This window comes from Lynx rufus, unplaced genomic scaffold, assembly GCF_022079265.1.
Source record: "Lynx rufus isolate CCGP_SWC_20201006 ecotype Redwood Valley unplaced genomic scaffold, mLynRuf1.p SCAF_3, whole genome shotgun sequence".
Classification (NCBI taxonomy): Eukaryota; Metazoa; Chordata; class Mammalia; order Carnivora; family Felidae; genus Lynx; species Lynx rufus.
Genome location: NW_025814845.1, coordinates 114,850,236 through 114,994,414, shown reverse-complemented (window position 1 = coordinate 114,994,414; position 144,179 = coordinate 114,850,236). Strand labels below are relative to the sequence as shown.

General features: G+C 36.9%; 1 protein-coding gene across 1 annotated transcript; it reads left to right on the top strand.

Annotated features, from left to right (window-relative positions):
* Positions 1-24,985: 24,985 nt before the first annotated feature.
* Positions 24,986-99,920, top strand: SLC7A11 (solute carrier family 7 member 11). The gene is made up of 12 exons (XM_047091400.1): positions 24,986-25,743; positions 29,508-29,634; positions 34,412-34,527; positions 42,687-42,812; positions 46,314-46,413; positions 53,973-54,017; positions 81,107-81,230; positions 83,130-83,233; positions 84,125-84,221; positions 85,730-85,879; positions 87,137-87,314; positions 99,501-99,920. Exons 1-12 carry the CDS (start codon positions 25,467-25,469, stop codon positions 99,566-99,568), a joined length of 1,512 nt encoding a protein of 503 aa, XP_046947356.1. The 5' UTR covers positions 24,986-25,466; the 3' UTR covers positions 99,569-99,920.
* Positions 99,921-144,179: the final 44,259 nt, after the last annotated feature.

Sequence of the window (144,179 nt, the reverse complement as noted above, 5' to 3'; positions counted from 1 at the left end):
GTGGACAAGAACATGGATTCTGGAAGCTTTATAACCTTAGGGGTTCTCTCTAACTTTAAAATGTGAATAATAATTCCGCTTACCAAATAGCACTTTTTGAAATCTTATTATGAGCCAAGATCTAAACACTTTACATATATCAACTCAATAGCCCTCAAGATAACCCCTCGAGATAAGTTCTAATGCTCTTGTTAGGAGGATTAAGTAGACAATTAAATGCCAAGCACTTAAGTGAAGGTAGCAAAATTGCCAAAAAATTAGCAATTAGGATCATCTTAGTGAGACGGTCCTCAAAATAAAATGAACATATGTTTAATCCAAATCTAGTAAGTCATTGTGGGTGGTGATATCACCAATGTCAAAAGAGTAAATTAACAGTTACAGCTGGAATTGTTTGTGAATTTAAGCCTCATTATAGTGTCTGAAGGTTAAAGTAAATCACCTATCCATGTTGTGATGCTTCACATTTGTAGGTCAACTATTTTTACTTGTTCTTTGTGTTTCAGGAGGTACCTATTTTCACTGCACACAGATATGCCTCGAAAATGGTTTTCTAATGAGTACATTTTTGGTTTTGACTAGTTGGTTCTGTTCAAAATAAATGTAACTTATAATAAAACCTTAACATTCTGGTGGAATTTACTTGATCCCTTAAGTATTTCCACCTCTTGGGGGTGCCTGGGTGGCTCAGTTGGTTGAGCGTCTCACTCTTGATTTTGGGTCAGGTCATGATCCCAGGGTAGTGAGATCAAGCCCTGAGTCAGGCTCTGCATTGGCAGTGGAGCCAGCTTAAGATATTCTCTCTCTCTCTCTCTCTCTCTCTCTCTCTCTGCCCCTCTCCTCTGTTCACGTGCCCTCCCTCTCTCTCAAAAAAAATTTCCACCCCTTGTCCACAGTAGTTTTGAATGTCTTTTCTCACTGTGTCAAGGCCAATCAGAAAATCTCAATCTTCATAACAGAACTCTGCAGAAATAGTTTGGGCCAACATTCTCCAACATTTGGAACAGGTGCTGATTCTAAGAGACTGGAAGTTAATGACTTCAATTGAAGGTACGACTTGCTTCCACATCTCCCTGGTCTGTAACACAGAGGAATTAGGGTTAAATAAGACTGGTATACTGATTCTACTATAACGTACATGAACTGGTTTCTGTATCAATTGCAAATGAAGAAAAGGGCAATTCCTCCTGAATAGTCACTCTGGATAAGAAATAAATTAGTCTTTCATATTAGATTTTGTGGTTTTTGATTGAGGTATAATTGTTACCTTGAAGTCTTTAGTTTTTCTAGTTTTCACTTATTTGTATATTATAATATAGTCAACTAAACAGTTATTAATCAACAAGTACAGTATGAAGAACATGATAAAGTGATTTGCCAGTTAGGCACATGATTACTATCCTCAGTAAAACTATAATCGGGCAAATATTAGGGTTATATTTTAGATTTTTTTAAATAGGGGAATGATATGAATCCCAAGCTACAAAAATCCTTGGAGATTGTTGGAAGTGATTTATGCAATATAGTCAAATCAACATGATGGTCTCTTTCTGTTATGATTAGGTTGCAACTTTTTAAGAGAGAACTATTAAAGATAATATTCTAAGCTGAAGAGCATATTATAAAAGTGGAGAAGTTGAGCTTTGATACTTTTCAGAAAGCCAAGAAAGGAAGAAGTTGGAATAAATTTTAGAAAATGTTTGTGAGGCCAAAATAATGATGTCAATAAAAATGCAGGAATAGAATATAGGCTGTGCTCTTATAAACTAGTAACCTTCTTGGCTGGGCTTCAAGTAATGCTGTTTCTGATTGAGCATTTTTTTCTTTAACATCATACAATATGCACATTGATTTGTCAAAATAATGAACCCCTCCAAAATCCACTGATGGCAATTCAACTCTAACTCTGAGAGCACTATATGAGACCTGGTATTCATCCTGATGAGTTTTTTCCCCCTCACACAGGATGTTTTTTCCATTTTTATTTTAATTTCTTTTTTAGTACAGAGAATCAATGTTGACTCAAATGGGCTTTTTTCCTATCCTTCTTTTGTTTTCACTCTTGTCTAGATTCTTTTGAGACTGGCTTTCTGCCAGTTGTTGACTCAATAACTTAGTCAATTTCATAAATCAGTTTCTACCTGGATCCAACTTAAATTTTAAGTGGATATACTGATGATTCTTATGCTATCCCTTTAACACAGAAGTGATGACTGCCTTCTACAGTGATAAAGAGAATGTTTTGCTGCAAAGCTATATTTGGAGTTTGCACATATTATAAAAACATAAAAACAAGACATTCGTCTTTATGGGAAATTGTGCAGAATAGAAATACTTTCACACATATTTCAAATACTAATCTGTCTCTGAGGATTTAAGAAAATAATGCTGTTTCAAACTTCAAGACTCTTTGAAATAATGCCCAGTCTTCTGTTGAAGAGGCCATATAGCAGAGTTCCAGGGACATAGACTTTGGAGTGAAACATCTCTAAGTTCAGACCACTCCTCATGGGACTTTCTAACCACCTGTCAGGTTCCTTTAGTCTCTACTCCCTCATTGGTAAAATAGAGATTATAGTATATCCCCTGTAAAGTCATTGTGAGCATCAAAGGGGATATACGTGATTAAACAGAGTAGGACATTAACAGCTAGGAGACGACAGTTCTGAGGGAGAAGAAAAATTTATCAAATTACAATGAGCAGTTTGCAGCTCTTTTAATTAGAGAAGATATTCCAGTCATGTTTGGTCTTGCTTTGTGATAATTGAGAAGTAAAGTATATAATCTAAGTACATATAAAAATTTTTGGAAGCCCACAAACTACCTGCTTCTGCCAAGGAGGATACCAGAGGGGGGCATACTATTCATATGATGGTAGAAGTTTGCAGTGAATGACTGGGCTCTGGTCTGCTGTCAATAGAACAAAAATGAAAACATCAATTTAAACAGGGCACCTGAATATCTTGTATCTCTGTGACATTGTTCTAGGCAAAGGGATGGAGCAATGAATAGATAAAACTTCCTGATTTCTTAGAGTTTATATATGGGTGAAAAGGACAGACAATAGATAAGATAAATAGGTAATTTATAACATATAATAGAAATGGAATAAGCACTTTGGAGAAAAACCAAGCAGAAAGTGAAAATGTTCATTGGGTAAAGAGGGAAAGCCTCTTGCTTAAGACTTGAAAGAGGGAAGAAGCCATTAAATTCCTGGGGCTAAGTGTTCCAGACAGGGAAGAGCTAAGGTAACCGTCCTGAGGCAGGAGGGAAGTGGCATCCCCAGCATCAGCAGAAAAGGCAACATGGGAAAGGACTGAGGAGGAGGAGGAGTAATTGCCCCCAGAGAGCTGCAGAAACTTCTAGGCCATTGTAAGAATCTCTGCTTTCCCTTAGTGTGAGATGGAAACCAGAGGACAGATCTGATAGGACCTAATATTTTAACTTAACCACAATCACTCTGGCTTCTGGGTTTCAAGTGCTCAGTGATCTGTGAAGGTTATTGGTGGGGGTGGGGGGGATGATTTATTTAAAATATTCAAATGTGAAACTGAAGATTAAATGATAAGAGTAGTTGCTTATATTTGTTAACTTTCCCTTCTGGCTAAATCTTGCATAGATTTCACATTACATCATCTCATTTAATCCTTACTAATGTAAGAGCAGTACATCTGTTATCCTCATTTTACAGACCTGAAAATGAGTTTATAGTGTAAGCAACTAAGATTACAGGGCTAATGAGTCACATTGAGTGACTAGAGCAAATCATATGAGAATTACTTAAATTAACATATGAATGCTCAGCAGTGGGAAGATATTTCAAACCGATTCATAAATATATGTTTTTTATGTCTTGACAGTCTTTAGCAAGTACAGGTGAAACAGACATACTGGTTTTTGATGTACAGTGTTTCTTTTTTTCATTTTGACACAAAATTCGGTATACTAATTAAGTCTTGCCAGGAAAAGAGCAGATTTTGAAATGGATTGAAACAAATGGATTGAATCGCTTTTAATCTAAATTTCTTCTCTTTCACATGTCTTCTGTTCAGGTTCCAGTGACAGTGAAAACCCAAAGTGCACTGATTGTTTTCAAAACATTAAACATTTTTTGAGAGCCCTGAGGAACTAATTTAATTTAAATCCTAGTGGAAACATGAACATAAGGACTCTCTTGCTTTAAGAGAGTAGAAGGCACCTTTTACTTTGCTTTTCATACAGAAAGGTTAGTCTTCTTATGCGCCATGTGGTAGACTGAAAAATATGCCCCAAAGATGTCTATATCCTAGCCTGAAACTTGTAAAAATGTTATCTTCCATTGCAAAAAAGAACTTTGAAGATGTGGTTTGGGATTTTTAAGATGGAAAGATGATCTGGGAATATGTGGGTGGGCCCAATGCAATCACAAGTGTTCTTACAGCAAGGAGGCAGGCGATCAGAGAGGAGTGTAGATGTGATGACCAAAGCAATAGTTGGAGTGAGACAGAAATAGCCATGAGGCAAGGGAAGCAGGTGGCCTCCAGAAGCTGAACAAGGCAAAGGAAATGGCTTGTCCCCTTGGAGCCTGCAGAAAGAACCAGCCCTGCTGACAACTTGAGTTTAGCCCAGTAAAGCTGTTGAACTCACTTCTGACCTCCAGCAATGAGAGGTAATAAATTTGTGTTGCTTTAGCCAGTAGGTCTGTAGTAACTTGCTACAGCAGTCATAGGAAACTAACACACTCCCTTATTTCCCTCCGGTTTTTGTTTCAGTGTCTTCTTATAGGTGAGATTTTCCCTGAACTCCCTATGTAGAAGAGCTACACTCTTCCTACGCACCTGCCAACTCTATGGCACCTTTCCTCTTCATTTTACACTCTGTTGTTGAGTCTCTCCTTAGTACAGGGTTTCATCTTGGAAGGTAGCTTCATTTGGTTAGTTTCAGGAGTCCACAGGGTCTGGATAACTCAGCACAGTCACACGTTACTATGGCCCCTTTGTTCTCATCCATAGATCGGAAGCTGAAGAGCTCCCTTGAAGTTTTGGTGGCTGCTTACAGCTGGCCCTACTAAGCTTTTCCATGAATACCTCTTGGCAATATTTGGTTTCTCCAGTTCTCAGGGCCCTCAGAACCTCCTGTGCCTTACCTCTATTTTCTGCTTAATAGCTTCTGATGTTATGTGATTCTTTCCACTTTGGGTGGCTTGTGGCCAATGACTCATAGTTTGAGATTTATAAGGATATTCTGTCACTTAATATTGTTGTAGATATTGTCTGTGGGCTTTGAGTCTTTGCTTGTTGTTTATGGGGGATTTAGGGAGATCCCGAAACTATGCCACCACTGCTATCTCTTCCCAGAATCTTCTAATATCATTTAAAATATTTGAAAATCTTGGAATGGAGTGTTTTTTTCTTTTTCTTTTTTTAAAACAGGTTTTGGATAAATACAGGAAAAACAAATATACATTACTTACGGATTTTGAAACTAGAATTGTTAATGAACACTTAATAAACTACTGTCCCAGTACAAACTTATACTTAACATTTTCTTAAGACAGACCTCTCTTATTTTGAAGGGAAGTCAAAGCTATTTCATTTACTGTATATCAGGCACTGTGCTGAGTAATTTGTGTCCATTTGGTCAAGTATTCTAAATAGCCTTATGAGGATATGTTAGCCACATGTGACAAATAAAGAGCATGGGGCTGAGTATATTCGATTTGCTCAAGGTAGTAGGTGAGATGCTTACAGAACCCTGGCTTCTGAGTGTGATGCAAAGACAAGGGCTCACAAGAGAGACACAGTCATTGCCGGGCTCTAATTATAGCAGAAGAGAAGATGTGGAGGAACAGATAGAAAATTACTCATATGGACTGGGCTAGCATGTTATGGAGTTGGAACTTCAGTAACAGGATGGACCTGTGGATGAACAGGATCTACTCATACTGGCCTGTGGGGGAAATGGGACAAGACTTTCTCATCCTAACTCCTTAGTAAGTGGGGCTGAAAATTCACTACCTGTCCTGAGTAGCACCTGGGTTGATTAAGAGAGGGAGGAATACTGTGGAGACAAGACAAGGCCAGTATGGGACAAACAGAATGATATGTTGTTGGTTTCTAGCAAGTTTAACAACGTATTAGAAAATCTATTGAGGGGCGCTTGAGTGGCTCAGCCGGTTAAGCGGCTGGCTCTTTATCTCTTCATCTCAGCTTAAGTCTTGATCTCAGGGTTGCGAGTTCAAGCCCTATGTTGGGCTCTGCACTAGGCATGAAGTCTACTTAAAAAAATCTGTTGAATTGTTGTGTAATTACTCTTAAAATACATGGAATAAAACTATCAGAGTAAGCGAGGGGTGCTTTGGAAGTTTCCATGCCAAACAAAAGAGCAAAAACAAACAACAAACAAAACAAAACGAAAACCCCCAAACCAACCAGACAAATAGATAAAAAGACCTTCCTACACATACCATACTATCAGTTGATTTTAGTTAGAAAATATGCCTTTGATGTTTGGGCTTGTATCAGCCCGGTCCATACTTAGTATGAGTGCCTCCAATACGATTGCTTTTTTTGTTATATCATACTTAAAAGAATGGCCATTTTCATTGAAGAAAGGGTTATTTTGTGTTTTGGGACACTTTAGTGAAAAGTGGATTTAGTTGGGGGATTTCAATAGACCAAAAACAAAAACGTTTGAGCTAAAAGGAAGGCAAAGGATGACTAAAGGATGCCAGCAATAATTTTTTCCCAATTTATCATTTTCCTAAGTGTGCCACTGGAGCTGTTCTCTCGGGAAGGCTCTGTATGCCACAGATTGCCTGTCCTTCATCTTTGAAACCAGCAAAAATATTTTGATACTGCCAAAATAATAAAAATGGTTGATTACAATTTCTTTCCCTCTTATACTTAAAATGTGTCAGAGGAAAATGAGTTCTTGTAATTGGACACTTTCCTCGTGTGGCATTCTCAGTTCAAATGACCACAAAACACGCAGTCATGTGTATATTTTTAAAAGGATGAGTTTCTTCTGTCTTTCTTCCCTCCCTTCTTCCTCCTCTTCCTTTCTTTTCCTTCCTTGCTTCCTTTCCTTCCCTTTCTTCCTTTCTGCTTTCCTAAAATGCAAACTAGTGTTGACTCAGTTTATTCGAAAATGATATTTGACACCAACAGGAACAGCTTGAACCCCTATTTCTTTGGCATGTTGAATACCAAAACTTCGAAGCTATAATTGCTCAAATTTTCTACCATTCTTATCAAGAAATCTAAATGACCAAGATATGGTCAAATAATTAGTTATGACAAATGCACTGAATGTTGCAGACATTCACTAAAATGGCTTCACTAAAATGGCTACATTTTGACTTGACGTTCGTGGAACGAAACGGTCTCTTTGCCAAATTAAAAACTTGCTTCCAATTTAGAGCTTTGCAAATTTAAGTTATTGTCAATCAGGCTGCATTTGAGTGTGTAATCCTAAGCATAGCGTAGCTACCTGCATTATTTCAAAATTTCAAACATGCTCTGAGTCAGCTTTACTCTCTCATCTTCCCTTCCTTTTCAGCCTTCTCATGAACACCTGTAGAGTCTTGATACTTTTTCCTGTAATTTTTTTTTTTTTTCAAAAAGTGTTGGTTCTGGATTCATTGACACTTTCTTAGGACAGGATATATGCTTTTGGTTAGCTCTAGCCTGGCTTTCTTTCTTGGTTCTTCCACAAGACATTATGCATTTGATCATTGTAGGGTTGGATGGGACAGACTGCTAGGTTGCAGTTTGCTCATTAACTTGGCCAATTAATCAGTCAAATTTCTCTTAGACTTTCCATGAAGGCAAAACGAGTGCACCACATTGATATGTTTTGCATGATTGTTGCTCGAGTGGCTACTTCAGCAGTTCTCATGTTTACTATCCTTGCCTTTTCAACCAAAATTTCCCTACCCCTCCACACATAGACTTACACAATATATTTAACTCTCAGGGGTCATATCTATGCCTGTATTCCTGAGGTTTCTGCTTATGTGTGCCTGTTAGCCAAAGACTTACCATTCTTTTGTCTTTGTCCTCACATTGTGTTCTGCCATATATTAGACTTTTATTACTATTTTAGAAACTGATTCGTACACACACATATATACTGTTATCTATAAATTTGTGTTGGAGAGAATTCCATTATAATTATTTTAATAAAGCACTGTTACTATAAGGTACTAGTCAGAACTTTTAAGCATATTTATGACAGCACCTTTCACCTTTCAACATTACTCCTTTAAAATTGATTTGTTCTGTTTGTTTTTGCTTTATTTTTATTTACAATAATGCTTTCCAAATTATAGTTAGGAGGAAAAAATAAACTGTTAGCTTAAGAATTCCTCTTCAGGGAAACAAATGAATTTCTTAAGTGTTGTGAGGAGACATTTGGTTTGTGGAATGATGTCTCTTGGTGTAAGAGTAGGCTGGGCTAGGAGTAAGGCAAAAGCAAACTAGTTGCTCTGAATGGCAAATTAAGAAGTTTGAATTTCTCCAGGCAGCCTGACAATGAGAGAGAAGATGAAACGAAGTGAGGGGAGACAAGACAGTTAGCAACTTCCTACACAGAAGGAAGGTAGCCAGGCAAATTCTCCAGTGTCAAGAATGGCTAAGAGATTTTAAAAACAGGTATATCTAATGTTTAATTTCAAGTTGTTTTCTATGTTGCCCTGATAGGTAACCCCCACCTCCAAGTCTGATTGCACCAAAATTTCACTCTGGTCTGCTAGACACATGTAAAATATACAAGTTTGAGAGGTTGCCATTTGGGTGTGTGTGAAAGGGTTAGGGCAGAGCCCAAATGGGATGAGGTGAAGAGGGGAGGAGAATCAAAATAAAATAATAAGCAAAAGAAGGACAGTAATATAAAATTCAGAAGAATAAACAGTGCTGATGACAGTTGGCAGAAACATAAACGCTTCCTTCGTCTCATTCCAAATCTGTAACATACAGGAAATGAGAGGTTTGGTCGGTTTTACTTAAGGGACCAGATGACCTCAATACCATGAAGCACTTACTACATCTGGGGGCTGACTATTGCATTGCTGTGCAATCTATGGAGGAAGGATCTCTGATTATATTAATACCATGATATAAGTTTTAAATTTTTCATGTATGTTTACTGAAAGCCACAGGAGATAAAGACGAACATGGGGAAAAGGTGAAAGGAAGAAGGGAAAGAACAATGAGAGCGAGGAAAGGGATGTCAAAGTTCTCCTATGCTTTTAAAATTGATCATGAGCTTCCTGGTGATGTTCTTCTCCTTTTCTTTCTTTTTTTCTTTCTCTTCTTTCATTCCCTCTTCCTCTGTGCCCTTCTGCTCTCATTTTCTTCTTTGAAATCAAAGAACACATTGACAGGTCAGAGTTACATGTAAGAATGTGGGGGAAAAGGTAGCTTGCCATTGGCAATTACTGCATTGTCTTTGGTTTTACTTATATGACAGAAAAGAACAGCACGAGTGCCCATTATGAGTCTTTGTATATTAAGTGGATGAAGTATATTTGCCAAAATTTGGAGCTGGAGGCCAAGTATGGGCTCACCTGTAGAACAGATTAGGATGTGGGAAAGAAAGGGGTAAGAGGGAAGAAAGGGCTGAGTAAAGTCTATAGGGGAACAGCATTGGCTTCCAGAGACAAGAAGTATTACACAACTGGAACAAGATAAGGTGATTAGTGGAAACTAGGAGTGTTCCTGTGCCTTCTCAGGGACATCATCCCTGAATCTCAGATCATCTCCCTGTCATTTTGACTCTAATGGGATTCCTTTTTAGTATTTATTATCATTATAATCAATTTATTAGTTGTTTCTCCCCTACTAGTTTGTAAACTTCATGAAGGTAGGGATTGTAAAGTGCTTATACAGTGCCTGGCACATAACACATCATCATCACCATCACCATCATCATCATCATCATCATCATCATCATCCACTAAATATTCTCACCTAATATAATGTGCAGCACATGGTAAATATTTACCAAATATTTGCTGAAGGAAGAAATGAATGGACAGAGGCATGGGAGAAAAGCATAGACTGAAGAGGTCAGTGAGTTGTATTGGGTCTTCCAAAGTGGCTGTATACAGTCAGGACATGACTTTGTATTTCATTTATATGCCTCCAAATGATGTTCAAGTGGAAAAAGTACTTGTTTTGCAAAATTAATTAAAAATTTACTAACAGAAACAGATTTGAAAAGTAATTCAATTTTAGCAAAAGAATTTCATGTTTTTTTGATTTGACAATTTATTTATTGTTGTGACACCTGCTATAGTGAGTCAGCCATTTTATTGAACTTGTTTTGGTAACTTCTGGCCCTGAATCTTACATTGAGATTTTCATACAACTCATAACTGAATGAACTAGGTTTGAATTCAGTTTGTTAGTTGTTTTGTTTAATAGGTAAAGTATGTGAATTTATTTATGTTAGAGACAGGATTCCACCCTTTCCTCCTTTCAGGAAAGCTTTTATTTTATTTGCAACTATTCTCTGGCAAATTCCTTTAATAAGCCTTTTTTTTCACCCCAGTAAAAAGTATGAGATACGGGGCCTCTAACAAGTTATTCTCATGAATGTTGACATAAGTCATATTACAGAGATGCTGTCAGTAGTAATGAAGGGTGTATCCTTTTCAGAGATTATAAGATTTCCTGCTTCTTAAAAGGACAAGGAGTGGAAATCCAAGTTGAGACTTGCCTGTAGCTATGTTGTGATGACTCATTATCATGATGGAAATCAAGGCACATGATTTTTTTTTTTATAGTGTCAATTCTTGAAATGGAAATACCATAAGAATCATGGTGGTTCAGTTGTACATCTGACCCATATTTAAATGTATACGTTATATTTATAATTTTCCTTCATTGCTTCTGAAATTTTCTCTGGAGCTCAAACATTCTCAAAAAAATTGCAGTACAAAAATCTGAAGATTTTAAGTACCCTGGGTGTTTTGGAATTGCTCATATATGAATGAATTTTGTTTGTCAACCGTCTGTTACAAAAGAGTACTCTCTGGAATTCCCTGATGATTGATAAGAATTTATATTATAGAACACTAAGTACTCTTCCCCAAATCTCTTTCATGTCACAATTTAGGCTTAGTTGAGTAAAAGAGTTACAGGCAAGACTGGACACATCGTATTATTCCAAAGATTCCAGTGGTTCCCTTATGTGTGTGCTATGAATTCTTATTGGAGTTGATGGTGCTCACTGGGACTTTAGGTAGAGTCTGAGGTATGAAATTATTTTGTTATATAATTCAATTAAATTTTATTGTTGAAATAATTCAAACCTACAGAGAAAGTTAGAAAATATATAATAAATATGGGATGGGATGTATGATTTAGATTTAACAGATATTATTTTGCCATGTTTCCTTAAGTTCATACCTTATTTTTATTTGAAAGAGATGAAACATTAAAGATCCCCACAAAACCTCATCCTTGCAACCCTTTTTTCTTTTGCCTCCTCAAAGGTAACCACTCTTCTAGAGTTAGTTATATCCCCACGTGTGTTTTCATTTTTTTACTATGCATGGAATAGATTCATAAACAGTATGCAAAATTGTATTGTGTACTTTTAAACTTTACATAAATGGTATCATACTTTGTGTATCTTACTGCAACTGCCTTTTTCTCATGTGAGCTTGTGTTTTTGAGATATTAATGCATGCAACTTTAGTTCATACTCTTTCCAGTTGTATTACGTTTTATAGGAATAAACTACAATTTATCCATTTCCTTATGATGAATGCAGGAGGCATTTCCACATTTTTGCAGTTGTAAACAGTACTGCAGGGAAAGATCCTTGTACTTGCTTCCTTTGAGCAGTTGCATGGGAATTTCTTTAAGACAGATTTCTGGAAATAAAATTCATAACTCATAGGGCAAGTGCAACTTTAACTTTTCTAGATATTTCTACATAGTTCTCTGAAGTTGTTGTATAAATTTACACTCTCAGATCAACATGAAGGTTTATTTTCTCTCATATCCTCACCAACATGTGGGTGTTATCCATCTTAAATATTTGCCAGCCTGGGAGGGGTGAAACATGAACCCCTCTTTCTCTCATTTCCCTGCATAAAATAGCTGGTTAAGATTTGTTACTATGACACCAGAAGGTACAGTTACGTTCTCTTATTTCCTTGAGGATCTCAAGCAGAAGGAATTACATTTATCATGTTCCTAGGTTCATGATACAAAATCATTAATAGTCCATGCATGATCAGATTTTTATTTGCCTGTTTATTTATAAATAATGCCATGGACACCCTTGAACTTTTAAACCTCTCTCTCTTTGCATCATATAATCCTGAATTTTATTTTTATTTAAAAATATTTTTTTAATGTTTGTTTATTTTTGAGACACACACACACACACACACACACACACACACACACACACACAGAGTGTGTGAGCGGGGGAGGGGCAGAGGGAGAGGGAGACACAGAATCTGAAATAGGCTCCAGGCTCCTAGCTGTCAACACAGAGCTCCACTTGGGGCTCGAACCCACAAACCACGAGATCATGACCTGAGCTGAAGTCGAACTCTTAACCAACTAAGCCACCAAAGCGCCCCGTATAACCCTGAATTTAAAAGTGTTTATCATTTCCTTGCTTTTTTAGGAATTGTGTATTTGTGTGTGTGTGTGTGTGTGTGTGTGCATGTGTGTGTTGTGTGTTTGCTTTTTGAACTTCACGAAGACAGTATCAGATTGAGTGATTGTGGAGACTTTATTTTACTTAACATTATGTAAGCTTCATCCATGTTGTTGCAAGCAGTTTATAGTCTCATCATAATCACATCCCATTGTGTGAAGAAAACATAGTTTTTAAAATATTCTCCAGCGAAAGGAATTTGAATCGTTTGTGATGTTTTGCTTTCTGATTGTTCTTGTGGACATCTCATGGTGCACGTCTGTAAGCCTTTCTCTTAGCTAAATTGCTATGAGTCGAATTGGTGGGTTGTAAGGTGTGCAAATTGGCAGCTGTACTAATCTTTGAAAGCTTTTGTAAGACTCACCTGGAAAACCATGTTGATCTGTGTTACTTTGTTATGCTTTTGCAGCTCTCCAATTTCTTTAGCAGTTACAGTGCCATTCAGACATTTTTGTCTTCACAGGTGAGTTTTGTTAAGGTGACTTTCTCGAAAAACTTGTCGCCTAGGTTTTCATTAAGTTTGAATAAAGTTGTTGATAATAGTCACTTATTGTAAAATTTCAATTGCATTGTTAGTATTCTGTCTTCTTTATCGTCCATATTATTTACGTATTCCCTGTCTGTTTTTATGCCTCAGTATTCCTGGAAGTTCGCTTTTATTTTGTCACCCTTCAAAGATCTGACTTTGGGTTTATGGAAGTTCACAATTACATGGTCCTATTCGATTTCATTATTTTAATGATCTTCTTTACTTTCTTTGAGCTTGTTGTTTGTTTCTAATTCTTTATATTAGACACTTTTTAATTTTGTAGTCTTCTTTTCCAACATGAGCTGTTAAGGCCATACATTCTCTTCAGTGAGGCCTTAACCCCTGTGTCTAAATTTAAATACAGCATTTTGATTTTTATTAATCTCTACAAAGTTTAAAATTTCATACCATGCATTTTGTGACCACTGAGTTCTTAATGGGGATTTTATTTTTTCCTGCTTTCAGCTTCTAACTTAATTTTGTTGTGGGCAGAGAACATGACCTGTATGATGCCTTTCATCTGAAAAGTTGTGGGGTTTGTTTTATGGCCTAGTGTGTGGTCAACTGTGGTAACCCTTTCACATGTATTCAAGAATAATGTGTTTTTCTTCTGACTCTATTTTGAATGAGACTATGTTAGCCTAGGGTGGGTGAGGAAGTTGGGTGAAGTTTCTTCATGTCTAGGCATAATGTAGGTAAATTGCAATCAAATTGTAGATTGTATACTTCTGAGATTGATGAGATAAACCTGGCCCAGATGTGGTGGTTTTGGCACTTACCCAGATTAGTTTACATGTAGAATTACTCAGGATTATTTAGGTCAGGTGAGGTCTGGAGAGTAGATGTCATGCTAACAGAAAGTCAGGGGGACCTCACTCATTTATATGTTATGTTCTGCAACCGGGCAACTAGAACCTCCATTGGTGCTGGAGAATATAGCTGAGATCTCTAAGGAATGTCTTGAGTATACTTGCTTCCTCCTCTATGCTTCAGGTAGGTAAACCTCATTTGATTCTTCCAAATGGTGCTGGAAGTGGCAAATTTCTTATTGCCATTTGTCAGTAAAGTAGTCGTGTACCTAAGGTGGTACACATTTTCATGTTTCTTGCCAGTTAGATTTTCTTTTCCATGTATAGTTTGATTAAATCATACCTTTGTTTTCCTTTTCTTATAGATTTGCACATATCTTTATATATTCTGAACTTGAAGTCTTTCTCTGATGGGGAATAGAAAAGATCTTTCAGATATGGCCTATTTCTACATTTGTGAAGACTTTTACAGAAAAATTTCAACTCACTGTGGTAAATTTAGAAATCTTTTTCTTAATTTTTAAATAATTTTTGTAATTCTACAAATGTTATTGAGAGAATACTATGTGCTAGGTACCTGATCTTGGGTAGAGACGAGTGAACACAATAAAGTCCCTACTCACATTTGAGCAGTGGTATAATTTCTATGATGACAAATAAAGCAGGGTAATAATATAGAGAATATCAAGCATCAAGTATGAGGACTAGTACTCTCTATCTGGTGGACAAAGATGGCCTTAACGATAAGGTGACATTAGAGCAGAGAACTTATTAGGTGAGAAAACAAGTCATGTAGATATCTGTATTGTGTAAGAAATCTGTCACTAACTGGTGATACAAAATTTACTTCTATATATTCTTATAAAAAAGATATATTTTAAATTTGCTTTTCATTATTTAGGGATATATCTGTCTAAAGTGTGTGTGTTTGTGTTTGTGTGTGTGTGTGTGTGTGTGTGTGTGTGTGTGTGTGTGGTGTGAGGTAGGGGTATCATTTAAACTTTTTCTGCATGGACATCTTTTCCTACACTGTGCCTTAAATAGGCCACTCTGTCTCCGCTCTTCTGTAATGCTGGCTGCCATATGCCAGTAGCTCCATATATAATTAAGTCTTTTTTATAAACTCTTTGTTCTCTTCCATTGGTCTACTTATTATTATTTTTTTTTTGGAACTAACATCACATGAATCGAATTACCTTGTTATTATAATAAGTCATGATTTCCAGTTGGTTGAATCCTCTTCTTACTAACACTTTTGTTGATTGTTCACTAGATGGAAACAATATATTTTTCCATGTATTAGCTTATTTAGTTCTCTGCCACAGAGCCATCATTTAGCAAGTTTCAATTAATGATACTATTTAAAAGAGTATATTTTATAATTCTTTATGATTAGAAATGTAAACTTTTTATATAATGATTTCCTATACAGCAACCTTACTAAAACATTCGTATTACTTTTAATATATTTATTGGTAGGTTCTCTTGGGCTTTCTATTTACATAATAATGTCATCTGTGAATAACAAAGATTTTTTAAAAAAAATAATTCTTAAACTTTTAATTTCTTTTTCTGTCCTTTTCTGGTTGGTTAGGAATTCCAATAAAACACTGAATAGAATATGTATGTGTTTATTTTACTATATATGCATATGTAAAAATAACATATATAAAGGAAATTTATAATTTTTAGCATCCACTAATTACATAATTTAATAATTGCACTGATTTTTCATTGTTAAACTAACTTTATATTACTGAGATAGCATGGCTTGATTATTATGAATTATTAAATACATTGTTGACTATAGTTTAATAATATTTTTATGATTAATGTGAATACTTTAGCATGCACTTACCTGTTTCAAGTAAAACTGGACTCTCACGTTCTTTATTTTCACTGTCTATTTTTTGATATCAAGACTACACTAACTTATAAGAAGAGTTGAGATTTTTTTTCTCTTTTGCTACTTTGGGTAACAGTTTGCTTAAGACAGGAAATGTGTTCTTTGAATGTAGATTTTCCTACAAAATTACCTTTATGTTTTCTATTCATTTCTCATATATGAGTTTTTAAGCTGTTAATTAGATTCTAACTCTTAAAGAGGTCAAAATTTCTATTCCTGAGTCATTTTGGTAATATTATAAATAATATTTGGAAACATAATTCAAGATCATGTGAATATTCTCTTTTTCAACACGGTTTCACCCAGTGGTGATCTTTATCTGAATCAATTATTGCATTGAATTGCAAAATAATTGATTTTCTAATTCTTCACTCTTTTTACATATTTTAGCTGTGAGTTATTAAAGAAAAACTTTCCTTTTTTTCTCCTCCCTCTTCTCTCTTTCTCTCCTAGGAAAGCTATACCGTCATTTTTTTTTAATGATTTAAAAATTATTTAAAAATTTATTTTTCCTTGCCATCATTATATTTCCTGATGCTCAAATCATTCCAAGTTTGGCAAATAAGAGCTGCTTCAAGAAAGCTTCTCTTTTTGATCAGCTCTACTTATCAATGAATACATCCTTGATTTATGGAACTGCATTTCTCTCAATATGAGTAAGCCTGAGCATCTTTTCATATGTATGGAGGCATTTGTATTTCCTTTTCTGTGAGTAATTTATTAATAGCCTTTGCTAATTTTCTGTTGCATTGGATATCTTATTTTCCTATTGATTTGTATAAAATTATTAAGTTTAAAGAGATTAGATCTTTAGCTGTAATATTAAATATATCATCCCCATTTTAGTTTTTGACTTTTTGATTTTTTTGTGACATGGATTTTAAAATTTGTATCTTCTTAATATCATCATTTTATGGCTTCTGAATTCTGTGTCAGTTGGATAAACTTTCTGCACTCTTAGATTCTATAGAAATTATACTATGTTTTGTTACAAGACTTCTGTGATTTCATTTTTACATTCACATACACCCTGGGACTATTAGGATTTTATTTCTGTTTATGGCGTGTAGAACTGATTCAACTTTATGTTTTTCTAAATAGATATCTAGCTTTCTTTGCATCATTATTGAATTGTTCATATTTTCCTCTCTGGTTCGAGATGACGTTTTTATCATGTGATAAAGCTCTGAATGTATTTAGGACAATTTCTGTGTTTTATATTCTGTTCTATCACTGTATTTTTAAAGTACTGATGCCTCAATTTTTTAAATTTATTTATTTATTTTGAGAGGGATAGAGAGGGAGAGAAAATCTCAATATCTTTTTATTTGATCAAGCTGATTTTTTTAAATATAGGTTTTACCAATTTCTTGTTAATTTCATTATTTGGTTTTAAACTCGTTATTATAAATGACATAAGTACTTTGGTTATTTTATAAAATTGTTTACATATATACATATATATGAAATCTGCTTTTCTATGGATTTATTTTTGTTCATTACCTTACATGTACTTTGATTATAGTACGGATTTTTCATTGTTGTTGTTAAACATTTTGTTTTTTCCAGTAATTATAAAATAGTGAGCAATTTTCCTTTTGATTTTTCGTGTTTTTAATGTATAAGTTCTTTTTTCTTATCTAATTGCAGTGGCTAGTACCAAACAGATAATGTTAAATGATAACAGTGACAGTGAATTTCTTTGTTTTATTCCTGACATTAAGGGGAATGCTTCTAGTGTTCTCAAATACCAAAGAGTTTGTGCAAGGCAGTGCATCCCTTTCCAACTGGTTTTATCCCAGTTCATCTCAAATGAAAGTCTTAGTAATTGCAATACAGCAGCCTGATAGGGGCTATTAGGACTCTACTTGCTACTAGTCTTGGGGTCCTTACTGCCATTTGACAGGTGAGTGAGTAAACTACAAATCTCTTTCTTAGAGTTTGCATTATAGACTACTTTCAATACCCACCATCTTAGGTCAGATTCTCCATAAAAATACTGTAAGATAAAGAATCATATGCAAGTGATCTACTAAAGAATGTTTTAATGACTACTTGTAAGGGAATACAGAAAGCAGGTCAGAGAGAGAAAAGAAAACAAAGATACAATTTCATGTAAAGTTCCAGCCTGATCCTACAGGAAGAACTCTTAAGACTCTTAAATAACTTCTCTAAGAAAGGATTACTTATTTTTTGAAATTTTGGTAGGTTTTACATGTAAAACAAAGGCCTAGTTTTTTCATTTTTGTTTGTTTGTTTTTTGTTTTTTTCTTTTTTTTTTTTGAGTCAAGTATATCCTTGAGTACCACTTTTAATTGTTATTCATTTTTTCAATTTTTTTATTTACTCAATTTTTATATTTTTTCTAGTGCCATTTCAGAGTCCAATATTTGTTTTCCAGAAATATGTCCATTTATACTAGGTTTTCATATTATTTGGCACATAGTAATTATATCTCTTTATTATATAAAAACTCTCTAGCTCTCTAAGATAGTTTCTCTTTTTCATTATAGATTTAATTAATTCCCTAACTCTTCCTTGCTCACTTTTGTTAGACTTTTATCTGTATTAGTCTTTACAAATCATTAAAATTTGCTGGTGGAAATGTTTCCTATTGCCTTTTTATTCTTACCTCCCTGCCTCCTAGAATTATCATTTTTCTTCTTTGAATATAGTCTTTTTCTTTCAAATTTTGTGTTGGATAATTGGCTTATTTGCCTAAATCTTTCTTTTTAATTTTTAAAATTTTATTTTTTATTAAAAATTTTTTCCTGTTTATTTACCGACTTCAGCCAAGTCACGATCTCGCGGTCCGGGAGTTCGAGCCCCGCATCAGGCTCTGGGTGATGGCTCAGAGCCTGGAGCCTGTTTCCGATTCTGTGTCTCCCTCTCTCTCTGCCCCTCCCCCGTTCATGCTCTGTCTCTCTCTGTCCCAAAAATAAATAAACGTTGAAAAAAAAATTAAAAAAAAATTTTTTTTTGTTTATTTATTTTTAAGAAAGAGAGACAGAGTGTGAGCAGGGGAGGGGCAGAGAGAGAGGGAGACAAAGAATCCAAAGCAGGCTCCAGGCTCTGAGCTATCAGCATACAGCCTGACATAGGGCTTGAACCCATGAACCGAGAGATCATAACCTGAGCTGAAGTCAGATGCTTAACTGACTGAGCCTCCCAGGCACCCTTAATTTTTAAAAATTTTTAAACATTTTAATTCCAGTATAGTTAACATACAGTATTGTATTACTTGTAGGTATACAATATAGTGATCCAATAATTCCATACATTACTCAGTGCTCATCCTGGTAAATGTAATCCCTTTCACCTATTTCACCCATCCCCCCTTCTACCTCCCCTATGGTAATAAGTTTGGTCTGTATAGTTAGGAGTCTGGTTTTTGGCCTGTCTCTTTTTTCTTTCTTCCATTGTTTTGTTTCTTAAATTCTGCATATGAGTGAAATCATCTGGTATTTGTTATTCTCTTATTTCACATAGCATAATACTCTCCAGATCCATCCCATGGTGTTGCAAATGGCCCAATTTCATTCTTTTTTATGGCTGAATAATATTCCATTGTGTGTACATATTATCTCTTCTTTATCCATCTGCTGATGGGCACTTGGGTTGCTTCCATAATTTGGTTAATGTAAATAATGCTGCAATAAACATAGAGATCCATATATCTTTTTTGGATTAGTGTTTTCATATTCTTTTTCAAAATTTTTAAAAAATATTTATTTATTTTTGAGAGAGAGAGACAGACACAGTATGAGTAGGGGAGGTGCAGAGAGAGAAGGAGACACAGAATCCAAAGCAGGCTCCAGGCCCTGAGCTGTGGAGCACTGAGCCCAACATGGGGCTCGAACTCATGGACCATGAGATCATGACCTGAACTGAAGTCGGATGCTCAACCGACTGAGCCACCCAGGCGCCCCTAGTGTATTCATATTCTTTGAGTTAATACCCAGTAGTAGAATTACTGGATCATATGGTAATTCTATTTTTAATTTTTTAAGGAACCTCCATACTGTTTTCCACAGTGGCTGTACAAATTTGCATTCCCACTAACAGTGCATGATGGTTTCTTAATATTTTGATTAATGCAACTTACAGCTTTAAATTTTCTTCTTATAATTTTTTACTGAGTCTCACAAATTTGAACATATATCTATTATTTAATTTTAAGTATTTTGTGATTTTTTCTTATGTTTCTTCTTTAATGTAATGATAAATTGATAATATATATACACACACACACATATAGTGTAAAGGTAAATTGATAATATATGTATACACACACACATATAATACACACACATATATGTGTGTGTGTATATATATTTTTTTAATTTCCAGACATACAAGATGTATTTTTTTTAGTTTTACAATTGTTATTTTTAATTTTGTTGCATTATGGCAAGGGTGTATAGTATGCATGTTAATTCTTTGGAACTTATTAGGATTTCCCATGTATCTTAGACATGTTTTTTTTTTTTTTTATGAAAGCTTTATATATACTTCAAAATGGTCTGTATTTTCTATTTGGTGGACAGGAAGTTCTCTATAGAGCTACTGTCCTAAGGTTGTTAATCATAATCTTCATATTTCCTGTAGTTTTGCTTATTTGTCTGCTTGGTCTGCTTTTGACAGGATATCATAAAATTTCAACTAAAATGTTTGTTTTAATAAATTGAATTTTTATATAAAGTAAAGTACAAAAATATATGTGTATAGTCCAGTGAATTATCTCAAAGTTAAAAAATGAATGTAATCACTCCACAGGTTGTTAAGTAGCACATTACCAGGACCCTAGAACTGCTTTTGTGCCCTCTCTCAATCACTAGAATCCACTTATCTCCAAAGCAAATCATAAGAGTTCTTACCCATAGAGTCATTTGCTTGTTTTTAAATATGTAAATTAAATCATATAGTATGTATCTTATTTTGCATGTCTCCTAACATTATATGAGAGTTATCTATATTGTTGTACACAGCCATTGTTCCTCTTTTATTGTTGTCTTGTATTTTGCTGAATAAGGGATACATCTATCCATTCTACCCTTTATGGACATTGGTGTTATTTTTATTATTGGCTATTATAAATAAAGCTACTATGAATATTTTCATCTATGTCTTTTTGCACATGGATATCCTGAATTTGGGAAATGGAATTTATTGGTCAAAGAATACGTGTATGTTTAACTTTAGTAGATTATACTAAACGATTTTGCATAATGAATGCAACAGTTTGTACTCCCACCAGCAGAGTATTGCACCACACTCTTAACACTCTGGCTGTTGTCACTCTTTCTTATGTGAGCCACTATGATGATAGGAATTAATATCACATTGTGATTTTAGTTTTAATCCCCCTAATGAGTAGTATGGTTTTGCAGTTTTTTTAAAAATACATTGACCATTTTATCAACTGTCTGTTCATATTTCTTGCCCATTTTCTATTGGGTTGTCTGTCTTTTCCCTATCAATTTGTAGGAATTTATTATTTATTCTGAACATGAGATCTTTGCCAGTTGCAAATACTTTCTCTTATTTTGTGGTTTGCTTTTGTAATCATTTAATCATGTCTTTTGATGAGCTGAATTCTTAATTTTACTATATTTAAATATATCTTTCTTTTATGATTAGTACTTTGTATGTTCCTTTTAAGAAATCCCTGCTTACACCCGTTGAAGAATATGTTTTATATTTTCTTTTAGATCAGCAGTGTCTATTAGAACCATAATGTGAGCAAGAAATTTATACCACATATATATTTTTAAGTAGCCACATTAAAAAATAGAATGAAACAGGTGAAATTAATATGAATAATACAACTATTAAGGAGATTATTTTGTTCTTTTTTTTAAAACAAGAGTTCAAATTCTAGTGGATATTTTACACTTACAGCACATCCCAGTTGGACTAGCCACATTTCCGATGCTGATAACCACATGTGTCTAATGACTATCATATATTATATACCAACCCAGTTTAGAAGCTTTAATGATATGCCATTTACATTTAGCTACACCATTCCTGTTGCTGAGTGTGTGTGTGTGTGTGTGTGTGTGTGTGTGTGTGTGTGTGATGAAGTAGCTTATCTAACAAGGAAACTATGTAGCTTATAGAATTGAAGGAAGATCTTCAGGATCTAGAGCCAATCTGGGTCCCTTAGGAACTATACCTGGCCTTGATGATGCTGGGATTTTGTAAGAGTCTCTTATCTCTGCATATTCTCTTTTATGTCATGAGGATTTACTAAACATGGCAGGACACATGGCCACCAGTTGTTCTGGGTCACATCTTTACAACTTCCAATAGTTGAGAAAAGATAAATCTAATTTTGTTTAATAATATCCTGGCTCAGGTCACATTCCTAAACCCTCCAGCCAGGAAGGATATTTTTTTAACTTTTTTTTTTTAACGTTTATTTATTATTGAGTCACAGAAAGAGAGAGAGACAGAGCATGAGCATGGGAGGGGCACAAAGAGGAGGAGGCACAGAATCTGAAGTAGGCTCCAGGTTCTGAGCTGTCAGCACAGAGCCCAATGTGGGGCTCAAACTCACACACCACGAGATCATGACCTAAGCCAAAGTCGGACGTTTAAGTGACTGAGCCACCCAGGCGCCCCTAGGATTATTTTTGGCCAAGTCATTACGTGTCCATATTTATAATCATGAAACAAATTATTACCAGAAAAGGGAAGCGACCACAGTATATCACATCTGCTTCTTATATAAGATAATTTAGAGATCTGGGGTTATCCATTGTATACAAAAAGCACTAAATAAATATTTGTAAATAGGGATAACCTGGGATAACCTCCTGATTTGACAGGAATGCTTAAAATAAGGACTGAAGCAGGTGGAAGAATATAAATGCATTTGCTTGGAATTCGTTTTTATGACACACACATATTTGAAGACTATAAATTTTTAGTTTATAAGTTTGGGAGAGTTGATTATAAGGGTTTGTTAATGTTGAAGATAACTTAAAATTTACTGTGTAACCTGAATTTTCTGCAAATTTGTGGGTGGCTGGATGAGGTATGCTCATGTCTGCAGCTTTGCAGAATTTTTGAATATGACTTTCTTACATGACAGTAATAATCCTTTTGGCCATTAGTCTGACTTCAAGTTTTCTCTGTACATATGTTTAAAATACTGAAAAGGAGGAGAATGTTATTTAATATCGAAAAAAAACATTTTTTTCTTCTTTTAGAATTTGTCTAACTTCCTGTCTCAGTGGGATCTTAGTCTCAGCTTATTAATTCAGTCATTTAGCACAAAATTTAAAATTGAAGTGTGGTTTGGTGTGAGGTACAGATAAAAAGTTATACCCTGGGATTTCCAGTGTTCTACTTTTAAGTCCTATTTCTTCAGCACTAATCTATTCTCCTTTTGGGGAAACAAAAAGCCTCTCCGTTCACTTGTGTGAGGGGAAAAAAGGTAGGGAGGAGGAGGAGGAGGAGGAAGAGGAGGAGGAGGAGGAGGAAGAGGAGGAGGAGGAGGAGAATTTTCCTTTAGCTGTCTCTTTTAGGGATATCAATAAGGTTAAATGAGGGAAACTACCCATTTTTACTTTATGAAAGGCATAACGACAGGGAACAACTATTTGGGCTGTATAAAAACCCTGACTTGGGATACCTAGAGCAAATTATATAGGAATTAGGTGGAAAATATGAAAAGGAAATGATACGGCTGCATGTATTTGGATGACAGAGCGCGGACATGGTATAATTTTCTCAGGTGCCAAAGTAACAGAAAATGGTTCTGACCTTCTTTCTCCACGCTGCTTTCCTAGTGGCTATTTCTTTCTTGCATCCTCTGGACCTCCCACCCACCTCATCCCCCACCTCTTGCACACAAGTTTTTTTGTTTGTTATTCTTGTTCAGACATTTCGAAGTGTATTTAATGGTGTTTGTAAACGTAGCTTCAGGATAATGATAAGGTCAAATTGTTCCCACTGCATCTAAAACCACCTACAACCACAGCCCAAAGTGACATCTAGAATGAAATCTGGCCATTTGCAACAGTATGGACAGAGCTGGAGGGTATTATGCTAAGCAAATTAAGTCGTTCAGAGAAAGACAGATACCACACGATTTCACTCATATGTGGAATTTGAGAAACTTGACGGATGATCATAGGGGAAGGTAGAATTCCTTTTCTGTTGGTATTTGTTTTAGGGACACTAGATTCAGAAAATTAGTAGGGTTTTAAAGTGTTTTGCCTTTCTTACCATTTTAAGTAAACATTTTAATCTTAGCTTATATTTCCAATTCATTTTAAATTTATAATCATGATATAACAATACTTCATACATGTTAGAAAAAAAATCATACCTAATAGCATCACCTTCCCAAACTATTATTCTATGTATTCCTTTTTAAGTTTTTGCTATATGCATAGTTTTATGTCCTTGTAACTACTGCTTAATTTTAAAATTACTTTTTTTTTTGGTAATTCAATGAAACAACATGCAAATGAAGAATATGTATCTTTTACTTTAGGACAACACCTAGAGCTGATGAGAATCAGAAAATAGCTGTTTTCTGGAGTCACTGCGATTTTTAAATTTGTCACACTCAGGTAGTGACTTTAAATACAAGTTTACTACTGGTAGCAAGAAATAATTTTTCTCTTTTAATGTTGAGTAAGTCTCACAGTGGTACGTCTGACAGCAACCATACAGAATCAGTCTCGCTTGACTGTATTGTTCAGAAACCCAAAGTAAAAAAAAAAAATAAATAAGCAGAAAACATGAAATCTCAAAATGTTTTGTTATAAAGAATGCAGCTTTGGGTTACGCTCTATTATCAAAACAGCTGTGCGTGACATGTCTTTATACGTAAGTTAAAAAAGAAACTCCTCGCAAAGCAGTGATCATTTCCTGTTTCATTTTTCATTTTCTTTTCGCGCGAAGAGTCCCTCATTCTTCGCTTTTGTCCCTCACTAGGAGTTGCTTTAAATCTCTGGGAAGGTCTGTTCCGAATTTACTCCTCCTGGATTGGTTAAGATCCCTTTTAAGTGTGTGCTTTGTTCTCTGAAAAGCTGAGGTCAGTTGAGCAACATGCTGTTAATGTTTGGGGGAAAAAAAAAAGAGCTGAGTAATGCTGGAGCCTTCTCATGTGGCTGATGCAAACCTGGAGAATTTGCATCATCATTAAGCTGGAATAAGTTGGTGTGACAGGCAGGAGCTTAAATACCAGCCCATGAGGAAGCTGAGCTGGTCTGTAATGATAGGGCGGCAGCAGCAGCCGCAGCCGCAGAGGTAGAGTCGGAGGTGGTGGAGGAGCGAGAGCACCATGAACACACAGGTGTTTCTGAGCAGTAATCAGAGAGCTGGGAAGGAGAAAAAGGCACCTTTGAGTTTTTACCTGTGAACACAATAGCCCTGAGAGAGACAATCTGAAAGCAAAGAGGAAGAGATTTGGTCAGTCACACCAAGAGAGACCAAAGTGGAAAGTTTTGGGTTTTGTTCTTGTTTTTGTTTGGTTTTGTTTGGTTTTGTTGTTGCTTTTTTTTTTCCTGTGTTTCCTTTTTCCCCGCGTGTCACTACAATGGTCAGAAAGCCTGTTGTGTCCACCATCTCCAGTGGAGGTTACCTGCAGGGGAATGTTAATGGGAAGCTGCCTTCTTTGGGTGGCAAGGAGCCACCTGGGCAGGAGAAAGTGGTGCTGAAGAAGAAAATCACTTTGCTGAGGGGCATCTCCATCATCATTGGCACGATCATTGGAGCAGGAATCTTCATCTCTCCTAAGGGCGTGCTCCAGAACACGGGCAGCGTGGGCATGTCTCTGATTATCTGGACAGTCTGTGGGGTCCTGTCTCTGTTTGGTGAGTGCAGCTTCTTCTCTGGGGGGTATGTCTGTGGAGCCGGGCAGTTTGCTCTCTGGGAAAGCAAAGAGTACTTTTTAAGGAGTGAATGAATGGCAAAGGCTACACCAGAGGCTCTGATTCTTGTTGAAGTATGCGAACTACCCAAACACAGCGTCCACTGTTGGCAGGATCCTGCATTCCACCGACTTGCTTCCACAGCCCCTACTCTCTTCCCCTGACTCCGGCAGACTCTTTTCTGACTTTTCCCTGTGGCCATGAGAGCAAAGGCTCACTTTGATGACCCGGGAAAATAGATGCGAGCTTTCTGTACCGGGCAGTTGTTCTCAGTGACTTGTGTTTGAGGGATCTTGGCAGCTGGCCCGCCGAATGAAACACCTGTGAAGTGAAACCCGGCATGGCCTATTTAGACACAGAGCTTAGTATTCAGCAGAAGTTTGACAGTGTTTTTATTGGCAAAATAAACCGCGGGTGGGGGGGGGCAGTCTTCTTCTTTTTAATTTTTTAACTTGGCGTGCTTGTCCATTGCTGCTATTATTTCAAAAGTCCTTGCCGTGGAAATACGTGTGGTGGCACATAACTCAATTCCTGTGATAAGTGGGAATATTGCAAGGGTCTGAGCGCATTTCAAAGTTTTTCAATCTCTCGTCTCTCCCTGTCACCCCTAAATGTTTGCAACATGAATAGTAAAACCGGAACTGGGTGCTAGTTTGCTGTGCTTGCCCAGATCTACTTTCTTCATTTATAGTTCAGTGGGTCTTCGCGGATGTAGATAACGTGCCCCCTGTTCACTGAGTTAACCTGCACAGAACTAGCAGTAGAAGGATGACTATTAATTTTGCTTCAAGTTCTAGATCTCTTTTGTTGATTTGATATTGCCAGCAAAGAGGTAATAGATACCTTTCACGGGGTGCGCAAGTTACTAGAAAGCTACCTGAGTTCCTTACAAAGGTGACAAAAGCTGGTGAGTGGTCAAAAAAATTAAATTTTATCTACACTATGGGGGAAAATGTCCAAGATGTATCTGCTCTTTCGTGGCAACCAGTATATTTTAATTCCAAAAGGCCCTGCTCTTTAAAGGTACTAACAGAAAGCTTTGTCCTAACTCTAGGACTAAGTACTAACTCTTGGTCCTACATGTACCAATCCATTCATTCTTAAGGCCTTGTGGTGTTTTAGTGCATTGGTTTGGGTATTCATCTAGAGAAGTCAGATTTCCATCAGGAAGAAGTAAAATTCATTAAAACAACGCTGTGGTATAGAAAGATGTGTAGAAGAATTATTTTAGGTTTTTAAAAAGAGTTGGTGGTATTCTGTATGGTTCTGGCATGTACATTTATAGACAAAGAGAAACCTATTCATTGCTCTTCTTAACTGACTTTGTGCACCCTCAGTCTTTACTCTTCTACAAGTACTTGTAAATTGAGAATAAATCAATGTCTGATAGGAAAAACCATAACCAATTTCCTGGGCTTTTCATACTTCTATACATGCAGCTCCCACTATGTGATTCGATTTTTATACATAAGAAAAGGTTATTCACATATAGTAAAATGAATTGCTGTGAGGATTGAACTAGTTAAAATGCTATTCCACTAGGAAAATATGGTTCTGCGTAAGTATATCAACTCAAGCAGAAGCTCAGGAAAAAAAAAAAAAATGTTAAAAGGACTAGCTCAGGTTACATTTGAGTTGATATTCTTTGATTACTAATCCCAGGGAGCATGCCCCTGTATTAATCTTCTTATCTGTATTTACATTTTATTTGTCACTTAAGTTCCTAGGAGCTTTTTGACAGGAGTGCCTTCCTAACAGGAAGCAAAGCAAAATGTAAGGAAAACAAATACTTTCTCTTAGAACTCTAGAACTCGGGGACTACGAGTAAAGAATCTGTATATTTGGTTTACAATTTTTTTAAAGCCGGGGTCAATACATGGATTTTTACATCTTGTTTTGAACTTTTTTCATCTGGGTAAAATGGTTATGGAGCTTGAGACTTTTAAATGAAAATCTCATTCCTCCCGAACTCAATTTAAACCTAGGGCAACCATCCTGGAGTTTCAGCAAAGCAGACACAGGTCTAGGTATTGATTGTCTGGCAATAAATTCTGAGGTACTTAAGACTTTCCAATAACATTTTATATGGGAAGCTCTTTTATACAGGCTACCAACATGGCGACTGGTTTCCAACAGAGTGAATTGCAACCAGTTACAATTAGTTACAAATAGGCAAACTATATTAGTGGTCCTTAAATATTAATCTGCAGACTAGGTGTTTTAAAATCATCTGTATAGGGGTGCCTGGGTGGCTCATTTGGTTAAGCATCTGACTCTTGACTTCAGCTCAGGTCATGATCTCACGGTTCATGAGTTCAAGCCCAGCATGGGAGTCTCCTTGGGATTCTGTCTCTCTCTCTGTTTCTCCCCTGCTTTCTCTCTCTCTCTCTCTCTCTCTCTCAAAATAAATAAAAAACTTAAAAAAATAATAAAATCATCTATACAAAATTTAAAATAATAGACTTGTTTGGCTCTCTCTGTTGGAGAGTTTGGACTGACTTGGTAGTGAACAAATTGTAGGGTATGGCCTTAGATTCTGTTTTCGTGTGTATGCTTTTGTGTGTGTGGAAATTTACTTTCAGGTGATTCTGATACAGAGCTAGGTTTGGGAATAGGATCAACGGTACTAAGATATAACTGAATATCCAAATTTTATACATGTTGACAGTTCTGCATGAAGCTTTACTATAATAATTTCCCACACTTCTAGTCTCTCAAGTAGTTCAAGCAAGAATTTGTGTTACATTTGAGTACTTTGCAGAATGAATAGAATTTTTCACATAGTACCAAGATGTATTTTTCATTTTCTTGGTAGTTAATTGCTCAAATTAATAGGCATATTTCATGAGGTATTCTCAGTGTATCAGGCCCAGTACTGTCCTTGGAGCCCAATATCACATTTATAAACACAACTCCCTTATGAGGTAAGAATTGAGATCTCATTTTATAGATAAAGAAACTTACATTTGGGGAAGTTACATAACTTGCTTAGGCCCATGTGGATTGCATTGCTAAATGTTAAGATGGCTAAATGTTTATAATTAATTTTACCTAATATACATAAGTTATAGCATCTCTTTTTAAACAGTATGTTCTTTTAACTACTCAGAAGTGTACTCTTCAAAAAATATCCAAGAAAATCTTTTCTAGAAATAGAATATTGGAGTCAAAATTCATTTTCTTGACAAACCATATCCTACAAATTAAATGAAGTCTTGCAAGGCCAAGAGTCTATACTTTTCTGAAGCACAAATAAATTTTGTTAATTTTGATGTGCAACAGAAATACTATTTATTAAAAGGATTCTTAATATAATAAGGTCAATTTGGGATAATTCCTTGTCTTGGTGTGTAGTTCCTTTAAAAATAGGTTGGTATTATTGGCATCTATCTTCTCTTTTTCTCAGGTTTGAGATTCATAATTCTTAATAATATGATATTATTTTAGAAGTTTGTCTTTACCATTTCAAATAAAATTACATTGTTTGAACAGGATGAACTAGATCTCAACCATGCGGAAGTTAGAAAAGGAATTTGATGGCTCCTAACAATCAGATGACTGTTACTTCTCTTGAAATAAACACCTCACTCAGACCAAAGGATGTAGTAACATGTTACCTAAACATAAATATTGTTGCATCAACTCTACCTTCGGATGACTAATTAATATTTTAATTTTGTACCTTTTTTATTATGAATACTTCACAGGAGCCTTGTCCTATGCTGAATTGGGAACAAGTATAAAGAAATCTGGTGGTCATTATACATACATTCTGGAAGTCTTTGGCCCATTACCAGCTTTCGTACGAGTCTGGGTGGAACTGCTCATAATACGGTGAGAGCATAGATAAGAAAACAGTTAAGGAAAAATAAATCCATTCATTACACCCTTCTTTAAATCATCTTGATTGTTTTTAACTGATTAGAAATATGTGTGTCATGTGACTATGTTGTAAACATGTCTATTTCAGGATGTGAAATCTATGATAAGATACCTCTCTCAATGTTTTGAATGCAGTTTTCTCACTGGCAATAGTTCTCCGTTCCTGCCAAACTTTTAAAGTGTCTGATTTTCTTTAATATTCAATTATCTTCTGACATTTCTAGAAAGTATGTTGACTCGAAAGGATATGAAGCATCAAAATCCACCTTGATAAATCATGCGTTTTGACTGGCCAGACAAAATTAAATATTATGCTAGTAGGTGGAGTTTTTCTTCTTGTAGATTCCATTGTCTTTTAACTTTCCTCAATTGTCGTGACTAGGAAACTTCTGTGCCTAACAACTTAAGTGTGTCACTGAGTTTTATACTTTGCACACAAAAATGACTTGACATGAATGACTCATTTCCTCTTGTTAAGCAAATCAGCGAACTATAGTTGCCAAAAAAAAAAAAGTTTTATTGCTGTAAAAAATTGTCTTCGTTTAAAATCCAAACAAATATTGCTAAGTCACTCTGAATAGCAAATTTCCTTTCACATTGTGGGAAACCTGTGATGTCATGTGTACAGTTTAGAGTAACACGCTTCCTTAAGGTAACTGCTACCATAAGATGTGACTTACACATCCTGATTGTAGAGCTTAACGGTAATAACTGGAGAAACTTGTTCTTACTGTAAACTTATCAGACATACACAGCTGAGAGCGCCAGTGAGCTTTTATCCTAATATTTGGGGCATAAGTGGCAAATGCAGAGCTAATAAATATCGATTTAACACTAGCCATGATTTTTATAGTCATAGGCATTTCTTTTTTAACAAAGAGCTTAGATTGGTATTTACTTGTCTGTTAAGTCTGTTCTCATTTTAGACAATTCTGCATTATTTAAAACCTGTTATAACGAAAATAATGTTAAAGAAGTATTTTGTTCCTTTTCTAAAGTCTGGGATTTGCTTAGGATGTACCTTCTGCTCTTTTTTGATTTATCTGAATATTACTCTTCAAAGGTTAACCTAAATCTTACCTCTTCCACAGTTAATTTCCTGGTTACCCTAGTTTCTATTTCTTTTCTCTCTTAATTCTTCTGAAAAAAATTCAGTCTCCCATTTTTATTTGGCATTCAACATATCCTGTGTTCTTACTTAATATGTCAGGTGTCTTTTTTTTTTAATTTTTTTTAACGTTTATTCATTTTTGAGACAGAGAGAGACAGAGCATGAACGGGGGAGGGTCAGAGAGAGAGGGAGACACAGAATCTGAAACAGGCTCCCGGCTTTGAGCAGTCAGCACAGAGCCCGACGCGGGGCTCGAACTCACAGAACGCGAGATCGTGACCTGAGTGGAAGTCGGACGCTTAACCGACTGAGCCACCCAGGCACCCCAATATGTCAGGTGTCTATGTTCTATTTACCCATTAGAACTACAGGCATTTTAAGTGCATAAGACCAAGGCTCACACTTTTGAAACCATTATACTTCTTAATCAGTGTCCTGAGCATTACAGACAGTAAATTCTTTTTGAACAACAATATTAAATTCTTTTTGAATAATTTAATTCTTTTTGACTGAAAGTTTAAGGTTACAATATTTTGGATTTGACATTCTCAGCATTCAAATGAAGACACTTGGGGCACCTGGGTGGCTCAGTCGGTTGAGCATCTGACTTCAGCTCAGGTCATGATCTCACAGTTCACGAGTTCCAGCACTTTGTTGGGCTCTCTACTCTCAGCGAGGAGCCCACTTCCGATCTTCTGTCTCCCTCTCTCTACCCCCTCCCTTGCTCTCTCTCTCTCTCAAAAATAAATAAGCATTAAGTGAGGACACTACTTATTCAGGGTGCTGGGCTGTTAGGATGGTGGGCTTTGGAGCCTGATATAGCTGCATCTGAATCCCTCTTCAGCTAGGTATATGTGGCATGGCTTTAGCTAATTACTGGGCATTGTGATGAATGTGATCATTGTGTTCACAATAGCACAGATACAGTGTTCATTCACTTATTTATTCATTCCTTAAACAGCTACTGAATGGTGAATGGTAAGTTAAAGAGACTGTAAGTGGAATGACCCACAATTCTTGCTCCCGGGTAGCTCATAATCAAATGTTATTTACATTGCAAGACAGCTGCTTCATGGGGTGTGTGTGTATGTGTGTGTATGTACTGACAGAGGAAATTATCCAGATATACTCTAGAAGCTTTTTTTAAAGGGTTCATATATTCCTTTGTAATAAGAGACTCCCATTGCCTGGTTGGTCTTCTAAATAAACAGAGTAATGAATGACTTGTGGAGTGACAAGATACCTAGGTACTTTAATATTTCTCATCTGCTCATAACACCCAGGATGCCTAAATACTTAAAATTTTGCTTGAGGGTAAGTCACTCTTGTCAGAAATAATCTGTAGAACACAGATTTCAAGAAAATAAATTTCATATATCAGTACATAGCAGGGTCATTAGATGATTGAATTCACACATTAACCATATATTCAATGTTTATTTGGTTTCTACTTATGATAGATACTATACTAAACACTGGCAAATAATAGTGACTAAGATGGACCCAGTCTTGAACTCATGATCCTCAGTGTCATGCTAGGGAAAGAGTTATCAATCAAATCACATAGTGAAGATAAAGTTGCTACCGTGATCAGCACTATGAAAGGGAAGCCATTGGCCTTCGTAAGGGAGTATACTCAGAAACCTCTCACCCAACCGGAAGGGTAAAGGAATTTCCCTCGGCCAAGAAAGACTGAACAAAGGTATAGGGTATAAAACACTACCAATGAGTTGTAGGGGCTCCCGGTAAAGGGTGTTCAGCTCCTTCCAGTGAGAAGAAGCAAACTAAGAGGAAGGGAACACTTAGACTAGATGGAGCCTTCACGGAAGGATTTTGCATATTCTGAGCATGTTTTGAAAGCACTAAATGAGGTGATCAGATTTTAATTTATACATCAAAAATTTACAAATGATGAAGAACAGGAAAAACAGTCTGTTGGGGTAAGGGAGAAGAGGGGGTCCTTGGGAAAAGAAGAAAATGAAAAAAAAAAAGTATGGTGCTATTGAGTACAAGCAGGCCAAGTTTGGAATGTAGTTGTGGTTGGTTTTCTGACAATCTAGAGTGTTGGGCAACTATGAGAAGAGAAGCTGAAAGAGAAGAATGGCATGAGAAACTAGATAATTTCATGAACTTGCCTGTGTATTTTAAGAATATATATTCATACATACATTTATTTATTTATTTATTTATTTATTTATTTATTTATTTTCAACGTTTATTTATTTTTGGGACAGAGAGAGACAGAGCATGAATGGGGGAGGGGCAGAGAGAGAGGGAGACACAGAATCGGAAACAGGCTCCAGGCTCTGAGCCATCAGCCCAGAGCCTGATGCGGGGCTCGAACTCAGGGACCGCGAGATCGTGACCTGGCTGAAGTCAGACGCTTAACCGACTGCGCCACCCAGGCGCCCCTCATACATACATGTATTTAAAGGCACATGTAATTTTCTCATAGAAATATTTGAAGAATTAAAATAGAATGGTTTCTTACCTATTTACTATAAACCTGCACTTATTTCATTTTCTCATTCATGTTTTCTCAGTTGTATAAAATTACAAGAGCATTTTTACTTTTTGACTTTTACTTTGCATCTAAATATTTCTAAGAAATTAAGAATAATCACTTGCCTCTTCACATTTTTGTCTGTACTAGAAAAATAAGAACATAATGTTAAGGACATAAGCATGTATTTTCAATGAATACTTATTAATACTAATTTTTAAATCTGAATTTTGGGGGCCCCTGGGTGGCTCAGTCAGCTAAGCATCCGACTTTGGCTCCAGTCATGATCTTATGGTTTGTGAGTTCGAGCTCCGCATTGGGCTCTGTGCTGACAACTCAGAGCCTGGAGCCTGCTTCTGATTCTGTGTCTCCTCCTCTCTCTGCCCCTCCCCTGCTCATGCTCTGTCTCTGTCTGTCTCTCAATAATAAATAAACATTACATTTTTTTTTAAATCTGAGTTTTGTATTCATTTTCTTGACTGGGCTCCAACTCATTAGATCTACACCCTTAACCCATTCATGCTGTGGCTGGAGTTTAGTTGTTGACTTATTTATTTTTTTTAATGTTTATTTTTGAGAGAGAGAGAGACAGAGCACGAGTAGGGAAGGGCAGAGAGAAAGGGAGACACAGAATCCAAAGCAGGCTCCAGGCTCTGAGCTGTCGGCACCGAGCCCAATGTGGGGTTCGAACCCACGAACTGTGAGATCATGACCTGAGCCAAAGTTAGACGCTCAACTGACTGAGTCACCCAGGCACCCCTAGTTGTTGACTTATTAAGAATACTGCTTCTTGTATAGCCCAGTTCTGCCAGGGATCTCAAATAATAAACTAAATTTTTAAGGAAAAAAAAGTCAAATATAGGAGAGCAGGGGCAAAAATGATAGCACCCAGTCTTGCTTCCATGAATATGTGAAGTGTAAGCTAGCCACCAAAGTTATAGGCAATATTTCATTTGGACTATCTGTGACAACCTAATCAAATGTGGAGTTTGGAAAACTATAGGCTTTCCTATTTAACATGTTCTATATGTTGAATAACATTACCTCAAGGTAGAAAAAGTTTAGCAAAGATGCTATTTATTTTTTCCTTTGTTAACCTGAATATTCTTTTCCAGCCCTGCAGCCACTGCTGTGATTTCTCTGGCATTTGGACGCTACATTCTGGAACCATTTTTTATTCAGTGTGAAATTCCTGAACTTGCGATCAAGCTCATTACAGCCGTGGGCATAAGTGAGTATCATAGGTCTAAATATGAAAAAGAAAAAAAAAAGAGCAAAAGTGATTGATAACAAAGCTTCTTTAGACATATATGATGGGAATGCTTTCCACATCATGCTCTTTTCCCTTCAGTTCCTTGCCAAATTTATGTTGGAAAATAAAGAAAAGATTAAGGATTTGGAGTGATCCCTGGTATTACATTACATGTCAGTTTTGCATTGGGTCAATAGATATGATGGCCAATCTTCTGATATAGGCAAACAAAAACCACCTTATTAGTAAAATAACAGTTCTCGTGGAGTACATGAGAAGAGAATTTTACAGATGAAAACCCAATTATTTCATGGGTTTTTGAATTAGAATTTTATCCTTTCTCACTGATAACATGTTACGTGATAACTCATTGTCACGGAGTGCTGTTCATGTGTAGGGTGTGTGCATTGTGTTGATATATTTTATACTGTTAGCAAACTGTCACGCTCAGTGTTACGGTTTTAGCTGCCCGTTGATGGTCACGATCAAAAGTCTTCTTTTTCATATTCGCTTACTAGTAGCACTTCTCAAATTGGATCTCCAAGTTAGAAATTTGTTCACGTTTATCACCGTGCCCAAATTCTGGATAGTTTTTAAAAGAAATGGAAAAGGGGAACATGTACAACATTACCTAAGCAATATGAAGCCAAACCTTCGAATAGTATGGGAAACAATAATACTTCCAGATGATAATTGACTCAGTTTGAAGAATCAACGTGATCATGTTTGATTAAGTTTGAACTATTTGGAAATAGCAAGCAATGCAGGAATAACTAATTGCATACTTATGAAGAATTTTCAGTTAGGCGTGTCTAAGGTGTTTCAGTACAACGATGAAGAGAATGATGTACAGTGAGTGGTTCGTTTGCAGGAATTACACGTAAAAATATCTCTAGTGTAGATACATGTATTTTTGAACTTAGGTTCATCCCGGATTTCCTACTTTATCCACCAAACATGTACCCATTCTTCTTCTGTGAAATCTCTGAAGAAAGACAAAGAAAAATACTCAAAGTACATATATCTGAGTTTGGGAGAGGTAATGGCAAACTGAACTCATCATGCCCTTCATGCACACTGTAGTTGTGAGACTCAGGGACAAATCATTTAGCCTTTCACATCTCAGTATTCTTACCTGCAGATCCTGTGGAGTCTCAGAGAGTGTTTTGTGAGGATTGAATGATATTCACTGAGACAATGTATGTGTAGTGTTTAGGTCATGCCCGTAATTTATTCAGAACAATTACAAATGGTAGCTATTTATACTCTTGTGGGAAAACATCATTGGAATTTCCATGAGACTGGGGGCCCTTTTACTGCCATATTTCCAGCCCTTCTCATGGCTCCTAGTATGGCGTTTGTGTTCAATAAATATTTGTTGCCTGATTTTTATGCGGAGAGATCTACGAAATTTTTCTCTAGCAGAAAAGTCTACTCGTTAAACCTGGAGGATTACACGTCTTCAGTTTTCTCACGCAGCAGGACAATGGTGGGAAATGAAATACAGTTTGCTCAATGTGATATTCAGAACTAATACCATGAGCTTTTGTGGGATGAACTATCTTAGCATAGTAGTTACAGCTTAGGCTTTGAAGGCAAACAACCTGGAGTTGAAACTTAGTGTCACAATTTCTTAGTTGTGTGATTTGGAGCTAAATATTAAACCTTCTTAAGCATTACTTTTATTTATTAGTAAGATACCTGTGAAAAGATAATCTGTCTTGGATGGCTGCGGAGAGGTGAAATTACGTCAGGTTTTTAAGGCCTTTAGCAAAGTGCCTTGCCCATAGAAAGTACTTAATATATCTGGTGTCCCACTGAAGGATTGGACTAATAGCCATTATTGTAACCATTATATTCTTGTCCCTCAAATAACTGAGGCAGAATCATACCATGATTATTATATTTGAAAAGAAGACAGAGGTCATCTCTTTGAGAGATTTGTAAATTTACAATAAAAGTTTTAAAAGGTATCTCTTGTGTGGGCATACGTATTTCTCAACTTAAATAAAGGTTATAATTAGCACGGGTTCAGTAGATTTTATGTAAACATAAATCTATAAATATTACCTGCTTTGGACTTGAAATGAGATAGATAACAGCAATATATTACTATGTTGGTAAGTCTAGATGACTCTTTTTCCTTATCCCAATGCTATTACACTTTTTTGGAGGGAAAATCTGTATTTTGGAGGAGGAAATGGACACTGTACAGACCAAAATTTTGTCACTATTATAGGGAAGGATAACTACGTGTGTTCCAGTTTACCAAACTCCAGTAGTAGAGATTGGTGGTAAAATAGCTCACAAAGCCTGTGTTAATCTTGGATGAACCTAGACATTTTCTTCCATTTTTGCCATTGTTTATAACATTAGCTTAAAAGTTTTGATGTTCCATTTGCAACCTTGAGACTGTGAGGAATTGGGTTCCTATAATTTGGAGATTTCACTGAAAGAGAAAACAAGGTATTGTTATGACTCAGTGGTAGGTAATGTAAATCAGTGGTCTGTCTGGGACCCTGAAACTAACTTTAAGAAGAATTTAGCTTTAATGGGGCAACCAACCAGGGGTGGAGATGGAGACAGAGAAGGAGAAATGTACCGGGGGGGCAAATCTTTCACATTCCAAGTTGTTACATGTGAGTATGTGCTAAGGGTAGAAGGTTGGTGAGATGTAGAAAATAGAGTTTAACTGCATGAATTGCTTCCGTGTATTCTTTAGGGAAGGAAAGAGTTTGTGATCATTTGAAATGGCTAGTTCAAGTGTAGAAAAGAGAGGAAACCTGAAAGATCTTGCTACAATCAAGTCACAGAAAGAAAGATTTCAAGTTTTGTGAAATGTTGACCAAGCATTTGAGAAGGGACGCTGGGGTAGGAGTGGGCAGTTACTGAATGCTAATCGATCTGCCCTTTGTTTAAAGTACTGGGCTTCCTTGCTGTCAAATTAATAAAAATGAAAAGGTTTTGCTTATCCCAAATCCTCTCCATTCGAGTAAACATGTCAGGCACAGGGAAGTCGAGCTGGGAAATCTTAGGCATTTGCATGAGGTGCTCTCTGCTAGCCCAGTGTGGACATTACTCCCTTCTGTGCGACACCATCAAGTTTCACTGTCCTTGTGGCTTTGGTAAAAATTGAAGGATGTTCAATACTTAAAATGATATCCAGTCTTTTGTTCTGGTCTCCTGAAACTATTCCCTATGTAGGTATACAATTCAATGGCAGAATATTATGGTAAAAATACTTTCTTTAAAATATGAAATCTAGTGCCAGATCCATTCCTAACAATCTTCAATCCCAAGCTCCTTCCTGGCTTAGTGTGTATAGGTGAGTAAAGAGCCCCACCCTGCTTCTCATACCTTGCGGGAATAATTAGAGGAAGGAAGAAAATAACACCGTGAGTGCATTATAAGAACAAATTAGCCACTTCCATTACTATATGACTGTACTTTCTTTTCCCAAACTGTTTTCCTGCCATCACTGAATTGCATGAAAGAAAATCCAGGGCCAGTTCTGAGCTAGCATTTCAAATATAGCTTGTGGAGTGGTTTTGCTTAAATATTCTGAAGACTGGCTATGCCTACACCTTTTTTCACCATAGCTAAATTGCCAAGACAATGAGTTCTTAGGTAGGTATACATGGTATTGAAATATATAAGGACTGCAAAACAATAACCATATCCTTCTGGAGGATGACAAACAAAATGTGGGAAATTGCTGCCAAGGTAAACATGAACCTTAACAGCGAGAGGCAGAGCCACTAGGAGTTTGAAAGGACTAGGTATATTAGTGAGATCATGTCTTTTGAGCTGTTCCTGCATTATCACCTGTGAGCTAGGGGTAAAAGTGTGGACTCTGAGGTCAGTTTACCTAGGCTCCAATCCTATCTTCACACTTACCTGTGTGAACATGAGCGAGTTAAATGCTATCTCAAGTTTCAGCTGCCCATCTGAAAAATTATGCCAGCAATGACGGTGACCACATCATAGAGAGATAAGGATTAAATAACATTATCCACGTAAAGTCTTTGTACATTATCTGCCATATAGTAATAGTTTACAATTATTTCATGCTTGCATTTTTATTCCAGGCATTGAGATCCTAGATCTCTCTGGTTTTTAAAGATGTTTATAGCTAGAGGGGCTTATCCTCTCTGAAATTAGTACGTTCAGGCAATGAATGCTAACAAAGAGAGTGGTAACTCAGGCAGATGTTATGAAAACCAGTGGACTGATCGACTTTAACTCACCGTGCAGCATCCCTATATTTTATCGATTTAGCATGAAACAGTCAGAAGCCAGAAGCCAGAGAGAACCTGAACCTGAGAGAAAACCCAGTATACCCAGCTGCAGTAATCTCACTCTGCAAATCCAAAGATAGACTTGAATAGAGAAGTGCAGACAGAAAACCTTGTCAGTCCTTAAATCCCAGTGTAAGTCCTTTGCGTTCCCCTAAACATCTTCTTCAGATACAGCTCCCTTCTAAAACATGTATTTCTTATCTCCAGGGCCGGTTGGTTGGTGGGTCGGTCAGTTGGTCAGTCGGTCTGTCTGTCTGTCTACCTATCTATCTATATTTCATTCTTGCATTTCAGTTCTTAGCAGACTGCACTGTAAGTAAGTAAATAAAAATTATATATCACGGTATTTTCATTTGGGCAAGAGAAAAAGCCAAAGTTGATATAAATATTTTCTAATTGTGAAATTTACAATTATTATTCAAATGAAGTAAAGCTAAGTAGGACCACAGAACTTACTCAAATTTCTTTTATTACAATGTGGGTAGATAGTCTGTATAAAAACAAAGAAGATATGATGTGTTTCAGAAACACAGAAAGCTCTTGCATTTAGTGAATCCCAAATCCCCTTTTCAATATTGTTGGATAAGCAACATATGTAGACTTAAATTTCTGTGTAAAGACACATGATGAAGCAGCATTTCTAGTCACTTGAGGACCTTCACAGTGCCTCTGTACTTGCTGCCTTGTTACTTGTTAAGCCTTATCCTTCAGGGTCATAAAGGTACATCTCAGCTGGAATTTGGTGTACCAAATAATGAGTGCAATGTCTGCATGTTCAGATAATGTGAAGTTTTGAGAAACCTTTGAGAGAAATCAGTTTTAACCAGAATTTTTTCTTCAGCTGCCTGAGAGGAAAGCAAGGTGAGATTATCAATTCATAAGATTGCTTTGATTTTTCTAAGAACACTTTGCAAAGTATAAAAGAAAACCCCAAATGCTCACTTTTTTTCTCTTTCAATAGACATTAAGACTTACACTCTTTATGAAAGTAACAAATCCTCTTTCCTCTTCTCAGATAGAGGTTCCCAAAATAAGAATGCCTCTTTCTCTCTTCCCCCTCCCTCTCTTTTCTTTCCCTCTCTCCCTCTCTCCTTTCTCCCATCCACCTTTATTTTCTCCTTCCTCCCTCCTTCCCTCCCTCCCTCTTCCCTTGTCTTGTCTTGCCTTCCCTTGCCTTCCCTTGCCTTCCCTTGCCTTCCCTTCCCTTGCCTTCCCTTGCCTTCCCTTGCCTTCCCTTCCCTTGCCTTCCCTTGCCTTCCCTTGCCTTCCCTTGCCTTCCCTTGCCTTCCCTTGCCTTCCCTTGCCTTCCCTTGCCTTCCCTTGCCTTCCCTTGCCTTCCCTTGCCTTCCCTTGCCTTCCCTTGCCTTCCCTTCCCTTCCCTTGCCTTCCCTTCCCTTGCCTTCCCTTCCCTTGCCTTGCCTTGCCTTGCCTTGCCTTGCCTTCCCTTCCCTTCCCTTCCCTTCCCTTCCCTTCCCTTCCCTTCCCTTCCCTTCCCTTCCCTTCCCTTCCCTTCCCCTCTTTCTCTTTCTCTTTCCTTTGTACTTTTTTTTCCCTATATACAACTCTTTTCTATTGTGGAGTACTTTCAGAAATAGTGTTTCAGGTTTTAGGAGCTCTATTTAAAAGAAAGCAGTGCTCTTTTGTTGGTGGTAGGAACATAAGTCCAGTTTTTTTTTAGGTCAGTGTTGTCCCTTTAACTAAATAATGCTCTTCATATGATGACTCATTTATCACAGTCATTTGTATAGAAAAAAAGAAAGGGATAAGTGGATGATGAAATGGGGAACAGAGCTGCATTAAATTATTTCCAACATATAAGTGCTTTATGTTGGAGAAAGAAAAATAATTTTATTTTTTTATCCTTCCTCTGACAAAGTAATGCACTCTGCCATTAACAATGGACCTGCTTTTCTTCATGTTTTTAGCTTCAAACATAGGTAAAATATTTCCCTTAGCCTCGCATGGATCCTATATGGGGTTCCAGCCTTCCTGATCATTCTTATCATTACTCCTTTGAGACATTTCTTCATTAGTAGTCTCCTGTTTAACTTTGTGTGGGATCTCCTGATCCCTTATTTTCCCATCTTTGAGATTTTTCAAAAATGAAAATTGCTTTATTGATTTTCACTTTAAAAAGCTGCAGGTCCATTATAAAAATTATTAAATGTAGAAAAAGAAATACAAATTGAAAATTACTGGCTATTCCATCATCTATAAATACCTTCTGTTAATGTTTTGGTAAACACTGTTTCAGATCCCCCCCCCCTTTATATCTCTCTGCCTTTGTGTCTCCATTCATCCATCCATCCATCCATCCATCCATCCATCCATCCTTCTCTCTGTAACTTGCTGTATTGGTCAGAAATATATCATGAATATCCTTTCGTGCAATACATATTTAACTGCATCATGATTTTAAATGGTTACATAACAAATCATTAAAAAAAGTGTACTTTAGTCTTCCTTTAGGGGTCTAGGTTATTTTTAAATTTTTGCCATTACTGTATATGTTGTATGTCGATAACATTTCACTGATTCTAAAATTCTGAAATGAGCTAGTGATTATATGAAGCAGTGGAAACTATGGAGATATCCGATTACTGTAGAATATGAATACTTCCTATTGCAACTTGAATTATAAAAATCCTGTGTTTTGTTTTATCCCCTGAGAAGTATATTCATACATTTGTGTTATTTGCTTAGGAGGGATACACCTTTTTAAAAATAAAGCTTAAAGATAATAACTGCAAATATCAGGTATGAAACAGCTTTGGAGGGGTGGTAAACACTGAATATTAACTATCAGAAAGAGCATAAAGTTGAATTCCATGGTCTAGAAGAACCTCTAGAAGTTACTCCAGCAGAGGATAGGAGGCAGAGTCAGAGTATCGTCATTCATTTCATGCATTCTTGCCTGAAGGTAGTTTTTTTTTCTTTTTTCTTTTTTAACTAAGGATCCAACTCAATCATTTATTCAGTAAAACTGTGTTGATTATCTTTCCGGGTCAAGTATAGAGTTGAACACAAGCAATACAGAGATCAAATATACTTGTTCTAGTCTCCAGATTCTCATGGTCTACCACATGGGAAAAGTGGATAGTTGAGTGCTACTCAGGAAACTAGACAGCATCAGTAAGAAAGGGAAATTCTGCTGGCTTCACACCCAAGGTGTGTCCTAGACTGGGAACTCTTTTGGACTCATTAACTTACAACTTTTTTTTCCAAGTCCCCAAACACATTTTGGAAGCCTATATTTTTAAGGAAGGTTGAAAGTCAGTCGTTCATGTGCTGATTGGAAACTGGAGAGGAAAACCAAAGAGTGCTAGATAGGGCTAGTTTTGAGAGTGAAGAATAGAGTTGTAGCCAACTTCTTGACATCTCACCCCTTCTTGAGTGGGTCCATACTGGCAGGTGCATATGGGTAACATCATCACAGAAGGAAATAGTTGTCTGACCTACCAAGCTAGAAAGTCATATTCAGCAATTTGATTGAATATTGTGATGACTTCAGGGTTTTGTTAGAAGATACTTTTATCTGATTTTTAGGAAACTATAATATATGCCCAATCTTATTGACATATACAAAAAATGAGATAAATTTTTACTGTCCATTGGTTTTATTCGAGCATCTCAAACTTCAATGTGCATAAAAACCACCTAGAGATCTTGTTGAAAGGTATCTATTAGGTCAGGGGCAGTGCCCGAGATTTCACATTTCCAAAATGCCTCTAGGTAATGCCAACTTTGCTGATTAATGGATGGCACTTTGAATAGCGAGGTCTTCATGTCTTCATGCCAATGAGAATTCACCTTTTGTAACTTTCATTTATTTGTTTGCAGCTGTAGTGATGGTCCTAAACAGCATGAGTGTCAGCTGGAGTGCCCGGATCCAGATTTTCCTAACCTTTTGCAAGCTCACAGCAATTCTGATAATTATAGTCCCTGGAGTTATGCAGCTAATTAAAGGTATGGACTGGAAAGTAAATGCTTTTTAAAATACGTATCTGCTTTTGATCTCTTCTAGCCCTAACTTTTGCTTGTACTAGCAGAATCCCTTAATTAGTCTCTGCTTGTGGAACTTAGACTCTATACTGTCATCTAATTGATTTGAAAGACGGTTGCGTTGGGGTGTGTTGGTATTTACAGCTGAATGGCAACAAGAAGATTAAGACTGGGCCAAGCAACAAAATAAGGCATTAATGAATTCTCTCCATCTATAAACTCTTTGGAGTGAAACTCAAAGTGGAAAAAAAATTGCAATTAGTTTTAACTACAGATACCTATATCCTCTTAGTTTTACTTTAAAATAGTTCAATGATAGTAATAAAGACTAGAGAAGAAAGGATATCTGGAAAATGATGAAAGATGACCAATAATTCTCTTACTCTATGGCTATTACTGCTTTTATCTTGAGAATAGAGTCTTGACAGAAAGGGAGTCAGATATGGGACTAGCATTCCTAAAAACCAAATATTATCTGACAAAAAAAGTTGTAAAACTTAATTTTTATTGTTACATTAACAATAATTAGGAGCTGCTAATTGTCCATTTATGAATAGAAGATCTTGGAACTGTCCTGGCTCAATGTTTGCATCAAATCCATCAACTTCAGCCAACTCAGAGGAGATACGATAAAGATTTTAATGCCATGGCTTACACTAAAGAAAGAGAAGACATGAGCTCGCTCTTCCAATTCACATTGGTCCCCATAGAGCTAGCCTCCTCATTTTATCTGATCAATTAGAAATGCAGAGAAAATAATCTGTTTTATTGCTGCTTTCTTTTTCTGGGCTAACTTGTTAGTCTTCTGTAAGGGGTTTCTTCCATTTGTGGAAAGTGCAGAGACTCTGAGTTGTTGACCCTACTTTAGTTCTAGTTTAGGTTCCAAAAGATGATGTACTATCCTTTAAAACTAAGATCTTTTTTTTCTTTTTGGTGTAATATAAGACTATAGTCATTTTTTTTCCACCTATTGATATATGTATGAAGTGAGGTTTTCCAAAGGTTATTTTATTGCAAATTCCTTAAGAGCAGAGATCAGAGTGTATTTTTTGGATCGTTTTTGACACTTGAAATAGTATGATCTTTTAATTAATACGTATGCTATCAGTGCTTAATGTGAACAGGCTTCCTCTTCTAGTTCACCTAGTAGAGAAATACCATAAGAATATTACTACATTTAAAGTAAATTTTAATATTTTGGAGATCATTTTTAGCAGGTGTATTTACTCTATTACTACAAAATGTTGATTTTCTTTCTAACTTAATCACATATTTTTCAGATTAATTTGAAACTCCAGGAAGAGAAAAGCTTTATCGATACAGATTATGCACTTATTTCCACTCTAATAAGATCTTGAAAATATTTGTGTGGTCTATATTTATTTATGAGGATTTGGTAAACTTTCCTTTGAATATTATGATTTTCATATTCCTGAGACCTCTCTTATGCAGCCAGAATATTCCTGAAGTTTAGAAAAGCCTGTCTTTTGTAATATTTTAAAAATGACATTTTTTAGGATTTATGCTTTAGGACCTGGTCTTTAACAAAGTTTAGTTTCTTTTCTTGATTATTCAGTACTGTACTCTTAGAATATTATCTCTTTTGGCCAAAGAGACAATAGGTCATGATAAAAGAATATTCAATAGATATTTTTATCTGAGCCCCAGTATTTGTATTTCCCTTCTATGAGGCATTTCTAAATTCACTGTGTCATTTTTTTTTTAAATGAACTATATTTTGGAACTGGACACTTTGAGGGAAAAATTATTTAGCACACAATTCAACTTTCTCCATTTTTAGTCTCAAAACTCATACTTATTATATTAATATATATTGTTGTCTGGGCAACCGAGGTAAGAATTGAGATTTGAGTGAAGAGAGGGTCGTAATCACATACATCATCCAACTTCCATCCTCCTTTTATTTACTTAAGTGAAGACCAATTTTGAAACAAAGTCACATTTCCCCTTTGGGTGATCTCATTTGCTATTTTCTTTGGGAAAGAGACTTTTTTTGTATTTAACTTTGAATATTGGCTGAATAAATCTGAATTTTGGTAGGGTTTTTCTTGGTAGTTATCCAAAGATACACATGAAAAAGGCCCAGTATCATTCATGAAGTAGGGAAAAATGTTAAGAATTAAAGCATTCAGTCCACATGTTGATGCATGATTTGTTAAAATCTATCCATTTTAAAATTTAGTATAATTCCTTTTCAGTGTTTGTAAAAGGAAACTACGTAATTCTCTAAGACGTAGTATTAGTGGATTTTCTCCATAAAGGCCAGACAGTAAATATTTTCAACTTTACATGCTATACAGTCTGTGTCACGACTACCCAATTCTGTTGTTGCAGGGTGAAATCAGCCATAGACTGGTAATATCAATCCTAATACACAAACAAGTAGGCCTAGCTGTGCTCCAATAAAATTTTATTTAACACGGAAGCTTTGAAAGGCCAGATTGGGCCCACAGGGTTTACCAACAATGGTGGATGCCTAATAGATTACAGGTTGAAAACAGAAAGAAGAAAGAAAGTTAAATGATATGAGAAGGTGGTTCTTGGGTTTTGTTGCTACCTCCTCATTGAGAGTAGACCTGTCGATATTTCTTTCCAAGTATAGAAGACAGAGCAGTCTGCCAGCAAGATGAGACACTTTGGCATGAACATTATTTTGAGTTAAGAACAATCCAAACCCAGTAGATTCAGGAAACACTCTTTACCCCATCCCCCTCAGCTACCTGCTTATACCAGGAAGAGAGCTATTAACAGAGATTCTTTTTTACTTAAGAGACTCATGTGCATAACAGGGCAACTTGTGTTTTCCAAACATCTCCTTTTACCTTCCTGCAAATGTCTTTCCCCCCTTTGTATCCTCAGAATGCTACCCCTCTTCTTAGCTCATTTAAGTGTCATATTGTCTCACTGTCTTTGGAATCTCCATGTCTGTGGAGGTTCCCCATACGTACGTTTACTAAATTTGATTTTCTCCTGTTAATCTGCCTCATGTCATTTTAAGTGTTAGTCCAGCTAGAAGGATATGGAAGGGTAGAGGAAATTCTAGCTTCCCAACACAAGCTTTACATTATCTTCATTTAAAAGAATTCTACTATACTCCTATGAACTATAGCTTACAGAGAATTCTTTAGTCTTCTTTCATGCTCAAACTCTAAAAGAGCAGAGGCACACTCAAACAAGGAAATGGTTTTTAAATGCTATTTTCCTCTTTGCTATAATTTTATTAGAAAAGAAATGTGAAGTAGTTAGTGTTAGTGGTGATCCATATACTTTTTGGGCCTCCTTCTCTAGAATGGATAAAGTATTAATAGATAAATCTGGCAATGAGCAGGGAGTGAGAAATCTGGACCTGGAACAGCATAGTTCATCCCCAACCCTCCCATTTCCTTCCCCATGTTTATGGCTTATTCTTTGAAAAGTCCTAAAATCTTTCTATTCTCATTGCAGGGCAAACACAACACTTTCAAGATGCCTTTTCAGGAAGAGATGCAAGTATCATGGGGTTGCCACTGGCTTTTTATTATGGGATGTATGCATACGCTGGCTGGTAAGTTGACATCTCTAGATCTGGTGGTTTGTATGGTTCATTGATTCCTTCAAGTAGTTTGGCTAAGTGCCAAGCAAGGTGCTAGACAGTGTGAATAACCACAATCCAGCACAACCTACTTTTTCTTAAAGTGAGAAAGATGGTGTGGCTTCCTCCACCAGGGCAATTACCGTGCATATGACAACGAAAACATAACTGAGTTTTTCAGTCAAGGTGACTATTAGATTTAGCCTGGTGTTGTAAAAAAACAAACAAATGTGGGCCTTAATGTTACTGAAAGATCTATCACAGCCATTAAGTCAGGAAACAAATGGGTGAGCCCTGGTGCATGTTGCCAAGACCAACTACTCCATCCTGGTGACTCCTGAGGGGGCTGGACAAATTGAAAGTACACCTTCTGTGCTGAGCTTGCCAACACTGTTGCCGAACAAACTTGGATAAACGTGTCACAAGAGAAGCCAAATGCAATGAGGGTTTGGAAAAGAGGAAGAGAGAAATTTGTTTTGGGTGCTGGCAGTGGGGGGAGGTGACAAGCTCAAGTGTTAACAATCCACCTCTCCACCGGTAAGAAGGACACCTAGAATTTTATAGGGAGAGGTTGGAGCATCTGTGCAAAAGAGCGGACAGTGGGTATGTTTTCAGTCCATGATCATGGGTAGGGACGGGGATGTGTGGGGTGTGGTCTTCTAGGCATTCCGTTGCTATCAGGGCTTTTCTGGTCTGGTGGTTAGAATGTTCTGGTCATTGCAAAATGTCTTTGTCAATGCCTCAAGAAAGTGCGATAAGAAATAAGCACAATGGGTTTTAGTTAGAGCATGAGTTAAATGGTCTTATCTATTTCCGGTTTTAACTGCTGGGGTCTATGAGCAAGAGGGCTTGCTGACATTAAGAACCAATACAAATCACTTAGAAGTCTGTATCAGTGAGGACATAACAGTGCCACGGGAAATTAGAGATGAGTTCTTTGCTTGTCAAAAGGCCTTTCAGCTGAAGCTCCAAGGTTGTTTGTGAATAGTGATTAATTGATTTTTCTCTGCTTTCCCATGAGAATGAAATAATTCAGATATAGAAATAAGTAAGATGTACCCAGGAGGTAAAATGGTACTCTAAAGGCAGGGTAGGAAAACTAAGATAATGAAATCAGGCATAGTAGATAATCTACGTTTTACTGGTTCTTACAAATTCCTTAAAATTTCCTCCACATTTGAAAAATAAAGTATGCAGCAAAAATGATTAAAATCACTCTGCCATGGGTACATTGCCTTTGTGCTTTCCAACTGTGATAACCATTCTGGTTGAAGCATTAGAACTTTGTTTCTAATTTATGCCTTACTTTATTCAATAACTTGAATAACAATACTCATGGATAAGAATGGGATTTTTCTCTAATTAAATTTTATCGATGTAAGATTCAGTTGAAGTGACTATTACGAGAAAGCCCACCAGGTAGCAAAGTATTGCTTAAGCATCAAAATCTTTGCAGTAAAATTACATTTCACAGTTTTGGCATAATTAGTGGCAAAATCTCATTATTATTTTTGGAGCTACTAGTTGTACAATTTTAGCTATGAGAGTGTTCTGTAAACATAAAAATAGTATCAGGAAACCACACTAGCTCAAAAATTATGTAACTGCATTACAAATGCAAATAAAATGTACTTTCATTCCTTTACTGTTTAGATTCGTACCTTCCAGCTAGTGCATGGAATATAAAGATGTATTTCAAAATAAATGGAATGTTTACCATATAAATCTCAATGAATTATGAAAATATAGCATTAGAGGAAAATCAGGAGGGTACAGGAACTTAAAAAAAACTTTAACCTAGCTTTTGAAAGACATTCAAAGATTGTAGCTCTAAGTAGTATAGTGTAAAATATTTGTATATTCAAGAAATATTCTTATAGCCATTGTGTGTGTTAATCTTGAATCACACAGCATGTTTGAAATCTTTTTATTTTTGTCCAAAGCACAATGTGATGCTGGGCAGAGAGAACAGAGTTGTGATCATAGGGTTCGTAGCAGAATCAACTATTCTATGGCCATTCAGCTTGGATCAAAGCTCTGGTGCCCTGGGGCAGCAGCCAAGCTACTGGGAAGGGCACCCGGAGACCAGAGTGAAGTGGGGAAGTGATAGAAGCTTTCAGCTAGAGCCAAGTGTTGGGAGCCCAGCAATATTCACTCAGGAATGTGGAATGTGGAGATAGTCACAAGGGAGATTTGATTAATTCTATTGAATGAAGTTTCTTTTGCCTGTGACTACCATGCATCTGTTCCCACGGAATCTTAAAATACTCTTCTACCCAACTCACTCTCCCACTACCAGCACCAAATATTCAGGTCACCTGCTTCATGTAGAGCAAAGCTTCTCCACTTCCGTAGGCTTTTGAGAGCTGATCGATTTCTCCATTTCTCTCACTCTTTTCATTTTGAATTATCTTATTATCTGAATATTTTGTTTGAGTGATGCTGAACCCAACATGTGCCTCTCGTTAAAAGGATTTAAGAAAGCAATTTAGGTGATACGGATCAACTTTCTTTAGCAATTCATGAAGTGGGCAGTCTCCACTTTCAAGAGTCCAGAGAAGTGCAAAATGGGATGGAAGACAGGGAACTTTTATAGGATGGGCTTAAATTAGAATTAATTAGAATTCTTAGAATTGTTTCAAAGAATAAGGAACAAGAAAGAGAAAGATAGAAAATGAATAAGGAACAAGGAAATAAAGATAGATCCCAGAGTTGGTGTTTGGGGACTGAGTGGCCCTGTCTTGGGCCTAGAAGTTTATTTCAATTTCTGTTTACAGGGAAAGTGGGGTTTACGTGAACTTTTGTTTATACTTTTACGCATATAATCCTCATATCCACTCCCTATTTTAAAGAACAGAAAACTGTTGATTTTCTCATATTCTTAAGGGATCAATTCTAGTACTAGAAATTAAGGCCAGGATTTTAAATGGAATGTTATCTGATACAAGTGGTTTGTGGAGAGACAGATAAGTAACTGTATTTCTATAACAAGGTTTTTATGCTACCTGAATGCTGCTTTGTGGATAGGCAGAAATAATCTGGTTGTTAATCTATGGCCATCAGTCTTAGAAAAAGGAAGCTGTGTTTAGAAGAAACAGTCTGTCGGTTTGGAGTTCCAGAGGAAAAGTTAATATCTGGCTGTAAATGGAACAAGATGGAGACTAAAAGAGTTCACAGAGAGGGGTATTTATTCCCTTCCCAAATGTGATCCTGCCTCTCTGACCTCTGTCTGTCTTTCATGGTATAATTACAAGACTAGGTGGCGGAATTATAAATGAGGCACTGTAAATGAGCCTCTGCTCTCTGTGCTGCTGCTGTGACAACGTTTGATGCAAACAAAAAGTGTGGGGGGCATTGCAAATAAGTCAGACAGAAGCAGCCACTGTCATCAGAACTCAACCACCTAGGGTGTAAAAGCAGCAAGACCTTTGTTGTCCAGGAGGCCTTGCTCTGTTAGCAATTCAACTCCTCCATGGTGAATGGGAAAAAGATCCTGCCAAACCTTGGGTCTGAATAAAGTAGGCTTTTGGCCATGAGGAGTGCAGAACCTTTTTAGAATGATGAAAACTCCTTCACAGAAACATGATTAGGGGGAAAGAAATCATTAACCCAGCCAGGTCACAGAGTTGGGTCAGAGCAACTTTAATATCATCGCCAATGTCTGCATTCAGAGAGATAGGTCTGCCAGTGTTCCCTGTGGCCCAAGGGAACTCAACCAATTTCAGTCCCATATCCTGATCCAAAGCTAAATATTGCTTGGTGGGATTTTTTTTTAAACTGTGTAATAGAAAGTTTTCTGGTGTCTTTCTTCTCCCTTTTAAATCCTATCCTCTAGTGGATTTAGTCTTTCGAAAGCACCTGCTGGGATTATTTCGTACCATTGTGTCAAATCTAATCTAAAGAATAAGCTTCTTTTTAAAATAATTCACATAGTTGGGTACTGGGATGCATTCACAGCTTTGTGGTGCTTTTTATACACAATTATGGAAGAGCTGAAACAATAGATCTTGTGAACATTCTCTAGAGGCCTTGAGGAGATGTACAGCAAGGAGAATGCTATGGACTCATTGCTGGAAACTAGGAGAGCATAAAGGTGTATTTCCCATAGGATGTGAATGTTTGGACCAAAATAGGAAGCTTTCTCCTTTGCACCCCCACCCAGCCTTTTCCTTTTCTCTATTCTCTGGAGCTATGGCAAATATTTGAAATTGTGGCCTCCCCCCCGCCCCCCACAAATATTTCCTTTCTTGCTGTAAACATTGTTGGAAAACACCAGTTTCTAAAACAACTATTAAGAAGTAACTGGATATTTTTGACGTGAGAAGCCTGGAAACTCACTCTCTCTCTCATTCTCTCTGTGTGTGTGTGTGTGTGTGTGTGTGTGTGTGTGTGTGGTTTGTTTCATTTTGGGGGGATTTTTTTTCTTTTTTTTCCCCTGCATGTTCTTCCTGTATTTCCCATTGCTTTGGCCTTATAACAAACACATGAAATCCCTCAGAGTGCATATTCCAGATATAAGTATTGATTGTTACTTGCCTTCCTGGTATAACTACAGCCTCTATTTTTAGAAACTTACTCTCCAGTCATTAAAAAATATCCTTGGCTGCTAACTTTTTAGATCACCTTTATTGCTACTGTTCTGTCAGCTATTCAAATGTTTCTACTTAAGACACAGTCCTTAAAATATTAGATGTCTTCACTTTGTTAAAAGATAAACTGAAGCGTATTAAAATTTTTAAGACTTTATTTGAGCAAAAATCAATTTGAATCAGGCAGCATTTAATCTAGCAGATAGAATGGAGCTCAGAGGAACTGTACAAAATGAAAGACTTTTACAGGCAGAAGGGAGCAGGAACAAAGAAGTTAGTGTAGGCAAAAAAGCAGTTGGTTTTTGCAAGGTTACTTTCATTTAAACGATGACAGAGATCTATCAGGCAGATTACCTAACTAGTACTAATCAAGTGATTCCTGAGTGGCTGGTTTAAAGTTCCGTTATTGGGAGAGTTGAAACTATAATTGCCTTGGCTTGGTGTTGTGGAGCTTAGCATAAGTGACTCCATTTGGAGCTTATTGTCTAGTGTTTAACAACCATGAACATCAACTTTCTACTTGTGAATTTAGATGGGTTTTTATAAAGATGGGATAAGACAGGTTTTCTCATTCTTGTTTTAAGCTATGACATACTTGATATTAAAGTCTGTTGGGCTAATATTCTAGCCGTTTGGTTTTAGGTTATAGAAAATTCATACTTATAGACCCAAGCTTCTGTGTACCTATATTTAATAGCTATTTTATCTTCCATGGAATAAGAGAAGAGAAAAGTGTTTTGAAAATATGACTTTTTTTATTTTGTGGAAATGCCCTAAATGTATGAAATGAAGAAGAGAAATGTCTTTGTCTTCATATGTTTAGCTCTCCCGTTATGATCTCTTAGCTTTCCCATCTTCGCAATTAAATTATCTATATATGCTTGTTTGAGGATGGAGTCTGCCTCGGTCATACATCTTAGAGCCTTGAAAAAGAACTATAAGGGCTTAAAAGAGTATCCAGCAATCCCTTTAGATTGGAAAAAGAAGTCAAGGTTGCAAGGTGGTAGACATTTCTGGGTGGGGTGAGTAGAGTCACAAAGTCAAGGAAAGGAATCTGAATTTCTTTCTCTAGGGCCATAACTTTAGGGGGATATTTGTAATCCTATCAAACTTGAAAGTGAACTATTTTGTGCCTAGAATACTTTTTGTCATGCAAGGGACCCAGAAAAGCGTTCAGGACTTGGGAAAAGTGTCCGAAATGTTCTGCTGTTTAGTTATCCACTTATAGTGTAATGACTGTATGTCTAAAAATGCAACTTCATAGTCTTGTGACTTGAGGTATCTGGATAGGCACATACCAGAAAACAGCAAATTGAAAGGAAGAAGTGAAGATTAAGAATCTATTATCTTTGATCCCGTTGTCGGTTCCTACTTGCCCTTGTGTGCAAGTATGAAGCCATGAACTCTAAAACTGAGAAATGCTATTGTCACACTTCTATTGTCCTATAAGCTTTGATTGACCTGCCACCACTACTAAAATCTGGATTCCTGAAGCCTAAGGCCATCTGGTACTTAAAGTCTGTTCTCACTACCCCTGGCACACTTTGAGCTGCAAAATACTAAACTGTGGCTTCCACCCCTGTGCTTGTGTGCTATACTCAGTCTGGAACGTTCTTACACCACTTCACTAGGGCTAGACGTTAAGCATTTTTGAGGACTCAACTTGGGTGATGGCTTCTCTAGAAAATCTTCCCTGACTTGCCAGTCTGGGTTAGACCTTGCCTCTGGCTCCCATGGTACCCTGTGCACACTCCAGCACTGGCTCCTATGCTACATTGCACGAGTCTATGCTCCACTGTATATACTATCAGCTCTTTGAGGAGAATTAGTGTGGATTTCCCACTTTGTTTTCCCTAGTGGCTGACATGTGATAATCTCCTATATTGCTGGGAATGCAAAAATGGAAAAAAATAGTTAGACTGTAAACATAATCCACTTGTTGACTCAGTGATTATATTCTGAGTATTGGCCGAACAGAAATGATTGCCTGGTCCCCAAAAGAACATGCATAGGCATATTTATGGTATCTATTCATAATAGCTATATATTGGAAGTAATCTAAAACCATCAACAGTAGAATGTATAGTGTAACAGTACAATAGAAAACATCAATAAAAATAATGAATTATTGTTACATACAATAGCATGGGTGAGGATCATGAAAATAAGGCTCAGAAAAAAAATCCAGACACAAAATAATAAATATTGTATAATAGTTATACAGGCAAATATTAGTCTAGTGTGATGAAACAAACAAAACTTAGCAACGGTCATTATTCTGACTTAGCAAAAGTCAGAATAATGGTTGCCTTTACAAGAGAATGAAAGAGATGCTATTGACTAGAAAAGGTGATAAGGAAACCTTCTAGGGTTCTAGGAATGTTTTATCTCTTGATCTTTTTGTTGGTTCCATGGGTATATAAATATGTAAAAATTCACCAAATTATAGATTAAGATTTGTGCACTTAAATATTCATATGTTAGACCTCTGTAAAAATATTAAAAAATATAAAATAACTGGGGAAGCCTGGGTGGCCCAGTTGGTTAAGCACCTGATTCTTCTTGATTTTGACTCAGGTCATGATCTCACGATCGTGAGATTGAGTCCTATGTCAGACTCCATGCTTAGTGTGGAGCCTGTTTGGGATTCTCTTTCCCTTTCTCCCTCTGTCCCTCCCCCATGTGCTCTCTCTCTCTCAAAATAAATAAACATTTAAAAAACAAAAAATTAAAAAAATAAGAAAAATAAGAAAAATAAGAAATATGGCTTAATAGAAAAATGATTTGTTGGGCTTTTGAGTACTGGAGATTTTCATCTCACAATAATTATTTGTTTATAATTTTTTATAATTCTGAGTTTGATTCTAGATATTTAAAACTTGAAACTTTGGTTTATAGTCATAAAATATATTGATAATTTATAATTCATTTATATCTTTTTAGGTTTTATCTCAACTTTGTTACAGAAGAAGTAGAAAATCCTGAGAAGTAAGTGGCCATATTTATTCTGAAATATTTATGAGGAATAAAATGTAAGATTATAGAGTTGAAAAAGTAGACCTAAAGAAGATCCTTAGTGTGGGCTAATTAACTTTATCATTATCGTCATTATCATTATCATCATCATTTTCTCAGGGAGATAAAATTTTATTTGACTTTGTTACAGATTCTATGTAAACAACTTTATTGTATATTCTACATTCAACACTAAATTATCTGATAACCTGAAAATATAAAGTTATCATATAGTTATGTTTTAGATAACCAATTTCATAAAAGTCTACATATGTTACATATGTTAGCATATGATAAGTCAGCTGCCCACAAATGTTCTGTAAGACATGAGCTCCAAAAATGGATTATTTCTAATAATTCATGTTTTTTCATAACTATTCTATTAAAGAGAATAATGTAGTTAATGAACAATTAGTTATGAAAGCCTAGAAGTGACTGTAGAATATTATAAGAACTTACAAATTTTAGTAGCTAGATGATTGCTTTTACTTTTTGTTCCTAGGTAATACTTTTGGTGATTAAGTAATTTGATGATGATTTATATAATATTCCTAAGATGAATTATTTTTAATTCAGGACTTAGACAAATGAATTTTGTGATTTGCATACAAACGCTTGACTTTATACAGCAAAACAGCATAACCTATGGGCAGAAGAGGGAAATTTTAAGAAGTACAGTGTAAGATATGGACAGAATTATAAAGTAATTTAATTCATCTGGCATTGATTATACATCTACCATATTTCAACCATTGTGGTAGAAATTTCTTACATGACGATAAAACTTATATTTAAGATTTTATGGTCTAGTCACTTAGTCAAATGTGTAAACAAATGAAAGTAACATAGTATGATGCCATCATAGATTATTTACTCATCTGACAGAGAGTAAAGGAGGAAACACTTAACTCTGTCTGGGGGGATATACCTATACCGAGTCTCAAATGATAAACAGGTATTTTTCAGGGGAGAAAAAAAACAGGAAAGAATGAGAGAGAGAGAGAGACAGAGACAGAGAGACAGAGAGAGAGAAAGAGAGAGAGAGAGACAGAGAGAGAGAGAGAGAGAGAGAGAGAGAAAGGGGAAAGGGAGAAAGACTTCTGAGAAACAAAACATGTACAAAGATGAGTCAGTATAAAATTGCCTAGACATCAGAGACGAGGCTCAAGTGTTCAACGTTCACTTTAAGGTGGACTGAGAAATCCTGGGACTATGTCTGTCTGTCAGGAGATGGTAAGCCAGTTAGATCTGGCGAAGTACCACGTTAGAATTTTGAACACGCACACCAGCAACTAAGGTTGAAATGACGTCTTATACCATCTGATTCAACCGTGACACAAGTAAATATGTAATTTAAACATGTGAAAAGTTTATTTTATTGAGAAATATGAGAAATTTATGATAGTACTTTCATATTTAGAACTGGAATTGTGGTACAGTACACTCATTTACCGGGAACTAGTATCTTCTAGCATTCCTTTGAAATGATAAGCCACTTTCTGGCTCTAAATCTATTGATGACACAGATAAATAGGTTGCCCTGTTTTTACTATTTTTGAGAAGTGTGTAAATGGCAACACAGAGAAAAGGCTGTTCTTACTAGATTTTATATATGTAAAATATTTATTGGATTTCCATTGCAAAAAAGAGATTACTATGGTTTATGTCTTTTAAGTTTAAAGGCATTTTAAAGAGTCTAGTTACTAAAAACTAGTATTGGAGAATATTTCTTATAAAAAAAAAGGCAAACTGTAGGTTTGTGGATGTGACCTATAATGTAACATTTATTGTATGGTACATCGATGGCATAGAGATAGCTCATGTTCTCCTGTAATGGTATTTAACGGTTTAAATATAGGTCTATTTGCTGTGTATACACTACTCTTGTGTATATTGAGTATATTTTAAACCTATTTATGCCATAATTACCCTGATCTGAATTTCTGATGTATTCTACAAGAATAGTATACTTTTCAAGATTCTCTCTCTCTTTCTTTCTTAAGGGTCTTATTTTCACACATTGATAATGTCTGTGATTCAGTATGTACAACTACTAAAGAACAGTGATGTATGGATTCAGTGGTTTTTTGTTGTTGCAAAGAAGTTTCCTCATCTCAAAAAGTGAGAATAATTGTAGCGCTTACCTCATTGGGTTGTGGCAATGAGTTAATACGTATAAAGTACTTAGTTTAGGGACTGTACTTTTTAATCACTACATAATTGGTTGTTGTTACTATAATTATATTTCCTGATTGTAAGAACAACATAAAATATTACTCACATAAGAGTATTTCCTAAGCGACAATATCCTAGCCAATTCTCTCTCTTCAGTGTTTTTGAAAGAAAAATGAAAAGTATATCACACCTGTTGAAGCCTGTTCTATAAACTTTCAGCACTGAAATTGAATATGTATTTTATGATCTCTCCTATTTTTATGTACAGATTTCATATAACATTTTATATTTAGAGAAAATAAGAGGTTTATAATAATTTAAAAGTAGCTATCAAAACTGATTTAGACTGATTATTATCACTGGTTATACCAGATGAAATGTTTTCATTTTCTGGAAATTATGATTTTGCAAACTTCATTAAATATTCCTAGAATACTTTTAATTTGATATTTTAAGGTCTTAAACTAAGGAACTTCTCCGGAGAAATTAAGTAAGAATCTGTGGAATTTGGGATCGAGATAATTAATAATTGCTAATACTTAAGGTGAATAAAGAAACCTCTGGTACCTTTTTGTTCTGTTATACAAGGTACTCAGATATTCAGTTTTTGTCTGAATGAGTCTGTGTAAAATTTAGCTAACAAATTTATTTTCTCAAAGTCAGAATATGAGAAATCCACAAAATCCCCTTAATGAAAAGTAAAGATTAAATTTGTACTGTGTATTTATCAAACCAAAGAAGTTCAAGCTTTTAAGCAACGTATTCAGTGTCTTAATTTAAAAAAAAAATAACATTTCTCTATATTGTTGGCAATCAGTCCAGGTCTTTTAAAACTAAATCTTATTTTTTAAACACAAGGAATGATTTGGGAAATATTTATGGTTGAACATAGAGAACAGATGGTAAAATTATGTGAACCTCATCCAGATGTGTAATTTGTATTATTTTGTAGGTAGATACAGCTCCAAAATGTATTTAGTTACAAGGGAGAGTAATTAGAATTCCATCTCCTTTGTGACATGCCAAGATAAATGTGTTTCCCAATCAGTCACGGGTGCATGTGTCCAGGTGTGCTGCAACGTGTAACTTTCTGGCAGCTGGTGAAATGAATCATCAGCTGAACATACAACACCTTTTACTATCCTTCTCCACCTAGGCAATAAAATTTTGCTACAATTGTGCCCTAATAGAAAAAGTGATCATTAATTTAGATCACTGAAAATAACAATGTGATTTAAAATATATAGAATGTAGAATGAGGTTTCATGATCACAATTGACTGCCCTTTACATATACTTTAATTTCAGTGGTGATTTTTTCAGATTACCTAACATCACTCTATGGAGTCATTTCTGAACTGCTATTAGGAGAATGACTTATAGAACAGCTCCCTAAGTGTTACCACAAGTGAGAGGTAAACTGAGAGATTCATGGAATCAAAATAACTAGCTCATGACTTCTTTCTTCTGTTAGGTCTCAGTTCCTCTTTAAAGCTTGTAAAGCACTAATCCTAAAAATTGGGGCAAAATCCCTGCTATATGATTACATTTATAATGTTAAAAATGTTGCCAGTGTCCTTTTATAATGTTTTCTTCTCTAAGAGTGGCTTTGGATCTATGGGAGTAGCAATCTTTTAAGAGGCATTTAACATATTTATGTAAAATGACAGTAATTATCACTGAAACTTTTGTAATAATATAAAAATATTACATTTAGAAATTATCTATAGCATGGTGGCTGACTCTCTAAGAGTAAAAATAGTATTTTGAGGAGTTGGAATGTCCAAAGGTTGGATCATGAAGGTGATAGAATCCCAAAGAATCTCTGAAATTTAAAATGTCCCCCCATGAAATGAAATGGGTAGTAGTAATGATTGGTAATGTGTACATTTGTTTTTAAAAATCAGTGTTTTTATTTGCAAATATAATGAGTTTTGCCTTATGACATTATTTGTGTGGCGACAGTGCAATCTATCATTGTTCACAAAGTTACACAGTGCAAAGAACATATCATTGAGATGTATAATGTTTGTAATCCTGCCCTTCAATTGATAAATCACGTCTTGTGTTGATGAAAGCCAAGAAATGAATTGCTTTTCTTTGACCTTGGGGGTCTGAGATTAGTCAGTTTGTCTATTAGACTTGTTCCAGTGTTCTTCTCACTTCATTTATTCCTTCTGTCTTGAAGAGTTGGAAATAGTAGACTTGGTGAAAGTCAGTAAAGTTTGATATCATCAGTCATTTTTGAAGAGCAGGCTATCGGCATGGTCTGAATAATCAACTTTAATAGAAGGTTTAAATAATCAGAGTGTCATGTTTAATTAATACTTTGCCTGCTTTCAATTTATATTAATTGATGCCTGAAAGTCATCGCACCTTGTACCAACGATAACTTAGAAGAGAAACTTGGCTTGGGAAAAATGCCCAAAGACCTTTAAGGCAGTGTAATTGATCAGACTGATTCATAAATGGTCAATAATCACGTAATTTATATTCAGTTCAAATGTTGCCATTCTAAATTCTTGGTATATATGTTCTTATTCCTATTGACTTGTATTAAGCCAGTGTAAAGGCATTTATTAATAATATCATACTGTTTTATAAGGCCCATTGCTTATAGGACGTGTAAAACTGGTAACCTGATTAAAAAAACACGGCAAAGCAAAACAATCTAAAAATCTTGTCCCAATGTACTATAGCTAATTGCATGACAAAACATTAAAGGTTGATTTGAGGTCTTTTGTTTTGCATTTTTGGCATTTTAAGGATGCAGTTTTCTATTAGAGGCAAATTTCATCTTTATATGCTTTATAGCTTTCTAACAGTTGCTAGAAAATAGCATATAATGTCTTGACTATGTATGTGTAGATTATAGTAATGTTATGATTTTTTATTACAAAGCAAGGTTCTCTGCATTCTTAGACCATTTCTAGAGTTTATTTTACAAATACTCAAGTGATATATGTTCTTAAGGTATATAAACTAATTTCCCAGAAAATTACCTCACTGTAAATAAAGGCATTTAGAAAAATCTGGACTAGTAAGCAGAATTAATTTGTAAAAGTATTTGCTGGAGGAATCTCTCAAAAATGACTCATTCATTTTATGCTAATTGAGTTAATACATAAATTGAATTTATACCCAACTTAACAAAGATTTCTTTGGCAAAATGAGGCATCACTTTATTAATAACAATAAGGAATTGTTAGAATTATCTTAATATGTGACAGTGCTTCTCTTTAATCATTGATAATTGATACCTAAGTTAAGCTCATTCAATTTTGTGCATTTCTTCTGGAAATACATGTAAAAAGTTTTGTGAATCCATTTTTCAATATATTTCAAAATATGTGTACAATTATACTGGTTGAGCAACTGAGGCAGTTGGTCGGTATCTGGCCAGACGTCACAGAGAAGAGATGGTTCTATGTTCAGAGAACAAGGTTACCAAGTTACTCTTCCTTGCCTTTGCTCAGTCTAAAAATTTCTCACTGATGGGACATGTAGTTGATATTCCCTAGGATCGAAATTCTTGCATTTCTCAGTTTCACATATGTCTTTATTAAGGATGCTAACTCCATTGTGTGGCCCAAAAATTTGAAGGTCAATGCTTTTGATTGTTTTACATCCTTTCATAGTACTTGTATCTAAATTTGAATTTGAATTTTATTGGAGCTTATATTTTGAGTTTAGAATCATGAACTCATGTTTTAGGTACAATAACAGCGGCTGTCTTAATTTTACTTTATGTTTCTGTTTCCTTTCATAATTTACAAAATAAGAGACCACAAATGGTATAATGAGTAGAATCAAAGAATTTGAGAATTAGAGGGGACCTTGAATACTATGTAATCTAGCTTTCCACCAGATGCATGAATGTCTTCTATAATATCTTTAAACAGATGTAATTCATATAACATAAAATGAGAAACTGACTATAACTTCCCTGAGCTGGGCTACAATTATTTTTAACTTTCACATGTTGATTAGGAACCTGCTAATTTCTATGACCATTTTAAGGTTTGATGAATGTTGGTTGGGTGGCATACATAGAGTAGGGCAAATGTTTTGACTGTAATAGGTACAACCCAGATGAGAAATTGAATGACATTAAGTCAGAGGTTACAGAGTTAGAATCCTTTTATCTGAAAGGAACTACTTTTGCAATCAGAAGTAAACGTCAGTCATTACATTGTCTCCTGTTTTTGAGTTCACACTTTAGCGACTCCCCTCATCCATATTCTCATTTATGGAAATCAGCTACTTTTCTCTGTGCCTGGATTTGAATATTAATGTTTGTACCCATAAAGTGGCTCATAAATACCTTTTACATTCTGGGTTATACTTGGTGAAAAACTTCTTAGACCACTAATATCTAGTCTGTGGCCTGCTGCTTGGCATTCATTCAGATACAACGTTGTTTAAGATCCTCACAAAAATAGAATATCCTGTGTTGTTCTTTAGGCACAGAGACAATATGCATCCAGGCCATTATATCTGCACTGGCCAAACACAAGAATGGTTTTGTTAATTTTGTTCTAGTCATTATCAAACATTGACTCAGTTTATCGATCTACTCAGGAAAATGAGCAACTTTTGAATTTGTATAGGCACAAGCTAAAACAGTATTGCCAATGTAAACATCTAAAATGAGTCAAATGAAGTTGAGACTTTCCAGTAAAGAAAGATTTCCTTCACTTTTATGAACTGTGGAAATATTTACTTACTGAGTCTTTGAAAAGAGTACTCATTTAGAAAATCAAAATTCTAATGCTGTCTCCTCTTAACTAGCTGTTTGACCTTGGGCAGGCCTCCACCTTGCTTCTGAATCTTTGTTTACCAGTTTTAAATAGAGGGTGATAATCCCCATATTAAAGTTCTCATGGGGTTGTGAGGATAAAATATGTGAAATTCAAAAATGTTAATGAGTTCGGCAAGTAATACACAAATGCCATCTGCAACCAACACCCATATTCTTGAAAGATTACAATATTCATAATTTTTGAAAAAAATGAGAGGATTAGCATAATTGTTTTATGAACAGGGGTGCCTCTTCTACACACATGACCTATTAATCAGCTTGAAAAGTTGTTCTGCATCATCAGCAAAGAACCCAATCATTAGTAGTTAAAAGGTTCAAAAGATGATGAGAACTGCTTTTTATTTAGTAGTCTCTGATCTCCCTTAGGTGGCAATATGCTCACTCATCATAATCAGAATATATTTCTTGGCAGATTTTTTTTCCTTCGAAACCAAATATTTGTATGCCCACACCCACACTGTCACCGCCACACTGCTGGCTGATGGTGTGGATATAATGGATGGACTATTTGTACTTCCACTGCAGCGACTTATTTTTAGGTTCACAATCTTACCAAGAAACTCCTTTATGAAATCTGCCAAAGAAGGTTTTGACCTGAGTGGCTGGTGTCATGTATTTAAATTTTTATTTTTATTTCCGGAAAAGAAGCTATGGGATTATTCTAAAACAGGAGAACACAGGTGTTAGTTTGCGCCCCCCCCATATGTTTTTTTTAAGATTTATGCCTAACTTAAAAATGCACAGCCTTCATTAAAAATATAAACAGTGTTTGTTGTCTGAGTGATAGATGGATTACAAGGTAGCACTTCAGATTATTTTTAATAAGATGATGTATTTTATTTCCATTCCTCAGTTGAGAAAGTTAAAGCTTTAAGAAGTGAAGTAACTTTTCATGGCCCTGTAATTAGTACATGAGAAGATTAGGATTATAATCCATGTTTGATATAATGTGATATAATGCATGGATTGTTTGGCTTCCGAGCTCATACTCTTTCCAGCATGTCAACTAGTCTCTTTGAGAGGCAAAGCAGAAGTGACCCATGGGTGTACAAAGTGTTGTAATGACTAAGAAAGTAACTTTGCTGTGGAAGAGGAAGTTGGAAGAAGAGTAAGATTTACAAAGGTAGAATAGAGAAATAAAACTATTTCAACAGGGGATGGGCATACACAAAGCCATGGTTTCAAGGAATAATGTGTAGACTGCTCTAGCTAAAGCAAAAGATTGTAAAGAAGAGTAGAAGACAAAATGGCGGTACGATGTGGATGCTGGTATGGGATGAGCCTCCATTAGAAGAATTTTGGACCTGATCCAGTAGCCAATGGAATGTGGTGAGTGGAGGTATGGTACAAGTTTTTGGTATATGAAGTTGTGTTTAGGGAAGATGAACCTGATGGCAGGTTCAGTGGATTTTCCTTTTTTTGACATATGTACAGTTTAAGGAGAGTTATAATCCAAAAGGTCACATTTAAGTCTTGTTTTATGTTTATTTTCAATAAAAGCAAATGTCTGTGAAAAGTTAATTGCCCCCTGGACATAACCCATTATTACAGTCAGACATGGTGGCAAATCATGTGACAGAATTTTCTGGCAAATAGCATCATAATGGCCACATTGTCCCAGCTCAAAGATATGAACTAAACTGCTTAGAGAACATGGATGAGTCAACGTGGTGCTCATATACTCTTGCAAAAATATAGTTGTCTTCTTTTTTTTTCTTTTAATGAAAAAGATCGGATCATTTATTCTCTATGCCAGAGGAAGAACAATTGAAATCAAGTTAAACGAGAAGAAAGTTCATTTTCAGATAAAATTATATTCAAAAGTATGGAAACAAGAGAATTGCATTAGGCATTGGAAATCCCAAAATAGAGAAAAAAAGAACTTACCATTTAGCCGTGATTCTATAGATACTGAGGTGGAAAAATGAGGCAGACCAATGCCTAAGTTTGCTTCTAATTCTATATTTTGGTTCTACATTTAAGTCAGTGAATATATACGAACCAATGTGGGGCATCATGTACTGTGTTATGGTCTGTGTTATTGGGGAGGGATGTCACATGCTAGGGAGATGAAGGAAACCCTTTCTTAAATTTTAAGGTCAAAGAGAATCCTAAGTCAAATTTGGAAATATTTCAAACAAGATGTGTCAAAAACCTGACTTTCACATATTAGGTATTCGAGGGAAGGGTGGGTTAAGGAGGAGAGGGAAATAGCAATGCCATTACAGGAGAAGATTTGGGCTGGGAACCAACAAGCACAGTGAGATTCACGTTGGTGTTGTGGAAAGAGCTCTGTACCTGGAGTCTAGTGACTAAAATTCTAGTTCTGGTTCTAGAGTTATGTAATTTTGTGATCATAGCTATATTATTTATCCTCTCTGAGCCTCTGACTTCTCAGCTATGGAAAAAGAATGGTAGAGTATCAAATTATCAAATGTGTGTGATGATGAATCCTGACTTTTGTTTATTGTTCTTTATAATATGTGCCTAGAAGGTATAAAATGGTCTATAAACTTGTGTGCTGCAGGTTGTTGTTAGTACTAGTCTTTTTCTATGTGTTTCTTATTTGTCTCAAGAGTCTAGATATATATTATGAGGGAATTGCCTATGTAAAGAGGTATCTTCTCTGATAGGTCTATTACTTTAAGCATTAGACATTTCCAACAGTCCAGATGGATTTATTTATTCATAATAGTAAGTATTTTATGTTGCCTACCTAAGGAGAAAAAAGAGGGAGAGGGAAAGGAAAGGAGGAAAGAGAAAGAGAGAGAGAAAGAGAAAGAGAAAGGGGGAGAGAGAGATTTGTGATAACTTAAAAATATATATATTCATTGCTTTAGCCATCTGTTAAATGGATATTCTAATGCTTACCTTGCAGAGTTTTTATGAGAATTAGAAATAATATACCGATGCGTCTGACAATACTTTGCTCAGTGAGGACACTTATTTAATGATAAACCATTTGCTTCTTATTTTTGTTATGAAATATGTCATTAGCTCATTTGTAAACAAAGAAGGATTATCACATCAGGATTTGTGAATTTGGCCAAACTGTTTGTTTGTTTGTTTGTTTGTTTGTTTCTTTCTTTCTTTTGCACTACTTAAATGTTGGGTTTGAAATCCCATCATTATAAGGTAAAAGACACCCTTGTTTGAAATACTTTGCCACGGGAATCACAAAGTCTCTCAGTCTCAGAGTTAGGCATTTCTAATCTGTCATACTGGAGGTTGTTTTTCAAAAACATATAGTGCTTTGTTGGTTTTCTAAGGAGACATGCTCATAGCTTTTAATGGTCAGATGGTTTACCCGGATAACTGTTTACTACTGTGTCATTTTCTCATTTGTCCCTTTTCTCATTTTCTATCTCTCTTTTTCTCTCTTTTAAAGTTAGATATGTGGAACAGATAGGGAGAGCTATCTGTGGCAAAAGCTTAATAATAATCAATACTAATGCATAATAGTTGAGAATGCAGTGATTAAATACCATGGCCACTGTTTCATATAGTGAGATATACAATATTACAGGGAAGATAATTTATGAAATTAAGTCTGTGGCATAACACTCAGATATTTCATAATATGTAAAACTAAAGCTTTTGACATATATTCATATATCACAAAATAAGAGATACTAAAGATTATAAAGCATGACTTTGTGAGCAGAGTCATTTCTAGAGCCTCGTTGGTTGCCTCATCACACAGCTTTATATAGACCCTTCATGTCTCACTTCCTCCAGAGTATCTCTCCTGTTGGCCTTTCATGATGGCACCTTTTTATTTTTCCCTGACATTCTACTGTCACGGTCATTCTTTTAGGGATAGATAGCAAGGGATGCGAAGATGTCTCTAAATTTCCAAGTTGTTTAAGTTTTCACGTTACCTGTGTGCACATAATAACTAGTTCTCCACTCGTTTGCCTTCTTCCATTCACATGCTGGCATGGCTGGCCTAGTTTATTAGACTAACTCACTGTTACAATTAAAAACATAGTGAACTTGACCTTGAGAAAATATATCACAAAGGCCTGGGATTTTTGAATCGGGAGGAAAGTAGCCATCAAATTTCCTATCCCTTTCATTGTAAGGATAAAGAGTTGAAGCCAGAGAGATGGATTAATTTGTCTGTGTTTACATTTGTTTATATTTAAAATACTGATCCCTTTCTAGTCCTCTTTTCAAACATTTAGCCTTGTTGACTACAGATCTAAGAGTGATGGATATGGCAAGATTGTAGCCTCGAAATTAGCTGGGGGAAGAATGTAATCATTAGGAGTGACCTGTATGTTATTTGAGAATGGAACAAAACTGCCTTTTAAAATGTATAAAAGCATTAACATTTGCCTGCATTCGACTTTCTAAAGCTGTTTTTCAAACACGTAATGAAAGGGGTCCTAGGCTAGCTGAATTAAATAATCTATTCCAGGTCGTTTATTGAAGGTCATTTGGTTACAAGATTAAAACAGAAGCTTTATGACTAGGAAATGCTGAAATGTTAGGATCCTGTAGGGAAATAGCTACTTTTTATTTTCTCTAACATTTTTACAGATAAAACCGATTCTTAAAATAGTTCTGATATCTCTTTGGGGGGAACAATATTTAATTTTTCTGTATTGATATTGTCAAACAATCAAAATCTCACTTCCCATATTCTGGCCTGAGGCAAGCAAAAGAGAAATTGATATAGAAGACATGATTAACTTCATTTTGAGCCAGAAAATGACAAAAGAAATGAGTGAGATAGATAGCAAGAGGAGATCATGATTCGAAAAAGCTGTTTTGTAGCTGCTCAGGGTCCGGTGGAAGAAAGGTTAAATGTATTTTAAATGTACGTAAGTGTTTAGCTATTCGGTCCTCGTAATGCCACGGCCTCTTGGCCAAGGAGAGGTGATCAGTGGCAAATGCTGAGAGAAGACAGCTGCAGATTGAACTCAGCAACGTCCCTCCCTGGTACACGGAGCCCTTTGTCTTTTTGGGCCACAACCTGAACTCTGAACTGCAGTGAGAGAGACAGCTTCAGCCTGGATATGTAGGTGCTTTCAAACCATCAAGTTTATGATGCAAGTCTGACCAGGCAGGGCCAGAGTTTCCTGTTCTCCGAAAGACAGGCTACTTCTGCTCCCGGTGTTGCTGTTTCTAAGGCATCTCCCTGCACACTTCCCTCACCTCTTGGCCCGGCCTTCCCAGCTCCACATCTCCCATCCAAGAGGCAGCCCAGAGCACGGGACATCCTGACTATCTTGTTCTCATATTTCTCCTAACAGACACATCTTGTCTGTCCCATTTTTAAGTGTCTAGGATACAAATTTCCACCTAGCAGTTACGGTCAGGTGATCCATTTAATCAAGTAATTGAAAGGGAAGCTTCTTTCTATGTATCCTGTACCCTATTAGAAAACTTAAAACTTTCTGATTTTCATAGTATTTTTTCATAATGGTGTGTGGTCTTTCTTCCTTTATTTTAATAATAAATAATAGTTAAATTTTAAAATACCAAAAATTATGTGGAAGAAAAGTAAAACCACCTATTATGTCATGATTACATAAAATAAAAACACTTGTTACTCTGATGTTTTGCTTCCCCTCCCCCCATGCGTGTATGTGCGTGTGTTTGTTCCACGCACGTCTGTATTGCATTATATTACTTGGGATAAATGCACATATGCATTTTTCTTTGTAACTTTGGCATTACATTATAGATTTATGTGTTTATTTACTGTCTGTTTCCCCTGTGGGGGTCAGGGGGTTTACTGACACAGGACTCCATCTGTGTCATTCACTGTTGTATCCCCCGTAGCTCGATGGCGCCATGAAGTCTGTCTGCCTCTAGATTTGCTCAGCTTTAGCTCTTTGTTTTTTCAGGTTTATTATTTATTTTTGAGACAGACAGAGAGAGAGAGAGAGAGAGTGAGTGAGTGAGTTGGGGAGGGGCAGAGAGAGAGGGAGAAAGAATCCCAAACAGGCTCCACGCTGGTCAGCTTAGAGCCCGTCAAAGGGCTCGATGTCATGAACCATGATGCTTAACCGATGGAAGCACCCAGGCACCCCAAGTTTTTTGCACTTATTATTCATCTAGACCTATACTGCTTTTTTTCACTTAATGTCATTTCATTGGATTTTCCTAGATCTCTAACATCCTTGTAAACGCCATTTTTAATGGTGGTATAATATCTCATTGGGTAGGTATACCAACAATTACTCATGTTTCTGGGAGCATTAAAATGTTTCCAATTTCTTTTAGGGTGAAAGTGATGTATTATACACATAATATAGAAATCTTTTTGTATATTCAATTATTTCTTTAAGAAGATTGCTGAAAGGGAAGTACTATGTCAAAGGTGATGGACTCTCAAAAAAGTCTCTTTTTGTGTTGCCAAGTTGCTTTCCAAATTGGGTACATCCGTTTCCTCACTCAACAGCAATACTTAAGAACACTTAATCAGCATTGACTATAATTTACAAAAATCTTTGTTAATTGAAAAGCAAAAGTGATAGCTCATTGTTTTAAATTACATTTTTTAAATCACATATAAGGCTTAATACTTGTCCCAAGTTTAGTAGCTGTATGTGATTGCCATTTTGAGGCATGAATATTTGTGATTCAACAGAATTCTTTTTTTTTTAATTTTTTAATGTTTATTTTATTTTTGAGAGAGAGAGAGAGACAGAGTGTGAGCAGGGGAGGGACAGAGAGGGAGACACAGAATCTGAAACAGACTCCAGGCTCTGAGCTGTCAGCACAGAGCCCAATGCGGGGCTTGAACTCCCAAACTGTGAGATCATGACCTGAGACAAAGTCGGATGCTTAACTGACTAAGCCACTCAGGAGCCCCAACAGAATTCTTTATATATTATGGGTACTAATTGCTTATTATACTGATTGCAAAATTTGGCCTCAGTTTTTCATGTAACTTTATGATTTAGCTTATAGAACTTTGAATTTGTATGTAGTAATTTAATAAGTTATGTATTTATATTGATTACATTTAAATATGAGTTTTTTAATATTTCTGTATATTGGTTTGATATCATAAATCTTTATTCATCCCTGGATCATTTAAATATCACTCATATTTTCTGTTTGTTTGTTTCTTCTTTTTGACATTAAGCCTTTTAACTTATCTGGAATGGATTTCTTTAGCATGACATAATGAATGTAGGCTTTTAATCACCCCCCCCACCCCCCTCCCCCGCCGCCGGACAGTTTTCCAATATCCTAGCATTTACTGAATAGTCATATCACCCCTTAGTTTATGATATTTACTTATTTAGTTTATAATACTCATAAAGTATGACAGTTGTTATATATTGTTTTTACATTATATTTCAAAGTGATCTATTCTGTTCTACTTGTCTTTCTATTGATACATCAGCCAATTACTATACAATTTTTACTGAAAGTTTTAATATTGTTATCTGGACAGAAAGATGGCCTTAATTATTACTTTTTTTTCTCTCTGAACAAATTAATATAAATAATAAATTCCCTGAATAAATTAGTATAACGTATTTATACGGAGGTGGCTTTTCATGAATATGAGGAAAAACTGTATCATTCTTAGAAATTTAAAGTTCATAATTTTCAAATTATCTTGGTAGCATTATTTTACAATATAATTTGCCCTAAATCAAATTATTCTACATGTATGGTTAAGTCCTTTATAGTCCCAAAATTTCCTTCCCTGTATCCTATAGTTAATTATTAATTTGTTTTCTTCTTTCAGATTTTGAAAATACTAACTAATTAAAGTAACCTACAAGGCATCTGCCAGTGATATGAGTCTTACTTTTCCCCTTTTGGCCTTTCTTTTTTAATCCCTGTACTCTACTAACAGAGTACTTTTTATAATGATTTTCTGTTTTCCAGAATATTTTTTAACTGAATACCAAATACCAAAATATTAATGGAAATATCAGTGGAAACATGAAAAAAAAAAACATTTCCTTGTGATCCTTATAATTGCTGAAACTTCCCTATATGGGATTAAATATGGATGAAGTTAATTATTTTATATATCTCCAACTAGTTGAATTTATATTCCTGAGAAGAAATCCCTTACCACATAGGTTATAAACATGGTAATAAACACAGTTCCTAAGCAAACATACATGAAAAAAGAATAAGATACTTTTTTTTCCCCTTGACATCTTTCTTACCTTTGAACCAAATACCTGTTGGAAAATATTTGAATCATATTTTTATGCATCTTTTAGATGTTTACTACTTTTCTTGCAGGATGAGAATGGCAATGTTGGATTATTTAATTACTAGCCTTTGTTTTCGCGTGGTGGTTTCCACTCCTTTGGTATACTCTAAATTTATGCATAAAATTCAACACAAAAATACACTTGTGCTGCTGTCTCAAATGTCACAACCAGGAAGCTCAGTGTTCTGACCAGAAGTGTGAGCTGACTGCTCTAATAGATTTAGAAATGAGTCTTCCTTGAACTCCTCTCCCTTCCTCATTGACATCATTTCAGCCTGTGTTTCATTTCTATTGGCTGCTTTGTCTAGATTGTGAGGCCTGATCCCTCCCATGGTTCAAACACCCTGTTTGTTTGTATTGCTGACGCCCCACTGATGGCTGGCAGAAGATTGCGCTGTGCTGTGTTTGTGTTTTATGGGGAAATGTTCATGTGTGGCTGCTGTGTTTGATATTAAATCTGAGATGAACTTCAGGAGGTTTCCTGCTTTTTATTAAAAATGATTTTGGCTAGGGGCTGTGTTATCCTGTTCATAAATCAGGTGAACTCAGAGATTTAATAATTTAGAATTCTCATGAGGGTTTGGTAGAATAAATATTTCTTTTCTGTGTTAAAGCTGCCTCTTAACATTTTTTCCCCCTTTTTTCTCTTCATGGCTTGTTTTATTAATTTTTTTCAAGTCTTCTTTTGGGAGGATTGTGCAGTTTTGGTCTCATGGCTGTGAAAACAAGGTAAAAGAAAGAGTCAAGATGATAACATAGTTTGGTTGAAGTAATTTAAATTTATAAGTTTTATGAGTCCTCCCATCACTATTGTAAACAAACTTCTATTCAAAAAATTCCTTAAATCCCAAGTTGTATCTTCTGAAATACTTATCTTCTCTCACTGTTTTAATGAACCACATGACTTAGAAATAAAAGATTGATAAAAAGCAAAAAGAAATAAAAACAAAACAAAACAACAACAACAACAACAAAACCCAGAAACCAAGGAGGCCAGGAACTCTCTCCCTATGTGGTTACAAGCTACACAAAAAGCAGAGGTGTCTTTGAGATGACGAACAGTCCTGGCAACAGCTCTAAAAAATGTTTGCACTAGAGATTTAGAGGCAATACTTTGAGGACACTTCGTAATGCTCAGTGAATGGCCTCCATTTCTTTGTAGGATTTGGTGTATTATGAATGCATAAAGATATTGAAAAAACTATTAGGAGTTAGAAGACGTTTTGTTTTGTTTTTCTTCATATTGAAAATGATAGGGAATGGGTAGTTCTGGCATTGGGGGAGGCATACTTAGAAAAAGGAGGGAAGATTTCTCTGAGGGGGAGACTTGGTATGAGCCTAACTGACAGGAAGGAGGCAACCATGTTAAGAATGGGGGATGGGGAGTCCTCTGTGTCTTCTTGTTTGAATTTTAGATTCCATCCATGAGAGAATAAACTTTTTGTTGTGGTTGATGTCGTTATCCCTGTACTTACAATGTCTGGCATAAAGAAGATATTTGATAAACATTGATGAAATGAATGAAGTCTTTATAAAGAGCTTGATGGATGCAAATGACAATATTGCTACAAATGTCCTCCTAAAATTCAGATGGTTTTTAAAACTGTGTTCGCAATGAAGTTTGGATAAAAGCTGAGGCAGAAAATATAGTGACTTGCAAAGACATTCCATGAGTGCCTAGGATAATATGACCTTGTAATGTGGCCTTCCAGAGGTCTGACCTGATCCACAGATACCATTTTAGAATCTGGAAGAATGGACGGACCACTTTTCCTTTAAATGATCTTTTGTAATGATCAATTTTTTTCAGCCAGGCTGACACTTTGAAGTTTTAATGATGGAAGGTGCTTTGATGTGCTGGTATTCCTGGTTGAGAATAGAATCATAATCTTCAGTGTTCAGGAGAAGAGATTGTCAAGTCAGCATCCTATTTCTTCCTCTGAATGACAGAACAAGGCAAAGGCAGGCCTTTCCTTAGAATGCTCTGGTACATGAGTTCCACTGAGTTTTTAAAGTGTTCTGTTAAACAATCTCTATGGATTAGCTTTATTTGCCAAAGTGGTTGAATAATGAACTTTCAAGTAAAATGGACTTTAGACTCTATTAACTCAATACCCTCTTTAACTGTTAAGGAAGTTTAAACCTTGAGAGATCCAGTGATCTCTTGAGTCCCTTGCTATAGTGACTGGAATGTGACCAGACTCCACCTTAGGATTGGAGTCCAGAAAAATTTTCAAAATTCTATGAAGTTAAAACAAAATCAAAGGTAAAACTCCAGAGGGAAGATGTTGCTAAAAGAAAATTTACACCTGGGATGGTATGTACAATTTTTTTCTTGGTTGTAGGTATTTGGGGAATAGGGCCAAGAGAGAAATTATGAAGGAGAGGGTGGGTAAATGTCAGGATGACTTTAATTTTCCTAGTCCCTCAGTCACTGCCCAGTGTATCTGAGTTGAAAAAATTATCCCTAGTGAGAGGTTTGCCTATGAATGCTTGTAGTCTAAGAAAAGGCGCTAGTAAATATAAACTAAAGCACAAAAGCTTATTGTTGGAGGGGATTAACTTTTGAGCAGAAAGATAAAAGATCATGAAATTTCCATTTCTGCTGAGCGTATGAATCTTTGTGAATAGACAGCCTGTGGAGAGGAGAGGGAGGGCTTGTGGGCGATTCTGCCGTTCTGTGGACCTCTGTGACCTCTTCAGGGAGCTGTGAACAGTTCCAATCTGGCGTCTTCATCACCACTTTCTTGACGGTGGCACATTCTCTCTCTCAGCGGGCGAGGCACTTAGCCCCTCAACCCTACTTCTTCTCATCCTTGCCTCTCCCTACTGTTCCCTCAGGTTGTTGTGTCATGTTCTCTGTGGCCCTACCATGTGGATTTGCCGCTTACTAAAGCCAGGCCATAGCTATTGGCTCCTCTAAGAATTTTTCCTTCAGGACACCAGGGTAGCTCAGTCGGTTAAACGTCTGACTCTCGATTTTGGCTCAGGTCATGATCTCATGGTTCGTGGGATCGAGCCCCGTGTGGGGCTCTGTGCTGATAGTGTGGAGCCTGCCTGGGATTTTCTCTCTCTCTCCTCTCTCTCTCTCTCAAAATAAATAAATAAACTTCATTTTTTAAAAAAGGATTTTTCCCTCAATCACCTTAAGAGTATAAATAGGGACTTGTTGCAGTAAAAAAATTATTTTCAACTTTATAGGGTCGAATATATATACACATACCTATATAATCAGTCACATATGGCTCCTTTATGAAACCAATTCATATATTTTCAAAACTGTACTTTAAGAAGCCAGTATTGGATCCAAAAAAATTGATCCAAAGACATCATTTGACTTGTAGAGTGTAGAGCAGTGATGTTAAAACTATTTGAAAGCCTCTGTTGTGTGGCAGAATATCAGTGCATAAAGTGAGTAAAAGAGGACTGATCTGGTTGAAGTGAGTGAGACCAGGGGGGTCTGTCATCTTACCAGTTGTCCAGTATCTGTTCTGACTCCCAGAACACCCAACTGGAAACTCAGTTATCTACCTGACCAGCAGATATCAAAGTGAAATTATTACTAATAATTAGCTTTGTCACTGTTGGTCGGAAATGTTGCAGACAATTTTTGGTGTAGAAGCAGTAGTCTTTCGTCACGGTTGAACGTCTCCAGGTTTACCTGTTCCATTTCTTACCGTGTGACTGATCAGAAGTGTGACCGGACCTGATTTATGCACAGAGTAAGAGAAATAGTATCAGTTCCTTCTAAGGTATGTGTTTATGGCCTGAGTGGGTTTTGACTCTAATTCCCATTTACTATGCCAAAGTGGGTATATTTATTTTATGTTGCCTTGTTCTTGGCATAAGATTACATTTATTTAACATTGCACTGTCTTATTATATGTCCTTGGTCAAAACAAGAGGCAATTGTGCTCTGACCTTTGTTGAATTGGTGGCAACTGGCAGAAGTGTAGGGGATTTTGTATTTTATTTTATTTTATTTATTTTATTTTATTAAAAAAAAATTTTTTTTTAACGTTTATTTTTGAGACAGAGAGAGAGCATGAACAGGGGAGGGGCAGAAAGAGAGGGAGACACAGAATCTGAAACAGGCTCCAGGCTCTGAGCTGTCAGCACAGAGCCCGACGCGGGGCTCGAACTCACGGACCGTGAGATCGTGACCTGAGCCGAAGTCGGATGCTTAACCGACCAAGCCACCCAGGCGCCCCAAGGGATTTTGTATTTTAAAGTAGAGAGCGGTGGGGTCTATCTTTGCTCTGTTGAATAATGATGAATTTTCCCTATCCTACTGTTTTCAGATATGAATGTTTTTAGTTGATTTTTATAATTTGGGACCTTATTTTAAGGATTTTATATCTTAATTTTATATATTATACAACAATATAATGTAGGATACAATTTGGTGACGACCAATTTTAAGTCTTATATGAACTAATTAACTGAGATCTTGATATAATGAGCAGCCTTTCATTCCTTTATTAGGGCAATGCCAGCTGCTACAGCAAACAAATGACAAATTTTCAAGGACTTTAAAAAATCAAAAATTTCAGTTTTGATTTCCAGTTGGTGTCCCTCGCTAACCGGCGGGCTTTCCTACGCATGTTGATTCCGTGACCTCGCTTTCTTCCTTAGTGTGGCTTTGCCACTGTATGGATTCTCTGCAAATGGCTGTCCATTAGGGAGGAGGGTGTCAGGTCAAGTCACTTATAACCACCTTGGCCTTTACTTGCCACATCAGTCGACACCAAGAATGAGTCCCATTCCCACCTAGATACAGGAGAGTCTGGCAAATGTAGCCTATCCAGGTAGCTGCTTCTTGGGAATAACTTCTGCTCTGGAAAGAGGGACACAGAATTGTGGTAGGGAGTTAAATGTTTCAGCCATACATCTGAATCTTGGGAACTCCGTTATGATAGAACGGGTCACTGAGATGTTGCTTTCTTCTAGTGTATGTCAGGCCAAATCCTGAGGGAAATAATGAAATTTTAAAAGGCGGGTTGTAAAAACAGTGTAACAGAAATAAGAATTGAACATCAGTGTGAAATTCATTGTTATTTAAATAATGTATCTTTTTGGTAGTTTAATTGCTAACATCTTACTGGAAACCAATTTTGGTTTTGTACGTTCAAACGTGCCTACTAATATTGTTATGCTTACTCACGATAAATACTAATAACTGTAATATATCTAGAAGACATACCATAAATCTCTAGAAAATGAGAAAAAAATGAGATGTAGACAATGTTAATTTTTTTTGTATGAAACTCAGGCAAACGAAAATTTACTCTCAAGCTACATTTTGCTGAATAATTTTATTTAGCGATGAATTTATTCTAATAGGATAAAAAAGTGAAGGGTTCTTTTAGGGATTAAATGCTTATACCAATTCTTCTGATTGCTTATCACCCTATGTTTCTGAATTGTAAGTTTCCATGTTCTTTTTTCTATTTGGTTTCGCTGTACCTTTCTCCTTACATTTTCCCATGAGCCTTCTTCAGCCCTGCCGCCTTTTAATCTGTGTCTGTTCATTTCTTACATCTCTCTACAGGTCTCTCTGTCTTCTCTTTCTGTTTATGGAGTTCTTCATCTGTGGACAATGGAGAATGGTGAGATTTAGATTAGACCTCAGCGGTATTGAAATTTAAAGTGTCTCAGTGAAAACATCCATAGCCTTGCTGTGATACTTATTGTAAGGAGCAGAGGGCAGGTGTTTAATGCCTGAAGTCAGTGGGATCGCCGTGTACCTTTATATGACAATCTGCTTGTCACATCTCTGTGTTCATCCTTGGCCCAGAAATTGTCATTAAGTTAGAACATGAACATGGTTCTTCCTCTTGCTACGTTTTTTTTCAGTGACAACCCACACCTTTCCCTCCACTACTTACTATGTTTCCTCAAGTGCATTTCTTTCATGTTATTAACAGCCCGATTCCCACTCACAGTGGATAACTAGAGATACAGCGATAGCACTAAATGACAATGAGGCAAAATCATTGAAAACACACAAAGGAATTTGTGATTCCAGCCATCTGTAATCTAATTGTTTCGAGTCCTGGAAAATTATCAAATACACTTATTTGTAATTCAATCCCTGCTAGAAATGTCAGAAATCACATAGCCAGCTAGTACAATTATGTGTCCAGGGCTCTTTGGAGAGTTCGGTATGAGCAGGAATCAGGGAGAGTGTATAAAAAATGTATAGAAGAAAAACCATGTGAATGAAAAATATGGATTGATTTTCTTTAAGGTATACTTTTTACTTATCTTTTTGTCCATAACATATGATTGAAGTTTGAGGAGTGAGATGAAATCAACAGCAGTGTGTAAACAGAGTGATTCAGCAAAAATTAATTAATTAATTGATCAGTGGATACCAAAAAGGGAAGTAAGAGATGCTTGAGTCATTTCTGTGTCAGTTCTATAGAAAAGCTTCCAAGGCCTTCATAGGGCAATTATAAAGAAAGTGTGAAACAAGTATGATTCTAAAATAAAAACTTGGAATCAAAAGGTACTTAATATAATTTTATTTTTTATTATTACTATTTTTTTAATGTGTATTCATTTTTGAGAGAGAGAGAGAAAGCATGAACAGGGGAGGGGCAGAGAGAGAGGGAGACACAGAATCTGAAGTTGGTTCCAGGCTCTGAGCTGTTGGCACAGAGCCCAACGCCAGGCTCGAACTCACATACCGCGAGATCGTGACCTGAGCCGAAGTCGGACGCTTAACCGACTCAGCCACCCAGGCGCCCCTGGTACTTAATATAATTTCGAATACTTGGTGTTGAGATGAATCACAGTTATGTTTCAATTATATATAAATAAATAGTGCCTAGTTTATTAATAGAATTAAAATATTCTGAAAATTAATGTTTTAGTTTTTTTTTCTATCTCACATATTGAGAAGTCCATTTTCTTGTTCTTCTTAATCCTTCCTTTTCTCCCTCCCTCCTTTCTCCTGCATGTCACAAGTGCATGTTAAAATATTAATGATTTTTAAATAGAAAGTGTGAAGCATCAATCACTTCTCGTAGAAGATTCTTGAACACAAAAGAGTAGGCTTTAACAGAACTGACTGTCATCATGTCCAGTTCCACGGCTCAAAGACAATTTTAGATGCCCTAGGATCAGTGAGTTCTGTGGTCCCCACTGTGTATATCCAACACAGGGGATTGTGTGAAACTTATTTTGGTTCACACAAATCTCAGAAGATTTTGATCAAGTTATAAAACAATTTTAGGACTATCCCAAATTCAAGGGATTACCGAATTACTCATATGGTTTGAAAATCAGAAATCCCTGTAACCTTCAGGTATCCTCAGGTATCTGGAGAATCAAGCTAGATTTACTCATTCTGTGTTTGTAGCAAGAGTTTTTATTTTTAGCCAATGTAAAGCACTAGAAACAATGGTCATTTCTGACGCTCTGTCATACAGTCGCAAAGCATATTAAAACATGCGTTCTATGCTGCATTATTTGCAAGTTTATTTGTGATCACTGTTTGGTGCATGAAGAAATACACTTGGCTTAAAATGTGTCGCATTGTTACATCCAGCCTTCTGATATTTGTGCTACTTATGTAAAATATAACACATCTTTGTCAGCATGTAAGAATCTTAGGGATCTTGTACAGGGAGGTAAAGTAGGCACAAAGCAGCCATGATATCATGGCACGATATACCGTGAATGTGAAACTTGGAGCTGGAAGGTTCAAGTAGCAGCCCTCCCACTTAGGATTGTTGTGGCCTTGGCCACAGCACTTAACCTTTCTGAGCCTTGGTTTCCTCATTTGGAAATGGTGGGAATCATTTCAGGAACCTATTTCATTCGGTTGTTGTGAATTTTGTTTGTTATTTGTTTATACTCGCATTCCACAAAGGATTTGAAATGGCATGTGTATATTTGAAGATAAAATGTATTTGTCAGTGCTTTGTAGATTACACAAATGTAAGCTACCAGCCATTACTTTGGGGACCTTTTGGGTTCCTGGGGAAGTCTATTCCTTAGAATGAAGCATTTTAAAGCAGATGTTCCAGACAGTTCTATTTAACAATTTCAAATAAAACAAATATTTATCCATGTGTGACATAGACTGGTTATAGGTGCCAATTTAAAATAAACCCACGGGAAAAGAAGACTCTCCAAGGCCTTTTGGCTGAAAACTAAGTGCAGCTAATAAAATTATTGGATTCTCACATACTTAATGGCCCTTAATTGAGCAGGTTATGTACAATGACTAGAGGTCTTAAGGAGTAACGCTTCAAAATACATTTGTGTTTTGTTAATCATCACAAACATGCATAAACATTTGAAAAAGAGTAGAGCTCATAGGTGCGAGTCATTTTTCTTCAGCTTAAAGACAATGCTTTTGTTGCACTTAGAGTTGAAGGATACCTCACAAGAACACAGAGGCTTTGAAATACCACTGGTCTGCTAGTTCCTTTAATTCGTTTTATTATCATGTGCCATTTGCCTTAATCTGGAGTTGCTAACCGTGCTTATCTGCCCTCTGCATCTAAAGCCTCCAGAAAGATTGCTCTGGCATGGCCTAATAGCTTTTATCAGCTCACCCAGTGGCTCTTAAGCTTTGATGCTTGAAACTCAGGAGTTAACCGCACGGTGCCAAGCCCTTCTGAACACGTCAACTGCTTTCCTCCGTAATTGATTGCTGTTTATGCCAAGGCAGCCACAAACCCTTCTCCTCCTTCCCTTTGTCAAAGTGAAATGGAACCTAAGGACAGAAGATAGTGGCTCTTTTGCCACACCCCCTCCAATTCTCATGGCCTAATTTGCTCAGAGAGGAATTACTTCTGGACATATGCATTGCCACAAGGTTGGACCCTCTCTCACTTTTGTCTTCTGCTGTAAGCGCCTTGGATTTTTCGGTCTAGTCTCTATATAGTATATCTGAGCTGATAGTAAAATTGTTAATAATCTATACATTTTGGCCTCTCTGGCAGACATGCTTGCTTTTCCTCCTATTCTGTAAAAATTGTCTAGGGAAATTTACTTATTTAATTTTTTAGAGAGAGAGAGAGAGAGAGAGAGAGCATGAGTGGGGGAAGGGAGGAGGGGCAGAGAGAGAGAGAGAGAGAGAGAGAGAGGGAGGCACAGCATCTGAAGCAGGCTCTAGGCTCTGAGCTGTCAGCACAGAGCCCAATGTAGGTCTTGAACCCACAAACCATGAGATCCTGATGTAAGCCAAAGTCGGATGCTTAACTGACTGAGCTACCCAGGTGCCCCTGTCTAGGGAAATGTATTAAGTGAGCCTCTATTGTCTTTTAAATCTAAAAAAATACCCCATTTCTAAACATTGAAACTTCTGAAAACATTCACTTGACATTCCAGTTCATGTTGTACAGAAAAATTATAAAAATCATGGAATAACTTTTTTCCCCCACCCTTATAGTAAATAAAGCTGCATTTTCAATGACTGCATGAGACATACAGGCTTGAGAAGAGTTTTGCAATAAACGTTATATTCAGCAATTATGATTTCTCTGAAAATGAATAGTTAAGAGGCCGAGGGTCCACATGCATGAGAGAGAGTACGCGTTAGTGGTTAAAATGCTCTGACTTTAGCTGGGATGGATCAGCTGAATTCTGGGTTCCCATTTACCGGTTGTCTATCCTCAAACAGTTATTTAAACTCTCCAAGACTTCATTTCCTCACATATGAAATGGTGATGATGTTGCGAACTCACAGGATATTCGGGAGATAAAATGAGGCGAATATGTAAAGCACCTAATAAAATACTGGGCACATAATACCCACCAAGTTAATGGCAGCAGCTATTGCTGTGATTTTTGTTGTTGACAAGCTGAGAAAAAAAGTTGCATTTTTTTTTTTTTAGTGTTCCTTCTGCTAAAGTCAATTTAGAAAACTTCCCTCAGACATACCATAATCTCTAAGCAGGAAACAGGCAGCCTTGGAAGAGCAGAGTTTGGAGACTGGATTCTATGTGGGGAGGGCCACAGCCCAAATCTCAGACTGCCTTCTCCCTGCTAATTTGTAGCATCATATGATGTGACTGTACTGTCCTGGAGAGGTTAGTGACTCCTCTGCACCTAACAATGTCACCTCAATTTTTATTAACAGGAACTTTACACTTCTTAATCCCTTTCTTGCAAGGAAAAGAGAATCTTTCTCCCCCCTTCTCCCTCCCACTGCTCTCCCCCAGAGAAAGAGCTTAACACACCATTTGGGATGTTATAAAAATGGAAAAGACTCAAGTTTAAAATAATATAGCGAGTGGTTGAAAAGCTGCACATCTACCTTCACGTTCGCCTTCTTAGTCCTTTGCGTTTACATGTAGCCTTTCTTTCAAAGAAACAATTCATCTTTAATATGTCTTATGCCATTCACTCCTTTATATCTAATTGGCCCAGTGATTTCCTCCGCTTAAATGTAGCATTTATCAATCACAACTAGCAATGCATGTTATGGTGTTAACAGAAAATTCCACAGGACCCTCTTCACGCTGGGGAAAGGGAACATCTGCTACTTTTATATTAGGATGCCAGGATTTAGAGGTCAATGTGTTTCCCCATCAAGGCTTAAGGCTTTGGGGATCAGGGGAAGTGTCAGGCTCCAAGCAGCATAATGAATGGCAGTTGCTGACTGGCGAGGTTTGCCTGTTCTCAACGGGGGATAGTGCTGTTCAGCATAATGAGCTGGGTCTCTGTGTGCTAAACGTACCCAGCTTGGGGAGGGAGGCAGACTCTGCCTCCCCCACCCCCCACCCCCGCCTCCAAGTACCGAACTGTATTTTCATCTTGGAAGAAATTATATTGAGATCTTCATTAGTGGCACCCAGCAGGGTTAAGGCTCCATGAGGGCTGATAAGCTCTATGGCTAAAAAACCCATCAGCCTTTGGGCAGGGAGCTGAAGGTTTAAGTTGCTTAAACTGGAAAGAGTCTGAAGAGGTGATTATGTTAAGCAAGTAATGTGTATCGGTAACATGGAATCAAATTATTAGGGTCAGTAACTCCTGGCTTTCCCAGTGCATTAAATGAAGACATAACATTGCATCTGTGCCGGGTTCTTCTTGATGCCACGAGTGTCAGCACTGACCGGTCATATGTACTTCACAGCATGTCACCTCTAATTTCATGGGATTATCTGCACTGTTGCTTTAATAGATACTCATGATCTTCAGCTTCCTTTGAACTCACAGCAGGGCAGTGCAAAGTCATTATTGTGAGCACTTCTGTGCTTTTTGTGTTACATATAAAATTATTATTACTATCATTGAGAAAAGGAGATATATCTTGCTCTCATGCTTCCAAAAGCGTGCAACTTACTTGCTGATGAGGGAAGCTACCGAAGGGGAAAAACTGAATGGGAAAGACCTTTCTGAAGGTTAGTGTTAGAAAGGTGTCAAGGCAGTAACTTAGTATTAGAGAGGTATAGAGGACCATGGTTCTCAAAGAATGGTCCCCTGGCCAGTCACATGGGAATTGCCCAGGAACTTGTCAGAAACGCAAATCCTACTGAATCAGAAACTCAAGGTGGGTTCAGCAAACTGTGTTTTGAGAAGCCTTCCAGGAGGTGGCTGTATGCTCAAGTGTGAGAGACACTGCTATGGCATTTACGGGGGACCAGAATGGGATAGACCCATTTGTTCTGGGGGTAGAGAAGTAGAGAAGACAAATGAAGTACCTGCTCCCATGGACCTTATCAAATTACAGAGGAATATGTAGTACTTCTCCCCAGTAAAACACACATACAACAACAGATCCTGTAATTATCGTGTATACCATTTTAGTCTTTGTCTGAATCAGCCTGTTATCCTTTCGTCTTTGCTTTCAGAGAATGACTAACAAAAGATGACTAATAAGCAATTCCTTTGTGCATTTCAGAACCATCCCCCTTGCAATCTGTATATCCATGGCCATCGTCACCACCGGCTACGTGCTAACAAATGTGGCCTACTTTACGACCATTAGTGCTGAGGAGCTGTTGCTTTCAAATGCAGTGGCAGTGGTAAGTCCAAGTTGGGAACATGCCAATTTGAATTTAGGTTAATGAGTTGATGCAATTTTACAGTAGTTCCCTCCAGCAGAAAGTGTTTTGAAATTCAGTAATCTTTTCTTGACCTGAATGATAATGAGTATATAAAAAATTTAGAACACACCTTAGCAATTCCATTTAACTGAGACAGCCAAAGTCCTATATGGTTTCCTGCATTGTTCGTTTCCTGTAAAACATTTCCACATATACGCGCTGGGAAACACATTTCCACATGTGCATGTTGAATAGAAGATACTTTTCCAACGTGACTTTAAGGATAGGTGGGCAGTTACTGAACTTAAATGAATGTATTTTTTGGCATGCAAATTGTGATTTATTCTTTATTCTTTCCTGTTCATAAACTTTTCAAATGCTGAGTTCAAATCTTTTTTCCAAAGTACCACTTAAGAGTTTCTAAAGGACCATACGTATTTGTTTTTTCTAGTCTATCCTTTTGAATACCAGTAATGGGATATTATTAATTTTAGGAAATACTGAGTTATTCAAAGTTAAGCAGATGTCATTGCTCTAGCACTTCTCAGAATACTAAAGATGCTAATGTGCATTTTAACTCCCTAAGAAGTGGATACTTATAATTTTACAACACTTTCCAAAATTTATTTGACCTCAGGACCATCTTTGCTCTCAAAGGTCATGTTACAGGAATGTTATTCTGTGACACATACTTTTATTTTGTATCAAAACTTAGCTGGTAAAGGAGCATTTCTTTGTGACCTCATAACAATGAAGGGTGAAAATATAACTTCCCATCGCTAGATGTCAGTTCCTTTTAAAATAGTCACTATTACCTCATATCGGCAACATCCACAGGGAACAAATTATCTCATTTCGTGTGAACCTCCGTGCGTGTTCACTGTATTAAAACAAGACTTTGCCGCTGCTGTAAGTCCTAACAGACAACCAAATGTACAAAGTTTGCTGATGTCGGGTCAGTCATCTCATCTTCCCAGACAAAGGGCAGCACTTACTCTTTGAGTGCAACATGGCCCATTAATTACATAGCACCAGCTGCATCAAGGACAACTAAAGAATCCCACATAGTGGTTGTTGGGTTTTTGTTTTTTGTTTTTTGGTTTTTTTTGAAAATACATCCTTCATGGAAATTTGCAGTGTTGCATATACTATGGCATGAAAGGACATTTTGGAAGTTTTGTTTATCTTTCGTATTTTCTGTGGCTTGATCTTCTCAAGCTTGTATTTGTATTCTAGCCTTTTTATGGGAAACCACAGAAGGAACTGGCAGATCCCTGAGAGGGAGGGAGTGACTCAATACAGAGAGATTCAGCTAATGTGATTATTCTAGGCACAAGATTTTTGGAACTGCTCGTATATAGGTGAGATAAGCGATTAAGTCATCAATTATTTCTCACTATACTTTGTGTCCTAACAGGAGGATTGGGATATGAAACAAGTTATCTGTAATGCTTCTCAGTGTACATATGTACCTCACTATAAAAATGTGGCTTTCCAGGTTGAAGAGAAGGCATTGAAGGATTTCTGTCTCCAGTGGTGGGAGAACTTCTGAACCGAGCTTTTTTTTACTTACCAGAATTAGAGATGATAGACATCGTAGTTAATAAAGAGTCAATAAATGGATCGTTGCTTTTTGGAAGTAGAGAGAAGGTGCTTATTTAGACCTTTGGCCATAGTTTTGCAAAAAGCAATGCCACGATACTGCTTTTGATTATTGTCTAAGAAGTTAGCCTGACCCTCACCACAAAAAAAGATTATAAAGCATACACGTATCACCAGACTAAAAAAGAAAGTCAGAGAGCGAGTTTGGACTAAATTGTTTCATTTTATTCCACTTTCTGGCAGAGCATTAATTTGCTTCGTTCTGTCTCTCACTAGACCTTTTCTGAGCGGCTACTGGGAAATTTCTCATTAGCAGTTCCGATCTTTGTTGCCCTCTCCTGCTTTGGCTCCATGAATGGTGGTGTGTTTGCTGTCTCCAGGTGAGCGAGTTCAAGCATTTCCAGAAATGCATTTCTGTTTTTGAGATTGGATGTGATAAGAGTAGGCTTAAAAAGAAAAGAAATAGTGCCTCCAAACCTGTTGTTTTTAAAGAGACATGTAAGATCGAAGTCCTCCTCCAAGTATCAGTAGCATGCCTCATTCTGCCCAGTAGAGGGCACTGCTTGTCTACTCATAGCCTACACTGAAGACTGGCAGGGAACTTTTTTCTTTTTCTTTTCTTTCTTTTTCTCTTTCTTTTCTTTTCTTTTCTTTTTTTTTTTTTTTTTATATAGTATGTCTACAGAGCCTAACAACAGCATTTTATTTCTGGTGATAAAATCTCTGTTTCTCTAAAGGTGACAAGAGAAAAAGTGAAGCCAGAGACGCCAGAAATCACTACCCCACCACGTGCATCCCTTTTGTTTTGTTTGATGCAAAAGTCCCCTTTATTTTAACATAAGATTAAAATCCAATCAGAAAAATACAAATATAAGGTCATACGTGTGCATGTCTGTGTGCGCATGCACGCGTATGTGTGTGTAGGTGTGTGTATTGGGCTGGATCGGATTGACAGCACGCATACAATACTAAGAATCTAGAACTAGATTCACCGTCAGCTATTTACATGTAGGGAGAGCTATGCTGAGTCGAATGTTGCTATTGTTTCCCCTCAAAGCATAATGTAATGTGTTGGTAGATTTTCTGAAAGTCGAAGTCAGATTTCTCTTGAGTCTCTGCCTTATCTGAAAAGCGAAACCGAAGTAATCTCCTAAGAAATGACAAACCATATGGTATAAAATTAGATGCAAGTGTTCTCTTAGGTTTCTGGATTTTTCCCTTTGAAATGATCAATTATTCAGTCAACTCCATCCACATTTTTCTCCCATCAGGTTATTCTATGTTGCGTCTCGAGAGGGTCACCTTCCAGAAATCCTCTCCATGATTCATGTCCGCAAGCACACTCCTCTGCCAGCTGTTATTGTTTTGGTAATGCATATTAAAAAGTATACCTAGATAGAAGCTTGAATAATGGGTTAGCAAAGAGGAATTCGAACCAGACTGTAGCTAGTGCTTTACTTTCTATTCGTTGCTAAATCGGATCTATATATATCTTGGTGGAGAGTGAGAGGGAAGATATTTTCCATCGCTTCCCAGTATTTCTTATTCAGTATTTCTGATGCGTATTTGATGCTATGGGACAATAACCACATCACTTCTTTTGCACCTTTGTAGAAATGCGTGAGGTCTAAGGGAAGTGATTACCCTGGCTTCTGTCATCGACACAGAGTCTCACAGAAAAGAATGTAGAACGAGTCCCATTTCTACATACTGAAAGTGGAGCTAAAAGCCACAGTCCAACAGCACCAAGATGTCATATCATAGGCCCCTTATAATGAAATGCACGCAAAATTAGAGGAAAAATTGGATGAAATCCTAGACAGTGCAGTGATTCTGTGATAAAAAAGGGAAATATTTGAGTGCACCTCTAAAGAGAAGAAATAAAAGCACCAAACCTGAGATGTGAGTTATAGAATTCATCATGCAGAGAAAAGTAGTTGTGAAGGGTCGGGTACAGAAGACTGTGCAAGGTATAAAAGTCCTCAAATACCCATTGGCAATGTTATATTCACTTTTACCTACTACTTTGTAACATTTTTGTCAAATGGAATCTGCTGTCAGGGAGCAGAGTAGAATACATTGGACACTTTGCTCTATGCATTTAATCTGTTTCAGAATGTTTCCTTGAAATTTCTTTGTAAAGTGTGCATCCTCTCTGTGCCGAATCTGGAAGTTAACGTCACTTGTGGGAACAGAATGTATTATTCGGTGAAGAGGGCTTTCATTTTAAGCCTCTGCTATCAGTGGTGCTGTCCTTGGCATGTGCAGCTGCAGAGACATTGCTAAGCTGATCTCTGTGCTTCATTCTTTTCTGCAGTCTTGAGGGTCACACATGGCAAGCACACGGGCAGAGTAAGTGTGAAGGAAGAAAAGGTCAATATTTTGCATTCGGGAGACAGCAGAATCCCCTAGAAGTGGCTGTGTTTCATGTGTGTGCATAGCCAAGGGCCTCTCAGAAACCATTTACAGAGCCCTCTGCGCGTTTTCTAATTGGGTACACTTTTGATCTGGGGCATTAGTTCTTTACCAATCCTCTCAGTCTCTAGATCTTTAAATTTAAGTCATTGACTATCCGGTGTTTTACTCTTTGAAAACACATTCTCTTCTCTCAAATGAAAAAAATAAATAAATAAACCGACTAAAAACTAAACACCCACATAAAATTCTCTCTGATTAAGTGGTAATGGTGTTCTTCTCATGCCGCTACTGGTGCATAATGGAGTATAAGAGCAGAAAATACAGAATATCAGTGTGGTAGATTATCAGTATAAATAATCATGAAAAAGATCATCATAATTTGTAGTGATGTTATTGTTTGTTATCAGCTGTGTTCTCTCTTAACTCACTGAGTGTGGTTTTTCTCCCCCTTCCCCCAGCACCCCTTGACGATGATAATGCTCTTCTCGGGGGACCTCTACAGTCTGTTGAATTTCCTCAGTTTTGCCAGGTGGCTTTTTATTGGGCTGGCGGTTGCTGGGCTGATTTATCTTCGATACAAACGCCCAGAGATGCATCGTCCTTTCAAGGTAACCTCAGTAATCTTGATGGGTTTACATAAATCTTTCCCCTAATACCTAGTCCTCCCTTAGTCATAACTTGATGATGAGGAACTTGGGCGGGGGGCAGCATCCTCTGGAATAAAATGCTTAACTCTTGCAGGCAGTGCCTTCTTATCGGATTTATTTTAGCTTGGAAAAATAATTCAGCAAGTTGTTTATGTGCGGTGCCTAACTTTTTATGTCACATTTCTGAAAAGTGGTAGATACATAGGGCATTTGTCATGTTGCTTTCTCTTGAATGTGTCTAATGACCTGATGTGTTCAAAGTATGGGATACTTGTGTTTTTATGCTGAGTAATTGTGGATAGCCATGCTGAGAAAGACAGAGGCAGATACATATGGAATTGTCACTAATTGAAACTCTAAAAAGGATGCTGCTTTACAAAACAGGCACTTTAAGTATTCTTAGATGTTATGACTTGTTATGTTGCTCTTCTTATACATTCTAGAAGGTATATTCTAGAAGGAATAAAAATGTAAAATAAAGAGGGAAAGTGAAGATGTATCAACATATCCTTAATAGAATACCCTTTACTGTGACTAAGCATTTCCTTTTGCGAGAGTTGATGAATATGTTTCTCATCTCCTTTAGCCTTGAACGTTCATGGATTGATTTGACCTCGCTATCTGTTTGCTTTTAAGAAATAACACAGATAATGTTGTCAGTCATGTTGTCAGAATTTGTTTCTAATTACATCCATTGCCTAATGCTGGCAACATCTTTATTAGCGGTTGAATAGGAGTTGGTCTGTTTTATTCCTGTCAGTTCTTATTGTGAGTCTCCCAAAGAAAATCAATATGCACTGAAAGGCTTTAACACGTAACAAGCAGCCCGTGCTCTTGACTCTACATTCAAGCAGATTCTAATCATAATTATCAAAGAGCCAACCTTTTAAAATCAAAAACATAAGTCACACTGGTACTTAACTAGTGAAACAATTCAAAGAAAACATCTCTCATGAAACATACTTCATTATCCTAGCTTTGTTCTTTTCAAAGATTTTTTTTTTAAAAGATTTAAGGGAGTAGGTTTGCTACATTCTCTGTGCCCTATTAAAGAGCTGTTGCTATTACGGTAAGGTGGGATGGTGCCTGTAACCTGCTCACATGACCAGCGGGGATCATCTGATCGTATGACTTGACCGACGCACTCTTCTTGAACCCATCTTCTGTCTCTGGAACTGTTTGAAGTGATTTTTTTTTCCCCCTTGTGCTGTGTTCCAGGTGCCACTGTTCATCCCGGCTTTGTTCTCCTTCACGTGTCTCTTCATGGTGGCCCTTTCCCTGTATTCGGATCCATTTAGTACAGGGATCGGTTTCATCATTACTCTGACGGGGGTCCCTGCATACTATCTCTTTATCATATGGGACAAGAAGCCCAAGTGGTTTAGAAGAATGTCAGGTAAGACTCTTACACAGTTTCAGGACCTCTTGAGAGACTATATTGTAGAAGACCCGTCTATGTGTACATACACACATGCACCTTAAAAGTATAAGTAAGGTAACTGCTAGTTTAAATACATTATTACATGTTAATTAGAACTAGGAGAAGAAGAAGCAGGAAGGATGTTTAGGGTAGAGCCACTCAATCCTTTCAGGATGTTTAGTTTGAGCTGCTCTAATCACTTCTTAAGAGAGCTTTTTTAGATAGAATTTTATCAGCAGTTCTATAAATGACCTAATTGCTTTCTCGAATCCCTTACTAACCTAATTATTTTTTACTCTGGGTTGAGCTCAGCTTATTGATTCTATAGCATAACCTGCTCTTGCTGAGGGATAGGGAGTTAGGCAGAGCCCTACAAAGGCCTCAAATATCATGATTACGACACTACCCTATTTCATAGGCATGGTGAATCGCTAAAGGGTCGTAAGAACAGCAAGAACAATGAAGAGAAGAATTATACCTCACATTTATGTTGTGATTTCTATGTGTTAGCACATATATGACCTTATTTAATCCTTGTGACAACCTTCTGAAGTAGGAAAAATCATTATCTCCATTTTCCAGATACTGAGTTATACAGTAGAAGAATTCGTATAACTTGTTCCAAGTCGTGCAGATATTAGGTAGACCAGCTAGAATTCAAATTCAGGCAGTGCTGTATTTTATAAAAATCGTTGTGGGTACGGTGAGGATGGATTACAGAGGGTCAAGGCTGAAAGGGCCCAGGATTGGTAGTTACCACGGTCACCCTGCATAAGGACCGAGAAGGCTCTGATCATGGACGGTGCTGGCAGGGTCCAAGAGAAAGTGAAAGATATTAAAGAGGAAAACCTAAAAGGTCTCAGGGACCAGGTAAATTGCGGGGAGAGGAAATATAGGAGAGGAAATATCGGGGAGAGTAGATAGAAAGGGTGCTTAGGACAGCCTCTGTTGACAGCCTACCTATCTGTCAGGGCTCTGCTGAGTGAGGTTTTTCCTTACCTCATCTTGTTCTGTCTTGCACAAGCTCCATATGTGAGCTGGTACTTATTAGTCCTATGTCTGATGGGAAACAGGACTCAGGGAGACAGAGAATTTAGTTTTGAGTGTAAAGATTTTAAACCATTGAGCCAGGATTTGAACCCACATCTGCTGGACGTCAAAGTCCGTGGTCTTTCTAGAGTGGGCACCTGAAGGACACGAGAGAAGTGAAAAATATAGCCAGAGGAACAACCATGTTCTTGCTACTGAGTTAGGGGAGTTTAGAAAACAACTTTTGTTCTCACCCGCTTGAATTTACTTCTTTTACTGTAATTAATTTTTAAAAACCTGGTAAAAAGTTCAGGGAGATTTCTGATATCTCTGATAAAATTGTGAACAAATAATGTCAGTGTTATTAAAACTCAAAAACAAACAAACAAAAAAAACCCCTGCAATAATATGTCTACATATTGACTCTCTAGCGTGCTACAGAAACTCATTTAGAAGTCAGCCATTTAAAATAGACTTTTGATACTACTCTTTATTAGCTTTTAATTGGTATTTGGTATATTTAGACCTCACACTGCTATTTATATCTGAATTTTGTTTTCTAGCTGGTAACACTATTCCCTGAAGAGGTATTACTATAAAAATTGGGTTCCTCAAGGCTAACACGGGCACACTGATTGTCTAGCAGGGTATTTAAGCTCGATTTCTTGTTAGATCACACCAGTTTTCTGTGGGATATTTTTAGTTCCGTTTTCTCCATGGTAGGCAGCAAATATAGAAACTTTTCTGAAAGGAAAAAGAATCTTGTTGAACAATAACTACCATCCTGATGACCAACGTTTAAGACGAATTAGCATTCATCGCTGTGAGGACTGGGTCTATCTCAGATCCTGGCCAGAGACAGTTCAAACCCCTGAGCACCATGGAAAAGCCAGAGAACTGAGGAAGAAAGAGCTAGTACTCCTACAGTTGGGCTATGATGAGAAGGAGCATGATGAAAGAGCCAACTCCATGCTTTCCCCCACATAGTAGGGATTGTGGTCTTCCTGTTGGGAGGCAACTCTCAGTGCCCTTTCCTGTTGCTAACATGCACGTATTTTGCACCATTTCTTTGTCAGTGCATACCAGCTCCCCACTTTTCACACTTGACCCCTCTTTGATGGTTTTCCACGCTCATGTGATGCTGAAGTTTGTTGTTGTTTTTCTGTCTCTAATGATGTTTCAAACATCTCCAAGGACTCCAAATTTAGCGTAGCCATTTGTGAAAGCAGCCGCCATGCAGTAGTCCCCTAATGGTTATTTGGATCTCAAAAATGCCATTAAGTCTTACTGGGGAGCATGGCAATTCTGCCTTTAAACTGTGAGCCTTGTAACCCTTCATCTTTATAGCTGCCTTGAAAGTGAGTAGCAAAAACAACAATCCTCCATAATTTTGTTTGATTTTCCTCTTAGGCGGCATTCTTGTAGTAAAATAAAGAAAATTCATAATATTTATTGCTGCGATAGCAAGTATTTTCCTCGCCTTTGGCCAAAACAAAACACTCATACACAGACACACAAACAGCAGAGTCTTGCCCACTACCTTGCCTCTTTTCCCAACTGCCTCCTCATTAGGAAAAAAAAACCTCAGTGTGAACTTGGAGAGCATCTGTGATTTGATATCAAATTTTTGTTGTTGTTGTTGGGTAACATTCTTTAGACCTTCTGTTGTCATTTATTTTCACCCTAATATACATGAACAGGTTAGCCTTCCGAAATGATAGTTGGTCAAAATACATCTTGCCTAAGGTGCTTCCGCAAACAATGTGAGGTGACCGAACAGCCTTCAGAAAATGGTGAAAAAAGCCACACGGTACAGATCAGATAGCCAGGAATGTTCAGAACCAGAGGATCTGAGATTTTCTGAGATTTGATGAATTTCTCTGGCCACAGGATGCCAGTGTTGAACCACATTTTGTTTGATAGCATTCCTAGGGTGAAAAGAAAATGTGCTCTTAAGGGAATAGTCAGATACACAGAACACATTTTTCTGCCATCTGTGACAGAGTAGTGAATTTTTCTGGGTATTTTTTTAAATGTATTTATAGAAACATGAGCTTCTCACCCAAGGAAAATGGGGCAGACAACCCACTGACATACTCAAATACACAGAGGTAGCTAGACGTGGCCAGCCCTGGCTAGGGCCAGCAACAGCTGTCTTACTTGGCTGCCCCTATTTATCAGCCCAACTGTGTCAGGGCTGAGATGAGTGGGGTGACCGGAAGTTGGTCCCTCTTGTCAGGGCAAGATATGGAGGGCGACTGTATTTAAGCAACATCTTTGATTACGAAGAAGGGTACTTGGGAGCACCAGCAAAATGATCCTAGTCCATCTTTGTAGACAAGGACTTTGTAATTCTGGGGTTCTAAAAGCATATGCTTCTTACAGTCTGTCACGATAACTTCGTTTATGATACCTCCTTGAAAGCTGTGTAATGCATTTGACTGGCTGTTCGAGAAGACTGCATTGCCATATTTTAAATTAGTTAAGCTTGCCTACATTTCTCAGGGGCCCAAACCATCTTCACTGTAAGGCTGAAATGAAACCATGCATGAGAAATGTTTTGGAAGCTTTTTTTTTTAAAAACAAAAACAAACAACAACAAATAAAACAAACAAACAAACAAAAAACAACACACATACTGTTATTTTTACTATGGCTTGTGGAGAAGATTGGTTTTGTGCTAATACTTCACAGACTTAGCCCGTTTTGGCTACAGGTCCCCATACTTGTACCAAGTGTTCTTGGGTAAATCAGCTTTTGCAAGGTTAGTTGTTTCAGCTGATTTCAAAAATGACTGAACGTGAAAAGTAAAGCTAAAAATACTGCAATTGCTATTTGCTCTTGGGGCTTGCAGATACTGAAAACACCAAGTGCAGACTCATTGGCTCAACTTTGTTTGAAAGGATAGTGTCATGGAGTTGATTATCTCCAAAGGCAAAAGCCTTAAATGAGCATGGATGCAGCTGAGTTCCACATGCTCTGCAGCTTTTCTGGGCAAGCAGGAAGCTTCTATAGCGGGTTACTTGGGTCTGCTGAGTACCTCTGTCTGACCCCATGGATGTAGATGACCTAGAAGGAAAAGATGGTTTAACTCTTAACAGCTTACTCAGGCCAAAATCAGTCACTTCTGCCCAAACCTCCTTTATGATGACAATTATTCAAATTTTGAGATGCCAGGAGAGAATATGAGAGTCGGAAGAGAGAATGTAGGGGCGCCTGGGTGGCGCAGTCGGTTAAGCGTCCGACTTCAGCCAGGTCACGATCTCGCGGTCCGTGAGTTCGAGCCCCGCGTCAGGCTCTGGGCTGATGGCTCGGAGCCTGGAGTCTGTTTCCCATTCTGTGTCTCCCTCTCTCTCTGCCCCTCCCCCGTTCATGCTCTGTCTCTCTCTGTCCCAAAAATAAATAAAAACGTTGAAAAAAAAATTTAAAAAAAAAAAAAAGAAGAGAGAATGTAACAGAACTGATTGAACACGGAAGAAGGGAATGGGTGTGCAGAACCAGTAGACAGATTCTTTGCCCCTCTGTGTGCTGCTGAATAGAAGATCTAAATTGAGCTTTCAGAAAGGAGAATGTCACACTAGCAAAGCATCAGGATCTCTAAGTTGTTCTCCTTTTCTCTGAAACTGATGCTGTGTTGTGACATGGGTAAGTAAGAGGTCTAAGAAAGCAAAGGGCTGGGGGTCCCAGAATGCAGAAACAGACTTTTGGAAAAGGCTTTTGTTCAGTAGATAAATGTGAGTAGGCAACCCTCCCCCCACCCCCACACATGCACGGAAGTGAGCATGCGCGCGCGCGCACACACACACACACACACACACACACACACACACACACAAGCCAGTCATGGGAGGAAGAGTTGGGGAGGATGTAAATTTAACCTCACTGCTTTGCAATCCACTATTGCAGATGCCTGAACTCTCCTACTGTTTCAACCTACCAGATAGCCCTGGTTCCTTCTCTGCTTACAAAAGCCATATATCCCATTCTATTGATGGATACTTACCTTCCCACAATCTATTCTTCTTGGGTAATTTTACCACTTCCCTTTTCTGTAAACATGGATTTTTATTACCCTTGAGCACTCCCTTGTGTTCCACACACATCTCAGTGTAGAATAGGCTGTTAACAAATGTAATTTATTCAAGAAAAATTTACATGGAGTTTGCCATTTGCCAGAACTGTGCTGGGCTCTTTATAATTAATGTATATTATAAAAATTAGTGCGTGAAGAAAAACAACTTTGAAGAACACTATTGCAAAGCAAAGGATAAAAAATATACCTTTTGCAGTGACATGAAATACTGCTTGGAAGGGACTATTACAGTTGACAAGTCATGAAAGAGGAGAAAGATTGTATGTCTGGATGAGAGACGATGTGGGTCTGAAACTATCAGGAAGATAGGCTCTAGAGGCTCCAGCATCAGTACAGTTTGAAGAGGTTCTGTAGGGATTGATTACAAAGATCAGAGATGAACAAGAACTAACACGCTGAGAAACTAGCATTGCTGAGTTCTAGGATTGCCAAGATAAAATAACCTTAGAGATCATCCAGCCCGCTAGTTTCTATATTTTAGTGTCTAGTAGAATCACAGATTTCTGGGCCCCACCTTCAGTTTCCAATTTAGTAGGTCTGGAATAAGGCTTTGAAAAGTTGCACTTCTGGTATATCAGCCTATGCTAGTGATCCCAGTCCAGTGATTACATTTTGGGAACTACTTTCTGATCTAAGCCCCTTCTTCTTTTAGTTAATTTGTTTTTTTAATTGAGGTATACTTGACGTTATGACATTGTATAAATTTCAGATGTAGAATGTGTTGGTTTGATACATTTATATATTGCAATATTACCACACTAGCATTAACACCTTTTATCATGTCACATCTTTGTCATTTCTTTTTGTTATTGAGAACAGTTCATATTTAGTCTCTTAGAAATTTTTACAATACAATATTGTCGACTATAAGCACTATGTTTTGCATTAGATCTCCATAACTAAGTTTGTACTCTTAAACAATATCTCTCCAATTCCCTGACCCCCTAAACTCAGGCAATCATCCTTTTACCATCTATCTTAACAAGTTCAGTGTTTTAGATTCTATAATATAAGTGATATTATACAGTATTTGTCTTTCTCTGACTCATCCCACTTAGCATAATGTTATTGCAAATGGCAGGATTTCCTTCTTTCTCATGGCTGAATATATTCCATTGTGTGTGTGTTTACGTGGGTGTGTGTGTATAATCACATCTTCTTATCCGTTTTTCTGTTGATGAACACTTAGGTTGTTTCCATATCTTGGCTATTGTGAATAATGCTGCAATTAACATAGGTATGCATGCAGATATACCTTTGAGATATTGACTTCAATTCCTTTGCACAAATCACCAGGAATAGGATTGCTGGAACATAGGTAGTTTTATGAGGAACTGCCATTATGTTTTCCATAGTGGGTATAGCAAATTACATTGCCACAGTAGTGTATAAGTGTTCCCTTTCCTTCACATCCCCACCAATATTGGTTATCCTTTGTCTTTTTGAAAAAAAACATCCTAACACGTGTAAGGTAATGTCCCATTATGGTTTTGATTTGCATTTCCCTGGTGATTATTGATGTTGAATACCTTTTCATTTACCTGTTAGCCATTCCTATACCTTGGTATGACATTTGAAAAAAATGTCTATTCAGGTTTTTATTTGGATTATTTTCTTTTTTGCTATTGAGTTGTAGGAGTTATTTATTTTGGATAGTAGTCCCTTATCAGATGTATGATTTGTGAATGTTTTCTCCCATTCAGTAAGTTGTCTTCTCAACTCGTTGATTATTTCCTTTGCTGTGCAGAACTGTCTAGTTTAGTATAGCCACACTTGTTTTAGTTTTTGTGGCCTGTACTTTTAGTGACTTATCATTGTCTAGACCAATGTCAAGGATCTTTTCCCCTATGTTTTATTCTAGGAATTTTATGATCTTGGGTCTTACACTTAAACCTTCGATCCATTTTGAGTTAATTTTTGTGAATGGTGTAAGGTAGGGGCCCAAGCTAGGGTTTCATTCTTTTGCATATGGATATACAGTTTTCCTAGAACAATTCATTAAAGAGACTCTCCTTTCTCCATTGTGCGTTCTTGGCATTCTTGTCAAAACTTAGTTTACTATATATGTAGGGATTTATATATAGGCTCTCTATTCTGTTCCCTTGACCTATGTGCCTCTTTTTATGCCATTATCATACTGTTTTGATTACTGTTGCTTTGTAAAATGGCTTGAAATCAAGTATTTTGAGGCCTCCAGTTTAATTCTTCTCTCTCAGGATTCCTTTGGCTATTCAGGGTCTTTTGTTATTCCAAACAATTTTAGAATAGTTTTTTTCTATTTCTGTGAAAAATGTCTTTGGAATTTTGATTGGGATTGTATTCAATCTGTAGATTACTTTGGGTCATATGGACGTTTTCACAATATTAATTCTTCCAGTATAGGAACATGAGATATATTTCCATTTATTTGTATCTTCTTGAATCTCTTTCATCAATGTCTTATAATTGTCAGTATACAAGTATTTCACCTCCTTGGTTAAATTTGTTTCTAAAATATGTTATTGTTTTTGATGTAATTGTAAATGGAATTGCTTTCTTAATTTCTCTTTCAGATAATTTGTTGTTACTGTATAGAAATGCAACTGATTTCTATATGTTGGTTTTGTATCCTGCAATTTTACTGAATTCATGTATTAGTTCTAGCAGATTTTTAGTGGAGTGTTTAGAGTTTTCTATATATGAGATCACCATCTGTGAGCAGAGATCATTTTATATCTTTCTGATATGAGTGCCTTTTATTTCTTTTTCTTGCTTAATTGCTCTGGCTAGGATTTCCAGTACTATGTTTAATGCATCCTTGCATCCTTGCATCCTTGCATCTCATTAAGCCCACTTAATGATAGGTAAATGATCCTCTTATTAGGTTGTTGAATTTTATTTGCTAATATTTTGTTGAAAATTTTTGCATCTGTATTCATCAGGAATATTGGTCTGTGGTATTCTTTTCTTATAATGTCTTTGTCTGACTTTGGTATCAGCATAATGCTGGCCTCATAAAATGAATTTGGGAGTGTTCCTTCCTTTAGAATTTTTTGGAACAGTTTGAGAAGGGTTGGTGTTAATACTTCTTTAAATGTTTGGCCAGTGCAAACCATCTATTCCCAGGCTTTTCTGTGTTGGGAGGATTTTTATTAGTGACTCAATCTCCTTACTTGGTATTGGTTTGTTTAGATTTTTTTACTTCATGGTTTAATCTTAGGAGGTCATATATTTCCAGGAATTTATCCATTTATTCTAGGTTATTCAGTTTATTGGCATATAATGGTTCATAGAAGTCTCTCATAATCCTTTGTATATCTGTGGTATTAGTTAAAATGCCCCCTCTTTCTTTATTATTTTAATTTTTGGGTCCTCTTCTTAGTTAATTTTACTATATTTCTTGATTTCCCTTTTGATTCCTTTTTTGACCTATTTGTTCAGGAGAATCTCTACATATTTGTGAATTTTTTAGCTTTCCTCTTGTTATTGATTTTATCTTTATACAGTTAAAGATACTTGGTATAAGTAAAAAGTTAAAAAGATACTTGGTATAATTTCAATCCTCTTAAATTTGCTAATGGGGTTTTGTGACCTATCATGTGATCTATCCTAAAGAATGTTCTGTACGTGCTTGAGAAGAATGTGTATTTTGCCGTTGTTGGATGGAATGTTCTATATATGTCTGTTAGGTTCATTTGGTCTAAAGTATCATTCAAATCCATTATTTCCTTATTGATTTTCTGGTCTGGGTAATCTATCCATTGTTGAAATTGGAGTAGTGAATTTCTCTACTATTGCTGTCTATTTCTCCCTTAATAATTGCCTAATATATTTAGGTGCTCCAGTTTGGGGTACATATATGATTAAAATTATTGTATTTTTTTGATGAATTGATCCTTTTATCATTATGCAATCATCTTTTTTTTGTTTCTTTTTACCATTTTTAGTTTAAGGTCTATTTTGTCTGATATAAGCATAGCTACCCCTGCTCTCTTTTGGTTTCCATTTGCTTGAATTATCTTTTTTCATCCCCTTACTTTCAGCATGTGAATGGCCTTATGCTTAAATGTGTCTCTTAGAGGTAACATGTAGACAAATCTTGTTTTGTTTTGTTTTTTAATCCATTTAGCCATACTGTGTCTTTTAATTGGAGATTAAGCCATTTATATTTAAAGTAATTATTGATCAATAAAAACTTACTACTGGCTCTTTGTTAATTATTTTCTGATTGTTTTATAGTTCCTATGTTTAGTTCTTCCTCTCTTGCTTTCTTTATGAGTTGATGATATTTTTGTAGTGGTTTGTTTTGATTCTTTTCTCTTTAACATTTGGGTATCTATTATAGGTTTTTACTCTATGGTTACCATGAGGCTTTCATAATACATCTTATATTTATAGCCATCTATTTTAGGCTGGTAACAACCTAACTTCAATTGCATAGTAGAGTTTTACCCATTTACTTGCCTCCCCCACACAATTAATTTTGATGTCCCAATCTGCATCTTTTACATTGTGTGTCCATTAACAAAATATTGTACCTATAGCTACTTTCAACAATTTTGTCTCTTAACCATATTGCAAATCTCAAAGTCATTCACACAATACCATCGCAATACGAGAGTATTTTCAGTTTGACTATATATTTACCTTCACCAGTGAATTTTACACTTTCATATGTTTTCATGTTACTATTTTATCTTGAAGAACCCTCTTTAGCATTTCTTATAGCCAAGTCTATCGGCTATAAATTCCTTCAGCTTTTGTTTGGTAAAATATTTACTCTTCTTTATTTCTGAATGACAGCTTTTCTGAATGAAGTATTCTTGGTTGATGCAGTTTTTTGTTTTGTTCTTTTTGTTTTGTTTTGTTTTGTTTTTCCTTTGAGGCCTTTGAATATATCACCCCATTCTCTTCAGGTCTGCAAGTTTTCTGCTAAGAAGTCCGCTGATAGCCTTACTGGGATTTTTTGCCCACAGAAGGAAATTCTAGTTAAGGAGTCCTTCCTTGGCACCTGGTCTGACATGCTGGCACTCAGAGCCCCCAGAAGCATTGGAGCTGGCATCCTCAGATAAGACCACTGTGCCTGGAACCTGAGGCATAGGTGTGCTTGCTGTGGCTGTAGCACTGATGTCTACAGTGTGGGCGTCTGCACATAGCCCATGCAGCTGGTACCTGGGTCTCCAAAGTTCACCAACCGTGGCTCCTGCTGGCAGGAGGGAATGCAGCAGTGACAAAGGTCCTGGCATAACAGAGTGCAGTGGTGGCTTGGGCCCAGAGGGGCAAAGTGCGGTAGTAGCACAGCCTGAGGATGTGGTGAAATTCTCAACTCTGGCACCAGTGCACTCACAATAGCAACAGCATAACTCTGATAGTGGTCTGTTAAAGGCACATGTTGGGACCCAGGGATCCGGGCACAGAGCAGTAGCAACACTGCCTTGGCAATGACATTTCAGAACTACAACCAGAAACCTGGGGGGTAGGGTTAAGGGCAGCGGTAGCCTTGTCCCAGCAGTGATGGATCAGAGCTCTGCCTTGAAGCTTGAGGGGTGGGGCCCAGGGTAGTAGCAGTGTCCCTAGCAATGATAGGTCAGAACTGTGACCTGGAACCCACAGGACAGGGGTCAGGGAAGCAAATGCCCATCTTGGCAATGACAGTTCAGAGTCCTGGGATGGGAGTTCTCAGAGCAATAGTGGAACAGCCCCAGTAATGGTAGCCAAAGTGTGACTTGGGACACAGGAAGTGAGTGACACTTAGGGTAGTGGCAGTGCCCCTGGCAATGATGAATCAGAGCCAGGACCTGGAACCTGGGGGCAGGGGGCAGCACAGTAAGAGTCCGTCTCTGAGCAGCAATGACAGTTCAGAGTCTTGACCTGGGCGAGTTGTGAGGGGAGAGCTCAGGGCTACAATAGCACAGTCCCAATAATGATAGCCCAAAAATAGCTAGGGACTCTGAGGTTGGGGCTTAATGGAGGGGAGCTTGCCTGAGTAATGATGGGATAAAGCCCCATTCTGGGGCTAGAGTGGGCAAGAAAAGTGGCAGTTCCAGTTTAGTGCATGGTGCTGTGCCGTGGCACCCAATGCTTGACAGCAGGGTAGGTACATCAACAGCCAAAGCCCGCAAAGGCAAGTCTCACCTCAGCAGCCCCAGCCTCAGGGAGCAGATGGGGAGTGGGGGCACTCTAGGATGCTGCATCAGCTGGGACCAGCATCACTGAGGACTGTGGGAGACCTCAGTAGCAAAAGCTGCAGTCATTCACAGGATGAGCCTTGCTGGGGTCCTCCAGCTTCTGACTGGGGATGGGGTGATACAGGCAAAATGCTTTCTCTACATTTCTATGTAGACATCAATTTTTGAGCTCTGCCACACTTTTGTTCCTTTTTCTTTGTTGTTTGGAGATCTCCCTGAGCTGTTTTCTTCAGTTTGTAGCTGTTTATTTATTGTTCTTGGGTCTCTTCAGTTTGCGTGCATGTGTGCATATGTGCATATGTGTGTGTGTGTGTGTGTGTGTAGAGGCAAGTGTTAGGACTTCCTAGCCCTCCATGCTGCTGATGGCACTCCCAAATCCCTCATTCTGCAGATGAAGTAATAAAGCCCTGAGACATAAGATGTTTTACTCAGTAATAGTCTACAAGTTTGAGACTGGACATTACAGTATGAGTCAGTTTGATTTTGCTGAGGAATTGGTTGTAATCTCACAGGTACTAAAACAACAAAACAATTTGAAACCGAATATGAAGTGTAGTTTTGAATGTTTATTTATATCTTCCTTCTGTTGCCTCAAAATATTTTCAGCTTCCTGGTCTATGAATTAAAGTTCCTATTTGAATACAAAATATTAATGTATTCTTGCCGAGAAGCCATCATGGGAAGTTGCAGAAGTGACAAATAAATTAATTGAGCATGATGGGATTCTAATGAAGTAAATAATTCTTGAAAGCGCTCTGTGAAATAGGCGGTTGTGTATTTTCAGTATTCAACCCCAAATAATTCTCATGTTGCTGTTTTTATACATTTCTGATTTCTGTACATTTTTAATTTCTCTTCTTTATTCCTTTGTAGACAGAATAACCAGAACATTACAAATAATACTGGAAGTTGTACCAGAAGAAGATTGTCATAAATTATGAATTAGTGCATTTGAAATCTTGGCAATCTATGCTTGGCCTTGTTTCTGCCCAAAGGGCTGAAACAAAATGTGGATCTTCACTTCATTTTATGAAAATCCAGAAGATTTCAAGTTTGGTGATGGACTAAAGGAATCAGTTATTTCTATTCGTATCTTTTAGTGTATTCAAACTGGTTTCTAAGAAATTTAGTTATAACTCCATGTAGTTACAGAAAGTGGATATGCAAGCCTTCCATGAGCTCACATGATCTTTGAATCCCTGATACCTATATGAAGTTAGAGGAAAAAGATTACTGCATGAAACATTACTTCAGTGGTCTTTATAACATATGGCTAAGAACCTTCAAACTGAACACCAAGATGTTTTCTGTATATATGGGATCTATAACAGACAATTTTTGCATATTGTAGTTGACTATACTGTGAAAAGTGTTTTCTCTTCTTCTGGGGGATAAAAGGCATGCGTCATCATTATGGACCAAGCAAAGGAAGAAATTTATTTCACATCAGCATTGTATTGCTTCCCCATAGATACTAACTTAGATACCATCTTGTAATGAATTGTACCCAGAGCATTTTGAACAAAGGGCAGGGGCGATATGCCCAATTTTAATGAATACATTAAAGAGCTTCTAGGGGCTATTGTTCATGAGAAAAATCCAGGAATTATGTCTAAAAATTATTGATAATTGATGATGTTAGGGTGTTTTCACTCATTATCAGGAAGCTCCATGGTTATGGGCCACTTTATTTTCATGGCAGCCCATTTGATCAGGAAAGGATGTAGCATCTTTCTTAGCAATACTCAGTTTGGTATTAAATACCAGTTTGGTATTAATACTAAGCAATACTCAGTTTGGTATTAAATCATCTTAAGCACAGTCACTTGTTTCGCTAATAATTTGCCCCTTGATAACATATCTAAACATGTGCATTTTTGAATCTTTATATTGCCATGTCCATGAAAGACAGAAATCACCAAGAAAGAAAATACATACCCAAAATATTATGTCCAACACTATAATCCCATCTATATGCAGTGTTAGTAATTATGAACATTTTTTTAAAATTTCATAGTTATTTTTACATGGTGATAAATTTTGACAGTTTATACATTTCCTTTGTATATTTTATATTCTGTTAAAATATCTCTTCAGATATAACTGTCCAGATTAATTAGGAAAAGGCATATATTTACATAAAAATTGAGGAAGAAAATGTCACAGTTAAATAAGTTTTACAACTGATGTTTCTAAAATTTCCCATTCTTTATCTCAACGTTGTCAGTAATTTCCTCACCTAAATGATCATTCAACTTGCAAAAGAGATAACTGATAACAAATTCACTGAAAGGTGAAAGTGTGTGTGTGTGGGGGGGGGGGGCGGTGTGTGTATTCAGACAGGTGTTTTAATGCTAAGTTTGGAAAATATTGTAATTTTCAAATAAGTGTCAAATAATGGTAGAAAGCATAAATTATTATTTACATACAACCGAGATCAAGTAGTCCATCATACCTGAGTATGTTTATCCTTTAATTTTAAAAGTAACAATTTTGGAAAGAATTACACTGATTAAGATAATCAAGAGCTGATAGTTCATAAACAATTGACCAAAGTAGAAATTATGATTTATAATACGAGGCAATTCCAATTCACTAATTTCAATTTTTGCTCTTGATAACATTTAATACACATCCAAGATGGACATTTTTTTTTTCCAGCCAAACCTGTGTTTGGGTCTCTAAGTGAATTCATAAAAATTCCTTCCTTCTTCTCTTACCATATGGTTTTCAAATTTTGATCTGTAATCTCTGCTTCCTGTATCCATTTGTCTGTATCTCTCCCACTATATTGTTACTGAGGTAAAAACACATTTTCTTTATTTTCCTTTATTATTATTATTATTATTATTATTATTATTATTATTATTTTACAGTTTAGGCCCATATATATAAACCAAACTCTTCTTGAGATTTTTTTTTCCCTAATGAAAAGAAAACTGATAAAATCTCATGGAGAGGTTTGCGTAGTTCTTGATTATTCTTGAGAATAATGTGCCTGTATCTTACCGTGGCTCATTTTGTTTATCTTTTTAAAAAATTTTTTTTAATATAACATTATACAAACTGACTAGGATACATATTCATTATTTTTTCCATCATTTTCAAAACTGATTTTTGCATTGTTAAATTTCTAATGCTACCGTCATAACGTTTTAACCACAGAGAAAGTCAGCCAGTAGTTTTTTTAAAAGTGATGAAGATTAAGTTGTTCTTCAGCTTACTGTTAGGATACATCACAGCAAGATGCAAAGTTTCCGAAATCAGCAAATTGATATTCATTAATTATTATTCAGATGGTATCACATCAAGCCAATTCTAGTTGAAAACTCACCTGCACACTAAAATGTATATTTTTATTTGTGGTAAATAAAATTTTCTTTCTCATATATTTAAAATTATATATAGAGAGAATTATATATAAACCATTATATGCAATATACTCATACCAGTGTGGATATTCAAATGTTTATATACATATTATGAATTTATTATAGCGCAAAAAGTCAAAGTGGCCCATACAGTTTAAGACAGCTAATATACTCTCTTTCAAATGTATACTCTTTGGAGAACATAGTCTCAAGTATTTCATTATGAATTAAACAGATCTAGTGAAGACTCCTAAAACTAAAACAGTTTGATTAAAAAATGGACTGATTCTCCTTACATAATTTTGAATATTTCACTAAATGTTTTTGACTCATTTTTAAAAATGTTGGATTATTTTCCCGAGATTTTTCTTTGATCAAATGAAGAAAACTGGACTATTGTAAATGATTAGGTTACCTAGAAGTAGACCTTGTTCTTGTCTCTAGGAGATTAAAGACTTGGAATAGAAAAGATGGCAGACTCCATACCGAACATCAATGTTAAGTGTGCACACGCACAAATACACGCATGTGTTTATACTGTATCTGCCCCATCCCTGCTGGCACAAAAGTAGGACAGGTTCTTAGGTTACGTTAGCAATGCATAGCGGTTTCTTGAACACTAGAATATGTACCTTGAAACAAATTTCGGGATTATTTTATGTGTCTAGTAGAGTTGTTTCTCCAGTTGCTATTTGATAGATTAACAGATGGTTAACATGAGTATAATTACTTAACATAATTTTTTATGAACTGTAATCAGTCATCAGGAAACTCATTATTTTCTCTCTATTTATAGATGAATGTAGTGCTAACCAAGAAAGGGGGCATCTTTGATCGATAGTGGATTTCTTATAATTGAGGTAGAGGTTATAAAAAGATAGAATACTGAACGTCAGAGTAGCAGGAAATGGCAGATAGCACGTGACTGGAAGTGATGATATTTTGGTGTAATTTATTGTGCAGCATAGTCAGAGAACTGTTGGATGTTAATTGTTGTGGAAAGGTGGATATCCCGAGTAGCTAATGGGATGTAGCTTCAGTGCCCTCACTTAGACATGACCCTTTCAAGTCTGTACCTAATTTTGCATTAAGAATTTCTCATTAATTTTCTTGACGGAGATCAGAAAAAGTATATACATTTCTGGCCCTACAAAATCTGCATCTATCCCTGTGAGTAAGGTAAAATAACTTCCATTATTTTTTCTATTAGAAATAAACATGGGCCGTTTATAGAATGTTTTTAAAAAATTTTTTTTCAACGTTTATTTATTTTTGGGACAGAGAGAGACAGAGCATGAACGGGGGAGGGGCAGAGAGAGAGGGAGACACAGAATCGGAAACAGGCTCCAGGCTCTGAGCCATCAGCCCAGAGCCCGACGCGGGGCTGGAACTCACGGACCGCGAGATCGTGACCTGGCTGAAGTCGGACGCTTAACCGACTGCGCCACCCAGGCGCCCCATATAGAATGTTTTTAAATAAAGTTTTGAGTTAATTTATCTATATATAAAACTACAAATGAGTTTCTCATAATATATATGACTTGATATAAATGGAGGGAGTTCATTTTTGACTTTTTTTTTTTTACGTTTCAGTTCTGAGTGATAGAAAAACCATGAATGGGGTTTTCATTGTAACTCTCTTTCTTAGTTAGGAAAGAACTCTCGAGAGATTTGGGATTTGAGTGCAGATGAGTAAAAGACTGATTTTACTTACATGTAATCTTGCTTCATTTTACCCTACATGATATGCTGTATGTTGGTGCTGATGATGTTTACAGAGTCGCATTTTACTTGCTAACAATTCAGAGTCTGGAATTAAATTATGACATTGTGTAACTGGCAAGAAGCTTGTGGTGGATATAGAGTAGATAATGAGTCATCTTGACAGCTTCTGTTTACATACTTTACATATAAGGTAAAAGAATTGATTACCTATAAGTGTATTTTAGGTTTATTTTCTCATAAACAGTATTTTACGTGTATCTCAATATATATAATACCTAAAAGTGTAACCTCTAGGTAGTATTATTAATGCACTTAAAAAGGTATTTTAAGAGCCAATTTTTGAAGATAATCCTTGCTTCTTTTTGTTGCATTTTCAAATTATTTGGTTTCTAAAAAATGTTTGGCCTATATTTAGATCCTATACAAAGTCACAAAGGCATAAATCATGGTCTCACAGAAAGTTCTCCAGGTTTCCATGTTGTGAGATATTGTCCTTCTTTAGAACTTCCTAAGGATATTAGCTTGATATTTTTGAATCATTCTGGGTTTTTTTTTAATGGATCAATGATTCCCTTTATTTTGTCACATTTTGACATGATATCCTTTCGATGGGAGTGAGTCTTAATATGAATTTATACAATTACCTAGATATCCTTAGTGTGAAACTACCACGTGGCTTACATTCCGGAAGTCCTCATTTCTCATCTCTTTGTTACCATTGGCTTTAAAATATCACTGGGAGGTAGTTATATGAAATAGTTATCTGTTACATGTGTGTATTTCAACTACTTGGATCCAGGGTACATTTATGGTATAAATCTCTCAAGAAAACTGTGGAGCAGTAGGCATCTGAGAGCCATGCAGATGGGTGCACTGGTTTGAAAGTGAACATACTTGTTTTTCCCTCAACATACACACTACTGACTTTTTTCAAAGCATGACTTTCAAGTGAATTAATTTATTGGTTAGCAGACTTGCTTGCTGAGTCCTTATTACCTCTTGAGGCCTCTAAAGGTCATGCCGAACACTAGAGAAACAAAAAAGACTAATGCACAGTTACGTCTTTTGCAGAAGTGACTGTATTTTGAGCACCTTGGGCGACAGTGTATTTTGCACAGAGTCTTGTGGGAAAACATTAGGCTTTTGGGTATTGCATCTGTATAATTGGTTGGGTTGTGAGGGATCTGACTTGCATGAGGATTGTAAAGATAGACCTCACTTATCCTACTAATTAACCGTCTTCAGCACTTGCTCAGAAGCTCATTTGTAATCACACCTGGAGGCAATGCAATGTGGTTCCCTGGTTCTAGGTTTGAACTGTCTTATTTCAAAGGATTTCTGATTTATTTTTTCCATAGAATTTCTCCTTCATTCCAAATTTCCATATACTGACTAATGCAATATAAAGAAATATTATATTCAAGTAAAATAATGCTTTGGGGAAATAAAACAGATTGTTTCAAATGAATGTATGCTTTTCACAGAATAGAGGTGATCTACATGAAACTGTGTGTTTTAATGATTTCAAACACTACCATATAGCACTTTTGAATTGCTTTGGAAGCAAAAGAACAATATATATCTAGGGTTATTACACAAACCACAAGAATCCTCCAAAAAATTTAAGTAGTCTTGTATTTTTTTTTTTTATCCTCTCCCTGGAGAAGTTTTTTACCTAATAGTTTCCCTTTAGGATTATTACTAATGCTGTAAATCTGGATCTAAACTTTTTGATTCTTACATCTTGAAAACCAGATTCTTCTTTTGACGCTATCCATGTACAGAGAGTAAGATATGGCTTTACTCTTTTAGGATATTTGGGGCCAATGTTATTTTGAACACAGACATGGACCTCAAGTTTCTATTTCTTTGTAGATGGGTTGCAATACAATAGTAATGAGTTTTCAGTGGTACCCTCAACATTTTGAGAAGTTTGCAAATGTACGCATCAGTCGTGTTAAAAGCGCATTGCTTAGTATCATGAAATATAGTGTCTTCTCTCTGTGCCAAATTGGTGAGCAGACATGTAGTTGTGTTTTACTAATGCTGTTGGCTACCTGTGGTTTTATAATAAGTACAAGTCAGAAAAAGGCAAGACAAATGGCCTCTCGTACTGAATGCTTGGCAAACTTAATTTGTCCTACTTTTCTGACGATTTGACTCTAGATTTCATAGAACTTATTTTTTTTTTCTACTTATCGTAGAGTGGATTAGATGGTAGTGATGCACTGGTAGAGATAGTGTTTAGTTATCGACTCAGAATTCATTTCATGATGAATTTTTTGCGTCTTCTTATTGTATGTGTATCTGTATTTACTTTATAGGAAATGGGTTTAGTGGGCTTTGTGTTAAAATCTGACCTAGTAACGGTGACTTCTTCTTCAATTATCAAGGGGTAGAAAATATGTGTGTTGGTATGTTTGTATCAACACATTATTAGGTACTGGATATGAATGTATTTAAATGCCTCTGACATTCTATGGCAAGCATCAATAATTTGCACTCATGGAATCAATTAGCCCAGTGAAAAATGGTAGAGTACTCTGGAGGGTTGTGCTGGCAGCCATCTCTTTGATCTATGCTTAAATTGTAATTTACAGACCAGCTCTATCCCTTAACTTGAATCTGGAATTCATCTGTCGTGACCTTGTACCATTCCCCTAAGTAAGGAGCAGGGGGAACAGGGTTTGGTCTGGTGATCTAAAGTACAAGAACAGAGAAATCCAGCTGAGGAAGAATGAGCCTCAATATCCTAAATGGTCCTCATCTGTGGTGGGGTTTCTTCACTCTGGCGTTATGATGATAAAACTTGGTAGAGGGGTTTGTGCATCTTTTATACAAATTTTATACAACGTCTTATATTTATAAATTCTTAAATAACAAAATTCCTTTTCTGCATCTGTATTCCAACCATATTAGGAGTACTGATTTATTTAGATATTTGATATAAAAATATAAATGGTGTAAAGGGACTTTCATGTGTGAATTGTGTTGTGTTGCTTAAGGTTCTCTGGCACTGATGCCTATGCCATCATATAAGCATCATATGTGAAATAAAATGGATTTTTCTATAGTTTAATGATTTCCCTCTGGGGAGAGTTCTGCTGCAGCAATCACACTGCCAGATGATGTTTATGGGCTATTTGTATAAGTGGTAAGATACTATGAAATAAGAGTGCTTTCATCTGGTAGAAACATGTCTTGACACATGTGTTTTGGATGGAATAAATCTTGGTGCAATATGATGTCACTCAATTTTGCAATGAATTTAATTTCAATTGTATTTATGTATATGCATACCGGTCATGCTTCTAGTTGCTTCAACCTTCATATATGTATTTTTGTCCATATTTTTACTTGAAAATATTTTAAATGGAAATGAAATAAACATTTTATAGTTTGAATAATAAAAGTCCTGCTTTGCTTTTTTTTTTTTTTAATTTTAAAGCAGTATACATCCCAATAAATCAAAGGCTTTCATTTTAATGATTGACTTTATCAATCATTGACTCTGATTGCCCCAGGATGTTCTTTCTGAAACACAAATATATTAAAAGTCTTCCATGGTTTCACATTTACTTATTTATTTTTCTGGCTGGATAAAATCCAAAAGCCTCTGCACAGTGCAAGACTTTCCATAATCTTCCACCCTTCTTTCTCCAGCTACAAATGACCACTTCTAACATTCTCTGCAGCCCTAGTAAATGTTTTATCAGTAGTTTAACAGCAACAGCAACAAAAAGATGCTATTATTTCATTAGACATACTGTGGATTCTTACAGGAATTATATTTTCCTCCCCCATTCCTATCTTCTGCTTTCCACATAGCAAATTTCTATCCAATGTTCAAGACTGAGTCCAAAAGTCACCTCTTCCAGAAACCTTCCCCAAGACTGATCCCAGAATACCTCCACCATCTTGGATGCACCTTTTTTGTAGAACTCATTACACCAGTGTAATCAATAGACTTGACTCCCTTCTCTGCCTAAATTTGAAATGGTGTGTGTGTGTGTGTGTGTGTGTGTGTGTGTGTGGTGTTTTTGTCTTTCACTGACTAAAGCATAATAGGTATTCAATGTTAATTAAATTAATATATTCAGTGAATGAATGAACAACTTTTATTCATTAGGTTTCATGATAAGCTTTTCTTAAATGCATTTTTTATTACCTCTAAATTTAAGTAATCCATTAGATTCTATGGAAAGAATATTTCTATGGAATACCTTAACTTCAGAATGTAAGAAAACTAGAGAGGTTCAGTCTCTGTCCCCTCTTCCACTCTTCTCCCATCTCATCATCTCCTCCTCTCCCCTCCCATTCTCTCTTTTTCTCTCTTCTCCCCCTGTTCCACCCCCAGTTCATGTAAGTGAGTCTTGATGGAGGAAATAAACAGTGAAATGACCTATACTACAAACTTTTCCTATGAAAAGACATTTAGGCTTTTATATTTTCAAAAATATATATATATATTATTTATGTGTTTCTATTTTCATAATAATAACTTAAAAAATGCTCAGAAATGTAGAGCAAAAGGAACCTAAAGTTCTGATGACCAAAACTCTCTTTGAAGTAGACACAGGAGATTGAGTAACATTTTCCCTGGTGAAATGCTTTGGGAAAACAATAAAAATATTAAACTAATAACTTTGACGCCTGTTAAATTTAAACAATTTTGAAAAGAAATATAACCCATGGGATATGTAGATGTACTTACTTTAAAATTAATGAATATGACTGGATATATGTTTAATAAAATATATGGAAAATTGAGAGAATACATAATGTATAATAATTTGCTTTTAAACGCTCATTAGGCTGTTACATATACTGGTTTAGGTTCGCAAAGACTTTTGCTGCTGAAACACATCTAAAATTTTTCTACTTGAATTTGTAGCCTCTGTCTAACTTATAAAGATTTGAGATCTTTATAAGCTGTAATAAGCATTACGTAAGCTGGGATGGGGTGGGTGAGCCATGGATAACTACTATTGCTTTTGCCTCCACATGCCCTAAAGATTATATTTGCAGACTTCCTAGAGCTCTGACTTTGACAATCAAGTCTTCATAGCCATCTTGTTGTTTTTATAGTCTTAAGCCTAAGAACACCTGGTCACCAGCAGGCATGGGATAATGCTTTCAAAAAATGTTTGATGTTTGAAAGAATTCAGAAACAAAAAATGTAATTAGGATTCATTACCTTTTAAAACTTAAGCTTTGAAGATTTATTAATCTCTGAAAGATGTGAAGCAGGACTTCAAAGTTGTTAATTCAGGTTAAATACTACAAAAATTGAAATACCCTCTGGCTATAATAAAATAACTAAGTATAAATGAGTATAACCCTAGAAAAGTGTGAGCAAGCCAGTTATTTTCCTCTCACTTTAATTTTTCTTATAAGAAAATCTTGCTTTTGTCACAGTAATTAACATTGTAATTATACAACAACATGTTATGATCATCATTCCTTCCATTTCCTAAAAGCTAAAGACACCATAAAGATTTGTTTCATTTTCTGGATTCTGCCTTAAACTTATGTTTACTTCTTACTCCCACATTGCTATGTTTCTTTCAGAATTTCTTGCTTAAGGAAGTAGTGAAAGCAGAAGCACCTCCCCAGCCATATAATGGGTAAGGGGTGCTAGAGATAGAAAACGGTTAGCAGTTTGTATTGTGTCTGCTTCATGAAGTTGGGGCGCTACTTTTTTCTCCTAATCGTTCAAATGTATTGATAACATTAGGGCCTCGGGTGCCATAAACAGTATACCCAGATGTGATCCAGTCCTAAGACGTTGGGAAGGCTTTCCTGAAGATGCAGTATGAAATGATATTGAAGGATGGGTGAGCGTTAACCAGGTAAAGTGGAGGCTGGATGTGGAATGTTGTAGGCAAAGCAAACTGTGTGATAAAGGGCCTGAGCCAGAAAAAGTAGGGCTTGTTTAAGGAAATAAAAGCAAGACCAGTGCAACCAGAGCACGGAGACATCAATAATGCACCTCTAAGAGAGAAGTAATTGTGGAGGACTTATTTGTCAATGTTGAAGATTTTGGTTTTTACCCAGTATAATGGAGATGGCAGAGACAAATGAAATTCACTTATAATATGAGCGTTCAAGTTTACCAAAGTTTCAAATCTTATCCTCTCCTAAAATCCCTGAAAAGAATCATTTCAAATAGTAAAAAATCATTTCCATTTACTTCTTTTTATTTTATTTTTTTTCATATTTGAGAAAGAGAGAGAGAGAGAGAGAGAGACAGAGCACGAGCAGGGAAGGGGCAGAGAGATGGAGACAGAATCTGAAGCAGGCTCCAGGCTCTGAGCTGTTAGCACAGTGCGGGGCTCGAACTCAGGAGAGGTGAGATCATAACCTGAGCTGAAGTTGGAGGCCCAACTGACTGAGCCACTCAGGCACCCCTATTTCTTTTTTATTATTGTTATATTCTATCCAATTAGTTTATATCACCAAATAATAAGCTTGAGACATACACTTTGCAGGAATTACATAAGCAACAAATACAGGAAATCTTTTTTTTTTCCAGAAATTTTATTGTTTTCTCTCCTTAGCATGTTTTCCCTCCTCTCCTCCAAGTTAGATTACATCCGACCGACATTGCTGAGTGCTCACCAACATTTATCTCAAGGACAATCTGTGATTTTTTTTTTTTTGAGAAATATTTTTCTGGTGCTATAGTTTTTTAACCTAGTGATAATTTCTAAAATGTATTTTTTTGCCCAAATGAAAATATTAAAAAAATACCTTACATTACATATTATTAAACAGAGTTACTATCTTAGAAGAAAAAAAATTCTTCATTTGAATGTAATGTTTTAATATGAAAAATGCCAATGAAGTAAATTACTTCAATTTTTTCCTGGTTCTATAGAAATAGAATGAATTTTTAGTTTTTTCTACTCTTCATAATTCACAATGTATGACAAGTGACTTTCCTGGCAAGATAACCTGAATTTTGTTTAAAGAATTAGAGAAATAAACATTATTTGATATCATTTTAAAAACACTTACATGGAAAACAGGGAGTTATCTGATATCCCTCCCACCCTAGCTTCATTAAGATATAATTAACAAATAATATTGTATAAGTTTAATGTATATAATGTGATGTTGTGATATATGTATATATTGTGAAAATGATTATCACATTAACATTAGGCATCACATCCATCACCTTACATAGTTACCACCTTTTTCGCAGTGACAACTGTTAAGATTTACACTCTTAGCAAATTTCAACTATACATGTTCATTATCCATTCATTTGCCATCAGGCACTTAGGTTGTTTTTATGTCTTAACAATTGTGAGTAATGCTGTAATGAACCAGGTTGTGTAGCTATCTCTTTGAGATTCTGATTTCATCTCCTTCGGTTATATCCAGAAGTGGGGTTGCTGGATCATATTATAGTTCTATTCCTTTTTTTTTTTGAGGAGTCTCTACACTGTTTTCCATAGTGACTGTACCAATTTACATCCCTACCAATAGTGTGCAAGGACTTTGTCCACATCCTCACCAATACTTGTTATTTCTTGTCCTTTTGAAAAAAGCAATTCTAACAGATGTGAGGTGGTATCTCATTGTGGTTTTGATTTGCATTTCCCTGATGATGAATGATGAGCACATTTTCATGTACCCATCAGCCATTTGTGTATCTTTTTGGGAAATGTCTATTCAGGTACTCTGCCCATTTTAAAAATGGATATTAAAATGGATTTTTTTTGCTATTTATAGGAGTTTCTTACATATTTTGGATATTAGTCCCTTACCAAATATATGGTTTACAAACACTTTCTCCTATTTCACAAGTTGCCTTTACATTTTGTTGATTATTGCTTATGTGGTGCAGAAGCTTTTTTGTTTTAATGGAGCCCCACATGTTTAATATGCTTTTGTCACTTTACTTTTGGCAATAAAACTATTGCCAAAACCAATGTCAAGAATTATTTTTTATTGTTTTCTTCTAGGAGTTTTATGGCCTCAAGGTTTACGTTTAACTCTTTAATCCATCTTGATTTAATTTTTGTGAGTGGTTCCAGATAGGGGTTAAATTCATTATTCTGCATGTGATTGTCCAGATTTCCCAGCACTATTTATTGAAGATTGTCTTTCCCTATTGAGCATTCTTGGTTTCCTTGTCAAATACTAGTTGGCCGTATATGCATGGATGTATTTCTGGGCTCTTGATTCTGTTCCATTGGTCTATGCAACTGCTTTCATGCCAGTACCATACGGTCTGATTACTAAGCTACATAATAAAGTGTGAAATCAAGACGGGTTGTCCCTCCAGCTTTGTTCTTGTTTCTCAAGATTGCTTTGGCTATTCAGGATCGATTATGGTTGGTTCCACACAAGTTTTAGAATTTTTTTCTATTTCTATAGAAAAATGCCATTGAAATTTTGATATGGATTGTATTTGGTATGATTCCATTTGATATGGAATTCTGATAGGGATTGTAGATTGCTTTGGGTTGTAGGGACATTTGACAATGTTAATCCCTCTGATCCAATAACATGGGGTATCTTCCCATTTATTTGTGTCTTCTTCAGTTTCTTTAATCATTGTCTTATGGTTTTCAGTGTACAAATTTTTCATCTCCTTGATTAAACTTATTCTTAAGTATTGTTTTTGATACTATTGTGAATAGGATTGTTTTCTTTATTTCTCTTTCAGGTAATTTGTTGTTAGTACCTAGAAATGCAACCGATTTTTATGTTATTTTGTATGCTGCAACTTTACTGTATTCATTTATTAGGTCTAATAGTTTTTTGACAGAGTATTTAGAGTTTGCTGAATGTATGACAGTGTCATTATCAGACAAAGAAAATTTTACTTCTTTTTGATTTGGATTACTTTCATTTCTTTTTCTTGCCTAATTACTCTGGCTAGAACTCCCAGTACCAATCTGAATAAGAATGGTGAGAATTGTTGTTGGTCTTAGAAAAGCTTTCCACCTTTTACCATTAAAGGTGACAGCTATGGTGTGTCACATTACAGCCTTTAATAGGCCGAGATATGTTTCTTCTACACTTAATTTGTGGAGAGTTTTTATCATAAAAGGATGTTCAATTCTCAAATGCTTTTTCTGCATTTATCGAGATCGTATGATTTTTATCTTTAATTTTACTCATGTGGTTTATGGCATTTATTTATTTGCTTATGTTACACCGTCTTTCCATCCCAAGAATAAATCCAATTTGGTCATTATGTATGATCCTTTTAATGCTGTTGAATTTGGTTTGCTAGTATTTTGTTGAGAATTTTTGAATCTATGGTCATCAGGCTAGGCTCTCCAGCCAGATGGTGCCACTAGCTAGACTCTGCGTTCAGGCTGAACGGCAGGCTGAGCTTTGTGATTAGTCAAGCAGGGTTCCCAGCTGTACCTTATAGTTGGGTGGGACTGTTGGCTATGCTCCATGATTGGGTGAAGCTACTGGCTGGGCTCTGTGCTTGGAAGACACCACAGGTTATATGGGTAAATACTGTTGGCTCAGGTCCAAGTCTGTCTGGGGTCGCTGGCTCCCTTGCAGACAAAGCCAGAGGTTAAGCTCTGCAGTCGGGCAAGTCTGCTGGTTTGACTCTGCCTGAGGAAGGCCCTAGGATGGGCTCCACAGTTGCCCAGAGTGTCTGGCCAGGCTTGCCGGTCAGGCAGGATTGGCGACTATTCTCAGCAACTGGATTGGGCACTTTCTTCCCTGCCTAGGAGGGCTCTAGGATGTGCCCGGAAGTTTTCCACAGTATCCCAACAAAAGATTTAAGTCTTTGAGTTTTCCTCTTGATTGGAGGAGATGTATAAATTTAGGTTATTGTATAGCAGAGGCCAGTACCTGGAAGAACAGAACTATAATAGTATAATAGTCACACAGTGCACAGAGATAAGAAATAATAGTCACACAGAGCACACAGATAAGAAATGGAGAGAGAATGTTGCCTGGTTTCCTGTAGCTTTCCAGTTCAAAGTTTGTAGTTTCCAGTTCAAACTGCATTTCTGATAAAAGATTCTTTAAGACATGTTTATTTCCTTATCATGTTTCCTCTTTTACTTTAATTACTTGAATTGGTATTTGTTCCTTGCAGCCCAAAGAGTTTTAGATAATAGGATATAATACATCATCACAACCTTTAAGGCTGAAAAGTATGTTTTTGACTGCTTCTGGGAGCAGAAGACAATACAGCAATCATCGCCGGACGTATTTTCAATTACCACATACCTGAAACCACAAGTCCAGGGTAGCTGCCAACTTGAACAAAATATGAGAAATAGAGGCTAGCATCAATGGACTACCATACATTGGGTCATCGTCCCAAACAGACATTCATCTTAGATCCAAAGTCTCAGTAGTTTCCCATTGTGGTTTTCCCTTTTAATTCCTGCCTCATTCCATTCCTCCTCAGCTCGTGCAACCTTGCTCCCTGGAACTATGCTCTTCCCTTTTACATTTTCTTCAATGGAAAACCATCAATTCACATAATCTTCAACTGCCAATTTTATTTGCTCATGCAATCAAAAAGTATCCGTTGAGTAACTGACATTTTCTAGGCACCATGCTTGAGTTGGATTATGGGTGCAAAGTGCAAAAGACATGTTTTCTGAACTCAAGTTTCATTTCTATGTAGAGTACTCCTAAATGTGATGGGGTAGGGGAGAAGAGGTGGTTTGTTCTTATACTTTATATTTACTTCCATGTGGAAGGAGCCATGTTAGGGAAACACTCTTAGCCTCATTCTAAAGGAGTCGTGTCCTAATTTTACTGGTGAGCTTGGAAAGGAAAACAAAAAAACAAAACAAAACAAAACAATACTAATTATGTGTGTGTCTTTTCTCTCTTGGGAGCCATCCTGATCTCAGAGGGCATTAATTCCGCATGCCGCTCCATGCCCTTACAGAGTCAGAAATCCTTGGGAAGAGGCCAAAAATGGATAATGCCTGCAATGGGATGGGCAAATCTTTCTAATCCTAGAGTTCAATATTAGAACATCTACTTGCCCTTAGCTATGAATCACATTCTTTTACATTAGCTCTATCAGCAATAAAGATGATGTTTTTGTGCCCTTATCTGCCTTAAAATCTTGACTTATGTTTTCTTGATTTATTAATTTAGGTGGGGAAGAGAAGTGGTATTTATCAGCCTCCCCAAGAATATTAACAATGTGTGTCTCAAATCCTCTCCTCTCACCTGAGCTCTTGCCTGTAATCTAATGATTAGGGGCTGTATCCAGATGGAACTTTCACTACCTCAAATTCAGCACTTCATAAATGGAAATGCGCTCAAATTTCCAATCATTTCATCAAAAGAAATTGGGGGGGGGTGGTAGTAACTCAGGGGTAGAGCATTTGCATAAAAAGAAATCAGGAGTTTACCACCAAACCTGCCTACTTCAGTCCCATGCTCCTTTATTCATCAGCTCATTCAGGCTTGAAAGTTAGGAGTTCCCTAGGATTCTTCTTCGTCATCATCCTCCATAAGCCAGGCACAAACACCTGTTGTTTTTTTCTCCTGAATTTCTAATTCATCTGCCTTTTTATCTCCAATCCTAATCTAGACTTTATTGGATTATTGGAAAGCTCATCAGCTAGATTTTGCTGATCCCAAACTTTTCCTCTCAAACTCTAGCAGAGCTAATGATGTAACTTTGCTCAGTAGCCACTTTGACGATATTATTCCCTTCAGAAATACCTTCGATGGCTTCCATATTCAGATCAGACTCACTTTCCTGGCTTACAGGCTTTGCTGTAAGTGGACATGACGCAATCAACGCCTCTGTATTTACTAGCCTTGAATTTACTCAGACTTAACTCTTGTAAACCAAAAGCATGGTATGCTTAGCATAAATGTCTTTTCTCAAATTGCAAACCACATACACATATCATTGAAAATCAACTTCTACCCTCTGGACCATCTCCTCCAGATGCTGAAGGACCAATGCAAAGCCCAATACTCTTGACCTTTAGTGCATTTACAGTTATAACATATAGTTTTACATTTAACCACATACTGTATTAAATTGTATGTTTCTGTGGCTTATCTTTCTTCTTTATATAAGCTGAATTACTGTGAGTTTCTAGGGCTGAAGAATCATTGTATATTTTCCATACCATAACATTTATTGTTAATTATGCAGCAGATACAAAATAAATATTTAATGACTGATTAACTTACAAATTAAAAAAAAAAAACCTGTCTTCACCTAAGAAATGGTTTGATTTAATAGCCTGAAATTTAAGAGTGATCTGATAATCAGAATCTCTACTCTGACCTCTTTGACTTTCTGTGTTGCTCTAGGCAAGTCATTTTAGCGATTCTGAATGCATTTTCTTAATACAAAATGGAAATAAGACTTGTCATCGGTCTTATTCATAAAGAGTGGTGAGGAGTATCCTAGTCAATGCAAAGCACATGGCTAATACAAAGTTTAATAAAAGTGATAAATAACACCTATTACAAAATTGAACCATTGTTCAATTTCTTCTGCCCTTTCAGTTCTTTGATTCAATATTCTCTCACTAAAATCTGAGAGCTTTAATTTGAGAAAGTGTTTTACTAATAATCATAGACTTTCTACATTAACCTTTTCTTATCATTAGGCACACCTGGATGATATCAAATTATTCTTTTAAGGAAATCAATATATCACTATAAGTGCATAGAGAAACATCTGGTAATGAACTTCAGATAAGGGAAACCTGGGTGTGAAAAATGTTTATTAGAGCAAGATAGTAAAACAGGGGGCCCCAACTTAAGTTCTCTTCACAGAAAGAACAACTAGCAACGACCCATAGATAAGACACCTTTATGAAGATCCCGGAACCTGAGGTTGGGGCTGATGCAGCCCCTTCGATGACCAAAACCAAGAAAAATCACGTGACAAAGGTAAGAGGACTGATTTTGTTTTGATTGCATCTACTTTCTGATAGATGTTGCCAGTGCCACACCACACGTAGGGGGTCCCCCCGCCCCCCGCCCCAGGCTATGATTTCTCTAGTGGGAAAAGGAAAACCCAAAGTGGACACCCTGTTTCACCAACGTTCTGAAGACGCTTACTATGAGCCCCATTTAGGTCTTGCCTCACAGGGAGGGATCGCCAGGGAAACCTGCTAGAGATGGAAAAGGGGAGCAAGGCTCCTAGTCACGGGCGTGCAGACCTTGGCAGACAGTGTTCCTGTTGGCAGAGGTGAGCATATGCAGACCCAAGTTGGTGGTCCTGTCTGGCCATGGAGCTCGGTCAGCAGTTCTGCCCAGTTTGGAGCCAAAGCCATCAGGCTGTCCCAGTGGCAGAGCATATTCTATTGCCCCACTCAGACAATAAAGCGAGCTAGCATCCATTTAACTGATGGACATAGTTTCTACCTCCACCCAACCACAGAGACCCAAATCTTTTGTCTGGCCAGGTACCTTCAGAAGCCACAAGTCTTTTTGTCACAATTATAGGTAACATCTGTAAAATTTAACACCAAGAAGAATTCAGTAATAGCCCTCAAGTCCCTTTACAAGTGAAGGGGTAAATGGTTTTTGAGGTAGCAGGATGCCCAGAGATTGTACCAACTCATAAAGGTTTCCTGTAGATGCATATATACTGGTCCCCCTCCCATACTCAGATGTACATGTGTATAGAGCATGAATAAATCAAGAAATTGGAAAAAAAAATAGGAAGTTAATTAGAAGTAAAATCAAATGCAGCCAGAGATAAGATAAAAACAATTAATGCTTAACAAATGTATACTGTGTGCCTTTAACACTGCTCTGAGCATTAAGTATATACCGACTCATTTAAACCTCATGAGAACTTTATGAGGTCCACATTATCAGGAAGCAACTGAGGTAAGTTGCAGTCAAATAACTTGTTGAAAGTCACATACAAAGTGTTTGGCACATTTTAGATGTCTTTAAACAAAAACATTGAAAATTATTCCTATTCTCCAAACGCCAAAAGTTTTATCTTTTAGTCTGTTTGTGAAGTATTGAAATTTCCTTGCTTACTGGGCAAGAGCAAAGAAACTTCCATCAATAAGAGTATTGATGATGAGTTTTACTGATTCTTTAGGATATCCATAGGTCACAGGACATACTAGTGTTTATCTGGACAATTCTTACCTAGCCGCAAGGAGATGTTAGGAGTAGAAGCATAATTTGTGGCATTCTCTCACCACTGAAAAGTCCTGCTAATAGTAAGGCAATTCAGGCCAAATTGCAGGCATCATCTCTACATCCTTTCATGAAGCTAGTAAAAATAATTTTACTTCTTTAAAAAAAAAGTTTTAATGTTTATTTATTTTTGAGAGAGAGAGAGACAGAGCATGAGCAGGGGCGGGGCAGAGAGAGAGGGAGACACAGAATCTGAAGCAGGCTCCAGGCCCCAAGCTGTCAGCACAGCTGACAAGTTCAAGCTGTGCGGCTTGAACTCACAAACTGCAAGATCATGACCTGAGTTGAAGTTGGAGGCTAAACCCACTGAGCCACCCAGGTACCCCAAAATGACTTTACTTCTAATTAACGATTCCAGATTCCTCTTAGTTTCTTGGTCTCAGAGTTTCCCTTTTTTTTCTTTCTTTCTTTCTTTCTTTCTTTCTTTCTTTCTTTCTTTCTTTCTTTCTTTCTCTTTATTTTGCCATTTTTAGTGGGAAATTTTAACACTTCCTCAGAAGTTACTTAGTTCAAACCCACAAGACATTAAGATACAGAATGTTTGAAAATCATGGGGCACCTGGGTGGCTCAATCAGTTAAGCAGCCGACTCTTGATATCCGCTCTGGTCATGATCTCACCATTCGGGAGATTGAGCCACACCTTGGGCTCTGTGCTGACAGCATGGAGCCTGTTTGGGATTCTCTCTCTATCCCACTCTCTCTGCCCCTCCCCTGCTCATGTGCGCGCTCTCTCTCTCTCTTTCTCCCCATCAAAATAAACTTTAAAAAAATGTTTGAAAATCACAATTGTGTATAAGTAATCATATATTTACATATAATTATATTTATATAATTCGTTGTATATGTTATATATAAAATTGTATATATGTAATACCCATTAGGCAAATATTACTTTTGAGTATCCATGGACCACTCATAAAACCTGAGTTTCTATTGGGACTCAATGAAAACCTACTAAATCTCAAGGAGTCAATATCTTGGAGACTATGACAATAATATAGCAAATTTGGAAATCAATAATAAACGGATAGCTTTAAAAAGTTTGTGTATCTTGGGGCACCTGGCTGGCTCAGTTGGTTAGGCGGCCAACTCTTGATTTAGTCTCAGGTCATGATCTCACGCTTCTGAGATGGAGCCCCGCCTCTGGCTCTGCATTGACAGTGTGAGCCTCCTTGGGATTCTCTCTCTCCCTCTCTCTGGCCCTCCCCTGCTCATGCTCTCTCTCTCAAAGTAAATACACATTTTTTTGTAAAAGTTTGTATATCTTAAAAATAACCTGCTAAGAAACTCCTGAGTATAAGCCATGTATGAAATACTTGGAAGGAGAGGATAGCAAAGAAAACAACAATCCAGCCCTCTTGGGTTGCAGTGAAGCATTCTAAGCAGGAAATTTAGGAGGGAGGGGAATGTAGATGTCGGTACAGCAGAAAATAACAAGCACAGTACATCAGGACAGCGGCCACAAAAACAGGAGATGAACTGCACCCACTGATTGGGTGAAGGATCATGAACCGAGGACCAGCCCAATAGTATTTTTAAAAGATAATAGTTTTGAGTGAATTAACCATAATAAGGCAACAATGTGTTCCACTAAAATCGGTTTTTAAAAAGGAAGGGAAGTTATTTAACAAGAAATTTAAATGATGTCAAGGCACTTGACAGAATGGCATGTCCCAGTGAGATCATTGTCAAGGCATGTTGCAAAATACCCCAACTCTTTCAGTCATTTATGCATCTGAGGTTCATAAAAGAGAGGATAAAATAAAGAAGAATAAGAATGGTTAATCTATTTTATCCATAGATTAGTGCTATTTGCTATTTCACTGTCCAGGGAATTCACTACTATTATTGAGGATTCAGAGAAAAACCAAGTGTATAACAACCTTTCTGGCTTCTCAGATTGCCTGGCAGAATTTCTGACCTAATAATTGGAAGTTTCCATGTGGTGTGATTTTTAAGTACCAATGTCATATGAATCACAAGATATTCTCCACAAAGTTTTTAGAAGTTTATTTATTTATTTGATGGGGGGGCCAGTGAGTGAGTAGGGGAGAGGAAGAGAGAGAAGGTGAGATAGAGAATCCCAAGCAAACTCTGTGCTGTTAGTGCAGAACCCAAAGGAGGGCTCGATCTCACCAAACGTGGGATTATGACTTGAGCCAAAGCCAAGAGTCAGATGCTTAACCAACTGAGCCACTCAGGTACCCCAGATATTCTCCACAATTTACCTTTAATAACCTTTTAGCTACACGATAAAATAAATGTGGCAACGGAAGATCATTTCACTGACTTTCATTTGAGTTCCAATATGAATATGGATTTTAAATTACTGATTTATCCAATAAAATCTTTTTCCTTCATTCACCAAATGGGAGTCTTATCTCCATTATACAAGTGCAAAGGTAATTTACGCTTTTAAGCTGGAAATTGACTATTGCAACCCTGATTTGCTTTATACAACGTTTCCTGTCTTAGCTGAATTTTCCAGGTTATAATAAATGAATGATTGTGATGTTTTATAACATACATTAAAGTTTCTTTTACTGGTGGCGTATGTTTCTATCATAGGTCCTCAATATTGTTAGTTCTATCATAGTTCCTCTATTTGCTGTTAAATAAGTCCCTTCCCTTTGCTAGAAAATGATTTTTATAAATGTGCAAATTATGTAGTTTAATTCAAAAATTTAATTCATTCAACAAAGAATAAGCAACCACAATGTGCCAGGTTGAGTGCTGTGTAGTTAAAGATAAAGCACAGTTTTTCTCAAGTAATTAAGAGTCTGATGATGAAAGAGACCCATAAACAGATACAAGACAGTATTTTAAGGGCCTTATAGAGGCATGCGTGGGCATTAGGGGAGCATTTAATAGTAACACCGAATTCCAGCTAGGGAGAATAAAGATGAAATCCTGGAGGATTGATTCATAAACTGAGCATTAAAGGTGACATGAACAAAGGGGTCATGGGAGGGTTGGGATTGTGGAAAACGTTTCAGCATGTGCACTGCCATCGTGCAACATGTATAGTGCCAAGGAGCAGGACTTAGAGATAGAGATAAGGGGATGTATTCATTTCCTATTGCTGCTATAATAAATTACTGCATACTTAGTGGCTTCAAACCACACGGACGTGTTATCTTACAGTTGTGGCGATCGGAAGTCTGAAATGGGTCTCACGGAGCTAGAATCAAGGTCAGCAGGGCTGTGTTCTTCCTGGTGCTTTGAGGAAGACTCTGTTTCTTTGCCTTTCCTGGCTTCCCTGCATTCCTTGGCTCATCGCCACTTCTCGGCATCACTCTGACCTCTGTTTCTGTTGTCACATCTCCTCCAGCTGTGACACTCCTGCCTCCCTCTTGTAAGGACCAGGATCCCATTGGATCTGGCTTACCCACATAATACTGAATAATCTCATCTCAAAATACTTAATTGCACCTACAAAGTCCGTTTTGTTATGTAAGGTAATATATTCACAGGTGTCGGGGACTGGGATGCAAGCGTCTTTGGCAGACCCTTATTCTGTCCACTGCAGGGAACACGTTAAAAAAGTATTGAGGAGGACTGGTCTCTTACGAACATGGTGTGGGATGAATGAAAAAGAAAGTAAAAACTCTCAGGTGTTTCAACTTATCTCACTTTAAGAAATGTTACCAACTAAAATGGAGAACACAAAGGGGTGCCTGGGTGGCTCAGTCGGCTAAGCCTCTGGCTTTGGCTCGGGTCATGATCTCGCGGTTCATGGGTTTGAGCCCCGAGTCGGGTTCTGTGCCGACAGCTGAGAGCCTGGAACCTGCTTCAGATACTGTCTGTCTCTCTGTCTCTGTCTCTCTCTGCTCCTCCCCCACTCATGCTCTGTCTGTCTCTCTCTCTCAAGAATGAATAAACATTAAATTTTTTTTTAATAAAATAAAATGGCGAATACTGGAGGAAAAGCCTTTTCCTCCATGTGGAGCATGTGGAGGTTGAGGTGCCTGTGGAAGCCAACAGGAGATTTCCAGCAGGTATGTTGCTATCCGAACCCGAAGCCTGGAGGAAAACTGCACTGGAGGTTTAGATTTGCATGTTCCCAGCCTCCAGAGAGCAGGGTTGGATTCATGTTGGATGAAAATACACAGGAAGAGATTGAGAATGAGAAGCACAAGAATGAGAAGCTAGCATTTAGAGGTGTTTGGAAAATGGGCAGCTCTCCATGTTGGCTGGGGAGGACTTGTCAGAAACGGAAAATCAGGAGAAGAGAGTATCTCGGCAGCCAAGAGATCAGAGCAATGGTGTTGACACTGTGCTCCCCCAAAGTCCCACTAGGTGTCACTATACTTCATGGTAGAGAGAGGAGGGAGTAGATGGGACTCCAAGCCTGTCACCAAAATCAGAGAGGCTGCTTTTATTTGAGTTATTGGCCTGCAATATTTTTTCATGGGGTTTAATTTAAGTAAGGGGTTTTGTGATAAAACTGCCTTTATGTTTGGAAAACCTCTAGAGTAGAGAGTTTGAGGTAGAGTGAATGATGAATGTCACATGGTTGTTTGGCTGAGCATCCTGTGAATGTAGCCAAAAACAGTGTGGCTACTGATTACTTTTATCAATCTGGATAATTGATGGTGAGTGCTATTGGTCCCCTGGGTTCTCAGAGCATCTTTATCTCTCATGGTCCTTTTCACACTCTATTTTCATTTTTGTTTTAACTCCTCTGTGTATCCCTCTCTACTCTGTAAACACACTCAACATCATACCAGTGACTTTCACCTTTGGATTGCCAAGTGTAAAAAGATGAAGGAAAATGTATTCACTAGACTTTGTCTTAAGGAGAACACTGCCTGTCTTCAGGCAGAGACGACAGACCTCATAAGCATGCTCAAGCAAAATAGGATGCTTCCTAAACTGCTATGCATGAGAAAGAGAGATAAATGTCTTGTTCCTGAGGCAAAAGTAGAGAGAGAGAAAAGAAGAAAGAACAAAGAATCAAGGAAGAAAGCAAGATCGCAAAGAGAAGGCAGATTGTATGACAAAACTCTGCCATACAATTGCCTAAATTGTCAGTAATGTTTCGATGCTTATAAACCCTTCTCTTCAATAACTGATAAAAGCCATGAATTTTTGGCTGAGCTAATATAGAGCAAAATAGAAACAGTGTGTGCGGAGGAGGTATTTGAAAAAAGTGCCACGAAAATGTAATATACTGAGAATTTGAAGCTATCACGAAGAGGCTTTGTACTATAATAGGCCAAGGGTATTTGAAATGGGACATTTTAGACCCGTGTTGCCCAATAAAAGTATTATATGAGTTAAAAAAGCAAGCCACATATGTAATTTTAAATGTCCTTGTAGTCACGTTGAAAAAGTAACAATAAGAGTGGAATTAATTTCGAGAATAAATTTTATTTAACAAAATATATCCAAAATATTTTCATGTAAGCATTCAATCACTATAAGAGTTATCAATGAAATATTTTACTTTTTTGGGGGACTACATCTTCACAGCCTGATGGGCATTTTACACTCGCAGTGCATTTGAGTTTGAACTAGCCGCCTTCCAAGGGCTATTTCAATAGTCGCATGTGGTTAGTGGCTTCCATATTGGACATCAAAACTCTAGGTCTCCACAATATAGGTAATCTGCAGCCAATATTAAGATTTCATTTTCATTTCTCTTCTGGAACTGCATCTTGGATGGTGCTTTGTCGTCTTCCCACTTGGCCCGTCAATGATTGCTTATGGCAGTCTGTGGAGTTTTAGAGATTGGAATCTATGCATGTGTGGGCATGGCTTCAAGGAAATGTCAAAAAAGCTATTTAGTATAAAATGCAGATATTTCATAATTAAAATAGATTCCTTCTGTGTAAGCAGTGTCATAACATACATTAGTAGTGACCTCATGTATAATCAAGGCCAGAAGTTATTTTGATATGATGAGGAAGCACCGGGAGCCACACTAGGGATCTTAGACTTCACTTTGCTTTGCCTATGCCATGGGTAATTTTAAAACTCAAAATTATTACTAAAGCTTGAAATTCTTTTTTTTTTAATTATGTTAATGTTTATTTATTTATTTTGAGAGTGAGTGATAGTGAACAGGGAGAGGGGCAGAAAGAGAGGGAGACTGAGAATCCCAAGCAGTGCAGAGCCTGATGCGGGGCTTGAACTCACTAACCGCGAGATCATGACCTGAGCCAAAATCAAGAGTCAGACGCTCAACTGACTGAGCCACCCAGGTGCCCCTGAAGCTTGAAATGCTAATTCATGTAAGTCTGGTTTGATAATTCAGCCCTTTGTATTTTTTTTTCATTAAGAGGGTAGCATATTTAATATGGAGAAAATGAAGTCTATGAAGATACGCCTAATAACTTGGTTGCTAATACAGCCCTAATTATTAAGCAAGTACTTGATTGTTTGGTGGAGCTTACTTCAGCTAGAGTGGTGCAGTCCTACCTGGGAGCTACTAGCCACAGATGGCTATTTAAATTGTAATTAATTAAAATTAAATAAAAATGCAGAGCTTCATTTGTACTACTAGCCTTATTTAAAATGTTCAATAGACATATATGACTAGTAGCTATTCTATGGACAAGATGAATATCCAGCACTTCCAACGTTGCAGAAAATTCTGTTGAACAACACTGCTCTATAACTTAGAGGTATGATTGAGACATAGAGTGTCACAAGTTAGAGAGGGACTTGGCTTTTAGTTAGAGCATTCTAGTAAAATAGGCAGAGATATTAAGAATGTACCAAGAAAAATAATTTGTTTTGGTTCTGAGAGATGAAGGAAGGTGCAGGAAAGGGGAATGTCCTAATGGGGAGAGATGGAGGGAATTGGGGAGCCAGGTGAAGCTATATGTTCTGCCATATCATTCTATATTTGTGGGCACTACGTGTTTAACAGCATTACTGAACTTGAGACTAGGCCAATGTGTGTGTGTGTGTGTGTGTGTGTGTGTGTGTGTGTGTATTTCCTGTTAAAACAACTAAGTTTAAGTTTCAGATATGTATCGGTCTGGATGTAGATGGTACCAAGAAAAAATAAGGCTCTGGAATCCTAGCAATTGTGAGAAAGACCTTGACTTTACTAGTATTTTAGAATTTGTGATTCAGGCCATATATCCAGGTTCCTAAGAGGCACAAGGAAGATGGATTTAATATTTTGATTATATTAGCACATGATGTCTAGCAAGGTGTCTAGCATTAAATAAATCCTCAATAAAATGGTTGAATAAATGGATTAATCCAGTACCAGTTAATTGCCTTCCTTGAAGCAACTTTTATTCATAGACAACTATTAGTGTATGGAAGGTTAACACAACCTAATCTTTGACTTGCTTTCATTTTGCAGTGACAGTGTAAATTTAGATTGATGGTAGTTCGGATAGAATTACTTTTAGAAGCTGAAAGGCAGACAACCTTGTACTGGAGGCCCCTTAACCTTTGGAAGTCTAAAGTGTTTCTTTATGTTAGATTTACTGCTGCCTTCAAAACTCTGAAGTAACTAAGTATGCGCTAATCTGGAGCACATCTTCTTAAACTATGGAATAAACCTTATAAATTGAAAAAGACTTTACAGACACCATCAAGTTGAAAAATGCAGAAAGTAGATGCTATGAAGACATTGACCCTTTTGACACATTCCAAGAAAGACAATTCTGGAAGCGCATCTCAGTTTTGATCCCAGGAAACCAGTCCTGAGGTCTGATTTAAGTGCCAAAATTGTCTTGTCTGGAAGCTGGTTTAAATTCAGTGTTTCTAACTGTATAAAAAAGACTTCATTAAGTTGGCTTTCATTCTATTTATGCCTTTGTCATTTCCTTCAGTGTTTAAGTGAAAATAACACATAGGAAATCATTGCTGACAGGCCTAGAATTTATCTTCTATTATTTATTGTGATAGTCTCCTCTCCACCCACCATTACATTCTAACAAGTCAAATATCAGTTAAAGCGATGTTTAAGACCCTGTAATTCACAGCATGGTATCTGTTTTGACTATAGTTAATGGCCAGCACTTACTCCAAATGAGTTAAAGCATATTATTGTGTAAGCATTTATTTTCACTACTTTACTGCCTTGGTAAACAGTTTCCTATTTGTCCACTGCTTTTTCTGTTCTCTTCTAAGTTTAAACCTCAGGATGGAACCAGCTAATGAACAGAATGAGAGCCTGCACCAACTAGATTGATAAGTGTATGAAATTGCTACCACACTGATGTGCATATGTGTGTTTATCCATTTGTCAAACACATTTTTATGCATGGCCATAACTAGATGAGACTTTTCTCCCTTCAACTAAACCCCTCAGCGTGGGTTTCTCTCTCATAGAGAATGACATCACCATTCATCTTATTGCTCATGTCAGAAATTTGGCTATCATTTTTGACTGTTGCCCACACTCTGCCTCCTACATACATTACATTTGGTGACTGTAGATTTAATTGTATAGCATACAAGATAAGTTGAGCAAAGCTAAATTATCTCCCTTGACCCCCTTTTAGAATTATGTAGATTGCATAAATATGTACCATTTACAGGTGATTAATTTTAGAGACCTTAGTTTTTCTTTTATTTACATTACCTTTCTGTTTCACAATTGGATTCATAGTGACCTTGGTTTTGTGAAATCACATTTTGTTTAATAGCTTTAAGTTATTGAATGAGAGAAATAGGAAATTGGATATATTAAAATATTGGCTTTTACTGTTTTCCTTCAATTGTCTTCCAAAGAATTCTGATGAGACCTTGGCCATCTATGTCAAATGTAGAGTAAAACTCAGTCCACATGCTAGAATTAGCTTTCCTCAAATGCATGTAAACATTTATGCAGTTAGATCACCCATTTAGCAGCTACTGTTAAGAAAACAGTCCACCATCCTTTCAGTTGTCCCTATCAGAGTCAGAGAAAAACATGTTTTTGCTCTATTGGGTTAGTTGGCTAGTTATAATTATTATATGTATTAGCTCTGTGTAATTTACTGGAATAAGTATCAAGGGAAATTAAGAGAAAATAATGAACATAATATGTGCATATAAGGAGCTACAGTCTCATGCAAAGGACAAGACAAAAAGATATTTTAAATAAGCGAAATCTAGAGTCAACTAAGGCTATAAAATTACATTCAAAATTTGAGTGTCAAAATGAAGATGTTTTATAGTATCATTGGCGATGATAAATCATAGGAGGCAACCGAAATATCTTTAGCACAATAAGTAAATCAATGATACAGAACATCACCATTAAAAATGTTGCTTTCCCAAAGTATTTAAAACGTGAAGAATTCTCATAATATTATGTTGAATAAGAGTAATGTATGAATCAAAATCAAATAGTGCAAAACCCGAATCTGTGCAGCTTCCAAAAACGTGTCTTTCACTCTTATGTAAAAAAGAAAATCTTTTTTGGCAGGCTCAGTTCATACAGCTCTGTTTTGCTCTATCCCTTATTATTGGTGTCTTCTATTACATCCCCCATCAGTTTGTGAAAGCTTTGGCACCTGGCCTGTGTCCATCAGAAGAGGTTATTCTGCCTCGCGGTAATGAACAACACAAAAATCTTGTTAACTTGTAATGATAAATTATTATTTCTCTTATGCTACTGTTTATTTCTCCTTCACTGTTTAGCACTAGTTGTAGTCTTGTATTTCCTCTAGAACTCAGAGTGATGGAGACATCTCTCTCTGGAAAGTTGTCACTGCAGAGAGAAAAGAGACAAGGCAAGCCACACACAGGTTCTTAGAGCCTCGGCATCTCATCCACTCACATCACTTCATGCACACTTAATTGGCCAAAAAAAAGTCCAAGCTCAGCAGAGTGAGTATGTGAAGCATTCTTTCAAGAAGGACACTGAAAAAAAGGAAGTAATAACATTTGATCTCACAGTAAACAGCGACCTCGTCTATCATTTCTTCCAGTATCTCCTATTAAATAACTTTCACCACGACTCCGATTTTAATGATCCATACTCAAGTCACATCCTATGCTATGGTTTCAGCCTCTCAAAGGAGCTCAAATCCTCTTTAGCCACACAACCTCCTAACTTCTGATTCAAGAAGAGATGGAAATACTTCATTTAATGAGCCCCTAGAGGGTATGTTGCTGGAAGCCAAAGATGCGTTATCATCCACTTGAAAATGGTTAGGGGATTTCTTTGTGCTGAACTAGAGTGGTTTGGTGCTGTGGGTCAACTCAAGCATCTTCTTTCTTATGGATGGCTGGACCATTTAGATTTACCTTCTCTCCCCCTTTTGGGTTTTTTTCCCACATAACCAGGTAGGATAGGCGTGTGAAATGGGATAGAACCAATTATCCTTAATAAAAATTGAGGAAACTATTCTTTGTCTCCTGAATATCTTTCTGCCTGTTTTTGAGATGGTGGATTTTCCCTGCATTTACTGTGCAAAACGTGTGGCCATTATTTGTGCTTTGGTCTAGAAGTAGAAAGAAATTTCCTATTTTCCTACTTAACACTTTCGCTGCAGAACTTTTAGACTTAACACATAGTAGGTTCTCTCTAAAATGTCGTGATTATCTCTGTCTTGTGGCATTATACATGAGCTTTCATTTCTCTTATTTTTGTAGTTTTCCAAATTTTACTTTACAACAAACCCCTCACTACTGTCACATTCAGAACAAAATACAATAATTATCGTGCCTTAAAAAAATACAATAAAATTGTAAAAAAAAAACAACATAAGAAAAAATAAAAAGTACTGCTAGGAGAAACTGGCATCAGGACAATCAGAACTAATTCAAGGTCATTTCTGAGTATATATAATATCTAGTTCATTTTTATACTTTTCATAATTCCCAGTGTTGAAAGATATTCGTGTGATCTTATGGTGGTAATAGTGCTAGGGACACACTCAAGAAATACTCCAAATCTACACTAGACAAATCAGCCATTTTTTTTGCACTTCTGGGGAAAGATAAACAGAGAAGCTACCACCAGGGGAAAAAAGCAAAACAAAACAAAACAATACTGGAGATTACAGGGCTTCAGACTCACACTCCAACATAGAATTTGTGTGAGTTATCCTGAACCAAATAGTTGAACATTTTAGATGTGGTTTGTCCAGCTAAACTATCTAGGTTCTAGAACCTAGAAGTAAAGTAGACTACCTGTCCTTTCTTCTTACTTGCTTATTTTTTTTTATTTAAAAAAAAATTTTTTTTTCAACGTTTATTTATTTTTGGGACAGAGAGAGACAGAGCATGAACGGGGGAGGGGCAGAGAGAGAGGGAGACACAGAATCGGAAACAGGCTCCAGGCTCTGAGCCATCAGCCCAGAGCCTGACGCGGGGCTCAAACTCACGGACCGCGAGATCGTGACCTGGCTGAAGTTGGACGCTTAACCGACTGTGCCACCCAGGCGCCCCCTTACTTGCTTATTGAAGCATAAATGTGTTTAAGAATTTGTAATCAAAAGCATACCCACCAGTAAGCAGAAGAGAGTGCAGGAAACAACATACCAAGCCTTGGCTGCTTGTTTGAATGTTTTCTTAGGCACAGAGAAGTTTTCTATTTTTGTATCTATTTGCATAACAGAGGTAATATAGGGAGAGATAGAGTCAACAGAGTCAAAGACCCGAAAAGAAACACACAGAAGGGGCGGGGGGCATGAGAGAGAGAGACAGAGACAGAGAGAGACAGAGAGTGAAAGGGAAGGAGTTACTGATTTTCTCAAGGGTTTTAGGTCATGGGACATTATTTTATGATCCTGGAAAAAAAAGCTCTAGGAAAGGTATACCCACGTGGGTTCACTAATAAAATGTCCAATAAAATATCCCAGGAACTGAGCACTTCATGACAACGCTTTCTCTTTCTTGAAGAAAAGTAAAACTTGTTCAAAACAGTCTGTAGTCAAAACTTGACACAATTGTAGAAGCTAGTCACCCAATGTTGAAATGAAGAAATAGAAGTTAAAATGAATGAATCTTCCAATATTTCAAATGGGTTGGAGGTAGATTCTCGTATTTTTTCATAGAGATACAGTCTTTGGCTTTGATTCGTCACAACATTAAATCTTTACCCCAACCAAATGGAAGATTTATTACCAAGTTTTCATGCATACAATTTATGAATAATATTAATAAATCCTAACATGTAACAGATCTTCTAAGGAATATGTATCTGAATGATCAAATTAAGGATCATAAAATGGACACACTTAACACTTCAAACATATAATCCTCTGCCATACTGACAGTTTTGCTAATACCTGCATTATTTTACAAATTGCTTTTAGGGCTGTTGTGGTTTACTGGAGCAATCTGTATCATCCTGGCTTCTCTGGCTGTTACACAATTTCCTCTGAAATGCTTCAGAAAATATTTCTGACAAAAATAGGTGAAATTATGAAAATTAAAACAATTCTAAGGTTGAATCTGACCATGTAAGAAGTGAGTAAAACTTGGGATAAGAAGAAAAGTTAAAGCAATCTGCAATCTCCAAGAGTTTAAAAAAAAAACTAGTGTTTTTGTATAAAAAGAGAATTCTTTACCACCTTAATCCATTATTAAAGGTGACCATTCATCCTTAGTAATCAGATCAACTTGTGCTGAAAATTTAGTTCTATATGTGTGAATTGGAAGTGATCTTATTAGTGTTCTAGTACATCAAGTTTGATAAAATCCCCAATCCATTTCAGTTAAGTTTCTATTGATCCACTTAAGAGATCAATTTGGACTTGTTCGATTCTTTTGTCAAGGGATTTCATCTGGCTTGAGTTTAGCATTATGAAATAAATGTGATTTAGGAATGTAAGATGAAATAAAAAAGAATCCAGATGAGTGTTGACAATTATTTGAACTCAGATTTTTGCACTTGAGCATTTGATAGGGTATTGCCATTTAGAAGTGGACTAGAAGAACAATAGGACAAAGAAGTCAAAGAGTGCCTTTCAAAGTAGTTAGTCATACCTTCCCTCACTTCCACCAGTGATTATGTTTCCTGTGCCATTTAACAGTTTGACATCTATTTGCCAATCAAAATACAGTGTTAGCTTTATTCTTAAATATATTTTACATTTTCTTACACTGACTTCCATTAACCACCTATTTTCTTCATAGCTATTTTTCAGTTTCCTAGAATTTTCCGCATTTCATTATAATTTTTCTTAGAAGAGAAAGAATGAGTTTTGATGTGAAGATCTTGGGGACATTTACAGGAGCTCCACATGATGGCCATTTTTTGGCTTCTTTTCCTTCCTTCCTTCCTTCCTTCCTTCCTTCCTTCCAGAATAGTTGTACGAGTGGTCCTAGAAGACAACTTCCCAGAAGTGTTTCTATTTCATACTTAATTCTGTTCTCTTATTCAGGATGGGTGAGGTACTCGTTTTAGCAGGAAGCAGTCTTCAAGATCTTATCTTCCACATGCTATAAAGAATAGATGTGTAGGTTTGCAGTGATTCTGCATGTATTACATCGTCAGGGAAGTTCGAAGTAAATGGAGAATAAAGAGATTTAAAGATAAGGACTAAATGTGGTGCAAAACGTCAGAGATTTTATTTGGAGACCGACATGCTCTATAATGCCATTGTACCAATTGGTTTTCAGTTAGGCATAAAGGATTTAGTAGAATTTAGAGAAGAAATTAGACTATGGAAGAATATGGGGGCTTTGCTGAGGGAGTGATGTTCTGGAAGAGGGATGTTGGGGAATTAGAGAAGAAGTTACTAAAAAGCATGAAAGTATGGGTACAAGCAGACAGACTGACGCTTGGAGGAAGCCCAAGAAACTAACCCCTCCTGGTAGCCCAACTGGGACCAGATGTGCTCGTACACACACTGCCACAGGTTCTAATGGTGAAAAAAGAAAAAGGAGAAAGAAATGACGAAGAAAGAAAAGACCATGGGCAAAGAGTCAAATGAAGGTACCCATTTTCACTTTATTTTTATTTCAGTTATTGAGATTATTAAATAATTAAATATAATTAATCAATAATAATTAATTAATTAATAATTAAATATAATAAATTATGATTAAATATAATATAATTAAATAATTATATTTAATAGAATTAAATATTTAATTAAATAATTAAATTATTATTTAATACTTAAGTTATTAAATTTAAATAAATTTAAAGCTCTCTGTTAAAATACTTCTTCTGTTTGTGCGTTTACTAGATGAAAAGTAATAGATGAGTTAGAAAATCCCACCCTGACATGTATAGATTTTGGGGTTCAGCTTTTGCTTCATTTTACAGATGAGTAAATTAAGAACCGGAGTTCTTGAGAGATTCACTCAGTATGACAGTCGGGGCAGTGTCCCATCAGTCGACGCCTACCTCAGGGCTCTTTCTGCTCAGCCTTATTCCTCTTTGAAGAGACATTTTGACTAAACTGCTGGTCAGATCTCATACTTAAAACCCTTTGATCCTGGAACTAGCCTTATTGACATTTACCTTAGCAAATCTACTTCTCAAGGCTTAGTCTGAAGAGGGAGGTTGATCTCTTGCTTCCCAAGAGACTGTATTGAAAGGGGTGGGGGACAAATTGTGATTTACTGTATCTTTACAGCACAATACTTACCTTTAACCAATTTCACCCAGAAATTCTGAGAAACTCTTACATGCCATAGACAGTAGTAGGCAATATGAAGAGGTACAAATAGGGTGAGAGCGGACCCCTTTGCTTTAGGATGACAGAAGTTTCGGGTGCTTCTACTATTCCATTCTGTTTGCTTGTGTCACATTCAGCTACCTTCACCTTAGCTTGGTAATGATTGAAAATACTTGCTCAAGTTGATAGATTAAAAATTCAGCTCAAATTTGTGCCAGTAGGCAGCAAAAAACAAAGGATGTGAAAAGGGGTTAAATAAACTTGGTTGGTTGTTTTTGTTTTGGTGTGCGTGTGTGTGTGTGTGTGTGTGTGTGTGAAGGATACATAAAGATGGGGGGGGGTTTCCAGTATTTGCAGACTATTTTAGCATAAGAAAATTTTACCTTTTTGAAAACCAGAACACATTAGGAACCAAAGTCTACCCTACAATTTGACAATTTAAAGTCCAACTCTGCTAGTGTAGTAGTAATGAAAATCGGGATGCCTAGATTTCTGTGCCATTTAATATCCATTTTTTCTTCCATTTTCATGAGCATTCTAAGATCACCTGAACAAATTATAACCGAATTTAGTTGTGCTTATTAGATTATTGCTATTGCTCGGTTTATGTCATGTAAAGTAGTAAGTTGCTAATGCCATCAATTAATAATAGTGATAGCAACACTCGAAAGCTTAATCGATCTTCAAAACAATGTATTGTCTGTGCAGCTTACAGTCAATGCTGCAACAGAGACTGTTCTTTTCATACACTTAAAAGTCACAGAGAAATTACCTTTCTTTCTTCTTAGCGGTATAGGCTGTTCCTTCCCTGACTTCCTAGAAGTGGCTGCTAGGAATGAATTATTGTCAGCCTTTCAACAAGCTACTGAAGATGGAATCAATTTTTCAGGAGAATAGTGGCCATTTTACTATCCTGTTTCTTATGCCAAGAGAGGGTTGAGAGAAAAAGTAGTTTTGGGTGAATAAAAATATAACTAATGGAAGTGATACAGCATCAATTCCTAGAGTGGAGTTACTGAAGAATAAACGAGCCAGAAGGGAAGGGTCGTGAATGCACGCTGAACATGCAGAGATGATTCTGTTCCAGACTGTGACATTTGTGCCCTGCCTGATTCCTTCTGCTCCCTGCTTCTGGAAGCTCTCCACACACTCATGTGTTCTTGCCTCTCCAGCAACTCCACTCCTCTTTCTTGTCTGCTGCGGCAGCTAAATTAGTCCCCTGTGTTCCGTCGGAATGGAGTTTGACAAGCACATGGATGCAACTTGGCTGCAGGCCTGAGGTGGGCGCCAAAAGTTGGCTCCTTTATTTAACATAAAAAGCCAAGGGACAAGAAAAGGTGGGAGAGACTCCCGGTGGAAGGGTCCCCACCCTTTCCACGATGGTAGTGTTCCTTCAACAAGCTGAAGAAACAGGGCTTACTCTCTCCTTCATTTCAGTTGGCTTTGTGAGATCTCTTCTCTGTTTCATTTCCTCATAGATTTTCTTGATGTTTATTTTAACCATACTTTATAGGGTAGAAGAAAAACCAATTTTGATTTGCCCCGGGTCTGATCCCTCTGCCCTTTTGAGAGCATCATTACACTGAATTTAAAGAGCTTACAAATGGTCAGGGAAGAGCCTAAAGATGATAAAATGATAGGGAAATAGAGCCCTATGAGAAAATATGTTTACAGAAATTGAATCATTTATTATAAAGAAATAAAAGAAGTGCAAGGATGATGAATGCACGGCAGCAAAGATTCCATCCAACGAGCTAACGGGGCATAAATAGAAACATGAAGCAGCTAAACGCACAGGGGATGGAAACGTAAACCCAGAATTGTATTATGGTACCTTCCGTTAGTGAGGCACTGGAAGGGATTCCCTGGTTCTCACACGTCAGAATCACGTTGTATTTCCCAATCACATTTTTAAGACTCCTCTCCAATGTTACCTTTTTTACTGTCTCTTTTGTTGCTTCTTCCAGTCGGCCCTTCCATCTAGAGCCCCGAGCCTCTTCTATTGCACTCGTAAACTTCCATCAGTTATTATAGTAGCGTGTATTCAGGTATACAGCTTTCATGGTGACTTTCACGGGGACCCTGAGCTCTGTGAGGATGGCAATCATATTCTTTTAATATTTTCATAATTGAAAATCTATCACAGTGCTTCCCGTGTAACTGGTGCTCAATGAGTATTTTTTTTTAATTTTTTTAATATGAAATTTATTGTCGAGTTGGTTTCCATACAACACCCAGTGCTCATCCCAACAGGTGCCCCCCTCAATGCCCATCACTCACTTTCCCTTCCCTGCCCAACCCCTCCATCAACCCTCAGTTTATTCTCAGTTTTTAAGAGTCTCTTATGGTTTGTCTCCCTCCCTCTCTGTTTTTTTCCTTCCCCTCCCCCATGGCCTTCTGTTAAGTTTCTCAGGATCCACATAAGAGTGAAAACATATGGTGGCTACAATGAGTATTTTTTTAATCAGCTTAAAGAAGTTGCTAGAGGAGTAGTTTGACTCTGAAGCAAAGACTTCTGCGAGAGAGGTTTCACATGCATAGATCTCTGTAGAGCACTAGGAACCTTGCATCCCTGTACCAGCCTTGAGTTTTTTCCCAGCTTTATTTTTTTCTACCATCCTCTCAGCTCCTTCCCGACAATTCTAACCAGCTACAGAGACCTAATAATTAGCAATCAAAATTAACTCAACCCGATGTTTTAAAACCCCAACTAACGGGAGCAAAAATGAGGACATAGAAGTCGTCCACCACCATTTACCCACATGATTCATTGACTTTTCAATAGAATCTAGGGCACCATATGGATGTGCTGAATGACTGATTCCCTGGGCAAGAAGACTGAAACAGCAACTCTTTGTGCATCTATGGGGAACAAAATAGTACAAAGAATATGTTCATTGTTGGAAACTGGTTCACAGGGCCAGAAAGTGTCCGTTTGTTCAATAATCAGTTATTTTTATGAGCAGTCATAATCACTTTCTGTAAGTGGCAATTAGCAATCTAAGTATCCCGAAAAATTCTCCAGTCCTTATCCTGGGTCCACATTACCTTTAGTAAAAAGCAAAACAGAAACAAAACACTGATCACTTGAAGTTTGTTTTGACACTCTCATTGTCTCCTTTTCTTTAACATTCTTCACATACTACCCTCACTTTCTGATTTTTGTGAGCATGGCCGTAATGCTTAAAGTACTTCTTCTGCATAAAGAGTTATTTTTTTATTACTATTTTAGAGTCAGAGGGAAGGAGGTGAGGGACAGCAGGAGAGAGAAAGAGAGAGGGAGAATCTTAAGCAGGCTTCACGCTCAGTGCAGAGTTCAATGTGTGGCTCTATCCCACAACCATGGGATCATGACCTGAGCTGAACTCAAGAGTTGGATGCTTAACTGATTGAGCCAACGAGATGCCCTGGAGTTTAAATCTTAAGTCTAATTGAGCAAAGGAAAGGCGTGTTCCCTTCTTAAGGATTTGGGGGAAAAAAATGAAAAGATCGCACGCTTCAATGAACACATGGAAGAGAAAACAATTTATCACATTGGATGAGGAGCATATACGAGGGCACTAAAGTCTGAGCCCGTAGGTGACCACCTCCTCTGTATAGGCAGGTGACTCATGGCACTCAGAAACAAGGAAAATTTTGAAATACTTGTTCAAGTTTAATGGCTAATTCATTGCTTTGAATAATGGGTTTCTTAAAAAAGTTTTTAATCTGAGTCTTCTTGTATCCTGACTACATGAGGGAATGTGAGTCCCGAAGTAAATAAATAGGCTCTGTATGCTCTAAATGCATGGAATATTGACCTCCACTCTTGCCAGCAGTATGGTGGAGCAGAATGGCAGAGATGACTTATGAGGCTAGTCTACTACATTAATTTCGGTGACATACTCTTCCTTTCACAAATGGCTTCGACGTTCTCTGCCCACACAGCAAGTGCCTTCCTCAGAGTCAGCAGTAATATAACATTTGCTCACTTTCCACACATGTAAATAACCAGTTCATAAATAGGCTCGTGGAGAGTTTGTTTGCGCGTATTAAAAAAGGATGGACTTTGCGTTGGTGAAATTTCATATTTAGCGCTGGCCTTCCAATGACTGTTTTTAGTCAAAATATTAAATCTTTGAACATTTTAATTAGAAATGAATTAGCCATTAAATGTGAACTAACAAAAGCAAAATATATGTCAAAAAGGTTTGACAAAATGCTGTAAATCAGCTCCACATCTGAAGTTTTCTTCTTAGTTTAGTGGAATAACTACATATTATAAAGGGTCTTTTAAGTGCTGCATAGCCAAGAATGTATCATATTTATGGTTTATTTTCTTGATGCACTCCCATAGCCTTGGAAAGCAAGTTCTATAATGAATATGACCACTCTGCATTTCTTACCATCTTTCAGCTCTGTAACTATTACAAAGTATTTTGAAAGTCAAGATTTCTCACCTTTATATATACTTTATGTTAGAATTATGAAAGTAAGGTAGATGGGCAGATGAAAATTTTATTTATCGTACCCTTTAGAGGAGAAAGTAAGAGATAAAATTAATAAATGGATTCCCTCAATGTTAGGAGCAAATTAGGAGACCAACAGATTTTTCCTGAACCTTTCAGCCGGTTTTGAATTCATTCTACTTTCAAGAAAATGTACTTAAAAGGGTAAATTTCTTTCTTATATATTAATATTATACTTCTGTGTAACATATTTGACTTCAGGATGTCAAAATGTAAATAACAGTGGATCACTTTAATTTTATGTATTTATTATAAATACTGTTGTTAACATAAAAAGTATTGAAAGGGGCTTATAAGATACTATTTATTTTTATAACTTTTTAATGTTTATATATTTTTGAGGGAGAAAAAGAGAGAGTGCAAGTGGGGGAAGGGCAGAGAGAGAGGGAGATACAGAATCCAAAGCAGGCTCCAGGCTCCAAGTTGTCAGCAGAGAGCCCGACGCGGGGCTCAAACTCACAAACTGTGAGATCATGACCTGAGCTGAAGTCGCATGCTTAACTGACTGGGCCACCCAGGTGCCCCAAGATACCATTTTTATTAATTAAGAAAATTGGAGAATGGGAAAGTAAGTAGGAAAAATGAGATAAATTTGGGGATAATATTTAATCATAAAATATATTTTATAATACCCAATAGACTTTGCTAGGAGCTTGGCTGAAATTTTATCCTTAATCTTTCTGCAACCAACACAAGGAGCATTCAAGGATCATTTTATTTTGGATACTGCAAGATTTTTCCTTCCTTAAAGTATAGATTTCAAACATATACTTCCAAAATGGTGAACTTAATAAAGGGATAATATAGTGAAAAAGGATTGTTACATTAAGAAAAGCAAACTAGGGGTGCCTGGGTGGCTCAGTCGGTTGAGCGTCCGACTTCGGCTCGGGTCATGATCTCGCGGTCCGTGAGTTCGAGCCCCACGTCGGGCTCTGTGCTGACAGCTCAGAGCCTAGAGCCTGTTTCAGATTCTGTGTCTCCCTCTCGCTGACCCTCCCCTGTTCATGCTCTGTCTCTCTCTGTCTCAAAAATAAATAAAACGTTAAAAAAAAATTAAAAAAAAAAGAAAAGCAAACTAAATTTTAATGAAAACATAACCTAAATTAGTCTTGGTATCAGACTTTTAGTTGGGATGAAATGATTTCTTGGCTGTGCCAAGAAAAACTGAAGAGAATATGAAAGTGGACTTTACTATATATCTGTGGTAATATTTATTCCAACATCTTCCATATCCCTTAAGATTATGGTGGATAATTTTATTCTGACAAATTAGCAAATTGGCCCCTGCGGAACTGTAAGTAAATATTGAATATAAGCTAAATGTATCCAGCTATCTCTATAAAACATATTGTAGGAATGCCAATGATACTGGCCAACTAGGAAAGCATCCAGAGAAATATTTGGACCTTGATACCTTTTTCCTTGTTCCATAGATCATACAAATATTTGTTCCCCATCCAGATGTTAGTTAATGTTAACAGTATTTACTGAGCAACAATTATACATCAGAATTTGTAGTTGCTACAGTTGATATTTAAAAAGAGCAGATCCATAATTTGTAGTGCATATAATATAGTAAAGATATGAGACAAATACGCCAAAGACTGTGATCCACAATATGCCTCAGGAAGGCCATCAAGTATTATCAGCGTGTCTGATGGAGGGGCAGAGAGGCAAAGAGGGCCTCTTTTGAAAGGGTAGAAGAAGTTTTCATGGAAGAGATGATATTTGAGGTGGGTCTTGAATCACGGATGTGCGTGGGACTAGTGGGGGGCAATGTTCCATGCAGAAAGAATGTATCAAGCACTGAAGTGGCTTTTAGCTTGACTCACATTCTTACCTCTCTGTCCTGAGCCACCCAGAGAAGCAGCCACTGTAGGAAAAAACATTTCATTTCCCCACTCCTTTATACAGTGTTAGACTGTGTCTTAATCTCTCCACTTTGAAACATGTCTCCTGTCCTATGTCTGTCCTCCCGGTTCCACCACAGACTCCTTATTTCTGTAGCATTCATCTAAACCAATAACTTATTTAGATGTCTGCCTGATTTTTCTTATCAGCAGCTCTGAGAGATGATCTGACTCAGATCATGCCCTTAGTGGCATGCTAGCTGCCTCGTGATAAGACTACAAGGAGCACCTCTTCCTCCCTATCCCTCTCCCCATCTTCCCCTGAAGCAGGCAGCCAGCACCAATACTTCAGATGAGTTGACTCTGGGACTCTGATTCTCTGCTTATCTGGGAGGCAGGACCAGATAATGGAAACCAGACCAATGATACAGGAACTGCAGGTAATCTGGTTTACTAGGAATAGGAGATTCACTCAGGAGATTGGTAAAACACAGGCTGCAAAGATAATCTAGGTTCATATAGTAGAAGTCTTTGAATGACAGGCTGAGGAAATTGTATTTGATTTGATAAGAAATGGGAGTCCAACAGAGGATTTTGAGCAGGGTCTACTGTTTGCATGCATTTCTCCCTCTCTAGATGGTGTGTGTGCGTGTGTGTGTGTGTGTGTGCGTGTTTTCCATGATATGCTCTTATTATAGGGGAAAGAATGGGGTCTATTAGATTTTCTTTACGGTGCCATTCACAACTGTGTGTGCACCAGAAAGACTGTGGTGATGAGGATGATGATGAAAGTGAGGAAGTTTGTTATGCCACAGTGCCTTTCAGAGTGTCATCTTCATAAAAGGTTCAAGCATCCTTGAAAGGGAAATGTATTGCTTATAAAAGAGAGTAGACAATGCCAACAAAAATGGAAACATGTATTTACGCGGTGGAAGTCTTTAGTTTTAACTGGCAGAGACTGGATGGAAACTGAAACAAATCTCAGAGTTTCATGCTCTACTGACAGCAGAGATGTGGTTCAGTTAGCTTCTAGCCGAGTGTTTAAAGGATATTGAAACCCTTCCAGTTTACAGTACATTTGGCAGCTCTCTGTTGGATAATCTTTTTTTATGTGTATTCTGTTTGGAAGTGAATTGTACACCAGTTATTTTAAGTAGTATTTTTTAATCTGCTGCTGTGTTAATTATAGCAAGGACAACGGCAACACAATCATAGACTGATGTGAATGTTTTATTCAATGAAGCAAAGAAATATCCACCAGGGCTGTATAGAAGTTGCAGTGGACTGAAAATAATCAAATATGAATGGGTTTAGGTAGCCAATGGCACTGACAGCTTATGAAGCCGAGCACCAGATTTTTTTTTTCCTGCTGCAGTTTATATGAGAGTCACTGAAGACAGAAACCCTTGGCATGATTATATTTTCTTGTGGAATGTAACTAATTTCACAGTGGAATAATTTTGACAAGAGTTCTTAGTTTCCTTCCATATGTTTTATTTCATTTTGTAGAAAAGGGGTCCTCGCCCTGGCACATTTGAGTGCTATCAAGCACCATAGGAAAACTGTTTATTTTTTGTGCACTCATCAGTGGCGGGAAAAAAAAAAAAAAGAAAGAAAGAAAGAAACACAAAGGGAAGGCGAGTCAGGGCGAACGCTCTTATGCCACTGCAGGCTAGCACGGAGACCTAAAAACCAAACAAAGCAAGCAGACATCTTGGCTCCTCATCGAGGTCTGAACCAAAGAGACAATTATGGATGACCATGTGCGTGGGGGTTCCATACCTTCTTTCCACCCCTGCTAAAATAACAGCCTTTATTTTAGAGACAGCCTGAGGAGTTGCTGTGTTTTCAATCAACTGTAGAAACACTTGAGAAGCAATAAAATGAGAAGAAGTGGCTGATACAAAAAAAAAAAAAATCAAATTTTCACTTTTTTTCTATAAAAAGATATCCTCAAATTTGTATTTAGGGTACGCCAGGAAGAACACAAAGAACAAACAGATGTGCTCTAACTGATGTTGGATTCATTGAAAGGCCGGTCTCTTACTCTCTTGAATTTTCTATTAATTTACTTCAAAGATACCATTTCTAAACAGGTTTCTGGGACTAGGGATCTTGGCACAAAGGGCCAAGCCAGGAGGCTTTACTCTGGTAAAGCCTATTTTATAGACTAAAAAATGAAACTTTATTTTATTTTATAGACTAAAAAAAGAAATTTAGGACCATAAATGGTTATGTGGGCCTGCCTCCTCCACTCTACCCCATACACATATATACACGCACACACAGTCATGACATTTTTTGAATTGTACTCCAGATAGAAGTCAGTCTTCTAAATAATTGCTGCTTATTATTCAGTTTAGCATCACAGAACAGAGGGCGCTTGGGTGGCTCCGTCGGTTAAGCGTCTGACTTCGGCTCAGGTCATGATCTCGCTGCTCATGGGTTCGAGCCCCACGTCAGGCTCTGTGCTGACAGCTCGGAGCCTGGGGCCTGCTTTGGATTCTGTGTCTCCCTCCCTCTCTTCCCCTCCCCTGTTCTCTCTCTCATTCTCTCAAAAGTGAATAAATATAAAAAAAAATTGTTTCAAGTATCATAGAATCAGGAAAGGAGATGTAGAGCCACAACAGAGCAGTGCTGTAAATGCTGTTAAATGTAGCTAACACCAATTTAATCATTCCAATTTAACATCAGTTTAAACTCAGAAGAAAAAAAATAAGCAAACACTAAAGATTCATTCACAGAAAATTTGTTGCTGAATTTTAGGCACCTGGCATTGTGGTAATGAAGAGAGGCCTGAATAAGACAGCTGAATAAGAAACGATATCTGCTCTTGAGATTTTCAAAGCCTAACAGCAACAATATTTGTGCCTATATAATAGCAAACATAGAAACATTTATGACATAATATAATGAGTTCAGTAATAAATGAATAGTTAATAGGCAGCTAGAGAATGAAGGGGGTTACTATAAACAGAGTTAAAAGCAAATAGCTACAAACTGGAAAACATTTGTAGCTCATATAACAGAAAAAGATCCAATTTCCCTAATATATAAAGAGCATCCATAAATGAGCCAGATTACCCAGCAGAAGAATGTGGAAATCATATAAACAAACAATTAATTAAAAAGGAGATACACATGATCCTTAGAACTGTGCAAAGGTACTCAACCTTAATCATAATAAAAGAAATGCAAATTAGTGTTACACTGAAATAAGATCTCTTACCTATCAAGATTGATGAAGACACAGAAGTCTGATAACCCTGTGCTATCAAAAATACGGGTTAAATATGTACTTCACGTTTTTCTTGAGAAGGTATAAATTGCTATACACACGTTTGTACAGGGCAATGGGAAATGTTTATGAAAATTTCATACTGTCTGGTAGATCAGTTCCAATTTATTCTGTAGGTTTAATAGTCCATATTTGCAAAATGACATATTATGAGGCTATTAATTGCTACAGGACTATTGCTCATTATAGCAAAAATTAGAAACAAAGCTCCATCAGGAGGAGACAGATTAAGTACATCATGCAATAACTCTGCAGTAAAATACCATACAGTTGTAAGAAAATGAAGTATTAATATGTACTTTATGTATTAATATAAAACTACCGCTCTCCAAAACATTTATCATTAAGTGAGAAAAAAGCAGTGTGCAGAACATATTGTATAGTATGCAGCATTTCTGTAAAACCAGAGGAAAATTATGCTTATCTTTGCTTATTTATGCATAAGTATTTTATGAAACACAAAACTCAATCAACAAGAAGAAAAACTGGATGACAGAAAACGGTGGTGTAAAACAGGCTCTTCACTGCACGCCTATTTATATTTTTGGTTTTTGAATCATGCGAATGCATTACCTGTCTGAAAAACTAAACACATTTTTAAAAAAGAAAAGAGGAAGGAACATATCATTCCAGTCTGGATGGTCAGGAAAGACTTTAGAAACGAAGTGGTATCTGAGATGAATCTTGGAAGATGAGACGTTCAAGCAGAGAGGAAGAAAGGAAAGACGATCATGAGCAAATACTCAAAAGTATGAAAATATGTGGAGGGTCAGAAAAGCCATAAAATGGCACTTGGAAGGAAGCTTCAAAGAGCTACGAAGAGAGCAGTGATATATAAAACAAAGGGGATGGAAGGTTCAGGAAGGAGGGCATGATCATTAGCATCAGGAGCTGCAGGGAGGTCACTCAAGGCTATAGCACTCCTGCAGTCAGCCGGCAGCTGATTCTGCTTTTAGCTCTTAACTTTTTGCCATTGGATTCTGTGGTTGAGGGTGTTGGTTTTATGTCTAGTTTTGTTAACCAGTAATCTGCAGATTGTTTTCTATAAACACATCCCTGTTCAAAAAAAAGCAACAGGAGGCATAACAACAGATGACTTAAAAGATTTAAAAATCTATTTTATGAGAGCCATTGCACACGCCAAACAAATTGTGGCTGGTTACAAAGCAGTCTATCTAAAAGCACAAAGCAGGGGCACCTGGGTGGCTCAGTCGGTTGAGCGTCTGACTTCAGCTCAGGTCATGATCTCACGGTTTGTGAGTTCAAGCCCCACCTTGGGCTCACTGCTGTCAGGACAGAGTCCGTTTTGGCTCCTCTGTCTCCCCCTCCCTCGCTCACTCTTTCTCCCTCTCTCCCAGAAATGAATAAACATTAAAAAAAAATTAAAAGTACAAATAATGATTTTCCTAGTATTTGGCTTATTAAGATACTTAAAAATATTTGTTGACCGTCATCAAGTGAAGTCACATCCATGTTAATAAACCACTAGGGAGTGCAGTATAACATAGGGGACGATGATGAAGATGTTGATGGTGACGCAGTCATGGTAATCACAATAGTACTGGTGATCCTGAAATGAAGTGACATTTTCACTCTAGCCTTGGATTTGCCTTCACACCTAAGCCAGATCCCTCCAGTACTTTGCTTCAGACTTTGGTAAGTGAATAAAACTGGCTGGGGTTCCAAAAGGGCTCTGTGGATTTATGCTGGAAAAATGAGTAGGGTGCATCCGGGAGAAAACGAGGATTGGGAAATGTAGACAGAAGAAACAACAATACGAGGAAAGCCGTGGTCTTCTGAAAGGGCCTGATGGGTTCTAGCGTCAGAAGTGGGAAGAGCTGCTACTGTTCTGACCTGGTCATTAACTGGTGGGGCAGGGGGTGGGGGAGGGGTGGTGGTGACATTAACTGGTGGGGCGGGGGCGGGGGGGGGTTGACACTGGCCTCATCATTTCACTTTTCTCAGCTTCAGTTTAGTCACTTATAAAATGAGGAGTACCCTAGACAAGATCCATGGTTTTTTGTTTTGTTTTGTTTTGTTTTTTAATATAATTTGTTGTCAGATTGGTTTCCATACAACACCCAGTGCTCATCCCAACAATGCCCTCT

Excerpts from the sequence above, each read along its gene's own strand:
- SLC7A11 (XM_047091400.1), top strand. The coding sequence starts at position 25,467 with ATGGTCAGAAAGCCTGTTGTGTCCACCATCTCCAGTGGAGGTTACCTG. Across the intron at positions 34,528-42,686 it reads CATTACAGCCGTGGGCATAA|CTGTAGTGATGGTCCTAAAC; the intron begins GTGAGTATCATA and ends ATTTGTTTGCAG. Across the intron at positions 54,018-81,106 it reads GAAGTAGAAAATCCTGAGAA|AACCATCCCCCTTGCAATCT; the intron begins GTAAGTGGCCAT and ends TGTGCATTTCAG.